This window comes from Quercus lobata, chromosome 2 (genome assembly GCF_001633185.2).
Source record: "Quercus lobata isolate SW786 chromosome 2, ValleyOak3.0 Primary Assembly, whole genome shotgun sequence".
In the NCBI taxonomy this organism is placed as follows: domain Eukaryota; kingdom Viridiplantae; phylum Streptophyta; class Magnoliopsida; order Fagales; family Fagaceae; genus Quercus; species Quercus lobata.
In genome coordinates this window covers 81890834-82035012 of record NC_044905.1, presented here as the reverse complement: position 1 = coordinate 82035012, position 144179 = coordinate 81890834, and the positions used below count along the sequence as shown (strand labels likewise).

At 35.5% G+C, this 144179-nt stretch overlaps 5 protein-coding genes, 1 long non-coding RNA gene and 2 pseudogenes across 12 annotated transcripts; 1 reads left to right on the top strand and 7 right to left on the bottom strand.

Moving 5' to 3' along the window:
- Positions 1 to 16170: 16170 nt before the first annotated feature.
- Positions 16171 to 21740, bottom strand: LOC115972403 (annotated as a pseudogene).
- A 9931-nt stretch (positions 21741 to 31671) lies between these two features.
- LOC115972394 (F-box protein CPR1-like) lies at positions 31672 to 32508 on the bottom strand. The gene has a single exon (XM_031092676.1). The coding sequence runs from the start codon at positions 32506 to 32508 to the stop codon at positions 31672 to 31674; it is 837 nt and encodes a 278-aa protein (XP_030948536.1).
- A 17312-nt stretch (positions 32509 to 49820) lies between these two features.
- LOC115972380 lies at positions 49821 to 53505 on the bottom strand (annotated as a pseudogene).
- Positions 53506 to 78395: 24890 nt separating this feature from the next.
- LOC115978354 lies at positions 78396 to 82589 on the bottom strand. Of its 2 annotated transcripts, XM_031100374.1 has the most exons (4): positions 82429 to 82589; positions 82092 to 82209; positions 79389 to 80912; positions 78396 to 79088 (listed from the first exon to the last, which is right to left on the bottom strand). In XM_031100374.1, the coding sequence occupies exon 3, from the start codon at positions 80876 to 80878 to the stop codon at positions 79394 to 79396; it is 1485 nt and encodes a 494-aa protein (XP_030956234.1). In that variant the 5' UTR covers positions 80879 to 80912; positions 82092 to 82209; positions 82429 to 82589; the 3' UTR covers positions 78396 to 79088; positions 79389 to 79393. The 2 variants fall into 2 exon arrangements, 1 of the variants encoding a protein (XP_030956234.1); XR_004088688.1 differs by lacking the exon at positions 79389 to 80912.
- Positions 82590 to 92611: 10022 nt separating this feature from the next.
- On the bottom strand, positions 92612 to 98907 carry LOC115976864. Of its 6 annotated transcripts, none has more exons than XR_004088415.1 (8): positions 98395 to 98907; positions 96981 to 97126; positions 96657 to 96719; positions 95915 to 95990; positions 95691 to 95821; positions 94801 to 94943; positions 93951 to 94119; positions 92612 to 93006 (listed from the first exon to the last, which is right to left on the bottom strand). It is a non-coding gene; the product is annotated as an uncharacterized LOC115976864 (long non-coding RNA). The 6 variants fall into 6 exon arrangements; XR_004088412.1 differs by lacking the exon at positions 93951 to 94119 and adding an exon at positions 97782 to 97946 and having other exon boundaries at positions 98395 to 98903; XR_004088416.1 differs by having other exon boundaries at positions 93951 to 93988; positions 98395 to 98892.
- Positions 98908 to 102238: 3331 nt separating this feature from the next.
- LOC115972354 lies at positions 102239 to 103036 on the bottom strand. The gene has a single exon (XM_031092621.1). It carries the CDS (start codon positions 103034 to 103036, stop codon positions 102239 to 102241), a length of 798 nt encoding a protein of 265 aa, XP_030948481.1.
- A 1064-nt stretch (positions 103037 to 104100) lies between these two features.
- On the bottom strand, positions 104101 to 104631 carry LOC115972344. Its single transcript, XM_031092612.1, has one exon. The coding sequence runs from the start codon at positions 104629 to 104631 to the stop codon at positions 104101 to 104103; it is 531 nt and encodes a 176-aa protein (XP_030948472.1).
- Positions 104632 to 120527: 15896 nt separating this feature from the next.
- LOC115972336 lies at positions 120528 to 121112 on the top strand. Its single transcript, XM_031092600.1, has one exon. The coding sequence runs from the start codon at positions 120528 to 120530 to the stop codon at positions 121110 to 121112; it is 585 nt and encodes a 194-aa protein (XP_030948460.1).
- The last annotated feature ends 23067 nt before the right edge of the window (positions 121113 to 144179 follow it).

Genomic DNA, 144179 nt, shown 5'->3' with positions numbered 1-144179 from the left:
AATAGAAATCTGCATTGTCTTGCTCTTTCTTTGAGCCATGTACATTTGGTTTTCAATTTCTTGATGCTTCCTACCACTATCCTTTTCCATCAACTTCTACTTCATTAGGATCTTGATAATATTTGCACTTTTCTCAGTTTCACCAATATTCATTTTCTAATTTGTCTCTACCTCCTTTTCAACTACTCTTTGGCTCTAAGTAGCAATTAAGACCTAGCAAAATAAAAATAAAATATTCATAAAAAATAGCATTGGCATAAAACATAAATGATGCATTGAGTTGCACTCTATAAAACTGAAAGGAAGATATCCTTCTACTTCACTCTTGTAGACAACATCCATCCCATATAGCATCTTGCCAAAGACAACATGGCATTCCATCCAACCTTTAAAGGGAAACAAAAAGCAGGCATGTATGAAAGTGTTAGTTTCTAAAGACTTAGGAACTTATGTATTTAGAACTCTAATGTGTATTGTTGGCAAACCATGATCAAAACAAGTTGTTTAGTCGTGTTTAGACTTGCTCAAAATTGTGTCATTTATGTAAAGTTGGATTTAAATTGATGCAGAATTAAAAGTGCATTTCGTCCTGGTTCGATCAATCGAAGCTTAGGCTCGATCAATCGAAATTTGGGCAAAATGCGTTTTTCTATAGAATTCCAACTCAGCCCTAGTTCATTTAAAATTTTTAGGGTTTTATGTTTTTGCCCTAGGTATATAAGGCAAACCCTAGCCACATTTTAGTGTTGCTCGTATTGCTGTTAGTGTAAATCTCTTATGAGATCTGTGAGGAGCTTTTCTTTACACAAGCTTAGGATTATCAAGAGGAGATTAGTTCAAGAACTTGATGATTATTTAGTTGCTGCCATAGAAGCTTAAAGAAACACAAGCGGGTGTGCTTGTACTTGTTGGAGAATCTAAGAAAGAAGGAGTCCGTGGTCTCGGAGCTTGCACGTGGTTGTGTCAGTAAGTTTCTACTGGTGGGTAGTAATAGGATGTTAGTGGTCTAAGTCCTATTGTGAAATTTCGATTCTTTAATAGTGGATTCAGGTTTACCTTGAGGATAGCTAGGTTAAATCCTCCCCAGGTTTTTACCAGTTTGGTTTCCTGGGTGATCATATCATTGTGTTATTTATCTTTCTGCTGCTTTGCATGATATGATTGTTTGTTTGTGATAACCTAGATTTGGAATTTGGACTAAGTAATAACTTGGCTAACTACCTAGGTTAATCCAATTGTGTTTTTAAGAGGTCTAAAAACTATCAAGTGGTATCAGAGCAGGTTGCTCTCTTGTTGTTAATCTTTTGATCACTGAGCTGATCCTTGACCCCTGCTATCATGGAACACAGACATTCTCTTGTTATTCTTCCTCACTTTGATGGGAATAATTATGCTTATTGGAAAGTAAGGATGAAAGCATTCCTGAAATCAATTGATGAGAGAGTCTGGAACTCCAATGAATATGGATGGAAGAAGCCCACTACTCCTGTTAGTGAGTGGCAAACTTCTCAAAAAGAAACAGTCGTGTTCAATAGCAAAACTATGAATGCTATCTTTAACGCTATAACTATAAATGCTATCTTTAACGCTATTCCTATGGAGGAATTTAAGAGAATCTCTAATGTTGAGGTTGCTCATACTACTTGGAATATCCTCCAGACTGTGCATGAAGGCACAAAGGCTATCAAAATCAATAAATTGCAGCAGTTAACTTCTAAATTTGAAAGCATTAGGATGTCTGATGATGAATCTTTTGATTAATTCTATGCTAAACTTAATGATATTGTTAATTCTGCATATAACTTAGATGAAATCTGATCAACCTAAAATTGTTAGGAAGATTCTTAGATCTTTGACTGAAGATTTTAGACCCAAAGTGATTGCCATCACTGAGAGTAAGGATGTGGACTCCATCCCTATTGATGAACTTGTAGGATCTCTTCAATCCTATGAGTTGGATCTACCTAAGACTAGCAAATCCAAATCAATGGCTCTTAAGTTAGTTGATGATGTTGATGTTGGTGGATTTGATGATGAGCTCTCTGCTACAGAGATTGCTTACCTTGCCAAGAACTTTAGGAATTTCCTTAGAAACAACAACAGAAGGGCAAGAGATAAGAACATTGCTAAACCTAGAAAATTTAGGAAGAATGATCCCACTAAGGTTAACAACACTGATAAACCTAGAGAAAGAGTAGGTCAATCTTCTAATAATTCTATGGGTCCTCAGTGTTTTGGATGTCAAGGGTATGGTCACATGAAATCTGAATGTCCTACTTATTTGAAGTCTAAGGGTAAGGCTATGGCTGTAACCCTTAGTGATGGTGAAGTTTCTGATGATGAGTTTGGTTGTGACGAGGATGGAAACTTCATTGCTTTCACTGCTACTGCTGTAGTCAATGAAAGTGTATCTGCTGAAGAGAACCCTTCTGATGGGGAACTCTCTGAGGATGCAGATCTTCAAGAATCCTACAATAAACTTTGCAAAGTTGTTGCAAAGGATGCTATGAATGTTGAATTAGGCTTGAAGAAAATTGCATCTCTTGAGTTTGATAAGAAAAATTTTCTTGTTAAATTGTTTAATGCTATTGAACTTTTGAATAATGTGAAGACTGAGAACATGCTTTTGCTTGATATAGGTAAGAATTTGGAACATCAGCTTTCTGTTGCTAGAGAACAATCTAATAGGTCTGCTAGTTCCAAACTTGATCAAATGCTTAGTGTTCAAAAGTCTCTTTCTGACAAAACTGGGTTAGGTTTTGTAGAAAGCATCAATGTGTCTGCACCCAATTCCATTATCTTTGTTCCTTCATCTTCTTCTGAACCCCCTATGAGTGAGGTTGTTAAACCCTTAAAAGTTACACCTCCTAGGAAGATTATGGTTGATCTTAAAGATTCCAAACCTAAGCAGTCTACCCTTTCTAAGGACAAGTCACATGATAAGCCTGTATGGGTTTGCCATTTTTGTGAAAAGTCTGGACACATTTGTCCAAACTGTTACAAACTGCAAGCTGCTAAGAGAGTAAACAAACCAAAAGTATCTGTGCCTCAAGCACAAGATTCTATGGTACTCATTGGTGAATTGGTAAAGGCTCGAAACCTTTATTTCAATCCTGGAGTTGGAAATCATTCCCATGTGAATAAGAACTCCAATGCTTATGGTGCATCTAAAAAGTTTTGGATGCAAAAGCCTCAATCTAATTGAGTCCTTCTAACATGGTCCTTGTACTTCATTGCTATATTCTTTGTGACCATTGTTCTTTGGTTTTTTTGTTTTCTTTGTTTCTAGGATTTGCATTGCATAACATTCATGCATTTCATTCTAGGTTGTTTTTGTTTATCTTTTTCAAATAAAAAATAAATAAAAAAAAATGGAAGAAAAAGGGAGCAAGTTGTGTTTTGCACTATTTTCTTGGTTTTTGAAAACAAGGTTGGTCAATTTATTTTCACATAACATGTCTTTTGTACTTTGTTTAGCTTTGATGAGCTTACTTATTGTACTTTACTAGTTGAAACTTTGTAGTGCATGTTGTGTGGGAAAGATGTTTATGGTTTTGATCACTTTGTCTTGATCTTGAAGTCACATGTCTTTGACTATCGGACTTGAACCTTTAGAGAAAAGCATAAATAACCATCTCACCACTGTTCAGTAGCCAATCATGAACACCTTAGTGCATATCGTAAGATTTTGTGCTCGAGAAAGTGTAGCACATGCACAAAAAGATCATAAGGTGTAGCCTCAGTTTAAATGCTAAAATTGGTGTGTACATTATCCCGGCTATTTTTAATAAGTTTCTAAATAATTAAAATTTGTGTGTACAATATAAGGCAAAATCAAGAAACTTACATGATTGCAAGCTTATGATCTAGGAGATGTGGGAGTTATATGATGTAACTCTTTTGATGAAAGTCTCTTTCAAATTCTATGTGATGAATTTTGTAGACTTTGTGTTTAATTGCTATACACATATCACCTCACATGTATTTCAAGTTTTTGCTAGTTGCACACACTACACAAGTTACTCTTTGCTAAACATTGTACATGTTATTGTGTGTGTCTTTGGTCTGACCAACCAAGTTTGCAAATACTTTGAGTTTTTTATGCAAAACAGATTTGATACTTGAGAATTTATGGAGAACATTTAATGATCTTAATTTTGGGAAAGCTGGGTTTAAAACTTTGTTTTTGAAATACATTTCATCACATACTCATGCATTTTGTTCATCAATTTCAATGCTTTGAGGTGTTTCTAAAATGCGTCTTTGATATTTTCAAAAACTGTTTTTTTTCTCAAAAATTTTGTGAGCCTCTGTCTGTTTCGATTGATCCAATCTATTTTTCGATCAATCGAAATTGTTTTAAAATTTTTAAGGAAGCCTCTGTCTGCTTTGATTGATCCAATCTGTTTTTCGATCAATCGAAATTGTTTTAAAATTTTTAAAAGAAGCCTCTATCTGTTTTGATCAATCGAAATTGACTTTTGATCAATCGAAAATCGTGAATCAGGTTTTTTAAAATCAGATTTTGACTTGTTCAAACTTACTTTTCAAAAAGTTTTTGAAACTTTTCTCTCTCTCCGAATTGGACAAGGCTCGCCCACAAATTTTTTGTTGTTTTCCTACGAAATTTTTGCAAGGTTTTCCTCTCTCTAAGCCGGTAAGTCCTTTATGCCCTTCCTTTTGCATTTTATTTCATGTTTTCATGCATTTTTTCATGCATTTCATTGGGTATTTTCGAAACTTTTCAAATTGGGGTTTTTGATGATTCAAGCCATTTTTTCTGAAATTGATCATTGGGTTTTGTTCCTATAATGTTATAATCATGATCTATGATGTTTAATTTGATCAATTTGGTGTTTTGTGAGAAATTAAAAATTCTAGGGCTTGTTTTTATCTGAATTTAAGGATTTTGTTCAGATTGGTTTCAATTGATGAAATTGGCTTGTTGAATTGATGTAATTGATCATTATTTTAAGTATTCTACCTTGTGTGATGATCAATTGGTGAATTTTTTACAAATTGAACAAGTGGTTTTTCAAATTTTTGGGGTTTTTGTTAGAAACTCTATGCTCAAGCCAATTCTGTGAACTTGAACTTAATTTGAACTTAATTTCATTGCACTAGGGCATGCATCATGACATTTAATTTGTTCATGCATCATATAGATTTTTTTTATATTTTTTTTTTGTGCTAACTTGCAGTCTGCCCTTGGTTTTTGTTTTTTTTTCTTGCTTTGTGTCTTTGTCCTAATCCTAGCACCATGCCTAGGAAGACTAGAGCCCATAGGACCCCCTCTACTTCCTCTGAGTCTCCCTCTAGGAGTGAGTTGTTCAGGAATGACAAAAGCAGAGAAGTCTATGAGAAACTGAACTGTAAGAGAAAGATTTGGGCTAAGCATTCTGTTGTGTTAGATGAGGTTGATCCTACCATTAGGGCAAACCTTGAGAGTAGAGGTTGGTTGCCTTTGTTAGAGGTAGATCATCCACCCCCGACCGCCCTGATTAGAGAGTTCTTCTCGAATCTCTCTTGCCATGTCTATGATTCCAATACCCTTTTTAGGATTTGGATATGAGGTGTTGAGTTCACCATTACCCCTCGGATAGTGGCTGAAGCTCTTGGGGTTCCGATCGTTAGGGAGCCTGTATATCCTTATGAGGAGTCTCCACCCCTAGATGACGTTATGTCATACATCACTGGGTCTTCTATCCAGTGGGGTTCTGATCCTCGGATCACATCTGCTGAGCTTACTGAGACTGCCTATCTTTTCTTTAGGATAATGTGTCATTCTTTGTGGCCTATTTCTCATCTCCACACCATCCCTCTTGAGCGATGTGTGTTTTTGGAATGTGTACTAAGTAATAACTTGGCTACCTACCTAGTTTGTCCCCACTTAAATTTCATCATTTAACCATTAACATAACTAGCAAATGTCACCATATTATAGTTCAAACTTGTCGTCAAGGTGCACATATGTTGCTAATTCAGAATATGGACACTCAAAGTCATGTAATGAGTCTACCCACACACCTAAATATGAAAAAAAAAAAAGAAAAAAAAATCTTGGTGTACCTTAATTGAGCACCACACTAATTATTTAATATGAAAAACAACTTAAACATGAGGTTATATGCAACAGCAACATGAATTTATATGCAAAATTCAATGAAATTAAGATGAGTGCACAAAGTTCAAAAATAATTCAACAAAACAAAGCATTCAACAATATGAGTGATAGAAACTAACAATAAAATAGATACTAAGATACCCAAACTTGTAATAAATATTTAGGTATTTGAGTTTTGTCAGACATTCAAGTATTTATTTGAATACAAAAACAATATATATAGTTTTTTAGGATAGAGAAACCAAATAATGCCCTTTTAAAAAAATAGAACCCCTTAATTTTCAATCTTCCAAGGATAGAGAAAGAGATTGAAATTAAAAAAATAGATATATTTGCATATTCCTCTTTCTCTCAAAATCATACCAACCTGACTCACCTAAAAAAACAGGAGATATATTTTATGTGTTTTTCTTTAGAAGAAATTGATTGGAGTACCAATTGAATATAAACACAGCATACACAACAATAAGAGAAGTAGAAGTTTGTTTGGCGAAAACGTTGCTTTGTTTTGACTTTAGAGTTGTGATGGTTATGAAAAAGGGTAAGAAAGTGATATCCTTTGCTATCTCCAAGAGATCTAGTACCTGATGGCAATTGAATCATGGGCTAAAGATATTTCATGGGTACCTAAAACAATGCCAATAAATAATAAAACATTAACATTTGGGTGGTAAAAATCTATGATATCCAAAATTTAGAATTGAACAAAGAGACGAAAATTTGTTTGAACCAAAAGAGAGAGAGAGAGAGAGAGAGAGAGAGAGAGAGAGAGAGAGAGAGAGTAAATTTCATACCACATCAAGAAAAACCTTTCTCTGTCTTCTTTGTTAACTTCAAAGTTCAACTGAAGCCTTTCCCTATTGCCTGTACCTTCTTTGTCTGCAATTTGTTTTCTTTCTCTTCTCTCTTGTTGCCTTGTGATGTCCCTTGTATAGCGAAAAGGAAATCTAATATAAACTAATCAAATCTAACCTAAAAGCCTAAATATAAACGAAGCTAACTAAAATACCAAAACCTAAATCATATTTAGTGAACTACTTTTAAAAACCATAAATACTAGCAGTGGTTCCAGCAGTCTAACAGTAGCAGTAAGGCTGAAGATTGTGGTAAGACAATGTTAGGAAATTTAGGCCCCGGTTGATAGAATTAACAAGTCTTAAATCCAAGTTGTTAATTAGATTTATTATGAATAAAACTTGTTAAAACAAATAAAAATCAATATCATGATTCAGGAAAACCAAATAAGACAAGATATGATGATTCAGGAAAACCAATGAAACAAACTAGTTTCATAGTAAAAAACCTGGGGGGAAACCTTCCCAAAAAGCAATCCACTATAGTAAAGAGAAGTTTCAGATCTAGTACAAAACCTTTGTCCTTAGACTCTACAATCCCCGTAGATGAACTCACAGTAGAAACCTTCTACCGCTTCAGAACCTCTGAACTCTTCAATATATGAATGCCACCCTTTGATGCACGAATCCCAATATATGACTAACCAATTGCGCGAATCCCAATACGCAACTTAATCACCCACTAGAAGAAGATGTTGGCTGCAAAGTTCTTCACTTTATCAACAATAAAGATCAAGAAGCACTCGGTTACAAAACCCTAAGGCGCAAAGACGCAGTAGCTTCTTTCAAAGAGAATAGGGTCTCAGTCACCTTTTGCATATATTCTCCTTGTATTCTCTTATGTGACAGCCTCTAAAATAAGCCTTATATAGGTCTAGGGTTGTGAGAAAAGAAACCCTACACATACATGTCATCATGGGCTGAAAATCAGATCTGAAAATCTGAATTCCCGTAACCTTGATCGATCGAGAGGTATTGAGGAGGTGTCAAGCTTTAAACTTCGATAGATACAGCTATTGGGAAGCTATCAAGGAGCTATCAAGGAGACAAGAGATTTCTCGATCAATCCACCTAGCTATCGAGAGGTGTTGAGATTGCGATAACAATCAATTGAAGAGCTCGACAAATTACTACAACAAAATGTATTTTTAGTGGTAAAAAAATTCGTCACTAAAAGTCCAGTTTTTTGTCACTAAGAACCTTTAGTTACAAAATTGGACTTTTAGTGACGAAATTCCTTTCGTCGCTGTAGCCCCGTCTCTAAAAGTCCTGGTGATGAAAAATTTCGTCACTAAAAGTCCGATTTATTTAAAAAAGAAAAAAACTTTTAGCGACGAAAATGTTTCGTCGCTAAATGTTTTCCTCACTAAAAACAGTATTTAGTGACGAAAATATTTCGTCACTAAAACCATTTTAGTTTATTAAATCATATTTAGTGACGAATTTTTTCGTCACTAAAACTATTTTTAAGAAAATCTAAGCACATATAGCGACAAAAATTTCCGTCACTAAAACCATTTCTTACAAAAATTTAGTGACGAAATATTTCGTCAATAAAACAATTTTTTGTTGCTATATTTGTGACGAAAAAATTCGTCACTAAAACTTATTTTCTGTTTTTATTATTTTCATGGCATTGATATTAACCTGTAACCTGTCATTACATTATTAAAACCTCACATTTGATTAACACATTTATTTCAACAACACATTTATAAAAAAAATCAATCCATACATTCCACAAGTTAAAATTAAAACAAGTATCCAATTCAAACTCCTTCCATACAATAATTGTTTGCAACACATGCAATAACTTAAGATGTTTTATAAAAATACAAAAAGTGTTGCATAATATAATTAGAACCAACGGAAGATGTCCCATATGTCTTCAAATAATGTCAAAAGTAAATCCCCTAAAGCCACCAATAAGAAATCTGCACAAATATAAAAACACTACTACATTAAAATCGTCAAGTGTTTTATAATACAATATCTCAAAACAATTTGCCCAAACAAAATATAAACATCATGCCATAGGATCTTATTCAATAGAGCTATGACCAAGTAAAGTTCATGTCCTAGTAATACATATCACATATCATGCAGGGTTAAGCCACGATTTTTAGCATAATAATACATAGAGAGAGATGGTGGCAAAAGGTCACAGGCATTAAAAATCATATGCATATTGCATAGTTCCTAATTGTCAATTTTGGCTCCCAAAACCTACAATTCATTGCAGGACATAGAGGTAGGGGTCAGCCATGATTTGTGGAGTTATGTCCTTCAATGTCGAGTTGGTTTGGAATAGCAATCACATCATAGAAATGTATTTGAGCACTAATATGATGACTACAGCATTAAAGGAACCCATGTTTTGATAAATGCTATGCACCTATCAAAAAATAAAATTTTTGATGAATGCTTTGCAATTGGCCATATTATCTTCTAACTTGGCCCACTCAACTAACTAAATCAATGTAGCATATTGCTAAACCATAGCATTTGGGCATATACATATAGACATATATGGGAAGTATATAGAGTAAGATATCAAAGGAATTTAAGAAGGAAACTTTTTGCTTCTTTTGTGACCCTAATTTAAATCTCTGTCAAAGCATATAGATATGTAAAACAACCTGAGCTTAAAATATTTGGTTCATTGTAAATCTTTTCCTTGTCAGGGATCTCATATATATTGTAGTACTCAAGTCTCAAATTCATTAAGCACAATGCATCCCTTCAAATACAAAAGTTTTGAATCTTAATACGTTTTGTAAACACTAATTTTTTATTTACTTTGCATAGTTGAAAGGTCATAGCTGTGAGTGAGGGAAGCATGAAGAATGTGTCTTGTGAAATTTTGTAAAAAGTAGACCTTTACATCTTGCTTCTAGTTGAATATACTTTGAATAGATTCTAGTGCATGTGTCCTGTTCTGTTGACTTGTTAAGTGTTCAGCAGCCCAATATTAGTGGGTTCTATAAGTCCTTTGTATTATGCCATGTGTTGATACTTCTACCACTTATTGTCCTTCTCAGTCACAATTCTACACTACATGTGTTCAGACCAACTTGGATCATAAGTTTATATGTGCCAATTTAGTCGACAATTAGTTCTAGACAAATATAAAAACATTACTACATTATAAATTTACAAGTGTAATATAATACAATTAGTTTCAAATGATACATAAAAAATGAAGTGTTTTAACTTAAAGATAAAGTACTAACCAATAAGTGATTTAACTTGAAGATGAACCACCCCCATAGGTAAAAGTGTCATCATAACCCTTGCTCCTCAAAAAATTAAGAATAATCTTTTGGACCTCTTCTTGCTTAGCTCGCGCCTCTTGCTCCCTAGCTTGTGCTTCTATCACATTCATGAATGCATAATGCTTACAAGTATTGAAATCGAATAAAGTAATATTCATCACATCTAATTAACAATATTCATTCACATTTGCAAGAATTGAAAAACACTCCCATATGTATTTAAACCACCTTATAACACCATGCAAACCACCCGCTTGTTCCAACACAACAACCCACCACAAAACCAATCACAAACATCACAACTATAATGCTTACAAGTATTGAAACCAAATAAAATACTATTCATCACATCTAATCAACAATATTCATTCACATTTGCAAGAATTGAAAAACACTCCGAATATGTATTTAAACCACCTTATAACACCAAGCAAGCCACCTGCTTGCTCCAACACAGCAACCCACCACAAAATCAATCACCAACATTACAAGTATAGGGTTTTATAGGTATTTAAACAGAGTTTACTTACTATGATCAAGCTAAGTGTACAAGTTTGATTTGTTGGCTAAGTTTTAGTCTTTGACTTTCACAAATCTAAGCCTCTTTCTATTCCCCCACAGCAACCCAAACAATCACTAACCTTGTCATCACATTCAACCAAAAACCTTGTCACCAATACTAAAAATAAAAAGCCTTTACAAACTATATGCAAAGAAAATTCAATTGATGGGTCTCCTATTCACCAAACCCATATAGCCAACAATACTAATAATATCAACAAAGTGCACAGAGAGATAAACTCCAAAAACAATTTAATTATGTCACCATGTCCTTTCCTAAAGTATTAAGCATTAATTTGACTTACAAAAGGTTCCTATCAGAAAGGCATTTCCTGTAAAATGAAGAAAAGAAGAAGAAACCAATCAGTACAGCTCAAACATTAAAAAAATTTCAACATGCATATCGCCGAAGCAAGTGCCAAACATGATTTGCTAATGATTCTTATTTACAAACAAATAAAGATAACCATAGCCATTCGGATAGTCTCTGTTTGGCTGCTCATAAAATGCATTTAAATGAAAAGAAAAAAAAAAAAGCTAAAATAAAAAAAAACAAACGAAACAATACCAAAAATAGAAACTCAACCTTTGTTTTAAACCAAGTAGCCATATAATGAGTAACTGCTATTTCTTTTCTTGGGAGCAACCAACCAAAGCATATATAAGGCAAAATTTCATCTCTCTCTTTTCCTTTCCAGCATTTAATTGATCAAATAGTTGGTGAGCATAAAAAAACATTGCAGACGCATAAATTTCAAATATCAACGCAAACATGTATCCTAGCTGATTGCTCAGTTATGGTAACCAACACATCAAAAATCACATAAAAGTAGCAGTAAAAGCAACAAACAAACTACTAAAAAAAACCCATAAATTTAGCATCTTTAACACTGTATAAGCAGTAGCAAGCTAACATTTCTTCAATAGCAAAACATAAAATGGGTATAGAGCTTGTGAATAATTACTCCCACAAAAATTCCCAATAGCCCAAATAAGTAAAACCCATTAAAATTAAAGTCTTTCACATTACAAATTCACAGTATTTACCAATGAAGCAGAGAGAGACAAATGGAGCAGAAAAATGGGAAAAGGAGATGGAGATGGAGAAATAAGTAGAAAAAGGGTGAGTGATGTACTTGGTTTATAAAGTGTGAAAGGCGAAGGGTCAGGATGGGTTTGTGATGGCTTAAATCGGCGACGGAATGCTCAAATCAGAGACGGTATGCTTAAATCAATGACGGAATGCTCATCGGCGATGGAATGCTCTCAAATCGGCGACGGAATGATCTGAAATCGGCGACGAAATGAACAAATCGGCGATGGTTGGGTTTTTTCTGGGTTATCACGACGGTTCTTTTCTCTTAACGGCGACAGTTTGCTTCTCTTCTCTTAACAGCGACAGTTCTCTTCTCTTAATGGCGATGGTTCGCTTCTCTTCTCTTAATGGCGACGGTTCTCTTCTCTTAACGGCGACGGTTTGCTTCTTGACGACGGTCCGCTTATCGGCGATGGTTGGCTTCGGCATTGGAAGGCTTCGGCATCGGTTGGCTTTGGTGGCACTTGCTTCGACATCGGTTGGCTTCTTTAAGTGACGATGAAGACACGGCGTGCTGCTTGTGTTTGATTTTCAGAATTTAGGAGTGAAATGGAATGAGGGGTATGTGAACTAAAAGGATATTTATATAGGGGTCTTTAGCTATGCAATATTTATGTCGCTAATGCTCATTTCGTCATCGCAAAAGGTATTTTTTATGTTTTTTAGTGACGAATGTCAGTTTCATCACTAAAGAACCCAAGCTTTGTTAAAATTTAGAGACAAAATTCATATTTCGTCACTAAAGCATATTTTTAGTGACGAAATGTGATTTCGTCGCTAAAAACATATAAGTGCAAAACCATTATTATTTTTAGTGACGACTATTTTTCGTCACTAATTCTTACTTATAGCGACGAAAGTATTTTCGTCACTAAAACTATCCACAGCAATACCTACAGTGAAGAAATATTTCGTCACTAAAAATTTCAACTTTTAGTGATGAAATATTTCGTCACTATAGATTAATTAAGCTGGCGCCAAAGTTTCCCTCCACTAGCGCTCATTTTTCAAATCACAATAGCGACGAAATTTATTTTTTGTCGCTAAATGTTATAATTTTTTTTTTCATTATTAGTGATGAAATTCATATTTCGTCACTAAAGCTGTATTTTTAGTGACAAAAAATATTTCCTCACTAATTTTCGTCACTAAAAATACATTTTGTTGTAGTGGATAAGCCAGGTGTCGAGAAGCTATCGAGCTTTAAAATTTAACACTTTCTCACTTGATTCTTGGACAGACTTGCATGGCTTTAACACTTGAACTTGAAACAAGGTTTCTTGAAGTATTAAACACATCCTAGATCTACCCAAATACAAGTCAAGTGCGTTTTGTCAAAGAATTAGCCAATTACATAAAATAGTGACATATGTTACTAACTAGTAAATCACATATGTCCTAACAATCTCCCCCTTTGGCAATCCATGACAAAACCACAACAAACAAATGAACATATGAGAGAAGTCATAAAATACTCAACTCATATTCACTTGTTGAATACAATAAAATCTATCCTAACACAAACTCGCTTGGCTTTAACACTTGAACTTGAAACAAGGTTTCTTAAAGTATTAAACACATCCTAGATCTACCCAAATACAATTCAAGTACGTTTTGTCAAAGGATTAGCCAATTACATAAAATAATGACATATGTTCCTAACTAGTAAATCACATATGTCCTAACAATCTCTCCCTTGGGCAATCCGTGACAAAACCACAACAAAAAAATGAACATATAAGAGAAGTCATAAATCACTCAACTCATATTTACTTGTTGAATACAATAAAATCTATCCTAACACAAACTCTTGAAAAACTTTGCAAGAAGAGAGTTTATGGCAAGTAGACTTTGACAACCTATATTTCTGAAACACTTTAAACAAAACTCATCAAGGCATCTTAGTGTGAAACAGAAATAATAGATTGCATACACGAAATTAGAAACATGTGTATAAAGATAGAAAAGAAACAACACATGTAGATGTAGGTGAAGAAGACATACATCATCATATATATATATATATATATATATATACAATTTGCAAGCTTGTCCGCTGTACCATGTTGCTGAACAGGCAGCTGAATTGTTGGCGCAATACAAAGCCAACACAGAAGCATCAGGTACACAGGTAAGGAGTAACGGAAATGGAGGAAATAGGTGGAAAGCACCGCAAGCTAGTTTTGTGAAAGTTAACTTTGATGGAGCGGTCTTTGATGATGCAAATAGGTCAGGTGTTGGTGTTGTAATAAGGGATAGCTATGGTGCTATCTTAGCTTCTTGTTCAGAGAAGATTTTTTAGGCATATAAAGCTAAGGTGACAGAAGCATTGGCTGCTCGGAAAGCTTTGTCATTTGCACATGAGCTGGGGTTCCAAAATGTCATTCTCAAAGGTGATGCATTACGTTTGATTCAAGCTTTGAAATCTCAAGAACAAAACCTATGCCCATTGCGTCTGCTGGTGGAGGATGTGAAAATTTACTCAAGTCATTTTCAAAGAGTGTTGTATTCTCATGTAAAGAGAAATGGCAATAGTGTAGCTCATAATCTGGCGAGACATGCTATAAGCATACCAGATTTTCAAGTATGGATGGAAGATGTACCTTCTCATATTGTGTCGGTTTTACATTCGGATGTAACTCATTTACATTAATAAAAGTACTCAAGTTCTTTCTCAAAAAAAAAAAGTTACACTTGATGTAACTTTGTAAGAGTTACACCCTTTTTAAACCGTTGATTCCTATTAAATCTAATGGTAGATAGAAAGTAGTGATTATGTCATTAACTCCATCCAGCAACTTATTAAATGTTTTGTCTCCTTATAAAAAATTCATAAACTTTTTTTTTTTGAGTAAAATAAAACTTTCCTTTCTTTACTGTAATTTTCTCACCGCATTTACGTATAATTGATTTTGCCCCTTTTTGTCAACATAAACATATATCTCTCCAGGAGTGAGCTTAGGATTTGGGAGAGTGCTATACCGGCATATATGTTTTGGACTAATGTTTGGTGTTTGCCAATTGCTGTGGAGATCAGGTCAGGTATAGCACTTGGCAACACCGAAAATTAATCTCCATGGCAATTGGCAATCCATTCTACCAAATATTAATTATATATTTTTTGGGTATAAATTCTAAAAAGAGAGTTAGATGCATGAAGATTCAAGCAAAACGCACAGAGAGAGAGAGAGAGAGAGAGAGAGAGAGAGAGAGAGAGAGAGAGAGAGAGAGATGGTTAGTGGAGAAAAGACTTTAACAGTTGATTTTTTTTAAGAAGGTAATTTAATGACTTTAATTATATTAGATCTAGCATGGCAATAGTGATTTCTTAACCATTAGATCTAATAATTGATGGTTTAAAAAAATTGTAACTCTTATGATGTTACACTAGGTATAGCTTAAACCCATCTAATATATATATATATATATATATAATTTTCATGCAATGTGACCAAAATTATAAAGAAAAGTTCACACCGTCTCACAGATTTTGTATTAAAGTGGAGTTCAATTCAAATGAATCATGAGAGTAGTGTCTGCTCCTGATGATAGTTCTTTATTATCAGACTAAGACCTCAATTGGTTTTTGATGTAGGCGGAAATTGAACCCTATGTCTTTTATTCAACCATTAAAGACAATACCAATTGAGCTAACTAATACCCACTTTTCTTCGATATCTTTGAAATGGTTTTATGTGATTCGCATGTCTTAAATGTGCTGTGTGCTTATATATATAAAAAGAGTAAGAGTTATGGAATTCTTATTTTATTTTTATTTTTCTCTTTTGGGCCCAATTTAACAATGTCCAAGCTTTATGGATTGAATGAAAACAATGCAAAAGCATGGCCTTATAGATTTTTTCTTTCTTTCTGGTTATTTTAAAGGTTTATAAATACAAATAAAATATTGAAATATTTTATTAAAAATAAGTAAATTACATTTTAAAAGTTGTTTCAAATTAAAGTTCACACTTCCAAAACTAGTTCGATTCAAACTATAAATCCTTTCCGCATAAAGCCGTGCCAGACATTTTGTCTCTTATAACGAAATAACATTTATGTATGGTAGGCACATGTGATGAATGACCACAAGATTGCGACGTCATTTAGTTTAAGCATTTTTAAAATATAATATTGAATTTGAAACTTTTAAAGTGTAAGGTTTAGATTTTAGCCACCCTTAAACTACAAGGATTAAAATGTAATTTTATTAAAACCTCAATCTCTCTATAAATAAATCTATGGTGATAGATAACCAGATCAATATGGTACACCAGTATAATACCGAAATATTGAATTCTCTTGGCTAATCCAAAATAGCTAGCAATATTTATAATGTTGATCAAATTGATAATTATATCTGGATAAGTAATAATTTATCATGGATTATATTAAAGTAAGCTGCAGTAAAAAAAAAAAAAAAAAACTCACCACTATTAAAGCCTTGAGATTGGTTCTGGTCATTTTGACCCTAGCCTTGTCATCTTGATACACGTTCAATAATATATCCATAAAATCTTCAGTGTCTTTCTTCTCAATTTCATCTTCATGCTCCTTCAACATCCCTTCTAAGAGCTCGTCAAGCCTTAGTTGTACATTTATAACTTGCTTTCCAAACAACCAGAAAGCCAATATACCAAAGGGTCCCAACATATTTTAAAAAAATGTCTTCGAACCAACCCCAAAGGCTTTGTTTATCATCTCCCTAATCCTTTCAGCTTCATCACCTTTCTCTGAACAACTTGTGCTTGCAGTCATCTTACAGAGCATATTATTTGTTAGCTTCATAAGCTCATCACTCAAATCGACAGCCTCTTTCCACTTTGCACTCTTAAAAACATTATGCAAGAAACGTTCAAGTTCTTTCTCTCGAACTACTCGGGACCTTTCAAGTTGTCCAGTTGAAAGAAGTTCGGTCATGCACAATTTCTTGATGAACCGCCAATAATCACCATATGGGGCATTGAAAAATCCAGATTTTCCAAATGGCGTCTTCTCTGAGAATAATGTCCTTGGGTGTTCAGCGAAAGAAAGATCATGAGTTTTAAATTGTTAGAAATATTGAATAATTGTATTGTATTTCTCAGTGAAAGAATATACATGAGTGCCTTTATATAGGAGACATATGAGTGCAATACAAGTAAGAGAGTAGTACAAGAATGTATGCTATATAAGTAATCTAGTTGGGCCTAAAGCCCACAACACTATACACGTTAACAGCCCCCCTCAAACTCAAGGGGATGTGAGACCAACTTGAGGTTGTCAACCAAAGTACAAAGGCGTCTCTTAAGATGTGACTTGGTGAAGATATCTGCAAGTTGATCTTTAGAGGAGACTGAGATCAGCTTGAGAACACCATGGACAAGATGAAAACGGATAAAATGACAATCGATCTCGATGTGTTTAGTCCGTTCATGGAAGACATCATTGTGAGCAATATGAATGGCACTCTGGTTGTCACAATAAAGAGGAGTAGCAAAGGATGTAGACACACCTAAGTCTTTGAGAAGCCATCACTGTGGTATCAGTAAGGGCACGATATTCTGCTTCAGTACTAGAGCGGACCACATGAGTTTGTTTCTTGCTTCGCCAAGAAATCAAAGAAGAACTAAGAAGAAAGCAATAACCAGTGGTGGACCTGCGATCAGTGGGATCTCCTACCCAATCAGCATCAGAAAATGCACGGAGAATAAGAGGAGACTGAGCAGAATAGAAAAAATCATGGAAGAGAGTGCCCTTTAGGTATTGAAGAATGCGCAGAACAACGGTATAGTGAGTTGATCGTGGAGCAAACAGTTACTAGCTCACCTGGTGAACAGCATAGGAAATGTCTGGACAAGTGACAGTGAGATAAACTAGGCTGCTAACCAAGCATCTATAAAGAGAGGGATTAGACAACAGTTTCCCCCCTGAGGGAGTTAGATGCTCATTAAGCTCAACTGGAATGTCAACAGTCTTGCTATCAGTGAGTCCAGCTCGAGACAAGAGTTCAGAGGCATACTTGGCTTGAGTAATATAAATTCCATATGTAGAATAAGTGATTTCAAGACCCAAGAAGTAACTGAGATGTCCAAGATCTTTCATCTCAAACTGCTGACTGAGAAAATCCTTAAGTTCTTGAATGCCACTGAGGTCATCACCAGTTATGATCATATCATCCACATATAGGAGAAGTAAAATAGTGCATTTGTCAGTGCGACTAAGAAATAAGGCAGAATCATAATGACTGGCCATGTAACCCAAGTGAGAGATCGTGGAGCTTGTTTAAGGCCATAAAGTGCACGTCGAAGGTGACAAACCTTATTTGATTCAACAGAGAGACCAGGAGGAGGTTGTATATAAACTTCTTCACTTAAATCCACATTAAGGAATGCATTTTTGACATCCATCTGAAAAAGGTCTCATTTACTAGCAGCAGCAACAGCTAAGAGGGCATGAACAAATGAGCGAGCAACCGGAGCAAATGTCTCTTCATAATCAATCCCATACTCTTGTGTAAAACCTTTTGCAACAAGACGAGCTTTGTAGCGCTCAATAGACTCATCAGAGCGAGTTTTAATCTTGTAGATCCACTTACAACCAACCACAGATTTCCCAAGGGGGAGTGTCACCAAATCTCAAGTCTGATTTTTAGATAATACATCAAGTTCCTCTTTCATTGCAATCTTCTATAAAGGATCAACAGAAGCCTCACGATAGATGTGAGGCTCGTGTAGTGTAGTAAGTGCAGTGTAACAATGATAGTCAAGTAATTGTGCAGGAATGGATCTTACCCAAGTTGAGTGACGAGGTGGAATGTCTTGTGCAAGATCTTCAGGCGAAGTAGGAGCAGGGGACCTAAGCTCAGGGTTGGGGTTGGGTAGCTCGTCGTCGACCTGTTCATCTTCCACTTGTTCATTAAAGGGTGAGCTAGGAAAGGGATCAATAATATTTGATGGTTAGACAGAGAAGTCTACAAGAGAATCATGAGCAACTACAGGAGGATCAGGAGCAGCTATAGAAAGAATATGTGCTTCATTTGGAAAAAGATCTAAGACAGAGGAGGAAGATAGGGAGGCACGGAAGTGAGAGAGCTTGACAAAGAGGCGATGTTCCCAAAAGACAACATTGCGGGAGATACGAAAACAATGAGAAACAGGATCATAACATCGATACCCCTTTTGAGTTTTGCCATAACCAAGAAAACAACAAAGCCTTGACCGAGGCTCAAGTTTGTTATGCTTATGTGGCTGAAGAAGAACGAAACAGGCAGAACCGAAGGAGCGAAGGTGAAGATAATCTGGAGATGACCCAAAAGGGTGCTCATATGGAGTTTGATTTTGGATGACAGGACTGGGAATGCGATTAATAGTATGAACAGCATGAAGTGCAGATTCGCCCCAAAAAGGAGCAGGAACTTTGGCAGAGAGAAGGAGAGCACGAACAATGTCAAAAATATGACGAAGTTTTCATTTAGCTCTACCATTTTGCTGAGAGGTACTTGGACAAGTTAGTTGATAAACAGTGCCATATGAATGCAAAATAGCTTAGAAAGCATATTGAGTGTATTCAAGAGAATTATCAGATCGAAAAATTTTGATGCGTTTGGAAAACTGAGTTTCAACCATTTTTGCAAAATTAAAATATACTTGCAATAATTTAGAACGATGTTTCATATTAAAAATCTAGCTATAGCGAGAGTAGTCATCAACAAAGATAACAAAATATCGAGATCCACCAATATTAGAGACAGAGGAAGGCCCCCAAACATCAGAATGAATAAGGTCAAAGATATCAGTGGATATTGATTCACTAGTATTGAAAGGCAAAGCTGGTTGTTTTCCTAACTGACATGAAACACAATCAAAATTTTCTATAGACACTAAACCTAACAAACCTCTAGAAGCCAATTCTTGAACCCGAGAGGAAGATGCATGACCAAGTCGAGCATGCCAAAGTGCAAGGGAAGGAATAGAAGAAACAGTAGCAGCTGCAGCAACAGAAATAGGAGCAACAAGTGGAAGACGAAGATTGTTCACGGGAAACATATGCCCAACTCTGGGATCGGTCTCAAGCTCCTGTCCCATCCTCGAATCCTGCACAATACACCTAGAATAATAAAAGATAATGCGATAACCCAACTCAGCTAATTGTCTCACATAAAATAAATTGTAAGAAAGTTCGGGAACATTAAAGATCCCAAGAACCGAGAGGTTGGAGGTTGGAGGTCGAAACGGAACCTATATTATGACTAGACATTTTGGAACTATTTGCTGTGCAAATATGAAGAGGGTGTGGTGCAGGTTTAAGATCAGAAAATAAGGACGAGTGAGGTGTTATGTGATTGCAACAAGCAGAATCCATAAGCCAAAAGGTAGGAGACATACCAGATAAAGCTAAGAGAGAAGAGGAATAAGATGCATTACCAACCATTCGAATGACATTAGCGATGATGTTTATAAGTTCATCTTTGGAAATGGTGAAAGTGGATCCAGAAGACTAAGACTATGCAGAGACGAAAGCCATTGGTTGGACACTCTCAGCGTTAACAACAGTAGCAGCAGAAATTGAAACAGCTAATTTTTTGCGATGATAGCAAGTCCCAATATCGTGGCCAGAACGCTTGCAAAAATTGCAAAAATGTTTGCTGGATTGTCAGCGATGATTATTGCAACAAGAAGAAGACCTGTCCTTATTCTTCATTTAGAAGCAAAAAAAATGCAAAAACGGACTGTAAAAATGAAATCTACGCAAAAAACTAAGTAAGGAGCACTTGGACTGCAAAAAAGTCGACCCTGGAGAAAAGTCAACGATCAAAGTCAACCAAAGTCAAAGTCAACACAAGTAAACGGCCTGGTCAACGATGACGTCAGCAGAAGAGTGGATGATGATGTCAGCAGATGACGTGATAGTGATGACGTCACCTAGGGCTAATGTCAACAGGTGTAGATCTGGCGCGTGGAAGCGTGTGGAGAAGACTATCGGCGCATGGAGCGCATGAACTTTGGCGCAGAATCGTTGGGTGGTGTGTGAAGGTGCGTTTAAGCTCCGATGATGGTCAAGTTTCCATGAAGTAGTAGATCGGTGGAGGATGATCTTAGTGGTACCTGAAAAAAAAAAAAAAAAAAAAAAAAAAAAAAAAAAAAAAAAAAAAAAAAAAAAAAAAAACCCCACAATCGGGGCAAGGATCACAGCGGCGACGGTATGGCAGTGGTCTCGAGACTCTGAACGACTGTGGCTGCAGTTCCAGAACCAAAGACGATGACTGAAATGCGTTAGAGGTTTAACGGCGAATGGCTGCAGCAACAGTTGTAACGGCGAAAGCAATTGTGAGTCTGGAATAACACCAATGAGAGACAAGATTGCAAAGAAAAATTCAGAGCAATGGCTCTGATACCATGTTAGAAATACTGAATAATTGTACTGTATTTCTCAGTGAAAGAATATACATGAGTGCCTTTATATAGGAGGCATATGAGTGCAGTACAAGTAAGAGTGTAATACAAGAATGTGTGCTATACAAGTAATCTAGTTGGGCCTAAAGCCCATAATACTATACACGTTAACATAAATAATTCAGAGCCCATTGAGGCCAATGAAACCACAATGCACTAATAGAAGCCAAGGTGGAGATTGAAAATAGGGCCATATTGGGTGGAGAGATTTTGCAAGGATTTGTAAAATGTTGACGAAAGGAGGTGGAGATGACCAATAACTGGTAAAGCTGGTGGGCTTGGAGGGAGTTTGGGATGGGTTTTAACCTTGAAAAGCTTGTTGAAAGTAAATTGAAACAAGAGAGTTGAGAGGAGTAAGAGGAGAAAGCAAACCAAGTAAAATTGGCAATCAGTCATGTTGGCCATAGCTTGTAGCATTCTCAATTAACCTTACTAGGTACATAGAGGTTTGACATTCCTTTAAGAAAAAAATACAAAACAATATTTTACTTGAATAGAGAAGTAAGTATTGAGAAAAAAAAGTACTTTGGTTAGTTTAAAACTACACTAAGGCTAATGCATGCTTTAAAAAATCAGTTGATGTTTTGATACTGTTAGGACATATGTGGAACTTGTTAGAACATATGTCATGTAGAATTGACTAATCCTTCGACAAAACACACTTTACTGTTAATTGGTTAGATCTAGGATGGTTTAAGTCTTCAAGCAACATATTGTTCAAGTCAAGAGTTAAAGCCATGCAAATCTATTCAAGAAACAAGTGAAGATCTTCAAGCAACATATTGTTCAAGTCAAGAGTTAAAGCCATGCAAATCTATACAAGAAACAAATGAAGAAGTGTTGTATTTCTCGGCAGATTGTATCTATTGAGGTTTAAAAGGGAATTTTAGCCTGATGCTCAACAGCAGCTCGACAAATAACCTATCTATTGAGAATTACGGAATTCAGATTTCCAAGTTTGTTTTTCACGCATATCCAAGTTATTTGTGTAGGGTTTCTTTTCTCACAACCCTAGACATATATAAGGATTATTTTAAGGGCCATCTAAGGGGATGCAACTTGATGCGAAGTTATTATTTACTCAAATTGTGACTGGAGACAATTTACCCTAGTTCATCTTTCTCTTGAAGAAGCTGCTATGTTTGTACATCGTAGGGTTTTGTAACCAAGAAGCTTTCTGATCTTCATCATGTGGATGAACTGAAAAACTTTGTAGCCAATATCTTTCTCAAAGTTGGTGTGTTAGTCACGTACTGGGATTCATGTAAAGGAGTAACCCGCATACTGGGATCCGTGCATTGATGGTTAGTCACGTACTGGGAGCTGTGCATTGAAAGGAGAGATTGTTACTACATTACAAGTCCAATTATGTACTGAGGTAAGGTTTCAACTGTAGGTTGGTATAAGGTACTGGGATTCCTTTACTTGTAACCTCTTATTTTGATAATAGTGGATTCTTAGGAGTGGTGATCTTAAATTCACCCGGTGGGGTTTTGCTTCTTTGGTTTTCCCCATTCGTAAACAAATCACCTGTGTCAAATTTAATTTCTGCTGCATTTAGTTATTTGGTGATTTGTTTGTGCTACCATATGTATTGCATGTTAAATTGACTTAATTAATTCACTTGGCTAATTAATTGGTTAATTTACCTAAGGGGTCAATACATTATTGGCCTATCGAGTGGTATTAGAGCGGGCACACTTTGATTAGGGTTAATATTTGCTGTGTGATCCATTAACCCCTTTTTGTCATGGATAGAGGACAATTTTGAATTATACCTCCTTTATTTGATAGCACTAACTATGCATACTGGAAAGTACGTATGAGAGCTTTTTTGCAGTCTTTAGATGAGAAGGTGTGGCAAGCTGTGAAGATAGGCTAGATCAAGCCAAAGGAAGCGCCGACTGATTAGGATGATGCTAAGATTAAAGTGACAAACTTCAACAGCAGAGCATTGAATGCATTATTCAGTGCGGTCACAAATGAGGAATTCAAGACGATATCCTCCACTGCTAAGGAAGCATGGAACATCCTCCAGACAACAAATGAAAGAACTAAGGGTGTTAAGGATTCAAAACTTCAAAGCCTTACCATGAGCTTTGAAGAGATTAAAATGGAGGAGGATGAGTCATTTGATGAGTTCTATGCTAAGATGAAGGACATAGTGAACTCTGCATTTTATCTTGGGGAAGCCATTCTAGAACCCAAGATTGTTAAAAGGTGTTCAGATCTCTTCCAAAGAGATACCATGCCAAGATCACTGTCATTGAGGAATCAAAGGACATTGACTAAATTCCTTTGACAGAGCTGGTTGGCAACTTGCAAACCTATGAATTGAGTTTATCTAGGATCGGGAAATTGAGCAAGAGCAAGAGCATGAAACTGAAGGCCAAAGGCAGTGACACCGATGAGTCTTTTGATGATGAAGATTCTAAGATGAAATCCTATATCATGAAGCAGTTCAAAAAGTTTATGAAGAAAGCCAATGTGAAAGGATTTGACAAGGACCGAAAGCAATCCAGTTTTTCACAGTTTAAGAGCCAAGATAAAGGAAAGAATGATGCTAGGGATGGCGATCAGTACACTGTTCCCTCTGGACCAAAGTGCTTCGGATGTCAAGGTTTTGGACACATGAAACAAGAATATCTAACTTATCTCAAGACCATTGGGAAAAGCAAAGCCCTTGTTGCTACCTTGAGTGACACCAAGCCTGAAGATGATTTAGATAATGATGATGAGAGAATCTTGAATGCCTTCATTGCCATAGTGAATCCTACTGAGGGGATTGTTGAAGAGGTAGATGAAGAAGAGAACCTAGTAAAGTCTAAGTTTGAGAAAATGGATGAACATAATGACATCCATACAGCCTATGCAAAGTTGTACAAGGTATCTGAAAAGCATGAGAAACTGTATAGGTTATCACCAAGAAGCTGAGTGATGTGGAACTTGATCGAGAAGAGTTTTCCACAAAGGTTGATGAAGCTAATCAGACCATTGCAGCATTACGGTTTAAGAACAATTTCTTGGCTAAAAGGACCAAAAAGCTTGAAGAGGAGCTGTTTCAGGTTAGAGCTCGATTGGAGAGGACTTCCAGTGCAAAGCTCGATGAGATGCTTAACTTTCAGAAATCTGCTTCTGATAGAACTAGTTTAGTGTATGATTTCTCTTTTCCTAATATTGCTTCTTCTAGTACTACTGTGTTTGTTCCACTTGCTAATAATGTTAATTTTGAAAACAATGATGTTAAAACTATTTTAGCTAGTGAGAACATAGACAAGGGTAAATCTATCTTAGGAGCACCCCCTAAGCTTAAAAAGAAAGAGACTAAAAACCCTAGGACTAAGAATGGTAATAACCACAAGTCTAAACAAAAGAAGTAGCATCTCTGTCATCACTGTGGAGCTACAGGACATACTCGACCTAATCTCGATAGATCCTCGATCCATCGAGATGCATTTTCCTTAAATAGATCCAATGTGAAATCAGATTCTTTTTTTCTTCGATTTCTCCTGATAGAAACCTTCTTTTTCTCTCCCAAACTCTCTTCTCTCAACCCTTTCATCTTCCCCACTTGGATTTCGGCCAAATCCTTGCATTTTCCCTCTGGTAAGCTTCTCTAATCTCTCTTTCTTCATGCATTTCACGCATTTAGACCTAGTTTTGGATTTTTGTGATTTCTTTTGGGGTTTTTGAAAATTGATGAGTTTTTCGTAAAATTTTTGGGTTGGGTTTTGCTTATATGATGTTGTATGCTCATGCATTGCATTACATTTGCATTTTCACAATATTTCATGCATTATAGACGTGTGTTTTTATGTTGGAACCATGTGTGCTGGTAGGATTGGATTGGGCTGAGCCCATGATGCATTTTTGTTGCACGTCACATGCTCATGCATTGTTCATACATACGTACCTTTTCTTTTCCATATTTTGGTACTCTTTATTGATGGTGTTTTTCTGCTTCTCTCTCTCTCTCTCTCTTTCTCTCTCTCTCTCTCGGATAGACTGTGCATGACACCCATGTGCAAAACTACTCCGTCCTAGAACCCTCTTCATTCCGGGGCATCATCTTCTGATCCTACACCTCTACATGTTAGGTTCTGTGATGAGAAGGCCTGTAAGGACTTCTCAGAGAATTTCTCCAAACGTGGCATTCATTCAGAATGCCACGTTATCCTATTAGACTTTTCTGATACTACTTTTCGACTATCATACATAGGCAGGGTTGGGAATCTCTATGTGAGATACTCGTGAGTTGTCCCACCGTGATCATATAGGAGTTCTACTCCAATATGCATGGTTTTGATTCTTCTGTACCTCAGTTTGTCACTTATGTTCGAGGTACTCATACAATAATTACTCCGGAGCTTATCTCTAAAGTGCTACATGTTTTGAGGGAATCACATCCTGATTACCCCAAATGTCCTCGTCTATAGACTGTCTAAAAACGAACTTCTGTCTCTCTTTTGTGAGACACCTTCATCATGGGGTGACCATTAAAAAACCTCATGCTCAGGCTTTGTAAAAGGTCTGAGGTTCCTAAATATGGTGATGACATTTGTTCTCCATCCCTTGTCTCACTATAATTCTATTACTGAGCCTCGTGCTCACTTTTTGTTGTCCTTTATTGAGGATCTTACTATTGACTTTCCCTCTCATTTCATTCTCTCCCTTATAGATGTCTATAAGGATACGACAACCAGTGATAAGCTTATCCTTCCTTCTGCTATCACGAGGATCATTCGCCACTCCTCTGTCTCTTATCCCATGTTTGTTCACTTCTCCTTCATGGATGCCTTGAGTGCGGCGTTTGTTCGACAGAGCAAGGCCCAGCTTTGACCGAAGCAGCCACAAACCGAGATGGCAACTCCTCCAGCCTCTTTCACTCCATCCACCTCCGCTCCTTCTTCTTTAGCGGGTGGTGTGATTCTTGAGGCGATCATGGCGCAACTTCAACACATGGATGCTCACCTTGACACTCTCACTAATGAGATGAATCAGGTGACCACCCGTGTGGGTCATATTGCACAACGTCAAGCTTGCCTTGGTGGCTTCGTTGCTTCTCCCTCTCTATCTCCATAAGACTAAGAGGACGAGGACGATGCTGATGATGAAGATGAGGATGCTAGCTCTTTTAGTGATGAAGAGATGACTGCTTCTCGGTTACTTGCCCTTTGTCATTCATGACATAAAGGGGAAGTAGTTTTGGGTTTGAGAGTAGTCATGTACTAGGGGGAGAGTTAGCATAGGACCTTTTTTGTTAAGGGGAGTGTTTATTTTTTTGAGGGATGTAGTGAGGACTTATGTATCTTTTTTTTCTTTCTCATCTTTTTTGTTCTTTCTCTTTTAGATACATTATCTTTTGTAAATCGGTCTTGTGACCACTTAGTGATAGCAAACATTGTATTTATCTTTGATATATATATTTGATGATGTTGTTATCATGTTCACCTATCTCTCCATATGTTGTTTTTTTTTCTCTCTTTATACACATGTTTCATATGTACGCAATCTTTTTTTCTGTTTCACACTAAGATGCCTAGATGAGTTTTGTTTAAAGTGTTTCAGAAATACAGGTTGTCAAAATCTATCATACCATGAACTCTTGCAAAGTTTTTCAAGAATTTGTTTTAGGATTAGATTTTACTGTATTCAACAAGTGATTATGAGTTTAGTGATTTAGGACTTCTCTCATACTTCATTTGTTTGTTGTGGTTTTATCACGGATTGCCAAAGGAGGAGATTGTTATGACATATGTGGAACTTGTTAGAACATATGTCATGTAAAATTGGCTAATCCTTTGACAAAACACACTTGTAATTGGGTAGATCTAGGATGGTTTAAGTCTTCAAGCAACATATTGTTTAAGTCAAGAGTTAAAGCCATGCAAATCTGTTCAAGAAACAAGTGAAGAAGTGTTGTATTTTAAAGCTCGACGGATAGCTCAACAGATTGTATCTATCGAGGTTTAAAATGGAATTTTAGCTCGATGCTCGACAGCAGCTCGACAGATAACCTATCTATTGAGAATTACGAAATTCAAATTTCTAGATCTGTTTTTCATGCATATCCAAGCTGTTTGTGTAGGGTTTCTTTTCTCACAACCCTAGACATATAAAAGGATTATTTTAGGCCATCTAAGGGGATACAACTTGATGCAAAGTGATTATTTACTCAAATTGTGACCGAAGACAATTTATCCTAGTTCATCTTTCTCTTGAAGAAGTTGCTGCGTTTGTACGCCGTAGAGTTTTGTAAGCAAGGAGCTTCTTGATCTTCATCGTGTGGATGAACTGAAGAACTTTGTAGCCAACATCTTTCTCAAAGTTTGTGTTTTAGTCACTTGTAACCGCTTGTGTTTGATAATAGTGGATTCTTGGGAGTGATGAAATTTTTAGTTATAGACACTCTCTCTTAAGATCCATTTGGGTCTTCTCAAATTTAAAAGTGGTTTAAATCCAAAGGAAAAAATAAAAATAAAAATTGATACATGGATAATAATATGATTCTAAATTTCTAAGGTTGGAACAATCAAGTTTTTCGACATTTCTAAGGCTAACATATTATAATATTTGTAGACTTTATTTTTTTAAATTGATTAAATGATTTTGAAATTTGAATGCTATAAATTGAAATTCAAAAGCATAAAATACTTTCATTTTCTAAAATTAAAGAAATTTAAGCAACCTTCCAAGCACTTCCTCAACTACTCTATTTTCATAGTAAAATACGAAGCGCCAAATTTCAGACACCTATTTCATTAACGAAAGGAAATCATTTATAAGCAATACTGGCATATAGAGAATGTGATAAAATAAAGAAAAATCAGCTAAAAACATATACATTTATCAAGATTTAATTGCCTTTAACTAGGCCTACACATTTTTTTTAAAAATTAAAAAAAAAAAAAAAAAACACAAAAAACACTCTAAAATCATCATTGACTTTTACTTTTATCATTGTGGCTCATATCGATATTACACTAAATTAGTGTATAACCCATGCATATGCATGCTACAATTAAAAACAATCACAATTACACACATATATGGGTTCAAATTATACCTAGTGTAAGTGTTACATATCTTTTAAACTATAGATATATTATATATACATGAGTTTTACTCTCTCTTTTTTTCTTTTTCTTTTTGCTTTTTTGTTTTTTGATATACATGTGAGTTTACTCTCTTTTTTTTGTTTATTGAGTTTTTGATATTTATATTAGACTCTTTATCTTTTGCATAATATTAACTCACATATATAGAACAAAAATTAAAAAAAAAAAAAAAAAAAAAAAAAAAAAAAAAAAAAAACTTAAGTAGGACACATGACACAAAATTATACAACAATTGGAATCCAGTTTCTTTCTATAGAATGTTTCTTCCTATATTTCTTTAGTTCTAAAAAAAAAATACATTTATACCTTTCCCACACCAAACACCCAAAGACCCAAAACTAATCACAATATTTACAAAACCCACAACGTCTGACTTCAACATCAATACCATAAGCCATAGTCACTCAATAAAAAATGCAAGCCCTCTTCCTTAGTCATTGTCAACTCATACATGTTAAGATCAAATAGGATGACAATAGTGGAGCTAGGTAGGTGTCATTGAAAGATTGACGGTAAATGAAATCATTCTTTGTTGAGATGTAGTTGAGATGAGATAATAGGAAGGGCTGTGGACAGGTGTATATAAAAGAGTAGAAGTGTAAGAGGTTTAGCTTGAAACATTAAACCAAAGGAAACAAAAAGTCATACAAAGAATCCTTATTCTTTAATTGGAAAAGTATTGAAACATGTAACTAAAGAAACCAAAGTCCCTATTTATTTTTGTTCTTATCTTATGGTTTAAGAGTATTTCAATTTCATTTTCAAATAGTGCATCACATGACAGAACCACACGCTCTCCAGCATGAATTCTCTGCTTATATAAAATATATACATATATATATATATATATATATATATATATATTATGATTGATTGATTGATTGCATGGTCCATAAAAATTCTAAGAAATCACAACTTACATGTGAAATATTTTACCATAAAAAGTGGAAATTTTCATATTTTGAATCTCTATACAGATGAGCCCTATCATTTTAAAAAAAAAAAAAAAATCATTTAATTAATTGGGTTAGTAGTGGTAGTGATATCCACACTTCTATGATAAAGTTGAAGTCTTAAAGATTATTATGCATATTTAAAAAAAAAAAAACAGTGACTGTCTAGATCATTGTAATTTATGGTTTTTCATACAGCTTAGATTTTTTTTTTTCTTACTAAAACATACATTTTTATTATTTTTTTTTCTCTAAACTAATGAACGTGTTGTTTCAATTCATATATTACTTGTACAAAAAGGTTAGACATAACAAAAACTTATAATTGAATTGAGTGATTCCTTAATTTTTAAATTGTGACCTCAATTTAGAAACTAGTCCATAGGATTAAAGTTAGTTTAATTGGTAAAGTTAGTTATTGTCGAATAAAGAACCAAAGATTGAATTCCGCATACAACCAAAAAATAAAGAAATAAAAAGTGAGGAAAGAAAGAAACTAGCTTATAGTATATAAATAATTAATACAAGAAAGGGCACGCTAACTCTCAGACATTTTTGTCATTTTAATCCTTAGTCTTTCAATTGTTGTTAGCAATGCTTGTATGTTCGTCCATTACAATTGATAAATTTTATGTTAACTATTTCTAAAACAATTTTGTTGTTAATACTATTCGAGAACAAAGACTAAATTTTATTGAAAAAAAAAAACACTTCAAAACTATTCGGAAAAAAAAAATTCTTCTCTTTATTTTTCTTCCTCTCTTTCTCTCTTAGATCTAGAGTTTAGAGCTCACTCGTGTTTTCGTCTAGATCTCTGTAAAGATCCCTAGGCTAAATAGACAGGAAAGTAAGAAATAGGTAAGTTGTTATGTTGAACACTACTAAATCCCTTAACGAGCAGTCACTCTTCAATGCACAAATTGCAAGCCATTACCTAGTCTTCATGAAGCTAGATATGTCTCGACAAGTAGATTGACAATCAAAATGATTCAAATAATTTTACCTTCCCCAAAATTTTATCATAGATCCAAGTCATGAAAAATTAACAATATATTGATCCTTCAAAAAGTTCTAGAGATAGAATAGGAATAAAAGATAGAAATTTGGCTACCACATCATCTATTTAATTAAGATGCGTTATCACCTTCTCTAAACCACACATTTTGAAAACCTAGAAAAGAAAAAAGAAAAACCAAAGCGTACTATATACAAATTATTATTTAGGAGCAAGTTGAAACTAGGCTTTCCATGTAAGTTGTAACCTATAATGCATGGATCAAGTCTGGAAGCCCGCGAGCTTGAAGATTCTTAATTCCTTAAGAATTAAATTTAGACAAGACTACCTTTCCATGGAACTTATTCTGTGTTCCCTTTCACTAAATTGCAGCACAACTTCCTTGTACCAATCAAGGCTATCAGGAAAGTTGTTCTAATCCAAAATCAAATAATCAAATAATTTATATGAAAACATGAAATTTAAACTTGCTCAGGTTTAACAAAGCAATGCCATCACAAGTAGCGTGGATTTGGATGGGAGTACAAAATTGCTATTCCAGATAATAAGTTGAGAATCAATAAGAAAGGGGGATAACTTAGCAACTTTGGTGTGGTGAAAAAATAAATTATTAGATTAGAGATACTAGTAAGATGTATATGAAATATGTAAAAACCAAGAGATAGCCATCATCTTCAATACTTGCAATCGTAGACTTTCTGACCACTTTACCATTTACAAGTGTTTGAAAAAGCAAAAAAGTTTGTGTAAATTTCCTTGATCAACTAGACATTAAAGAAAAAAATAGCAGAGATGTTTTGAAGAAAAGTCTACACAATTCCCTGTCTTCATGAAGAAAAATCTAGCCAGCATTGATAAAGGTAGATTCACAACCAAAATAGTTCACATAATATATTTCCCCTAAAATTTTATAACAATTTCAATGCATGACAAATTAATACTATACTGATCCATTAAAAAATTTGAGAACTAAATAGGAATGGAGAATTGAAATTCAATTACCCAATATTTATATACGATAAAATATCACATTCTTTGAATCAAACAATCATAACTAATTAAAAAAAGAGTTTGATGACTCTTTTACACTTGATGATAGAGCAATTATCCTGGAATTTCAAATCCTATTGCATCAAAAAAAGAAAAAAAAAAAAATCAGAAGAGAAAGGAGGAAAACTAGACTATGCTATACCAATAATAGAAGTAAGGGGCACACTAACTCTGGAGGACAGTGACTCAAACTAGTATTCCTCATAATCCATAACCTGTAATAAAGAAAAGGAGTCTGGAGGATTTCTAAGATGAAAATTCTTAAGATTTTGAGCAACAAAGTCAAACAAGAGTAATCGTCCTCTATCTTTAAGGATAAGAAGCTTATTACCAACAAGATAAAGCCAATCCTTCATCAATAATTCTTGTCCCCTCTGAATCACTGAAATAGGTCCAAGTGCATATAGATTGGTCCAAGATTCCTTAACTCCATATTCTCTCATCACCCATATCTCAAATTTTTTCTCCATCACTCTTTTGTCATAAATAATCAAAGCAATACAATTTCCTAACACACCTAAAGTCTTCCCAAAGTAATTGGAATGAGAAACATCACCAAAATCTGGCATCTTTATGGTTCGAAATACCTCTTCTCTCATGTCAAAGGATATGATGGCCTCCAAATGTTGCCCGCGATCATCCATGAGAATACAGCCGGTCCAATGATAAACTCCATTGAAGAATAATTCATTATAATAACCAGGAAAACAAATGACTGATTGATCAAAAACGGTATCAATTTGTCTCCAGTAACCGGTACTTTCGTTGTAAATCTGAACACTTGGAGATAGAAGTCCTGTATGTATCTGAAATTTAGTGTAGATGCTAACAACTTTGAATTCATTAGAATAGTGATCATAACCAAATGCAAAAGTGGTCTTATGGTAACCAACGTTAGGGCTAGGAGGTGCGGGAACGTCCTTAAATTCTTTGATTTCCGAATTCCATAAAACAAAACCAACGGAGGAATGTCCAAGGCATATTATGCCATTGATGCAAACACATATGTCAATTCGGTCAAAATACATGCTAAATCCCTCGATAAAAAAAACAAAACCACCATCATCAAGATCATCATCAAAATGAAAGCGCAGCAACGTGTTAGTACTTGGGCCGCAAAGCTTTTTGACCGTGTAAAGAATACATCTCATGTTTTTGTTGCGGTCGCACCTTATGAGACGACTAGGGTGTTTATAAGAAAGATGTTGGCGGAAGTGTTTCGTGATGAAAGTCAGGTCTTGGAAAAGAGTGTGCCATGACTTTTTTACGCACCTGAAACAAATCATAGATTTCACTGGAACCCTTAACAGTATTTCTTCCAACAATTGTTGCGGTAGACTCTCCATATTTGATTGATCGATTGGTTTCTCTGTCGAGCACTGTCACCCACGCTTTGCACCAGCCACAAACTCTTTTCCTTTATCTCAAAAGTGAAAACCTAGGGAAACAGGCGTTTAAAACTTGACCTAGTTTCTACCTTTTATATCAACAAAAAAAAAAACTTGACCTAGTAACGGGTTGGGCTCTGGTTGATACTATTTGGGTTTAGATCAAAATTACTTTGATTTAAATAAGGACAATAGCTGTTAGGACTGAATGGCCAACCTGACCGATCCGACATGATGGGTCTTGGGCGGTCTGTTCGTGTAACTGGGTTGCGCTTAAGAATTCTGATGGGTTTAGCTGTGTATGTGATTGGACATAAATTTGTAGTGAGGAAGGCCTTAAACTTGTTAGAGAAATAAACTCCTAGGTGGTTCTAAAGAAATTGGGCCTCAGTCAAAAAAATAAAATAAAAAATTGGGCTGAGTTGTAGCTATTTCTATAATAGATACTAGTTGCAAACTCATGCGATGCACGGGAAAACTTTACATAGATGTGTAATTTAATCATGTTTGTCTTGAATTGAAACAAACATAATATTGGCTGTGAAAAATGAAAAAAAAAAAAAAAAAATCTTTAAGAAATGTCCTATTAAGAATTATCAAGATAATCGATGCAATTAATACTTACAGATGTTTATATGGCATCATATGCACTTAATAGATGAAATAAAACTAAAAAAGAAATATCAGTGTAGCAGCTCATATGAAAGCCAACCATAATTAGTATTACTATTGCTAAATGCTCTAATTTTTTCCCAATTACTCCTCTTTAATCCAAATTTGATTGAGTTGTTTAAAAAGTTTAGAAATAAAGCCTTCAAGATATGTAACAAACCATCATTGAATTGATTGAACAAAAAACGATTTTAAGTATTTGTACATCCAAGACCCCATGGCTGCTTCCACATATTCAGAATGCAAAGGTAGAAGTAGAATAACATCATTGAATAGTAATCAATTAGACAATGAAATTGCAGTTAATATGATCTCACAAAGTACAGTACTTGAAGAATGCAAATCTTCAATATAAGGTGTATCATTAGTCTATCAAATATCAAAAGAATGAAAATTAGACAATCTTAAGCTAAACTATGGTCATTCAATTAAATGAATGATATGGTCATAATTATAAAGAGAGAGGTAAACCTAAATAATGTAGATCAATAATAGTGCAGAAGTGATCTAATTAATGGTTTTATATTGAATGTTTATTTATTTTTGTTTAATAGACATAAGTAAAACATAATTAAATTTAAATTTCTTTATTACTGACTTTTTTTAATTTTTTTTAGAGATAATTACAACTTGCTACTTATTTCGCAACTCGAACTATTTTATTTTAAATTCTAAGAAAAGAATGAGGTAATCCAAACTCGGTAGTAGCCTATAAACTTGCCACAGATCTTTTATTCAATCATAAAAATTTTTACCAGTTAAGTTACTTGGAACTTGCAGTAAATAATTAAAATTATTTTAGTAATAGGAGGGGGTAAAAATAAGTTGGTTCCAAAAAAAAAAAAAAAAATAGAGCGGAGTACGGAGCAAAAAATGATGATAAAAATAGCAAGAAGTGTTTTGCTAACAAACAAAGAAAACTACATCAAGTGTCAAAATTCACTTTTTGGAAATTGGAAAGAAAGGAATGAAATGTTATTTGCTGATGTCAAAATTGTCAGGGGTTAGGATCATCCCGATGGCTCCGGTGTGACCTACAAGATAGTAGAGAAAGGTAACAGATAGGTCACCAACGTGGTGCTAGTCGATGAGTCTCCGATGGTAAAGTTAGAAAGAGAGAGAGAGATAATGAGAAAACTCTGGTTAATGGGAGTATAATTCTAATAATGTGTTTTACCTTTGGTTGGATGTGCCTTATATAGGCTTTTGCTTTCCTAGCTATTGGAACCACAATTAATGGTGGTTTAATTCCCTGTTTGGGTAACGCCTCTAGCACTTAATGCTGAGATATGGAGACCTCTAAGCTGTTACCCTCTTTACTTCGTCCAATTGTAACAGCTTAGTCAATAAGGGCTTTAGTTATGGTTTACTCCTCGTCTATTGCTATGCCTAGATGAACAATATCTTCGGGCTCATCAGTTGCCCCCCATTCCTTGGTCATCAACTTTCTTAACGATCTAAGGAATGTGAAGGGTCGCCCCACACTGAGTGTGGCCTTTGGGATTCCATTTCTATCACATATATGGCGACGTGACGGTGCTGCATACTAGTGGGCCACGTGTCACGTTTTGATTGGCTGGACATGGGCACATTCCTCAACAAAGTATTTAGGTTTCCCACGTCTCGATTTTTTGGGGAAGGCTTTAAATGCGTTTCTCTTTCTTCTTCCTTTCTCGTTTTTGTTTTCTTCTCCATTTCTACACTTTCTCCATTTCTGAGTCCTCTCCTTTCTCTGAGTTCAGGCCACTTCACTTCTTTTTTCTCAAGTACAATCTTCCCCTTTTCTCTGCCTGATTTCCCTTTACTCTATTTCAATTAGGGATTCCTACTTTACTTTTCTTACCTTGATGTGTGATCATTCTGAGGTTAGGTGTCTTTGTCCTCTCTCTTTCCTTTTTGTCCGTTTAGGGGCGCTTCTTGGGTCTGTTGGTGGTTGCCCAAAGGTTGGGCCTTTTGTCCCTAGGGATAGTGTTGGCTAACCTTTCTCCATTGTTGCTTCAATATTTAGATTGGTTTTGATCCATTCGAGGGATGTCGATGGAGGTGAGGTCTAGTGAGTTAGACACAGGTCTATCCTCTAGTGATAAAGTTATGGAAGTTAATACTGCTATTTTGGCGCCTTCGTCCTTAAACCCTTCTTCTTCTTCTTAAACTATGCTGAGAGCCTTCCACACTCTTAAAGAAATGTGTTCCCTAGACGTGGACACTCTTTTTAGGTTTAGAGATAGGTTCCAGCTTCCTAAAGAAACTAGAATTCGCCTTCCTTGTTTAGGCGAGAAGGCTTATGCCTTCAACCCTAGGGAGGTGTATTTTTATGAAGCTACCTTCTTGAGTGGCCTCAGATTCCCCATCCACCCTTTTATAATGGAGCTTCTCCATCATCTGGGCATATCACCTAGGCAACTTATGCCAAATTCCTGGTGAATCATCATTAGTTGTATGGAGATTTGGATGATAGTAATTTAGGGTGATGTGATCCGGGTGGACAAGCTTCTGTATTTATATCGTCTGAAAGAGTTGAAAGAGTTTGGGTATTACAAGTTGGTGCCTTGGGATAGGAAAGCTAGGCTCATTGGCAGTCTCCCTTCGTCATTCTGTTATTAGAAATCTAGATATTTTTTGTGTCTGGTGACAGTTAGGAGACTTTTTCAGATGACTTCTAGGGAGATGTCCCTAGATTACAGTGTAGGTAGGGGACACCCAAAATTGGTGCTTTTTTCCTTCTTCCTTTTTCTCTTCTTTGGGAAGTTTTTCTTTGTTTTGTCTAGCCCTAACACTTGCTTTTTCTTCTTTTCTTTCAACAAAGGTTCGTCCTAAGTTGAAGAACAGGTATAAAGGTCGTGTTAAGGATGCTTCAGACTACGTGAAGATCATTAATGATTTTGACAAGTTGATCGACCCTCGAACTTTGGCTCGTCATTTTCTAGATTCCGATCCTTCTCTTTACGTCTTGCAAGTAATAGCCAGAGAAGAAAAAAGTAAGTTTTTCCTCTTTTACCCATTTTTTTGTATGTGAGTCTTATGCTGATATCTTGTTTATGTCGCTCCTTGTAAAGATGACGACTAAATTTAATCAAGAAATGTATGTCAAACTGAGGGCTAGGAAGAATAAGCCCTTGTTTAGCATCGGCCAAAAGCGGCCTTGGGTGACGAAGGAGGTCATTAAGACTACTGCGTCCATTCTTGTCGCTTCTAACCCTAAGGTGGCCTCTCCTGTTGTTTCCATTGAGGAGATCACTCCTTGTCCAAAGAAAGCCCGAGGCAGCAACAAGGGAAAGAGTAAGATGGACTCTAACGTTTGGGATGATGCTGCCACCGCCATGGGGAAAGCCTACAACATTTTTACTCCTGACGAGTTGAAAGGTTTGAGCACCATACCTTCCCACAAGTTAATGAGTCGTCACATTCATAAGCTCGTCTAGGTACGTCCTTTACCCAAGCTTGCTCTCATCTCAATCATCTTTGTCTCTCGAAACAGTCCTTACCTCATTTTTTTTTTTTTTTAAGGTTTTGTGAGAGATGCTCCACATTACCACTGAGTATCTTACCATCGAGGAGAGGGTCGTCATGGCCAACTCTAAGGTGGATGCATTGGAGGCCGAAACTTCTACGCTGAGGAAGGAACTGATAACGACAATTGATAGTGGGAACCGGATGAAGCAGATTAAGACCTTAACTAACGATCTCAAAGTGGGGAGATTGTTGACAGAGCAAAAAGATGAGCAACTCCAAGCGGCCAAGCGTGAGGCTTCTGTGGCTGGAAATGACATAGTGCAAGCTTTCTAGCTCATCGACGAGTACAATGGCATCCTTATCAGCTGGTACTTTAAGGGTTTTGAGTTGCTAAGAAGGTATTTAGCTAAGCATAACCCTGGAATGGATCTGGACAACCTGGACTTTGAGGCCGTGGACAAGGAAATGGAAGCCAAGGAAGCCAATGCTGCTGGAGATGCTGCTTTTGGGGGTGATGTGGATGAGGGGGCTGGTGATGGTGGTGACAATCCTACTGCTTGAATTTTTCTTGCCAAAAAAGGTTTGCTCTTTTTTTTTCTTTTTTTCTTTTTTGGTGCCCCGTTTCTTTTGGGGTTTTATGCATTTATATTTGAATAGTTTATGTTTTGGGTGCCCTATTTGTTTTTGGGCTTTTTTACAAGCTTTTTATTTTGAGCATTGCATTTTGTCTCTTGCAGTGATTCTGCCTTATCCCACTAACCTTTTTCTTTTGAGAAGAGAGTTTGAGATGCCGTCAGGCTCATCATCCACTTCGTAATTTATGTCCTTGTCATTGTGTGACTTTAGTTCGTCATTGGATTTTTCATGCAATTTATGTCCTTTAATGGTCCGGCCTCGTCATGTGATTTGTGTCCTTTATAGGACTTCTACCACTAGCCTCGTCATGTGACTTGTATCCATGAGAGGATTTATGTCACTGGCCTCGTCATGTGACTTGTATCTATTGGAGGATTTATGTCACTGGCCTCGTTGTGTGACTTGTATCGTATTGAATGATTTATGTCACTGGCCTCTTCGTGTGAGGATTTATGTCACTGGCCTCGTCATGTGACTTGTATCCATTGGAGGATTTATGTCACTGGCCTTGTCGTGTCACCAGCATCGTCAGTTGTTAGCACTTTTATGGAAGCTTATGACTTGAATAATTCTTTTATTGAACTGCTTTAGAGTGAAATAAGAATTTGTCAACAATTACAAATGATTATACCCTTACTGATGATACCTCTTTAGGTGTTCAACATTTCAAGGATGGATTAACTTGTTGTTATCCATGGACTCCAAGTGGTAACTTCCTTGTCTCAAGTAGTGAGTAACTTTGTAGGGGCCTTCCCAGGTTGGTCCTAACTTTCCATAAGTTGGGTCCTTTATTGCAAGCGTAACCTTTCATAAGACGAGGTCTCCTATATTGAATCTCCTGAGCTTTACTCTATGGTCATTGTATTCGACCATCTTTTGTTGGTACCTTGTCATTCTTTTGGATGCTTCATCTCTCGTCTCATCAAGGCAATCCAGATTTGTCCTTAGTTGATCGTTGTTGGTCTCTTCGTTGAAAAACTCTTTCCTTATGCTAGTGACTCCAACCTCGACAAGAATTACTGCTTCTGTTTCATAGGTAAGATTAAATGGCATCTTTCTTGTTGGTGTCCTGGCCGTGGTTCTGTAGACCCAAAGGAAACTTGGTAATTCTTTAGGCCATGCACCCTTTGCCCCCTCTAGTTGAACTTTGATGGCTTTTAGCAAGGTTCAATTGGTTACCTCCGTCTGTTCGTTAGCTTGTGGGTGCCCAGGTGACGAGAACTAGTTTTGGATTCCGAGCCTTGAGTAGAAAGAACGAAATGCCTGGTTGTCGAACTACTTGCCATTGTCTGATATGATCATCCTCAGTATGCCGAACCTTGGGGTAAGGGGCCCACTATGTCGATCCCCTATTGTGCAAATGGCCATGGGGAGGTTATGATCATCATTTTCTCTCTTGGTGTTCTCTAGACATTCCTATACCTCTAGCACTTGTCACACCTTTTGACAAAGTCCTTGGCTTCTTTCTACATCATTGACCAGAAATAGCCTGCTCTGGTGATCTTTGATATCAAGGACCTCGGCCCCGAGTGATCTTCACAAATGCCATCATGAACTTCTTCTAAGACATATCTCGCTTCGTCTGGTTTGACACATCTTAAGTAAGGGAGAAAAAAATCCCCTTTTGTAAAGCACGTCATTTAGGAGTGTGAATCTAGCAGCTCACTTCTTTATCCTTCTTGCCTCGTCCAGATCTGAAGGCAGGTAACTGTCCTTCAGGTAGGACGTGATGGGTGTCATCCAACCCGTGCCCCTTTGTATTGCAAACATGTGGAATTCCTCAATGCTAGGGAATTTTTGTACCTCCATTTTTATCCCCAGCGAATCGTCTTTGGCTTCTAAAGATGCTTGTCTCGCTACTTCATCCACTTCTATGTTCAAACTCCATGGGACTTATGCAAATTCTACCTGTTCCATGCCTCTAGCAAGTTGGTTTGTCAACTTCAAGTACTTATGCATTCTCTGTTCCTTTGCTTCTTAATCCCCTTTGACTTGCTTGATCACTAACCTGGAGTCACTTTCAAGAGTACATTTTTGGCTTCCATGGATTTTGCTAACTTGAGCCCCGTCAATATGGCTTTGTACTCTGCCTCGTTGTTGGTGGCTGGGAACTGGAGTTGGACCTCGTATTTTAGGATGTCCCCTTTCGATGAGGTTATGATGACTCCAACTCCGCCCTTTCCTTTTGCCGATGATCTGTCGGTTTGTACCGTCCATAAATCTACTATGCTCATCGGGCTATCTTCGGGCATGGTGAATTTGGCAATGAAGTTTGCTAACACCTAGGCCTTTATTGCTGTTCAAGATCTGTACTCGATGTCAAACTGGCCCAACTCGACTGCCCATTGTACCATTAGGCCTGCTGCTTCTAGTTTGTTCATCGCGTTCTTGATTGGTTGGTCTGCCATGACGAGGATCGAATTTGCTTGAATGTAAGAACGCAGCTTTTGAGAGGAAACGATTAGAGAGAAAGTGATCTTCTCGATGCATGGATATTTCGCCTCTGCTCCCTGAAAATATTGGCTCACGTAGTATACAGGGTGGTGGATCCTTGATTCCTTTTAAATCAGGGTTGTGCTTACTGCCATGGCAGAGATAGCTAGATATAGGTATAGGTCTGTTAGGATATATGTGATTCAATGTTAGGAACATATATCAATATTTTATGTAATTGGCTAATCCTTTGACAAAACGCACCTTACTTGTAATTGGGTAGATCTAGGATGTGTTTAATACTTCAAGGAACAAGGTTTCAAGTTCAAGTGTTGAAGCCATGCAAATCTGTCCAAGAAACAAGTGAAGAAGTGTTGGTTTTTAAAGCTTGATAGCTAGCATCTATCGAGGTTTAAAAGCTGCTGAAGTCTGATGCTGAACAGCTGTCTTGATAGATAGCTATCTATCAATCGAGGTTTATGAAATTCAGTTTTTCAGGGCTGATTTTCATCCAATCCGTGGGTATATGTTTGGGCTGTCTATTCTCACAACCATAAACACATATAAGGATTATGTTAAAGGCCGTCAAAAGTTGCGCAAGTGTGAAGCAAAGTTGTGTTCATGCAAATTGTGACCGGAGACAGAATTTGCCCTATTTCATCTTTCTCTTGAAGAAGCTGCTGTGTTTGTACACCTTAGGGTTTTGTGACCAAGGAGTTTTGTGATCTTCATCGTGTGATGAACTGAAGAACTTTGCAACCAACATCTTTCTCAAGTTGGTAATTAAGTCACGTACTGGAATCCGCGCATCTATTGGTTAGTCACGTACTAGGAGCCATGCATTGAAAATAGAGATTGTCACTACAGAACAAGTCCAATTGGGTATTGGGGTAAAAGTTCAACTGTAGGTTGGTATAAGGTACTGGGATTCCTTTACTTGTAACCGCTTGTTTTGATAATAATGGATTCTCGGGAGTGGTGACCTTAAAATCACCTGATAGTGTTTTTGCCGTGTAGGTTCTCCCAATTCGTAAATAAATCACCGTGTCAATTTAATTTTTACTGCACTTTAGTTAATTAATGATTTTTTTGAGCTACCATGCATTTTGCATGTTAATTGAATTAATTAATTAACTTAGCTAAATCAATTGGTTAATTTATTACAAGAGGTCAATACATTCTTGGCCTATCAAGGTCTTTGCCTTCCTTAGATGAGCTCAATAGTGGTGGGTTACTCAAATATCATTTTATTTCCTGGAACGCCGCCTCGCATTCGTCGATCCATGTGAAGGCTTGCTTGAAAGTCTTGAAGAAGGGGAGGCATTTGTCCGTCGCCCTCGAGACAAAGTGATTGAGGGCTACCACTCTTCTTGTCAGCTTTTGCACTTCCTTGACATTCCTAGGTGAGGTCATGTCTAGTATGGCTTTCACTTTCTTCAGATTGGCTTCTATTCCTTGCTGTGACACCATAAAGCCAAGGAACTTTCTCAAAGAAACTCCAAACGCACACTTCGCTAGGTTCAATCTCATCTGGTATCTTCTCAAGGTCTTGAAGGTTTCGTCGAGGTCGTCCAAATGACTTTCCACCTCTTTGCTTTTGACGAGCATGTCGTCCACGTACACCTCCATGTTTCTTCCAATTTGCTTACTGAACATTTGATTTAGCAACCTCTGATAAATAGCTCCTGTTTTCTTCAATCCGAATGGCATGACCATATAATAGTAGAGTCCTTGACTGGTGATGAAGGTTGTATTCTCTTGATCTTCTTCTGACATTTGGATCTGGTTGTACCCTAAGAACGCGTCCATAAATGTTAGGAGCTCTTGTCCTGCTATAGAATCAACGAGTTGATCAATTCGTGGTAAAGGGAAGCTGTTCTTAGGGCAGGCTTGGTTTAGATTTGTGAAACCCATACACATCCTCCATTTTTCGTTTGCTTTTTTCACCATGACGACATTAGCCAACCACTCCGGGTAGTATACCTCCTAGATAAATTTGGCAGCCAGGAGCTTATTGACTTCGTCCCTGATGGCCTTGTTCCTTTCGAGCGCGAAGACTCTCCTCCTTTGATGGACGAGCTTTTTCTCTAGATCCATGTTTAGAGCATCTTCAACAGTTTCAACAAATTTTTGTACTGTTTGGAGAATGAACAGTGACATTTAGCTTTTACATACCCACTTTTTCAAATACACTTCCAATAGATTCTCTATCCCATTCTCTATCTCATTTAAATATTATTTCTTCATTCATTCTTTATCATAATTTATTCTTCCTATATTTATTCCCAACAATTATATTTTTTAATGAAAAGTGTTATATTTACAACATTTTTTGCAATACTTTCACAACAAAATTTATGTGGAAAGTTGTTACTAATTCTATTTGAACTCACCACTGAAATTATTTTTTTTCTTGCCAATATTAACTAATAACAATTTGTTACTTAAAATTTATTGTGAAAATATTGTATTAAAATTTCTCAATTAGGATTTTTTATTCTTTATATTATTTTTTATTCTTTCATTTCATTCTCCTCCACACACGTGTCCTCTATCCCCCTTCTTTTATTTCTTTTTCTCCTCCAGAACCTTCCAGCAACATCTCATTTGCTCCTCTGTTCCTCAAAAAAAAAAAAAAATTGCTCTTCTCATCAGAGAAAAGAGAGAGACAGAGACAGAGAGAGAGGAGAAAGACTGGGAGAGATCAGCTTGGGCCTCCACCGCATGCATCTCCACCGTCGCTCCAGCATCTCCACCGTTAGGCTGGGTCAGATCTGCTTGTTTTTTTTTTTTTTTTTTAATGCTTGCTTGTTCTAATTCAAATTTTAAGAATTGGATTTTGTTTTGTGGTTTGTGTTTTGTGTTTGGATTAGTTCTTTTGCTCATGAATAGGTCTCTCTCTTTACTCTTTTTTCTTTTTTTTTCTTTTTTTTTTTCTTTTTTTGATTTCATTTGGTTTATGAGAAAAAAAGAAGCAACGGCAACGGAGAGAATGAGAGAATGAAAGGGAAAAAAAAAAAAAAAAAAAAAGGAAGCAACGAAGAGAATGAGAGAAAAAAAGAAATCCAGATGAGAGAGAAAGAATTGATAAAATAAGGAGTTGGTATAATATTTTAATGCAAGAAATTCAATTGCTCATGTACAGTAGCTCATCAGACTTGATGAGCTACTATTCATTAGCAAAAAAAATTTCCGGATATAACTAAGCTGTTGAAGCATGAACAGGAGCATATAGAGCATGAACAATGTAAAATATTCTCTATATTTTGGCTATGCATTGACTGTTGGAGATTCTCTTAGTCTGTGTTGGATGACGTCCTCTGAAATGCTGGGCATGTCTTCATGGCTCCATGTGAAGACGCCCAAATTCCTTTTCAGGAACTCCATTATCCCTTTCTTCATAGCAGGATCAAGGTTTACTCCTATGTTTTTATCTTTGCGGGTTCTCCTTCCACTAGTTCAACTGTCTCTAATGCCTTTACCATCTCTGGGCTTTCTTCCTCGATTATCCATGTGTGGTTCTCCTTAGATGCCAATACTTCTTGATAACATTCACAAGCCAGAACTTGGTTTCCTTTAATCACTTCTACCCCATTTTCTGTAGGGAATTTTACATTTAAGTAGTATGTTGAAGTTGCAGCTTTCCAGTAGTTGGGAGTTAGTCGTCCAATGATGACATTGTAGGACGAGGGACAATCTACCACTAAGAAATTGAGTTGCCTTGTTATTTACTAAGGGTACATGCTTGCTGTAACTGTCAAGGTTACTATCCTCTTTGGATAAACCCTATCCCCACTGAAACTGAAAAAGGGAGACTCGAATGGACAAAGCCTGCTTGGGTCTACTTTCAACTGTTGGAAGGCGGAGAGGTAAATGATATCGGCGGAGCTTCCATTGTCCACTAGAATTCTTCTGGTGTTGAATCCTTCTATTATGAGCATGATGACCAGGGGGTCGTCATGTGGTTGCTTCACTCCTCTAGCGTCTCCTGCTAAGAAAACCATGTCTGCTGCCTCCCTTCTCTTGTTTTTCGTCGGTGGTGTCATGTGGATACTGTTGACCTGTCTTTGTTGTGACTTCTTGAGGGATCTAAATGAGCCCCCCTATCGTTGGACCATTGTTAATCATCTTTATCTCCCTTTTGGATAAACCCTATCCCCACTGAAACTGACGAGGGGAGACTTGAATGGACAAAGCCTGCTTGGGTCTACTTTCAACTGTTGGAATGCGGAAAGGTAAATGATATCGACGGAGCTTCCATTGTTCACTAGAATTCTTCTGGTGTTGAATCCTTCTATCATGTGCATGATGTCCAGGGGTTCATCATGTGGTTGCTTAACTCCTCTAGCGTCTCCTTCTAAGAAAACCATGTCCGCTGCCTCCCTTCTCATGTTTTCGTCGGTGGTATCATGTGGACACTATTGACCTATCTTTGTTGTGACTTCTTGAGGGATCTGAACGAGCCCTCCGTCATTGGACCACCGTTGATCATCCTTATCTCCCCTACCACACTTTTTGGTCATTCTTGCGACTTATCATCGTCTCTAGGCTTTTTCTCTGACCTAGTTCGATCTTCTTGCTTTAGTCGTCCATACATGTTTTTCTTGACAAACTTCTGTAATCTTCCCTTCTAGATTAATTCTTCTATCTGTTTTTTGAGATCTCTGCATTTGTCAATGTAATGCCTATGGTCCCGGTGGAAATGGTAATACTTTTTCTTGTTTCAGACATTGGGTGAACTACTCAATGGCTTCAGCTACCTAAGCTGGTGGTCGTCCTTAATCTACATTAAAATTTGGTTAATGGACATTACCAAGGGTGTGAAGTTTACCATTTTTCGAGCCTTATCGTCCCTTCACTTGCCCATGTCATTGTTAGACGGGTGATCTTTTCTTTCCCTTTTCTGCCCTTTCTGGTCATCTTGAGAGCCTGCCTTGGATGTTCGAGGTCCACTTACCTCTTTTGCTACCAAAGCATCCTCTACATTCATGTACTTTTGAGCTTTTATAAGCAAATTCGTCATTGACGCTAGAGGACTCTTAGCAAGTGCCATGACGAGCTCTTTAGATCTTAGCCCAGCTTTGAACATCATTAATTGTACCTGGTCCTTAGCTTCATCCACTTCTAGCACTTCTCTATTGAACCGCTTCACATATGATCTTATTGACTCTCCTTCTCCTTGTCAAATCGTTAATAAATGATCTATTGGCCTCTTTTGGCGCTGTCCTCCTACAAAGTGATGCACGAACAGGCTACTAAGCTGATCGAAATCGTTAATAGAAGATTGTGCCAATTTACTGAACCACACTTAGGCTTCTCTTTTGAGGGTCGTGGGGAAGGATCGACACATTGTTTCATCCGTTTGCTGTAGGCTCAAAGTCATCTTGAAGGTGTTGATCTGATCCAGTGGGTCCTTCAACCCATCATATGATTCTAGCTATGGTAGTCAAAATTTCGGTGGGAGGGGGCATTCAAGGACTTTCAGTGTAAACGGGGAATCATTCTTCTCACCATCCCATCTAAATTTTTTTCTATTCTCCCCTTCATTGCATTCCTGAGATCGTCCACCTCTTTCCTTATGCTCCTCAGGAGGTCGTTGCTTGCCTTGTTGAACCACTTTGTTCTCCTCAGGCTATCTCCCCCTTAACTGCCCTCTGGGTCTCGCGCTTCATCCTCATTCCTGTTGTTTTCGGCTCTTCTTGGTGAATGGTTCTCTTCTTGTTGCAGTCGGTGTCTCATCTCCTGATTTTGTTTCGTTAGTTCTTCTACATTGGCCATGAGAGCTTAGACCTACAGTGCCAAGGCGGTTGACTCTGGTTGCGCACTGGACTCCATCTAGATGACAATAAAGGTAGGGCAACATATCTGTCCTTAGGATTAGGAAAAAGAAGGTGTTTTCCACAAACAACGCCAAACTGATGAAGTCAAACTCGTCAAGGGTTAGGATTGTCTAGATGGCTCCGGCGTGACTTGCAAGACAGTAGAGAAAGGTAACAGATAGGTCACCGACGTAGTGTTAGCTGATGAGCCTCCGATAGTAAAATTCTGATAATGTGTTTTACCTTTGGTTGGATGTGCCTTATATAGGCTTCTGCTTTCCTAGCCGTTGGAACCACAATTAATGGTGGTTTAATTCCCTCTGGCACTTAATGCCGAGATATGGAGACCTCTGAGCTGTTACCCTCTTTACTTCATCCAGTCGTAACGGCTCAATCAATAAAAGCTTCATTTATGGTTTGCTCCTCGTCCATTGCTATGCCTAGACGAACAATATCTTCAGGCTCATCATTATTGTCCTTTAAAAAAACTAATGAAATGGTAAAATTAACAAATAAAATTATTAATTTTTTTTTAATACAAGATAGAAATTCTACTAAGTGTATATGTGTATGAAACTCTCTCTTAGAGACTTGAACCTTGGCCTTTACCCCCTACACACCACAAGCACTTATGATGGTTTTTAGACCCCTTAAAACCACAATCAGATTAGCCTAGGTAATCAGCCAATTGATTATTTAGTCAAATTAACAAATCTATGTTAACACAAATATATCATATCAATGTATAGCAGTAGAAAATAAAAAACACAACGATATGATAACCCAGGAAAACCAAACCTGTAAAAAACCTGAAGAGGATTTAACCTAGCTATCCTTAAGGTAAAAAGCAAATCCACTAGAAAGAATCGAAATTTTACAACTGCAACTTAGACCACTAACATCCTATCGCTACCCATCAGTAGAAACTTATTGATACGACCACGTGCAAGCTCCGAGACCACGGACTCCTTCTTTCTTTGGCCTTTGCAAAACACAAACACCCACATTTGTAACTTTGAGATCCCACTCAATGGTTTAGCAACACAAACTCTTCTGTTTGTGACTCCTAGACCACCCTTGAAGGTTTAGATCATCAACACTTTCGATGACTAGAGAAGGCAGCAACTTCTACAATACCGGATCTTGAGATTCTTCAAGTAATAACACCAATAGAAGATATGAGAGAGCTTTTTAGGAACAAAACCCTAAATACAAAAGAGGCACAATCTTCTCTCTCTAAAAAGCCTTATAAAAATGTGTTTAGGGTTTCCTTTATATAGTGGGAGAAGTAGATCTGAAACCCTAATCCTTAATAGGCTTGAACTGCTGTTTGGGTTTAATTAAAATTCTGCAGATACGACTTTCGATCAATCGAGCCTGTCTTTCGATCAATCGAACCAGACAGATTATGAAATCTTCTTCCTACAGCTTGTATGTTCTTGAATCTTGACTTGAATCACTTTGAGCAATGTCTAATAATACCTATAGACTCTAAGATCTATATCTAGACAAGTTTGTGTTCACGATTTGTCAATTGCTCTAAACATTTAGAACTTAACAACTTATACTTGTGAAGTGACCATCACACCAAGGTTGTGTAGTGGTAAAATTGTAAATATATTGAAGTGGGTGAAAGCTGGTGGCCAAAACACGTGAGCCACACACATGGTAGGAGTTGGAGCAATCCAGCAAATAGTACTGTGAAAAAAGATACCTTCGACTTAGAGATTCATGACTCATAAGTTAAAAATTGTAAAAGGGATAAAGAAGTAAGGACGAAGAAGAAGAAAAAGAAGAAGAAAGAAAAATCAAACTAAATAGTGAGTCTAGATGCCGAATACTAAGGAGTTAGAGAGAGAACAAGAAATGGGTCTCCTTTCATGGTCAACTCCAACTCTCCAATGTAAGTTTGTTTTTCTTTTTTTAAATGACAAAGAGGCAAAACTGAAGCCCCTTTTTTTTTTGAGATAATTGTTCAAAAAAAATTTGTATACATCCTAGTTTTTTTGAATGCCCATTTATTTATTTATTTCTGTTTTTGGTGTGGGATAAACAAAGTTTATCACTATATAGGATGAGAATCTTATCTTTAAAAAAAATTATAGGGACAGTTTGGGGGGCCAAATTTGTTTATGCGATGGTTTGGATTTTGTATGGGTATAATTTGGCATTTTATTTTATGAGAGTATATATTCTAGAATGATCAGAAGGGTAAAAAGGCGTAATAAAATGAGAAGTGCAGACCTTTGAACTTGATTTGGCACTTGACAAAAGTCTTGGTTTTGAGATTGTTCAATAGCAAATAGAGGAACACTTATTTGGGACAACTGATTCAAAAAAAGTATAGAAAGGAAATAAATGTTAGAGTGAAGGAGAGAGAGAGAGAAGAGTATAGATAATGAAAGAGATTAGAAAGAACCGTTTGTTTGATATTTTGTAACTACTAAGACAGAACGTTGTATCAATAAGGCAATTGAAAAATTAACTATATTAAGAATAGCATTGAATGGTTCGCATAAACCACCAAATCGAATTGGCACTTTTTTGGGGTGTTTTAAAATGTGAGTGTGGCATTAATTTGTGTAGCCATATGGCACAATAAAGAGCGTTAACAAAAAGTCAAACGTTTCGACTATTAGTTATTATATAGATGTTAGACCTAGTTGGGTTAACCCAACCTAACCAGATCTCATTGAAATCTTATCCCAGTGATATTTCAATGATTTCATGCAATTAATGTCCACCTTTGGGCATACTCGTTGGGCAAGCCTTTTGAGTATAATGCATAGCAATTCTTCATTATCAATTGCTACTCCAACAGAAAGTAGACGATCTCTTGCTGTTTTGATTTGCTGTAGAAAGCCATGGATAGATTGTATCATTTCCTTCCTTGATACTCTAAAACTCCAATTTCATATTCAATATGTTTGCTCTTGATGTTGATGTGAATCATTGCTCTAGAGTCTTCCAGACCTCTCAAGCATTATTGATTCCAACAATCAAAGTGAACACAGGTGGTGTAAGAGTTTGTGGTGGTTGATTCAGATTTTGTGGTTATGGAGCCATGATCGTAGGCTCTGATCCCTTGAAAAATTTCAATGAGAAAATAGAGAATGAAAATAACTAGTATATAATTGATTAGCACAACTAGCAACTTAAATGAGAAATAGTATTGGAGCTCTCTTTATAGTAGTTTGAGAGAGATAACCAACTAGCCGTTAGAGGCCTCAGCAGACTAATAAATTGAACTTTCTAAAAAGTTATGCACGTGTGATATATTTGTTTTTACACGTGTTATAGGTGCTAAACCTGTTAAATATACAAGACTCTTTTTTTTTTTTTTTTTTTGAGAAAAATATAAAATACGAAAAAAACATGACTAAAGTTGATATTAAGCTCAACGGAGCTGTTGAAACTTTTTTTTGTAAAGAGTTTCAATTTATGGTATTCGCTCTTGATGATAGTTCTTTATCATCAAACTAGGACACCAATCCGTTTTCAGTATAAGTAGAGATTGAACCCCAAATCTCTTATTCAACCATTGAAAATTTTACTAGTTGAGCTACTAGAACTTAGAGAACTGTTGAAACTTGAAAGATAATGAGAGAAGAGACCACTTGTCACAGATTTCATTAATCAAGAAATGGTGCCACTGCACATGATCTATCTTTACTATATATATACACACACAGATATTATCACTTTTTATTTGTAATTTATTGATTATATTAAATTTTTTCTACTCCTTACATTTTCTTCACACACATTAAATTCCCTAAAACTAACTTGCCTTTACAAATAAACATGATCTAATAAAGACAAGGTTTATTTTCCACCAGGAGTACAATACTGAACATAAAATTACATAAAGAGCATATATATTACTGCATGTGCTTGTACTTTTTTTGAATTAGAAAAATATTTTTGAAGTAAACAAACTCACACCATAGAATCAAATGGGTTGAATTTAACAATCGGAAGGCATTTAAGTGAATGAGCCATGTGAATGAAAACACCATTTGTAACTTCAGTATTAACCTTAGCCTTAGCCTAAGCCTTTTCTCCATCTCCAACCACCTTCCAATCGAAACATTGAACCAATGTTGCAACTGCTATATGTGCCATACTCAACCCTAAATTTGAACCTGGGCAAGCTCTCCTTCCTACCCCAAAAGAAAGAATACTAAATGTTTTATCTTGCTTATATTTCTTACTTTCTTGTTTTTCAGAGGAAACCAAAAAGCTCTCTGGCTGGAACTCATTTGGATTGCTCCATAAATTTGGATCTCTCATTATGGCATACAGTTTGATTAACACCATGGTTTCTTGCGGTATTTCAAAGCCTCCTATTTTGCAACTGTGACAGCATTTTCTTGTTGTCATAGGCAATGGTGGATATAGTCGTAGTGTTTCTTTTGCAACTGCTTGAAAGTAGGGGAGATTCGCAACATCTGATTTCTCGACTAGTCTAGTACTACCAACAACTGAATTTATCTCATCTCTAACCTTATCAAATATAGAAGTATGATTGATGAGCTCAGCTATTGTCCATAGAATGATCTCCGATGAGGTACTAGTATTTCAGACAAAAATATCCTGGTAAAAGTGCAACATTTTAGTTGATGAAGGAGACATATAATAAGAGTTGAACCAATTGCAGATAAATCACTAATTTGCATGCTTGAACTTTTCAAAATTTTGTCTTGCAATTAATTTATTCATATTGAACTCAAGGTTAACTGAAGCTTATGTAGCTATTTGTCAGGTATTACTATATATGAAAAACTTGTCACATTTTAATTGAAGCATAGTCCTATTTGAAGTTCTCCAACATATTTTTCTTTTTAGATAGGTAAGTGTGAGCATGAGGAAAGTCTTGACATGGATGTTTATGATAAAGCAAAGTACTTGTATGGTGTGTAGAGTGCTAGATTAACAATGACAAGGTTTCTAACAATTTTTGGCCTTCATTATTTGTGGATGTACACACACAATATAAATAATTTCAAGCATTGCAACCAAAATTACACAGAGGAGTCCGTGCACTCTCACAGCTTTTGTATTGTAGTGTATTTCATGTAAAATGAAATGTGAGAGTGGTTTACAATTTTTTGTGTAAATTTTGTTGTCCCTAGTCAAACTCTTTCTTCAATGCTTTGGAATGGTTTGATGTGACTCGCATGTCCTAACAACAATTTATGAAACTCTTTCCTCCTGAAAAAGATACCCTTCACTAGGTATATATTTTCTCTCTCTCATCGGTGAGTCCCACTCTCCACCAATTATGAGAGAGAGAAAACATATTATTGGTGCAAGGCATAACTTCTCATTTCCCTCATCGCCATTGCCCTCTTTTGGGCCCAATTACAAGATTTTTAAACCTGGATCGTACTAGAAGGTCAAACTATGAAAACTGAAAACCGGGATAAAAATCGATTTTTTAAGCATAAAGAACTGGATTTTTTATTAATTCCGTGAACCCCTAAAACTGGGGTTGGACTGCACGAACCGGTGGCAAGAATCGTGAACCCCTTAGCATTTTTTTATTTTTTTTATAAAAATAACTTAATACAATTTTATTCTACTTAATTAAATTATCCATCTCTTACAAGGAATAAAAAAATTATAATTAAAATCCTTCAAAAATATTCAACTTTACTTCAAAAATTAATCATAAATAATGTTTTCATGGTTATTATTTTATTTTATTAACTTTCTTATTTAATTATTAAATATATGCTTGAAAATCATTAAATTTCCCTCACATATATAGATATATTGTCAATTTTGCTAGTTTTATAAATTTAATATCTATATTTAGGCTTTAATTAAATATTAAATTAATTATGACGTCATCACGGTTCGACCTCGGTTTGATCTCAAAAACCTTAAACCTCTCCCTTTTACAATTCAATGAACGGTTCAAGTTTGAAAACCTTGCCCAATTAAAAAATGTAAAAGCATGGCCTAATAGATTTTTTTTTTTTTTTTCCTTCTTGGTTATTTTAAAATTTATAAATACAAATAAAATGTTGAGATATTTTATTTTAAAAAAGGCAAAATACATTTTAAAATTTATATTGTAAAAGTGGTTTTAAATTAAACTTCACACTTTCAAAAATTTCAAAGTAAACTCTACACTTTCAAAAATAGTTTGATTCAAACTATAAATCCATTTCGCATAAAGCCATACTAGAAAAGGCTTTAAACAAAACAATTTTGTGTGGCTTGCAATGAAATAACATTCATATATGGTAGGAACATGTGATGAATAAGAATAACCACATGAATGTGATGACATTTTGTTTAAGCATTTTAAAATTATATATAGGATTTAATCTGAAACTTTTGAAAGTGTAAAAGTTTAGTTTTTAGCCACTCTTAAACTATATGGATTAAAATAGACTTTTTCCAAAACCTCCATCTACACCGAAATGATACATTGGTACAATATACTGCAATATTGAATTCTGTTGGTTAATCCAAGATAAGTGATAATTCATCACGGTATATATTAAAGTAAGTGACCATAAATTCAACTATGCTCCATTCTGCTTTCAATTAAAATTTTGTATGTTTGGAGCTCACTCATTAATGGGAAGCTTAAGTCCGCTCATAAAAATGATTTTTTTTTTTTTTTTTTTTGAATCTATAAAGAGATGTGGTAAAAAAAATAATTAAGTGATTAAATTGATGGTAATTTATGAAGACAATGAATAAAAGAAAAGGAAAACAATTTTCGTTTCAGACCTATCTGAACTTCAATTTTCTTTTGAGGATTTTAACGTTTCTATAAACCAAGAAAGGGACCAGCCGTTAATTGAAGGCCTAAAGCAAAAATAACTCACAGTTAATAAAGCCTTGAGATTGGTTCTTGTCATTTTGACCTTAGCATTGTCATCTTGATACACTCTCAATAATATATCCATAAAATCTTGACTGTCTTTCGTCCTAATCTAATCTTCATGCTCCTTCAACATCCCTTCCAAGAGCTCATCAAACCTTAACCGTACACTTATGGCTTGCTTTCCAAACAACCAGACAGCCAATATACCAAAGGGTCCCAATATATTTCCAAAAAATAACTTTGAACCAATACTAGTCATGTCTTTCATCTCTCTAATTCTTTATTCTTCCTCACCTTTCTCTGAACAACTTGTGCAGTTGTGCTTGCCGCCATCTTATGCAACATATCATTTGTTAGCTTCATAAGCTCAACACCCAAATCAACAATCTCTTTCCTCTTAGCACTTTCAAAAACATTATGCAAAAAACGTGCAAGTTCTTTCTCTCGAACCGCCCTGGACCTTTAAAGCTTTCCAGTTGAGAGAAGTTCCGTCATGCACAATTTCTTGATGAACCGCCAATAATCACCATATGGGGCACTGAAAAGTCCAGAGGTTCCATACGGCGTCTTGTCTGAGAAAGCTGTCCTTGGGTGTTTCGCAAAAGAAAGATCATTAGTTTTAAATATTTCAGCGCCCACTGAGGCCGATGAAACTACAATGCATTGAGTAAAACCAAGGCAGAGATTGAAAATAGGGCCATATTGGGTGGTGAGAGTTGAGAGGAACAAGAGGAGGAAGCAAACCAAGTAATATTGGCTATCATTCATGTTGGCCATAGCTTATAGTATTCTCAATCAACCTTAGAGTTATATAGAAATTTGCTATTCCTAAGAAAAATACGAAAACATAAACAAATGGATCCCCTTCTTTTTCTTTTCTTTTTTTATATAATTAGTCGCTAACCCGTGCAATGTACGGGAAAATCTTATGAAAGTATAGTATATACATTAAAACTTTTTAATTTTACATGAACTATAATAGTTTTAATAATATTTGAAAAATAAAATAAAAAGTGAAAACTCAAGCCAATTCAAGATGAACCACTGCAATAACAAAGGCATTCCTCCCATTCATTCTTGCAAGCCAATAGCAACTGCAAGAACTATCATGAGGGCATTCCATCGGATAGTTTTGACCCAAGTATGCTCCTTTATTTTAATCCTATACATCAGCAATTTGAAGTGAGTTTTCAGCAAGTGGTATCAAGTAAAAATCATATTTGCACAAAACCTAAACAGATATCAACAACTTTACCAAGTTTTTTGCTAACTTCATAATAATTATGGAACACCTTGCAAGCCTTAATCATCGCTGGCACATAATTGATGTTGAAGTTTTAGGGTTTTATAGATGTGGCAGCCAAATGATACATGGAAAGACTTTTATCACATAATAATGATGCAACAATCAATATATAAATATATTGTGTGTAACAACATTTAAAAGGAACAAATAAAAAATAAGTGTAATTGTTTTGAATCATCCATTCATCTTAATCAAAATTTAACAAACTAAATTTGATAAAATGGTTTTCATATGAATAAAGCTTTATAAAGCTTGAGTATAGTTTCCTCTTATTTCCAAAAGTTTCCACATAATTCATCCAACAAAGTCTACAACTCTTCCCAGACCTTTTTTGGAAAAGTGAACAACTCTTCCCAAACTTTACCAAACCTAGAAGAAAACAATGAAAGAAAGCTTTAAATCAAATAATCATTCAGAGGAACAACTGCAAACAACCATGAAAAATTTATGACTTGAGTTCTTATTCATTGAAATTGAACATTTAAATGTTTCCTACCATAAGGTTTTGGATTCTAACTCCAATTCCAAATGCCATGTCGCTTAATGTAAAGTTGTAAACTGTCAACTTCTCATCTTTTTTAGGAATCCATCACCTCTTCTCAAAAGCATTATCCTAGCACGCTGAGCCTTCACCATCCGTGTTAAACTCTATCCCAAACAACTATATAAAGATGCTTGAATCCCAAACATACTAAATAAAAATCCAAAACTTATCCCTACACTTTCTTAATAACCAAACCAAAATTATTATTAAAAAAAAAAATACAAACATGCACATAATGATACAAAAAGAAAGAGAGTGTTTATAAGAAAACTCAGATAATACCCAATTGTGATAATTAGAGTCCACTGGCAGCCCATGTAAAAAATACTTGTAGTCAATAACAATGCAATGCAATCTAATACACAGATTAAGATCATTCACCCAAAAAAAAAAGAAAAATAAAAAAAAATGCGAAATGGGAAGGGACATATATAATAAATTTGAACATCTTGATAAATCCTATGAAAATTTCAAAGTAATTTGACTTTCAGATGAAAATTTACTAGAGTTCACATCAAGGAATTTAGGATTTTGAACAATATTGAGTCAAGATTTGTAACAATGCACAAAATAGTCCATCAGATTTGTGTAGACAAATCATCAAATTTAAATGGGATTAATTCTAAAACTATTAACATCAAATGGAGGAGAAAAGAGAACTTCATGAGAATGAAAATAAACTCACTCTTCTATTGTTTGTGCATCGCAAGTAATTCTAAAAACGATGCACACATCTTTAACTCTCATTGCACCTTTGCTGTTAGACATAGAAAAATAGAAGGAAACTGTTTAAATTAAACACTTCAACAAATTAAAATAAATATATAGAATAGATTAAAAACCATCTTTTCTATGGGAGGTAAGGTTAATTTAAAAACACAAACTGGTCAAGTTTCAGATTGTTCCTAAAAACATATTACCAATATTGATGTAGCAAGAATTAGTATAGATAGTCACCGATATCAACGGCAACAACAATTCCTTAAATCTCAACCATTTCAAATATAAAATTTTCACTCACTTTGCGTAAACATGAAAAATTCAGACCAAAGTCAACAAAATGTTTAATTGGACATGTGAGAACTCTAAAAGAAAATTGAAAGAAGCACACTTAGCACAAATTTTTTTTTTTTTTCAATTTCTCCTCCCAAATGAAATCTCAGGGTAGCTTTGATATGGTAAAATCTGACCACCCAGTTACTATAAGGCAAATCTATGCCCAACACCTCAAGTAGCCTATCACCACATATTGACTACAATACATAAAGGCAAAGGCAAACAGTATGTAGAGGCTATAGGAAGGCATGGCTTAGTTCATGTACTCAAAAAATTTTATTATGAGGGATTTGACTCTAAATTAAGTACATGTTCTCTCATCCATACAAATATATATATATATATATATATATATATATATAATTTGGGTATCCCCAAATTCATCAAAAACACAAAGTTTAAACCACTATTTGCCTATTAGATTCAATAATCAAGATATCAGCTTGGATCACAGTAAAGTCTCTCAAAATATGCTTCAAAAATAGATATGGAAGAAAAAATAACATAGCTCTACTTTTCAATTTGCTATTGCTGGAATTTGTAGACAGCTTCTAAACTTTATAGGTTCAGTCCTTCGCTATGCATGGCAGAAAGCAGAAAATAAAAGTTAGTAGTAGGAACGAATCTTAGCTTCCAGGGTTATACCAAAATTTAAAATACAAACCTTACCATAACTAACAAATAAAAGTTGTAGATAAACAGCGAAGCCAAGGTTGTAGAAGGACACTGGAAAAGAAGCTGGGGTCCGCAACCAAACAAAGAATCAAACAAAACCCCTCAAAAATCTATATGTTGCTCTTAAAGAAGATTCTTATCAAATTTATTTATAAAAAAAATAAATAAATAAAAATAAAAAATAGCATGATTCTTTGATAAAGTACAAATTCTACATACCCATAAAAATTAGATAAAGAAGTAATAAAAACAATGGTAAACTTGAGATGAAATAATAATTAAACTAAACATAAAATCATACCCGGAGTAAACAATTAGTTTTTATTTCTTTGAAATTGAACCAAAAAATAGAACTATAGATATGTGAGGACAGTGAAAATGATGTCGAATATTATCATGATGAAGAAATTGGAAATTCACAACTACCTTAAATTTAAAGAACAAAGATATTATTTCACAGCATTATATTGAATGATTGAAACCCTCAAAAATGAGTGAGGAAGACAAAAAGTTGTGTAGACCAAGAACCGAGAGTAATTTGGTAGAATTGTAGGTAACGCCTTCTTTCGTATGCAAACATATCTCCAAAGTACAAAGCATCTAATGGAACCATAGAACATGAAAATATATGTTCTTCTCACTTACATACAAATAGCTTAATTAAATTTATGACTAATCAACAACAGCATAGTGTAGAAATTGTTTACCAAAGAAAAAAAGGAATATCTAACAATCAAACATATGTATCTATTAATTCTAACCTTAAAGCAACTACAACATGAGAATCTAGTTCAAAGTATTTAAACAATAACTAAATTTACAAAATGCTCTTTATATATATTTATAGTGATGGTGTGATGCCCCACCAACAATGATAGGGCCTCACCTATTCCACATATGCTCACTGTCCATGGAGGTCTTCCTAGAATTCCTGTTTTGCACTTCACTAAGCATCTTATTTGCATATCTCTTCCTTAAAAAGAAAACAGAATGAACAGCATGAATAACATTCTCCAATGAGGGTTTCAATTACAAAAACTCATTAAGATTTACAGAAAAAAAAAAAAAAAAAAAAAAAAAAAAAAAAAAAAAAAAGAAAGAAAGAAGATAAAAGACAAAACTAAGTATTTTTAAAAAAAAAAAATAGGGCATTAACAAATTAGAAATTCAAAGCATGAAATCAACTACCAAATACCAATTATTATTCAACATCATGAAAGCTATGATGAATTGATAATAGATTTTAAAACTCCTAGTAAAGAAGAATGGCAACCCCCCAACACAACAACATTTTTGCCAAAAAATGCATATTGCACATCAAATAGTGTATTATAACTATCACATTGAAATATGTTGTCAATTCATTCAAGTAAAAAAAAAAAAAGGTCAACTCTTCAAACTGTTAATTTTTTTAATTTCAAAAACCTCCAAATATAAGAAAGACATTTAACGAAATTAATCATTCACAATGGGAACAATGCATAACCCACATATAAATTTAGGGCTGGACAAACATTAAAGGGTTTTTGAGCTAACCATAACATCACTCTCAAAATAAACTTAAAAATCTTTTGCTAATGTCCATATCACAGTAAAACAGAAAACCTTCAAAACCCAAAACCACTGTCACATTCACTTTGTAATAAAAACATTCTAGTTGACCATGAATTAGCAGTTTATGAAAACAATACATGAGGTAGTATAAAATATAGCCCGATCATGAAACCATAAATCCCAAATAAGCAAAAAAAAAAGCCATGAAACTAAAACACATGAAAGCAAAACCTATAGGATTGGGAGGCTAAGATCAAAACTGAATATTGCCACCAAGTATATATAATTAACCACAAATCCACATGAAGCTAAAATAATTCAATAATCTACAACAGAAAGTTAATTATTCAATAACTAAATCAATATACTTGCATTTGTATATAAACCCAAAAACTTAAATTAAATCCAAATACAAACAAATGACTCACAAAAACATCAAGGGCATGCCAAGAATGCTCGTCTAATAAAAGGACAGGATATATCATTACTGTCCCAAAAGATGAGCATCAAGTATAGTATAAACCTTAACTTGTATTATTCATTCAAGCCATCACCTTTTTTATGGGTGCAAAACTCCTTACACAAAACATAACAAAATTATTAACAATGAAACAGAATAACAACTTTAAAATCCCAGATGGATTTTCTTGCCACCAATAATTGAAATTAATAAAACCTACTACGGCTCCAAACCCATCAATCTAAACTAATCATTCAAAAGAAACACTCCCAAACGAAGCCCTAAATCATATTTAACAACCAAAATTGAAACCCTAAATCATATTTAACAACCAAAAACGAAACCCTAAATGTGATTTGCGTGTAGGGGAACGGCAGAGCGTGGTCTACGTTTTGGAGGAAGGAGAAGGCAGAGCGTGTTAGGGCTACTCTGATTTTACGTTTATGTTTTTTTTTTTTTTTTTGGTTTTAGTTATAAAAGAAGTATTATCAAGTTTTGTTTTAAGTGGCAGAGAATTTTTTTTCCAATTTTATTGTAAAATTAGATTTTTTTTTTTTTATTATTTAAGTAATGCTAACATAAAAAATTGTAAGAATTTTAAAAGTTTCGGTTTTATATATATATATATATATATATATATATATATATATATTATAAAGGCTACTTGATTAGTTTATTTCAATAAGAGTATCTTTAAAATAACCCTCATTAATAAGCGGGGATTGGGGTTGTTGCTTGCTGTGAAAGGGAAAGAAGCATGAAAAAAAAATATTTAGGGTAAATTTCACAAACATTTATTGAGGTATGGATTAATACCAATAAAGTCCAGAATATTTAAAACTAACTATCTTAGTCCCTACCCTAACCCCAAATGGCTTGTAATGCTGTTAGATATTCTACACTCTCATCCCTTTCCCTGTGTCTCTCTCTTCCTTTTCTGGCTTTCTCTGATTCGGACTAGAAGAAGATAAAAAAATAAATAAAAAATAAAATGAAGAACATGGCTTTTCTCAGAGAACAAAAAAAAAAAAACACCTTGAATGAAACCCAACAATCAATGACCACCGACGACCGATCATCAGTAAAATCCACGAACCCAGAATCACCGTCCACAGACTGACCACCGACCATCAACAAAAGCCACAAACCCATCAACAAAACATCGGCATCGACATCGGCATCAACATCAGTACACAAACCCAGAACTTTGTAACCATCCACCACCAATAAACCTAGAATTAGTGATTCAAACCAAAACCCCCAATGATTCAGACCAAAACCCAGAATAAATTATTCAAACCAAAACCAAACCCAGAACTAGTATTCAAAATAAAACCCACAGAACCAAAACCCATAAACCTCCAAAGCCGACGCACAACAAATCCAAAATCTTCTAACACTGATCCTAACTAAAACTCACAAACCACTGCGAATCCACTGCTACATCATCACTGCAAAGGCGAAGAGAGAAGAGAAATCTGCAAAGTGAACCCACCACGAAAACACTACTACAAACACGAAGGGAGAGGAGAAATCAAGATACCCACACCAAGACGCCACCGTGAAGAGGAAAGTAAGAAAATAGAAATTAGAGAGAAATGTGAGAGAGTCACTAGAAGAGAAGAGAAAAAAAAAGAGAGATGAGAGGTGAGATAGAGAAGAAAAGTAAAAAGTAACTAACGGCTTGCAACGCCGTCTAAGTTTATGGATTGGAATGGTCATATTTTAAAAGTTATGGGCTTGATTGGTATTAACCCAAATCTGATGGTATGTTTGTGAAATTTACCCCCAAAATTATATATATATATATATATATACATAGGAGAGAGAAAAAAAATATAGTGATTTAATAAAACAGAGAAGTAAGTATTGAAGCTGACATTGATGTGTGTTTGTTAAACTAATAAAAGTGAGATTTTTAAGTCAAATTTGGCTAAGATTGCACTAAGGCTAACATGAATCCTCTAAGACCTTCATTTCCAATTTTACTCTCACAAAAAATCAATTAATGTTTTAATATGATGATAAAGAATAATCATAATAAAAGCAAATATTATAGCTTTAAATCTAAATATATTAAAAAAATTAATAGTAAAATAAAATATAAGTACTAGCACATACATGCTTTATTATCTATATACTATTATCAAATTTACAACAAATTTTCAGTGCACTAAAGGAGATGATTGAATAGAAATACGATACTAAAAAAAAAGCCTAATGCGGATGTGGAAGCGTTAAGAAATAAAACACGTTTGCATTTAAAAATAATCTCGAATCCACGAGGGTTCCTTGAATCCATAAGGAAAAAGGGTTCTGGAATCCACTAGAAAAACAATAGACAAAAGTATGAATTTTTATTAATATGAATAATTGTTTTTTAAAAAACGTTTACAAACTTAGATGTCTATTTAATTAACACCTTTAAAAAACGTTTACAAACTTAGATGCCTATTTAATTAACACCTAACCATAACAAGAACCAAAATTTACCTAAAAAGCTTTAAAAGCACCTAAAAATAAAGAAATAAATAACCTGAACCTAAAATAATGAATTTTAATAAAAATACCAAAATTAATTAAATAGTTGATTTTGTCTTACATCAAAGTCTCATTGCACGCATGAAGCGTGTGTGATGAGGCTAATATTATTATATACACGAGAAAATTCCATTTTAGCCACAACAATAAACCAAACAAGGTCTACTATAATTGGAAGAGATTACGTAATGCATAAACTAAGTTCATGATATCTGCGAATTTCATTGTCACGTAGCACATGTGGGAAATGAGGACATCACATACATAAAGCTCGGAAAAAATCTCTAGAGTTTCTTCAATTTGCATCATTTTTACTGGGAACACCAACTTAGCTTACACATAATCTGCAACAAGAAGGTGGCATCGGTAAAAATATAATTCACTCCATTTATAAGCACACTGAGACTCACCGATCTGAAATCTCAACAGATAAAAAAAAAAAATATATATATATATATATATATTTTTTTTTTTTTTTTTCTCTTAAGAGTAAAACGTATCTCTTATGCGAATTTGATAAAAATGTGCTTCTTACATATTGGGGGAATCTGGGCCAATGCCCTTTTCGCGCAAATTATACAGCCTGATAGGCCAAAACACGAATTGACCATTTGTGATAACTTAACCAATTAATTTAGTCAAGTGAATTAATTAAGTTACTTACATGCAAAGTATGTGGTAGCACAAACAAATCACCAATTAAACTAAGTGCAGCGGAAATTAAATTGACATAGTGATTTATTTACAAATAGGGAAAACCAACACGGCAAAAATCCCACCGGGTGATTTTAAGGTCACTACTCCTGAGAATCCACTATTATCAAAACAAGTGGTTACAAGTAAAGAAATCTCAGTACCTTATACCAACGTACAGTTGAACCCTTACCCCAATACTCAATTGGACTTTTTCTATAGTGACAATCTCTCCTTGTAATGCATGGCTCCCACTACATGACTAACTAATTGCGCGGATCCCAATACGCAACTTCAATCACCAACTAGAGAAGGTTGTTGGCTGCAAAGTTCTTCAATTCATCACACGATGAAGATCCAAAAGATGCTTGGTCACAAAACCCTACGGTGCAAAAACACAGCAACTTCTACACAATAACGATGAACTAGGGCAAATTTTGTCTCCGGTCACAATTTGCTTGAACAAACTTTGCTCAACACTTATGCAACTTTTGTCACCTTTGACGGCCCTTAAAATAATCCTTTTATAAATCTAAGGTTTTGAGAAAAGAAAGCCAAAATACTTAATCACGGATTAGAGTCAAAACAAAATTGAAAATCTGTTTTTCTTAAACCTTGATAGATAGCCATCTGTCGAGCAACTGTTGAGCCATGGGGCTAGAACATCTCTTCAAGCTCGATAGATACTAACTATCGAGCTAGCTGTCGAGCTTTAATGAACTTGCACTTTTTACTTTGAATCTTGGATAGACTTGTATGGTTTCAACACTTAATCTTGAAACACAGTTTCTTGAAGTATTAAACACATCATAGATCTACCCAAATACAAGTAAAGTGCATTTTGTCAAAAGATTAGCCAATTACATAAAATAGTGACATATGTTCCTAACAAGTGATCACATATGTCCTAACAATCTCCTTCTTTGGCAATCCGTGAAAAAACCACAACAAACAAATGAACATATGAGAGAAGTTATAAATCACTCAATTCATATTCACTTGTTGAATACATTAAAATCCATGCTAATACAAACTCTTGAAAAACTTTGCAAGAAGAGAGTTTATGGCAAGTAGACTTTGACAACCTGTATTTCTGAAACACTTTAAATAAAACTCATCAAGGCATCTTTGTGTGAACCAGAAATAATAGATTGCATACAAGTAATAAGAAGCATGTGCATAAAGAGAGAAAATAAACAACACATGTAAAGATAGGTGAAAGAAACATACATCAACATATAAAGAAAATAAGTACAATGTATGTCAATAATGGTCACAAGACCCATGTACAAGAATAAATGTATCTAAAGTAGAGAAAAGAAAAAGATACATATAATCCTCACCACATCCCTCAAATATCAACACTTCCCCTAACAAAATGGTCCTATACTAACTCTCCCCTTAAGAATGATAACTCTTATATCCAAAACTACCCCCCTTTTTGTTATGAGTGACAAAGGGTAAAAATGTCAAGTAAACATCTCATCTGTACCGGAAGAGCTAGCATCTCCATCATCATCATCCTTGGAAGTATCATCATCATCACTATCATCATCATCAACTCAACCTCAGAAGCCGCTGGAGGAGGTGGAAGAGAAACCTCAGGAGCAAAGCCATCCATGACCGCCTACTGTCATGCTATACAGCCAACATGAATGTTCACCTAATACAACTCAGTAGAGAGTGTATCAAGGCAAGCATCCATATGCTAAAGTTGCGTCATGATGTCTCCAAGAGTCACATCGCCCGTAGAAGAGGAGGGAGCAGATGTGGATGGAGTAGATCTAGATGGAGCCAAACGAGAGGGAGGAGCTACTGACCCAGACTGCCTCGACCTATACTCCGCCTCGCTATATTTAATGGTAGCATAGTCTATGGCACACGTAAAAGAAAAGTGGTCGGATGCTGGAAAGGGAGCAGAAAAATGGCGTAAGATCCTCATGATAGCCGAAGGAAATATGAGCTTATCACGGGACGCCGAATCCCTATAGACATCTAGGATAGAAAAAATAAAGTGAGAAGGAAAATCTATAATAAGATGCTCAAGAAAAGACAACAAAAAGCGAGCACGAGGCTCTATGATAGAGTTATAGTGAGAAAGAGGGTGAAGAACAAAAGTTGTAATCATGTTAAAAAACCGAGGGCCTTTTGCAAAGCCCAAATAGCAAGTGAACTAACGCTCACCCTAATTAGAAGGGTGCTCACAGAAAGCAAATTTAAGCTCATCTTTGGACATAGTCCTCAGATGCTCACAACCAGGGTAGTTAGGAAACTCTACCCTAGGAACACGGGGCACATCAGATACCAACTGTGGTGCGACAACAATGCACGTACCTCGAACGCGAGTATGAAATAGAGGTACTGAAGAATCAAATTCATGCATGTTGGAGTAAAACTCCTGGATCAGCAAGGATGGACATGTGACTGGGACGTCACACAGTAACTCCCAACCCTGACTATGAATGACATCGGGTAGGTCAGTGTCGGCGAAGTCCGCCAAGATGACTTGGCGTTTAGAATGAATGTCTCGTCGAGAAAAGTTCTCCGAGAAGGCCTTTTGGCATCCTCATCACGGAACCGAATATGTGATGGAGTAGGATCAGAGGAAGTGCATGCCCCAGAACGAAGAGGGTTCTGGGACGGAGTAGACTTGCGTTTAGGTGCCATAGACATAGACTAACGCAAACATAAGAGAGAGGGAGAGAGAGAGACAATCAGAAAAATCCCAAAACAATTCAAATATAGCAAGTATATTGAAAAGAGAGTACGTAAGCATGGGAAATGCATGAACATGTGACATGCAATATAAAAAGCATCATGGGCTCAGCCCAATCCAATCCTACCAACACACAATCAATTTGCACACATCAAAATGCATGATAATATTGTTATAATGCTTATGTGAGGCAATGCATGAGATTTTAAACTCATTTAGGCAACAACCCATCCCAAAATTTCAACAAAAGCTCATCAATTTTGAAAAACCCCAAAATTTTTCAAAAAACACCAAAACCTAGGTTTCAAAACATGAAATGCATGAAAATGAGAGATTAGAAACTCACCAAGTGAAGAAAACTTGGAAAAATCTTGAAGAAACCTTGAAGGAGAAGTTTGGAGTGAGTGAGAGAGGTTAGGGAAGTGAAAAGACGAGTCTGTCGAGAGAGAGATCAAGAGAAGTGAGAAACAAATCACGCTGAACCTTTATATAGAAGGTTAGTAAAGCTCGATAGATAGAGGTGTCGAGAGGTGTCGAGCAAGAAGGCATCGACAGATTCAGTTGTCGAGAAGGTGTCGAGGAACAATTCACAGACACAATTAAAAAAGCTCGATCGATCCACCAGCTGTCGAGAAGCTATCGAGAGGTCAGGAGCTTTCTCAATCGATCCACCTAGCTGTTGAGAGGTGTTGAGATTGCGATAAAAAATAGCTTAAGAGCTCGACAAATAAGCTAAGTGTCGAGGAGGTGTTGAGAAGCTATCGAGATTGCTTAAAAATAGTTTTTCAAGAAGGGAAAAACACAAATATGAATGCAATCAAGCATGCAACTCAACCAATAATCCAATCAATATTTTAGACTCTCAAAATCATCTCTCAACAACAATTTTAAGTACATGGATCCCAAAAACACACACACAAACACACACTAAACAAGTCTAACCAATTTTATATTTCAAAAATAAGTCAAGACAGTTTAGTGAGTATACATTAACACATGTAAACCTTGTGATGGCCAAATCACATTGTACCTACACATATATCAAGATTAGCAAAGAATATTGCGTGTTGTGTATGAAAAGTATTGCAAGATTGCATAAGTGTATACATGTTATGACGATTTGAGATATGAGAAAATCACTTTAACTCACACACAATCATAACTATTTGATGAGGACTATCACCTTCGAGGTACATCCTATAACTCCTAAATCTCCTAATATACATGCTTGCAATCATATATAAAAGCATTCTGTTCTTTTTGCTTTTATTTTTCTTTGCATATTTTTCTTTTAAGCAAATCATGCATGGGCATATAAGAGATAGAAAAGAAATACCCAATGATGTTAAGCATTTGACATTCCAATTTTGCTATGCCGAAGCACACAAATGTCATTGACATTGCACTTTTGCTATGCCGAAGCATACAGATGTCATTTCATGATTGGCGGGCAATAGTGGTGAGATGATTATTTATGCATTTCTCTTAGGATTTTCTAATCCTTCCCGTCAAAAAGAGTGATACGAGTGTTAAGTACAAGAGATTACTTAACCTTACTCATCACAAACATGAGCCATAAAACTCACTTGCTTAGTTGTACATAGAGATGCTCATCTAAGTTACTAGCTATCGAGCTAGCTGTCGAGCTTTAATGAACTTGCACTTTTTAGCTTGAATCTTGGACAAACTTGCATGGCTTCAACACTTGATCTTGAAACACAATTTCTTGAAGTATTATAGACATCCTAGATCTACCCAAATACAAGTAAAGTGTGTTTTGTCAAAGGATTAGTCAATTACATAAAATAGTGACATATATTCCTAACAAGTGAATCACATATGTCCTAACATAGCCTTCTGCCCCCTTTCCCAAACTAATTAGGGAAATATCCCTCTTTTGTAACTCGATTTTCTCAAAATCGAGTTCCAATGTAAAACTCGATTTGTAGAAAATCGAGTATGGGGTGATCAAACTTAAAAATTAAAAAAAAAAATGCATGGAACTTGAGTTCATGGAACTCGAGTTCCATAAAAAATTTAAAAAAAAAAAAAAAAAAAAAAATCGCCGCTATAGGCCTCCATGAAACACAGCTATAGGTAAAACATAAAAAATAAAAATAAATAAAATTGCATGGAACTCAAGTTCACGGAGCTCGAGTTCCATAAAAAACGCCACTATAGGTATTTAAAACGCCACTATAGGGCTCCCTAATGGAGCGATCAGACTTAGAAAAAAACTTGCATGTTAAAATGCCACTATAAGGCTTTAAAATTTTGCATGGAACTCGAGTTCATAGAGCTTGAGTTCCAGGATTTTTTTTTTTTTTTTTAATTTTCAGTTTATTATAACTCAATTGTCCAAAAATCGAGTTTTAAGTTGAAACTCGATTTTTAGAAAATCGAGTTACAAAAGAGGGTCATTTCCCTAATTAGTTTGAAAAATAGAGCAGAAGGCTATATAATTTGCGCGAAAAGGGCATTTGCCCATTTTGGCCGACATATTGCCAGTAAGAAGTGCCAGCAAAACTTACAAACCTATGAGGGCTTGCTCCAAAAAATTGATGCTGGAGAAATTACTAACAAAAGATGGGAGGGAGAAATAACATTTATGTTAAACAAACTTTCCTGATTCAACTTATTATGTAGTTATTCATAATATCATTCTTATATATTAAACCACATCACTCATATATAACTTATATAAAACTAAAGATATTTCACTTTTAGTTAACTTCATAATATTTTCCATATATGCTTTTGAGCTCTCAAAATTTTACATAATAGCTATTCTTGGATCTAGAGGAAGGAAAAAGTTTGACTCTAAATATGGTTATGGTCCCTTTCTCCAAGACACAAAGTAGCAATTGAGGAGATCATTTATGTGTAGTTATAGTTACACAACTTCTTTTAAAAAGTCATGTAACCTGTTTAAATAATAAACATAAATAGTCTTATAAATCATTTGGAGATAACCACAAAATGATTTGGAGCTAAACTTTGTTCTAAGATAAATGTGTTTGATACCATCCATTAAAAATATATAATAAAAAATAATAAGAGTTAATTTAGTTAATCATTTTATATAATTAGTTAAGGATATTGCATAAAAATGTCATTATTATAATAAATTTTTAATTAATTTAAAATTTTATTTTTTATTTAAACCCTTTTATTAGAATCTTAATATGTCATTGTAGGGATAAAGGCCCAAATCCGGTGTTGGGCCTTGGGCCTTAGCTGAGAACCTGTGTAATCCGAGGACAAACAAATAGTAATGAGTGATTCAAACTCAAGACTTAATGAGCAAGATACAACTCAGGAGATTGTTCGAGGAGGAATATCTCCTCAGATAAGCTAAAATACAACTCAAATATGTATTCCAACGATCAGAATGACCTTCCAAGAAGCTTCAGTGATAGGGATGTGCCTCATGAACATACGAGAAGGAAGGAAACCCAAAAATATCTAAAGGAAAGCTGCTACCACCGCATTAAATGCACTGCAGCTACTTTTCTGGCTACATTTATGTGGAGAAGACCTCTGAACAGTGCTGCATTGGCTAACACAACTCACAGAAAGCCAAAGAGGTTGTCTGATGGGACAAGTACTCAAGTAAGGGCTTAGATGATCAATAAGTATAGGATCAAGATGGTACAAAGGGAGTTATATAATGTGAGAAACCCTCCATGAGAAAGGAGATCGGAAAAATAAAGAGAGAACACTTTAGCAATCTGAATGGTTCTTGTAATCAATTGTGATCAATTTATATAAGTGTGACCTCCTCAGACTGTAAATCCATTGACATCAAAATCTTTTATTTGTGTTTGATTGTCATCTAATTCAGTACTAGCCATTGTCCAACTCATTAAAGCCTAGTTTTTTAACCCACTCTCTACAAATTTATTGTACTGAGCTCATTGGGCCAAGATCCCATACAGCTTGGGCCTGGGCTGTAAATCGTGTCCTTACAGTCATATTTTCCTTAACTTTAAATGGTAGAATAAATAATTTCATATATAAATACTATCATAATCAATAATTATTAATAATTACCATAATTATTAAGATTATTAAAATTTTATATTCTAAGAAAAAATAAAATAAAAAATCATATTTGTTAAAGTTTCTTCTATATTGCACAAATTTCTGACTAGTTAAATTAGTTGTATAGCTCAATATATTATCTAAATAAAATAACATGGATGTCCCATTAAAAAATAATAAAAATATAAACCGGTGTTTGTTTCAACAATAACAACGTAGTGGGCTACATGTCAACCTTTGGCTTGACTTTTGGCTCCCTCATGGCACCTTCCGAAGCCTTATTGAAGGACCACTTGCAAAAGATGAAGACAAAGTGATGTAGCATCAATGCTTTGACAATGGCACAGGCTGGAATTTGCAAAACAGCTCTTTTGTTCTGCCTGATCAGATTCTAGAGAATTTTAAAGCAACTCCTTTCTCATGTGACACCAATGCTGAAGACTCACTCATTTGGGCCTTCTCCAAAAATGGTTCTTTCTCTCTATCTTTAGCTTATTTATTGGCAAGAGGCTTAAACCCCTTGAACCTGGATACCATAGCTATGTCATGGGTTTGGAAGACTGTTGCACCACCTCGGGTTCAGTTCTGCCTTTGGCTGTGCATGCATAATAGCCTTCCCACTGGTGAAGTACTAGGTTCAAGAGATTTAAACCTCAATACAACATGCCCTTTATGCCTTAAAGAGACTGAATCACTTGATCATTTGCTGTGTACATGTGAGTTTGCTCAAGATTTTTGGCTGAAGCTAAATTTCCCTCATATGCTCAGGGAATCATTCAATAAACCCATTAAGGAATGGTTGGAAGTTAACTGTAATACAAAAATTGTATCCAACTATATGGGAATCCAGTGGAGTATTGTCTTTCCTATGGGAATTTGGCACATTTGGCTGCAACGTAATGCTTGTATGTTTAGGACTGGTATTCCTGATACTAAGGCTATTAAGAAATGCAAACACAGTGCTGCAGAATTTTTTGCTATAGGAATGTGATCTAAGCTTGCTATATCTAAGTCCATTATACCTGTGGCTTGGAGGAAACCACCAGTGGGATCGACTAAACTCAACATTGATGGTTCAGCATTAGGATTCACTAGAAAGGTTGGAGGAGGCGGGCTGATCAGGGATCACAATGGAGACTGGGTTGTAGGCTTCTCTAGAAGTCTTGGCTGCACTAATAGCTTTATGGCAGAGTTGTGGGCCTTACGAGATGGTCTTATTCTGGCAAAGGACCTCAATCTTAATAGCCTTCTTGTTGAATTGGATGCTAAGAGTGTTGTTCAGCTAATGAATAATGATTCTACCAATATGCTAATGGAGCCTCTTTTGACTAACTGCAAGACCCTTGTGAGAGCCATCCCCAACAAACAGGTTGAGCACACCTACCGCGAAGCAAATCGTTGCGCGGGTGCTTTAGCTAGAGTAGGGGCTAGTCGTATTTTCTCTTTTGTAGTTTTTGTGGAACCACCGCCTGTGGTGGAGCATCTGTTAGCTAGTGATAAAGCTAACACTTTTTGTAATAGACTTGTAGCTTCTAATATATAAGTAGCCCTTTCTGACCCTAAAAAAAAAAAAAAAAAAGTAGTGGGCTACATTAATTAATGTGAGAGTTTGCTAATAATAATGGACCTTGACTTTTTCATTACACAACATGTCATGAATAGGATATGACCACCGCACTCTCTTGGTGCAATGGTCACTCCACAAGTATAAGTGCTTGTGGAGTGTGGAGGGCAAGGATCGGGGTTCAAGTCTCTAGGAGGGAGCTTTACACACATATACACTTAGATTAGGATAGAGTAGAGTTCTATCTTGTATCAAAAAAAAAAGAAATGAATAGGATATGAAAGGGAGAGTGGAGCCAAAAAAAAAAAAAAGAGAGAGTATATAAACGGTAACGAAAGCTCAAAACTTAATTAAATATTGTTGGTTTTTAGACCCCTTAAAAACACAATTAGATTAACCTAGGTAATTAGCCAAGTGATTATTTAGTCCAAATTACAAGTCTAGGCTATCAGAATCAAACAATCATATCATGCATAACAGTGGAAAGATAAATAACACAATGATATGATAACCCAAGAAAACCAAACCGGTAAAAAACCTGGAGAGGATTTAACCTAACTATCCTCAAGGTAAAAAGCAAATCCACTAGAAAGAATCGAAGTTCATACAATAAGACTTACAAGCCCCCACGCTCGACTTCTTATTGCTACCAACCAGTAGAACTTACTGACACGACCACGTGCAAGCTCCGAATTCACGGACTCCTTCTTTTTTTGGCCTTTGCAAAACACAAACACCCCCGTTTGTGACTTTGAGATTCCACTCAAAGGTTTAGCAACACAAACTCTCCTGTTTGTGACTCCAAGACCACCCTTGAAGGTTTAGATAATCAACACCTTTGATGACTAGAGAAGGCAACAACTTCTACAACACTGGATCTTAAGATTCTTCAAAGAATAACACCAGTAGAAGACATAAGAGAGCTTTTTAGGAACAAAACCCTAAATACAAAAGAGGCACACTTTTCTCTCTCTAAAAAGCCTTATAAAAACGTGCTTAGGGTTTCCTTTATATACTGGGAGAAGTAGATTAGAAACCCTAATCCTAAATGGGCTTGAACTACTGTTTGAACTTAATTAAAATTCTGCAGATACGACTTTCGATCGATCGAGCTTGTCTTTCGATCGATCGAACCAGGCAGAATATGAAGTCTTCTTGCTGCAGCTTGTATGTTCTTGAATCTTGACTTGAATCACCTTAAGCATTGTCTAATAAAACCTATAGACTCTAAGATCTATATCTAGATAAGTTTGTATTCACGATTTGCCAATTGTTCTAAAAATTTAGAACCTAACAAACTCCCCCTTTGGCAATTCGTGACAAAACTTTCATACAAAATGAAATGCTCAAATACAAGAACAACCCAATATAAGAAAATTCCCAATTACATCACAAATCCCAATCTAAGACTCCTAACCTAGAAGTTGCCAATAAGAGGTAGAAGGTCTTGATCAGAATATACTTGTCTTTCCTGAAACACTCAACAAACACATCACCGTATGTGTGGAAAGAAAGACATATAAACAATAATATGAAACAGAATATAAAAAAAAAAGTAAATTCTAACTCTCCCCCTAAGTTAGATACATCAAAAAGTTTTTATATTCTCCCCCTAAACAAAACAAACAAGTCATCTATGTCTCCCCCTTTTTGTCACGTATTGACAAAGTCTACCTAATTAGAAGGTAGACAGAAAATATACGCAACAGAGAATAAGAGAAAATAGAGACAACTCTCCCTACGAAGAGCAACAACTCCCTCTAAGAACCCAAAGGTTAAAAAAAATTTCTCCCCCTATAAAAATAGGAAAAACAAAACAAGTTTTGGGAAAAATAAAGGGGGTGGGGATAAATAAAAAGACACAAACCAAGTTTTTTTTTAAAAAAAAAAAACTAAGTTGAGGATACACATGAAGAAAAAATATTCTCTCTTTCAATAAAATGCAAACATGGCATTATGTGACCCATAAACAGTTGCATGAGTAGATAAAATATTTGCACATTGATTATCCATCATATCGCTTAAGAAAAATATTATCTACAGTTCACACATAAAAAAGGCATATACTAGAAAGTACATAGCTCAAAAATTAATCAATCAATTTTTTGATCAAGTTGACTACCCAATGTAGCAAAGTGTATGCATGTTATGTGTGAAAACAATGAGAGATATGACTGCAAAATTGCAAGGTGGATACAAAAACAATGCAATGCATGTGAATCCTAAACATAAATGATGCATGGAAAAATCAACTTTTTGAAAAACACAACAATTTAATACAGAAACTCCTCAAAGCACAATATTTCATAAATGAAATGTATGAGTATGAGATTAAAAGTTTTTTTTAAAAAAACAACACTTGAATTCAACCCAGATCTTCCAAAAACAAGTTTTTCAACCAATTTGTCCTCAAAAACTAAAACATTAAGCACATTTTGCATCAAAATCAAGGAACTTTAATCTTGGATGGCCACAACAAGATCACACACAATATAATGTACCAAGTTTAGCAAAGAGTAACTTGTGTAGTGTGTGCAACTAGCAAAAACTTGAGATACATGTGAGGTGATATGTAAATAAAAATCAATCACAAAGTCTAGAAAATTCATCACATAGAATTTGAAAGAGACTATCACCAAAAGAGTTACATCATATAACTCTCATATCTCCTAGAAAACAAGTTTGCAATCATGTAAGTTTCTTGATTTGCCTCATAATATACACACCAATTTTATTTGAGCAGAAACTTATTAAAATAGCCTGGATAATGTACAGACCATTTTTATTTGATTGATTTAACATTAAGTCCAATAATGTACACACCAATTTTAACATTTAAATCGAGGCTACACCTTATGTTCTTTTTGTGCATGTGCTACACTTTCTCAATCACAAAATCTTACGATACGCACTAAGGTGTTCATGATTAGCTAGTAAATAATGGTGAGATGGTTATTTATGCCTTTCTCTAAAGGTTCAAGTCCGACAGTCAAAGACATGTGACTTCAATGATCAAGACAAAATGATCAAAAACTATAAACATCTTTCCCACACAACATGCACTACAAAGCTCAAACTAGTAAAGTGCAATAAAAGAAGCTCATCCAAGCTAAACAAGGTACATAAACTTGTTATGTAAAGATAATATGGCCAATTCTTGATTGTAAATCCAAGATGTGAAATACAAAACCCAAAAATCTTTTTGGTTTTAAAAAAATTTATGACCAAAAAACAAAAAGCACACATTATGCTAAATGAACAATGCAAATGCAATGCATGACAGTGCTTAACTAATCTATAGAGGGTACACAAACAAGAAATATCAATTTCTTAATTAACCCATGAGTACATGTACAAACCAGTACATACTTACACAAAATTAGAAAAAACTTAGCACTTATATAACACATGCTATTTAAGTTTCTCCACAATATCAAGCATGTTCTAAATCAAGAGAGATATCATAATTCATGTAATCCTCAAGAAAAATAAAACAAGACTCAAAATAAAATATTTTTGTCTTTTTGAAAATTTTTCAATGTTTTTGGATTTTTTTTTATAATAAAAAAAAAAACTTTAAAAAAAACAAAACAACTAAAAACAGAAACAAGACATGTCCACAAACAATTGAAAGAATTAAATCAGGGACAAGTCAGCAACACTCACCTTGGAGAATCTTTTCTCACCCATATAGCACGAGTCTTCGGCTTTATAGGTGAAAATCCATGAGAAGCAGAGTGTAATTGAGGAATTACACCAATCTTCTAAGACAAATTCAAATCCTACAAATTCCTTTCACAAGCCAACAAGCTCAAATTTTTCAAAAGAATATGAAACAATTTATATGGACTTATGGCAGGAGAAATATCATCACAAATCCTAGACTGAAACACAGAATGCTTAAATTTCAGTTTATGACAATTAGGACGAATGTGACCATGGACACCACAAAAGTGACAAACAGGAACAAATTTAGGAACATCAGTATTCCTAACAACAAATCTAGTCTTAGATTTTGGTTTTTGCCTCAACAAAGAACAATTTGGTCTAATATGACCAACAACACCACAAAGGTGATAGGTAGGCACAAAAACAGATTTATTATGCTCTCTAACAGTAGGTTTAGACTTAGGTTTAGAAACTTCAGCGTCAACATCAGAACTTTTACCTTTGTCTAACCTAGCAAAATAAGCATTTTCTTTATTATTCCTCTTGAAAGGAGGGATATAAACTTTTTCAGTTTTAGGTTTAAGAGAAACAGAAACACTTCTGTTATCAACAACAGACTTAGTACAAGTCAAATTTTTAATTTTAGCTTTAGATTCAACTAACTCTTGTTCCAAGCTTTTCTTTTTCTCATCTTGAGAGGAAATTTGATTTCTCAAAAATTTATTCTTTTTATTAGATTCATCTAATCTAACAACCAATTCCTTTTTTTCAAGATTAGCCAATTTTAACTCTTCCTTGAATTTCTTAGCAATTTTCATAGATTTCAATAATTCCTTACGAAGAGTTTCACAGGCATCAATAAAATCAACAGAAGTATGAGCAGAAACATGATCAGAAAGACACTTCAAATTATCCATGACAACAGGGGTCAAGGATCACCTCTTAGATCAAAAGATCTAAAACAAAAGAGGAACCCGCTCTGATACCACTTGTTGGTTTTTAGACCCCTTATAAACACAATTAGATTAACCTAGGTAATTAGCCAAGTGATTACTTAGTTCAAATTACAAGTCTAGGTTATCACAATCAAACAATCATATCATGCATAGCAGCGGAAAGATAAATAACACAACAATATGATAACCTAGGAAAACCAAACCGGTAAAAAACCTGGGGAGGATTTAACCTAGCTATCCTTAAGGTAAAAAGCAAATCTACTAGAAAGAATCGAAGTTCATGCAATAAGACTTACAAGCCCCCACGCTCGACTTCTTATTGCTACCAACCAGTAGAACTTACTGACATGACCGCGTGCAAGCTCCAAATCCACGAACTTCTTCTTTCTTTGGCCTTTGCAAAACACAAACACCTCCGTTTGTGACTTTGAGATCCCACTCAAAAGTTTAGCAACACAAACTCTCCTGTTTGTGACTCCAAGACCACCCTTGAAGGTTTAGATCATCAACACTTTTGATGACTAGAGAAGGCAGCAACTTCTACAACACCGAATCTTAAGATTCTTCAAGGAATAACACCGGTAGAAGACATAAGAGAGCTTTTTAGGATCAAAACCCTAAATACAAAAGAGGCACACTTTTCTCTCTCTAAAAAGCCTTATAAAAAGGTGCTTAGAGTTTCCTTTATATACTGGGAGAAGTAGATTAGAAACCCTAATCCTAAATGGGCTTGAACTACTGTTTGGGCTTAATTAAAATTCTGCAGATACGACTTTCGATCGATCGAGCCTGTCTTTCGATCGATCGAACCAGGCAGAATATGAAGTCTTCTTCCTGCAGCTTGTATGTTCTTGAATCTTGACTTCAATCACCTTGAGCATTATCTAATAAAACCTATAGACTCTAAGATCTATATCTAGACAAGTTTGTGTTCACGATTTGCTAATTGTTCTAAACATTTAGAACCTAACAAATATCATCCGGATTTAAGAAAATGTGTTATGTGCAGAGATTAATAAATATTATAAATTTTTCATTTAAAATTTATATATTATGTTACCTTTTCATATGATTAATTCATTTGAGCAATAATAAGATTACTACAAGTTTTTCTGCTAGCATTATTCATTCACTTAAAGGTAATTTCTTTGGAAATTACAAATTTTACTGCAAAAACTACTTACACTAGCAACAATCAGATGGCACTGTAATAAGATAATAAAAGGGTATTTAAACTGCTTCTCGTCATTAACACATCAAATTGTAAAAACTACTTACACTAGCAACAATCAGATGGCACTGTAATAAGATAATAAAAGGGTATTTAAACTGCTTCTCGTCATTAACACATCAAATTGTAAAACTTGTATAATAAAATTTGTAGTATTTCTAGCATCAATTAATTTGTTAGGCCTTATAAGAGTGTTAAAATTTGACATTGAGGTATATGTCTCTGTGTTTCTTCCACCCACCATCAAATCTATCTCTTTGTTTTTGTTTTTTTTCTTTCATATCTTCCATTGGATTTTTCTCAACAAAATTCCAGAGAAAATTTTATTGGACTGACATAATGCGCTTTGCGTCCTGATCATCTTAAAGTAATAATATTGAATTTTATATAATAATAAGCCCCGTCTTGTTTGTAGTTTTGAACCCCAAAAAAAAAAAAAAAATCATTTTCTAGATTATGTGCATCCCTTGCATTGGCTTGAATTAGCTTTGGCAATAATCTCTGTAAAAGGCAAGGTAAAGATGTCACACATCTGTTTTCCTGCATTATCTAATGCAAGTTTTGGGTTCTCGCAGGTTGAGGTATGGCTTCAAACATTTGCACAAGGATCGCGTACACCAATTCACAGGCATTCCTGCGAAGAAGTTCTTGTTGTCCTAAAGGGAAGTGGCACTCTGTATCTTGCATCAGGTTCACATGAGAAGTACCCTGGAAAGCCTCAAGAGTTTAAAATATATTCTAATAGCACATTTCATATCCCTGTTAACGATGCTCACCAGGTAAACAATTCTATGTTTTATGTTTTCTACTGGCATTAGAAGATGCTATCTAATGATGTAATTCAGAAGATGTTAGTTAATGTGGGGTTCAAAGAACAATTTGGAGGATGTTCTGAATCCCTGTATTAAATAGATGCTATCTATTGTGCTTTAGTGCTTGTGGGATGCCTCGGTGCAGCTATTAAACTGCAATTTGATGAGTGCTGTTGTGGATACCAGGTTAGGTCATAGATTCATAGTTCTGGCTTGCTGAATGATATCTACTTTTAAATTAATTGAAATTTCTCCCATCTACTTTGTGTTGGTAGCAATTGACGTTTTTTGAAGATCATCCTGTGACATGTTATCACTGTTACTACTACTACTTTATTTACAATCATCATTGCAGGTATGGAATACAAATGAAGATGAAGATTTGCAAATGCTTGTTATTATATCCCGTCCACTGGTCAAAGTGTATGTAATCTCTATTCCTGTATATCTTGCTGACTGCATACTTGTCAGTGATAATGTACTTTTCATATTTGCTTTGCTTTTCTAGCATGAAGAGGACCAAGGTGAGTAGATCTGGCCTAATTATTTAAAAATTAAGTGTTGGTTGAGACTTGAAACTGTTGCATCTCTCACATTAGCTACTTTTCATAAATCTAAGCTCAGAAACCCACCAAATTGCTCTGGCAAAATGGCATAGCAATAAGAGAACAAAGAAAAATAAATTTTGATGATTCTAATACAGGTTTGTGAAAAGTAGATCAAGGCTGCTGATGCCATCATAACTCTCTAAAGTGAAATTATTGGGCTATTCTGATATGAAATTATCGCTTGATGTATATTTATTTTTACGCCCACCTTCACCCACACCAATATAGACCGTAGTCATTGTCTTCCTATGAGTTGATTGTTTAGCTACTTTTTGAGTGACACATAATGCTTCTTGAACTTGAAAGAAAATCAAAGCCAATCTACCCGTGTTTTACTTTATACATGTGCTGCATTAGAACGAAACTCCTTAAAGGCATGGACCTATCAAGCTACACCTGCCATGTGTTAATAGTCTGTTCATTCTTTGAAGGAAGCAAGAAGCTGTAGTAGTTGATTTATTGTCTGAGTTATATGCTTTGTGTAAGCTAAGACAGCTTTGATTCATGTTACCTAATAATAGAATTCTGAACTATTTTTTTCAATTTATTTATAAATGTGCAGGATCAGAAGGAAACTTCTTACGAATTTGAAGTAACAGGGCATGCACTTATTCAAATTTGAAAAAACAAATTAACTAAAGGAAGAATTTGCTTATACATTGAAAAATGTATAAATTTTTTTGAAGCATAAAACAAATGTGATAGAAGAAAAAGAAAAGACTAAGAAAGTTATACATGAAATGCTACAAAAGAGTAAAGGACTTTCTTTTTTTTTTTTGAGAATCGAATAAAAGGACATATGATCATTTACATCTATGAAGGGAATTATAAAGCTATAATCAGCACCAATAAGAAGTTGCATCCAAATGGTTGTATTCAAGATTTAATAGTAGACAAATACTAAAAATACTGAGCAAATAATACAATTGTAGTTGGCGTAGAAGTATGCAGAGCTTCTACCAATGAGACATCTCCTCATGCTCATTTGACACCAACCTCAATTCCTTAATGCAAGACCTAATATGCCTCCAGCGTATTACAAACATTGAGAAATTATACATGCAATTTGACACACACCACAAAAATAAATAAATAAAATTAAAACTAAAACTAAATACTTTTTTTGTAGTATTAAAGTTATTGAAATTATTGTTTACCATTTCAGTAAAATAAAAAAAAAAGGAGGAGAAATTATCATGTATATTATCTTGATTTCTGAATATACAATCTGGCTCCGCATTGAATCACTACAATTTAAGAAAGGAAGGAAAAAAGTAGCATATATGAAAGCAGAATATTATGGAAGAGAACTCTTGCCTATTTCTTTTTGATAAGTAAATAGAGCACTGTTTCTCACATTTCAAACCCAAAAAATTTGGCATGGCACACTGCCTCTGCTCTGCAAAATCTCACATGTTTTTCTGTCACATTCCAAAAAACCAAAGACAAAGAACGAAAATCAAAGATTGAAGATATCCAAGAAGATTTGCATTCGTGCATTAACCATCCAAGTTTAGTTGAGGAATCTAGGCCATTGTATTTCCAAGATTGCAAGCACATGACAACCAAGAGAGTTCATCATCCCTGTGAAATATTCAATTATAACTGGCAGTGGTAATCAACTAATCATAGTAAAGTTTACAGCTAAAGCTTAACTTCCCACATGGATCAGAAGTACGTACTAAGTAGCACATGACAACCAAGAGTGTTCATCATCCCTGTGAAATATTCAATTATAACTGGCAGTGGTAATCAACTAATCATAGTAAAGTTTACAGCTAAAGCTTAACTTCCCACATGGATCAGAAGTATGTGCTAAGTAGCTCAGATGCCGAGTTATTCAGCCTAAAAGCTTTAAAAGGTTCAAGAAAATATCTTCCTCAATACTGCTGCTCTTCAACTTTTATGCGAAACTAGCCTTTGTATGTCCTCTGCAGCACAAATGGAGATTAGCAATGGATTATAAACTAATTAAGATGAAGAGGAACATAGAATTAAAGTGCAAGGGTAGTTTAAATATTTTATTAAGCAAAGTTTGATGGTGCTACAAACAACAGCTTTTAGTATCTTGATTGGAAACTGTCCACATTTAATAGAAACAGTGGCATTTTTTAAACATAGCAGAAACAGTGTAACTTCATTGTACTATTTAATATTAGGAAGAATTCCTCTTATGCAAAATCAAATTAAATTATGCAATGGAACCTAGGGCAGGATTCTATGGTACTTACAGTTACTACAGCACAAAACAACCAATGGCGTCCCCCTTAGTCTCAAGGTTGGGTGCTGAACTATCATACTCAAATATCCGAGTTGAAAGAAGTTTGAAACTAAATGCAAATTCTTTAACTTCACAGAGTTTGAATTCAGTTTTAAGATCCAACCCCAACCCCACTGACAACTCTATTGCTTCACAAAGCTTCCGTGATTTAGGATCTTTTCCGATGTGTTTGACAATAAACTTCTTTTGTTCTTTCCGTGAAAGCCGAAAGGTGGCCACAAAAATAAGCATCTTCCCCTTGGAAGTAATCATACTGTCATCCTGAGTCTCAACAGTATCCTTATCAGAATTGCATGGGATGAAATGAGCCATAACAAGACAGAATTTCCAATTTCCTAAATGGACCAGATTAGGACGGCTACCACGAAATTCAGGAGACACATGGAACGGCAACTCTTGCTGAGACAGCAGGTGCAAAGTTAAAGAATTAACCCACGTGGCAATTAAAGTACCTTCTATATTCAGTCCTAGAAGCACGGTCTCAAAAGGAGACACCTCAAGAACTTCAGCTTTGCCAAGGAAGGGAAGAGGTACAGAACTGTTCAAGTTAGGAACTTCTTCATCTTCATTTGGCCATTCAACTAACAAATTAGACCTCTTCCATTCATGGGTATTGAAGTCAAAGAACAACAGAGCAGTGTTGAAGTTTGAAATGAAAATCCTATTGTTACTGCTTAAAAATGCATGAGAGAAAAATGGGGTGAGCTTATTGCTCCAAAAGAGAAAAGGGTCGATGTTTCCGTTGTAGCGAGGGAAGTCTAAGGGCAACCATGCCATGGTCTCGGGGTTGAACACCTCCAAAGATAGTCCTCCCTGCTCATTTAGGGGAGCTCCAGCAAATGCATAGAGCTTTCCATTTGCCTTGACCAGGATTGGGTCTACCTTTGCTTGTTGAAAATACCTGAAAAACCCATTGGAGTCTCCTTGGTCTTTAAATCGTGGTTCAGAATCGATATTTGAATCTGTCTCATAAACATAAAGGCTTCGGCTAAGAACTGGACCATGTATACCTGCCATGTGTTTGCAACCACCGGCAAGAATGATTTTGGAGCCGAATGCCCCGCAACCCATAAAAAATGGGATACTGTCACCAGTCAGAATCTCCACTTGCTTCAATTCTGTCCTATATTCTAATTCTCCTTTGGAAAGGCAATTGGAACACCTAGTAGTAGTGTTGGTAAATTCTTTAGTCGGATTAGCACTGCAAATGCACGAGCATGACAAAAGATCGCTCAACTTAATGGAGTGCATCAAGTAATACACAGATTCCCCGATAGCTTCAACACACACATATAGAGATCTGTTTTGCATTTCCAACTCCACCACTTCATCTTCCAAAATTTCCTCTTCCATCATTTCCCATTCCTCCTCATCCAGATTTTCCTCTACCAACTCCCCATACACAACCATATTACCAAAACGAAAAATTTTCTTCTCCATTAGAGTTTTCTGGAAAAGAGCAACTCTAATCACTCTAGATCAACATTTGTTTATGAGATAGATTCAAAATAATCTAGTTAGAATCATAGTTAAAGAAATAAAATAACATTAAAATGTCAAAATTCATTAGCATTGAGAGAAACATAGAACCTGCTTAAATGAACATATTAAACATACATTAAGCCAGTCAAGAATCAGTAAAAGAAGGGGGTAAGGGTGGAAAGAAAATCTCAGAAACCAAGAAGGCAAGAATTGGAGCTAGCATATGTCAAAGAGTACAAGAAAATTAATGTTAACTAGTCACTAACCCGTGCGATGCACGGGTTTATCTCTTTGAATTGCTTTTGACATGAAACATGTAAGTTCAAGTAGAACATGTTCTTAGCAACAATAAATGCCACCATAAAAAATTTCAAACCCAAAGCATTTGTACGTATAATGTAGTTTAAGCTGTTATAAAGAGTTTTTTTATTTTTTATTTTTTATTTTAGAAACCATTACAAAGTTGGCTGATAACAATTGTGCAAAATTTTTATAAATTGAAAGTATGAAATGTCTATAGATTAAAAGACAGAAGTTGATAGTACATTTTGCCTTTGTGTAGTAACTCTTAAAAAAAATAATTAAAAGCATAAAATCAAATCTCCAAAGCGAATCACACCTTTTGCTAAGGAGACAAATTGAAGCAATCTAACATCTTAATTCACGTGTAGTACATTGCAATGTGTTGAGATATTTTTCTTGATGGATTCTCCTCAGATGTTTTGGTACGTCCATTTGGAACATTCACTTTCCACTTCAATTGTTCATCATCTTAATCAAAAACTTCAATTGATACTCTACCCAAGATGAAAATTCCTAAACCTTTTGTTTTCTCAAGCACTAATATTCATACACATACGTACATAAATACATATATAGACAAACCAAATAATATTAGCATTGAGAGAAACATAGAACCTGCTTAAATGAACATATTAAACATACATTAAGCCAGTCAAGAATCAGTAAAAGAAGGGGGTAAGGGAGGAAAGAAAATCTCAGAAACCAAGAAGGCAAGAATTGGAACTAGCATATGTCAAAGAGTACAAGAAGGCAAGAAAATTAATGTTAACTAGAAACCCTAACCCTAAACCCAAACTCAGATAGCAGAGAGGAAAATAACTATTCATTCAAAACCACCAATTCGTGGTTGAAAAAATTGGGTACGTACCGATTTTCGTGGTTGAGTTGATGTTCTCAATCTCTATTCTTCCTCACAGGTGGTTGAGCAAACCACGGTTTACGGGTTTTGTGAGAGAGAGCTATGTTGATTTTGTGAGAGAAAGGCTCTGATGAGAAGCGAGAGAGAGCAATGAAACAGAGTACAAGAAAATCTCAGAAACCAAGAAGGCAAGAATTGGAACTAGCATATGTCAAAGAGTACAAGAAGGCAAGAAAATTAATGTTAACTAGAAACCCTAACCCTAAACCCAAACTCAGATAGCAGTGAGGAAAATAACTATTCATTCAAAACCACCAATTCGTGGTTGAAAAAATTGGGTACGTACCGATTTTCGTGGTTGAGTTGATGTTCTCAATCTCTATTCTTCCTCACAGGTGGTTGAGCAAACCACGGTTTAAGGGTTTTGTGAGAGAGAGCTATGTTGATTTTGTGAGAGAAAGGCTCTGATGAGAAGCGAGAGAGAGCAATGAAACAGAGAAAAGAGAAAGGGAAGAGAGGCGGGAAAGAGCAGAGAAACAGAAAAAAGAGGAAAGGAAGAGAGAGAAAGAAATAATATTTTACTCCCAAGTATTTTTTTTAATAAAGGAAAAGGTTTTTTTGTGTGTTTACTTTCTACTGGAGATACTCTTAGAAACTTGAGGATTTTATTTATTTATCATTCTTGACTAATATCTATAAATTATCAATATATTTTTTTTCTAATACTTGCATGAATAAAGTTATTTTTCATAATTTAATATTAATTTTAGAAAAAAAAACTAAGAAAATAAAATAAGACGAGAGACAAAACCTTATCCACAAACATTGTTTTGATGAATGAAAAAATGGGTAGAGAGGGGTAACCTGAGTTGACGTTTTCCACCTAAATATAACCATAGTGACACTTTACTTGCTGAGCCCGAACCTATAGGAGCAAAGGACCTTATCCACAAACATAAACGTCAATTGCATTAAAACTTACATTTCTTATCAAGTAACACTAAATCTACATATATAATAAGTCCACTCTCAATTGCATTAAAACTTACATTCTTATCAAGTAACACCAAATCTACATATTTAATAAGACCACTCTTTGACTTGATATTTAGTACATCCCATATTTTTGTAAATGTTACTTTCATATCTAAATCATTTTTCCAATGTTGATTTAATTCAAATGTTTTATCTCTCACTCTCAATTAGCATGTCCATTCGCCTATACCCATATAAACGAAACAAAAAAAATAAAATTAATACCTAAGTATAGTAATTCTATGGTTTCTGGGGAAAAAATAATCTAATTATAGTTTTAACATGTAACACTCTGTTGAGGTCAAAAAAATCATGACACTTAGGCCCAAGGAATTAACACAATTGGGCCAACCTCATGACAAGTAATCATAAAAGGAATGAATTCACCACAAAGAAAAAGAACGGTAAGCCCAAAAGTTTTGAAGCCCAAAAATCCACGGAAGGAAAAGGCTTAGCCTCTCAGGATCAAGGAGTCAAGAAGAGTCCAGCAGAAAGAGCTAGGTCGGGATCCCCAGGAGTTACCAAAGGCTCGGGATCCCTGGGACACACAGCACAGCTAAGGTAGGATGGAGACAACTCGGAAGGGGTACCACGAAATACAAGAAACGAAGAACATATGTGTCCTTCTCAAGCATCCAGTGGTGGAGCAAAGAACCAGAAAGCTTGGAGAGTGACAATTCATGAACAAAAAAGCTAGTAACTCAAGAAACCCAAAATGAAGAACTATAAGGGGAAATGCCTGAGAAAACCTTCAACCCAGCAGAAAAGGATTCTGATTACTCGGGAAAAATGACAAGAAAAGGGACAGCCAAAAAACTAAAAAGGTAAAAAGCCAAAAGCTGAGGTCAGCTACCTAAGGGTGCCTCAGAATGGAAAGTCAGCAAAGGACTTTCAGAGAAACGACACCAAAAAAGAGAAAATTATGAGGAATAAGGAAAAGACCAGCCCTCTGAGTGACTGGCATAGCACGAGCTCTGGTGCCTAGGGGAGCGAAAGAGAGAAGTTAGTGGTACTCCGAAACCTTACCAGGACATTATAAAAGGGGAAGGCAGCCAGCGTTGAAGGGGGCGATCAAGCAGCAGGGAACCATAACAAAATCATTGAGAAAACTCTGTCGAAACTTAGAGAAAGTAGTAAAAAGAGAGAAATACTCTCGGTATCCCAATACAGCCACTATAGAACTGTTAGGATATATATGTTTCACATATTAAGAACATATGTCATGATTTTATGTAATTGGCTTATCCTTTGACAAAACGCACTTTACTTGTAATTTGGTAGATCTAGGATGTTTTTAATACTTTAAGAAATAAGGTTTCAAGATCAAGTGTTGAAGTCATCAAGTCTGTCCAAGAAACAAGCTGAGAAGTGCAAATTCATTAAAGCTCGATAGCTGGCTCGACAGCTACATCTATCAAGCTTAAGAAAGCTGTTGCAGCCCGTGTGCTCAACACCTACTCGACAGCTGCTCGACACCTCCTATCTATCGAGATTTAAGAATTTCAGAATTCTGATATGATTTTCTTGGGATCAATGAATGTGTCTTTGGGCTTTCTTTTCTCCTAACCCTAGACATATAAAATGATTGTTTTAAGGGCCGTCAAATAATTCACAAGTTGCACAAGCATTAAGCAAACTCTGTTCAAGTAAATTGTAACCAAAGACGAAGTTCTTGCCCTAATTCGTCTCTTTTTCTTAAAGAAGTTGCTGTATATGTGCACCATAGGGTTTTGTGACCAAACATCTTCTTGATCTTCATTGTGTGGATGAATTAAAGAATTTTGCAGCCAACAACCTTCTTAGTTGGTGATTGAAGTCGCGTACTGGGATCCGTGCAATTGGTTAGTCATGTACTTGGGAGCCGTGTATTGAAAGGGGAACTGTCACTATAGAACAAGTCCAATTAGGTATTGGCGTAAGGATTCAACTGTATGTTGGTAAGGTACTTGAGATTCCTTTACTTGTAACCGCTTGTTGTGATAATAGTGGAGTTTCGGGAGTGATGACCTGAAAATCACCCAGTGGGGTTTTTGCCGTGTAGGTTTTCCCCATCAGTCAACAAATCACCGTGTCATTTATTTTCCGCTGCATATTTAGTTGTTTGGTGATTTATTTGTGCTACCACGCGCTTTGCATGATAAATTGATCAATTAATAACTTTGCTAATTAATTAATTAATTTCAATCACAAGGGGTCAATCCGTTTTTGGCCTATCAAGAACATACTCGGATTCAAAGAGATTCAAACTTTGCAAGTCTTGAAGGCTTGAATAGCCATCTAAGTCTGTAATTTTTGAGCCTATTTGGACCTTGTAACACGTCTTAGTGAGTGCATTATAATCCATAATTAAGAAAATAATCAAATAATTTCATATTGACTTGGGGATCTCTAACAGTTATTCGTGTACTTCTTTTTTCCTTGTTACATTGTTTTCTTTTCCTTTTGTTTTTATTCTTGCTGTTATATATATATATATATATATATATATATATATATATTCTTGCTTGCCAGTGCATACTTGTTGTAGGACTCTTGCCTTGTGCAACACTTGGTTCGTAAACAACCCATTTAACTGCGGTGAACCAAGCCCAGTCCACCAAAACACAAGTATTTGGCCCAGGATCCTTGGGCCTGGGAGCTAAGAAAAAAGGCACCCACGCACACTCTTAACCTATGCAGCCAAAAAAAAAAAAAAAAAAAAAATCCATCTAACACCCTAACTTATAGGGCTTGATGTCCTTACTTTAAATCTATATATATAATAATAGGTAAAACAGAGAGAAAGTTCAATTAAATTTTAAATTGAAATTCAATTGAAGTCTAATTTTGCACAATGTGTCTCATCTAATCTAAACTTTAGATTTTCGTGCCAAGTGAGTTAATTTAATGTAAAAATTGAATTTCAATTAGTTTAATTTTGCGCCACATGTCCTATCTAATCTAAATTTTTAAAATTTTGTGCCAAATTAGTTAATTTAGTATAGAAAACAAGGAGTCCAATATAATAACCATAAAAGACATAATCATATAACTAAAAAAAAAAATTTAATTTATAAGTCATCTATATATCTATATATACATTAATAGGTAAATCTTAGAGAAAATTGAATTAGAATTTGAAATTATAATCCAATTTTTCACCATGTGTCTAAATTTATATGGGAATTACACCATAATTATCCACTTAAGCTTGTGCCATGTGTCTACTTAAGTTTTTTAATCTTTGTGTCAAGTGAGTTAATCTATATATATAATAATAGGTAAAACAAAGAGAAAGTCCAATTAAATTTCTAATTGGAATTCAATTAAAGTCTAATTTGTTCCATGTGTCTCATCTAATCTAAACTTTAGATATATACTAAATCTTAGAGAAAATTGAATTAGAATTTGAAATTATAATCCAATTTTCCACCATGTGTCTAAATTTATGTGGGAACTACACCATAATTATCCACTTAAGCTTGTGCCATGTGTCTACCTAAATTTTTTATTCTTGTGTCAAGTGAGTTAATCTATATAATAATAATAATAATAATAATAATAATAATAATAATAATAATAATAATATGTAAAACAGAGAGAAAGTCCAATTAAATTTCTAATTGGAATTCAATTAAAGTCTAATTTTGCGCCATGTGTCTCATCTAATCTAAACTTTAGATTTTTGTGCTAAGCGAGTTAATTTAGTGTAAAAATTGAATTTCAATTAGAGTTTAATTTTGTGTCACATGTCCTATCTAATCTAAATTTTTAAATTTTTGTGCCAAATTAGTTAATTTAGTATTGAAAACGAGGAGTCCAATACAATAAACTATAAAAGACATAATCATATAACTAAAAAAAATTCAAATTTATAAGTCATCTATGTATATATATATATTAATAGGTAAATCTTAGAGAAAATTGAATTAGAATTTGAAATTATAATCTAATTTTGCGTCATATGTCTAAATTGTTGTGGAAACTATACCATAATTATCCACTTAAACTTATGCCATGTGTCTACTTAAAATTTTTAATCTTTGTGGCAAGTGAATTTATTTATATATATAATAATAGGTAAAGTAGAAAGAAAGTCCAATTAAATTTTTAATTAGAATTCAATTAAAGTCTAATTTTGCACAATGTTTCTCATCTAATCTAAACTTTAGATTTTTGTGCCAAGTGAGTTAATTTAGTGTGAAAATTGAATTTCAATTAAAGTTTAATTTTGTGCCACGTGTCCTATCTAATCTAAATTTTTAAATTTTTATGCCAAATTAGTTAATTTAGTGTAGAAAACAAGGAGTCTAATATAATAAACCATAAAAGACATAATCATATAACTAAAAGAAATTCAAATTTATAAGTCATCTATATCTATATATATATATATATATTAATAGGTATATCTTTGAGAAAATTGAATTAGAATTTGAAATTATAATCCAATTTTGCATCATGTGTCTAAATTTATGTTGGAACTACACCATAATTATCCACTTAAGCTTCTGCCATGTGTCTACTTAATTTTTTTAATTTTTGTGTTAAGTGAGTTAATGAGTGCAAAATACTAAGAATCTAATATTAATGAACTATAAAATTAAAAAAAATCACATATACTCGATAAAATCACCACATGTTTCTCAAAAAAAAATAAAAATAAAAATCACTACATAACAAAAATCATCACATGTTCTATATTATTAAAAAATAGAAGAAAAAAAATCATAAGTAGTATTAAATTTAGGTAAAAATTTTAATATGTGACTAATTACGTTTACTTTAAAAAAAAAAATTGACTTATTATCTATATTTTATGATAAAAATTGTTTTTAATTTTAAATGTATCTATGTGAATGCATGTGTTACATGCTTTTTTAAAAAAAAAAATTAATTTGACTAACTATTTATATTTTTATAATAAAAATTTTGTTTAATTTTAAATACATCAATGCGTTTGCATGGAGTTACATGCTAGTTGGTATAAACATCTATCGCTCTAATATGTCTCATATGGTAATATAAGTCTAAAATTAATTGAATGACAAATGGTTGATGGCTATGTAACTAATATAAAAAATATAATAAAAAAAGTTTGCACAAAGTATTGTTCTTTAAGCCTTAAGTTATCACCACAACATTCTCTAATTTCAATAACTAATAACAAACCAAAATTTCTAAACATTAAAAAAAAAAAAAAAAAAAATGGACAGTGTTAAGCAAAGAGAGACTTACTTGAAAATTAGATTGGCGGATCCAACTTGGGAAGTTCTCATGAATCACTTTGATAATGTGAGTTTGAATTTCCCATTGATCTCATCCTTAAAGAATCAATTCAAATATATTTAGCTAGGAAATTTATATTTCAACCATAGTTGTCAAATCGTGAATTGTATCGTGAATCGATTTTTAATTTTTCTATATCATGTATCATATCGAATCGCATATCGTAAGATACATAAACATCTAATAAAATAATAAAAATAATAATAGATATACATATATAAAATGCATATTCATTATAAATTCAAAATATTTTCAACTAATGACCAATTTAATCATTACTTATGTAATAAAATTTAACAAAGCTAACTAAATAAATCAAATTAACTTATGTTTATAACATGCACATTTAAATTGATTAAACTCGGAAGTGATAATACGTGATACATGAATCAAAATAATAATATATTTTCATCATCTTGGCTAATCAACTCCATATAAGTCAATGTTATCATCATGTTCAACATCTTGTAAAATTATTTTTTTATAGATAATTTCTTTATTATTATCAACATTTACTATTTTTTTTGTTTTATTCTAATAATTTTTTCTTTATATTTTTTCTTGGAATTCTAGATTTTTAGAATCATAATAATAATAACAAAATAAAAAAATAATTATATTTTCGTATAATACATTATTAATAGCATAGAAGATAAATTTGTACATATGAAAGTGAGTGTCATGAGTATAGTCTAAATTTTGTAGGAAAAAAAAAAAAAAACTCATAGACTTGCCATTTTATTAGACTCAATTAAGTTTTCTAATAATTTTGTGTTAAAAAAGTATAACAACTTGTTCAAATCAAATAAAACTACAAATTTTAACCAAAAAACCCATTTTAAATCCCTATGTCTATGTATCGTACGTATCATACGATTCACCGATACGATACAATTCATACGATACACATCTATATATATGACGATTTATGAACACTTACGATACGCCCTTATGATATGAAACTTTTTGTACACGATACGATACATATCGCACAATACATATCACGTATCGTATGATACTGACAACTATGATTTCAACTTCGACCCCATTAAAATATAAACGATTGTCAACAATAGCAGTTGGCACGGCCTTGGGACTCTAGAATCTAAAGTCTATGTAGGTGGTAGAGTCTATTTGTTGTGAAATTTTAACGTATTCGCAAGTGTACGAACCGTACCGAAGTATAGTTGGACAAGAACGAGGTCGAACCCACAGGGACTTGAATAAACGTAAGAAAATTGATTAAACCTTAACCAAACTAATCCTAATCTAGTTTAATAAAAACTGGTTTTTTTTTTTTGCAATTAAATATACTAAACAAATAATAAAATTAAGCAAATAGTTAAACTAAGCAAAAGATATAAAGTAATAAAAAGATGTAAACAATCAAGAGAAAGGAATTAAGGTTTTGGAATCCGCCTTATAAATCATATCAGCATATATTTATGATCATTAATTTTTCCCAACCACTGCATGATAATCTAGAAATCAATCTTGCTATCATGGAAAATATTATCATTAAAATCCTTATTTTAAAAATCAAAAACATGTTCTTCTTCGCTTCTTAAGTATAAAATCAAATCATCAATTGTATCCGTAGCCAAACAAATCACAAGATATATCCAATTCTAAAAATCAAATCATAAATTGTATCCATTGACAGACAAATCACAAGTGATATCCAATTTTATAATCAATAATTAATAAACTAAGCATTCAATTAATTAAGATAAATCCTAAATCATGAGAAAAACATGATTGAACTCATATCTAGAATTCCATCTTAGTCAATTAATATGAAGCAAGAACAATTTAAATCCTTAAAGAACAACTATTGTGGGAAAAATCAAATCACATAAATATTACTGATAATTCTTAACAAGGTTTCATCCTTAACTCTAATTATAAATTTAGCTAATCATAGTAATTGAAAGAAAACACAAAAATAAAATACTAAACATTAAACTAGACAAATAAAATAAAACTAACTGTCATGGAAGAAAACCAAAGAAGTAGCCGCACTCTCTATACATTCAGCCCTCGGCCCTAGCACTAGCCACCGCCTCCCTGAATTTTGCCCTAAAAAGCCCTTAAATAGGTCAAAGAATCCTATTACAAGTTGAATTCTCGTTTGGAGAAAATCCCAGATTTTTAGGCTTCACTTAACCGACTATTTTGGCCCATTTGACGTCAGAATTTGGACTTTTGGTAAACTACAAAGTTGTAGCCCTTTAATTTATCATTCCAGCCCAATTTGAATCATTTCGATTGGACATCTAAGCCGAAAGTTATACCAAAAATACTAACTGATGTGCAGTCTGGAATCCTAATCCGAATTAGACTTGGATTTGGAGCAAATTTCCTTTGATTCCTTGCTCCAATTGGACTTAAATTTAATTGGGTTGGTCTTTTCTTGAATTCATGCCTGGCTGAATGTAAGTTGGCTTGATTCAATTGGCCTAACCTCACTTTGCATGTAAAGTCCTTGTTACCTACAACACAAAGATATTATATAAACAGTCACAAAATAACATAAAAATAAGGTTAAATATGTAGATATGTGAGTACTTTATTGTATATTTTTCATGCACATCACTATTTCTCATATTTTCCATAACAGACTGAACTGACCAACAAAATGGAATGGTCACAACCAAATTGGTGAGTCCCAATCCCTTAACCAGCTGTCTGGAATCCTAATCAATTAGACTTGGATTTGGTGCAAATTTCCTTTGATTCCTTGCTCTAATTGGACTTAAATTTAATTGGGTTGGTCTTTTCTTGAATTCATGCCTGGCTGAATGTAAGTTGGCTTGATTCAATTGGCCTAACCTCACTTTGCATGTAAAGTCCTTGTTACCTACAACACAAAGATATTATATAAACAGTCACAAAATAACATAAAAATAAGGTTAAATATGTAGATATGTGAGTACTTTATTGTATATTTTTCATGCACATCACTATTTCTCATATTTTCCATAACAGACTGAACTGACCAACAAAATGGAATGGTCACAACCAAATTGGTGAGTCCCAATCCCTTAACCAGTTGTCACTCTTCAATGCACAAATTGATGCCAAACGACTTCGTTGATAAGAGCTCTTGGGAGTTATTAGCCTGTTATCTCCGATGTACCTTTGATTTGTTGATCGAGAGTCCTTCCACAAGAGACGCCCGAATCACTATGGCCGACTTTTGTCTTTATTCGATCAGTCGGTCTCACAGTCAAGCAGGCTTATGATTACGCTCAGGACTCACGAGGTAGATTGACAATCAAAATGATTTACATAATTTCACCATCTCCAAAATTTATCATAGTTCCAAATCATGAAAAATTAATAATATAGTGATCCATCAACAAATTCTAGAGATAGAATAGGAATAAAAGATTGAAATTTGACAAAAATCTATTTAAGATGCAATATCACCTGTTCTAAACCACACATTACTTTAGGAAAAATCACTATCAAGAAAAATTTGAAAACCAAAAAAAAAAAAATCAAAGCCTATGCATGGTAAACAAATTATTAGGAGCTCGGGCACAGTACTTCAGAAACACATTTCCACTGATAATTGAAAGTTGAAACTAGGCTTTTCACGTAAGTTTTAACCTATGATGCATGGATCAAATATGGAAGCCTTCAAACTTAAAGATTCTTAATTTCTTAAGAATTAAGTTTATACAAGACTACCTTTCCATGAAACTTATTCTGTGTTCTTTTTCACTGTACCAATTAAGGCTGTTAGGAAAGTTGTTCTAATCCAAAATAAAATAATGTGATGGAACCCAGGGCCTTGTATGATTTTTTATATAAAAACATCAAAACTATACTTGCTCAGATGTGACTAAGCATTGCCATTGCAGGTCACATAGAGTTGGAGGGGAGAACAAGATTGTTATTCAAGATATACTACAACAAATCTGACCTTTTTCAAGGGTCAAAACCCTTGAAAAAGGTATAAAGAAACCTTGAGAAAAATTATTTTAATGAAATTTTGAAGGCCTTCATGACCGTCAAAACAAGTGCTCTAATCTTATTTTGAGGGTCAAGAGACCCTTAAATAAACTTTTACCAAGGTTTAAAAGATTTATATTTACAACTCTTGATAAATAAGGTTATTTAAGGGGTCTCTTGACCCTCAAAATAAGTTTTTATTTATTTATTTTAAAAAAACCACAATCATGCACAATATATATATACAAAAAAAAAAAATTCACAGTTGTTGAGATGATATGCCTTGTAGCAAAATATATATTCAAAATCTAACAATCAATTTTCAAGGGCAGCTGCTTAATCAGTAAGCATTAAACAAATGAGTTGTGTTAAGTAGATTCAAAAGACAACAGAATCAAGAGATTTTCCATCATAACAGTACAAGTTTGATTGCTCATAACTTGCTGATAATTTCATGAGATTCTGTTCCAGAAGGACTGGCCATGTAGAAAGCTTTAACACATCGTAGAGCGCTCACTCTAATTTCCACAGATTTATCAGAGGATCTTTTCAAGAACTCTAAGAAAAGATCACGGTAATGTTGTGCAACTTGCTGTTTGGGCAGTGCAAAAAGTTTCCCAACTAAATTAACAGCTTTTATTCGGACATCAACTTGATCAGTCTACAAGTAGAAGCACATGGTTAATAAGTATAGAAGCATTGATAAATTCACCAATTGAACAAAAGAGAAGAGACCCAGCAAGCGCGAGCACACACACATAATTCATACAATGTTTATACAATGTGCTTGTCTCCAATTCAATGAAAGGAAGCATACACATCAGTTAAAGAATAGTTGCACCAAAACAATCCAGAAATGAAGACTAATCTCTATGATCAAGTACTACAAAGAATTTGGGATCATTCCATATGGGTAAAAGTATTTCATCCTTAAAAATATAGCAGTTTGTATCTATAAATTAAATGGTTTTTCAGTGCAGTGTTTGTTTTCCTTGCATGCAGAACCTGTAACACACATCCATCTCTATCTTAGAGAGTTTCATCAGTTTGCCACATCTGGAATTATAATATTTCACCAGGACTCATGCTACACACCACTGGCTTCATGCAAAAGCTAGCTACAATTAAATGATTAATACACTCACAAGTCATAATTATGCTGCAATGTTACCAGCACAAGTAAATATTTTTTTTGATAGATAATAAGAGTTTTATTGATCAAAAAGAACAATGTGTTTACGATTGTAAACTCATTGCCCTTGAAACAAATACAATCAAATCATAAGGAAAGTCTAATAGAGATAAGGAAATCAGACAAGGAACTACAATGCATAAGACCCCAAATACGAGACCACTAAAACAAAGTCCTAGCAAGCAAGTTCTTCAACATATCTATAGGTCTCTAAACATCCTCAAAAGTTCGGGCATTGCATTCCTTCCATACTAACCACATAAGGCATGCTGGTACCATATTCCAAACCTTTGAAGAGTAAGTTCCCAACTAATTCTTCCAAGCAAAAAGAAGAGAAACAATAGTATCCGGCATCACCCACTGAACCCCAAACATAATAAGGACCTCACTCCACAAAGCAGATGCAAACTTACAATGAAGCATAAGGTGATCCACAGTTTCCTCATCACACCTACATAGACAACACCAGTTAACAAGTGGCAAGTTCTTCTTAACAAGGTTATCTATTGTGAGCATCCCACCCCTAGCAGCAGTCCATAAAAAGAAAGATACCCTTTTAGGTACCTTTACACACCAAATGCTCTGCCAAGGGAAAGAAACGGAAGGGGCTTTCAATAAAGCAATATAAAAGGATCGCACATCAAAATCACCACTGCAATTCAACTGCTAAATCAAGATATCCTCACCCTCCCCACTAGGAATCCTGGCAGAGACATGCTCATAGAAAGAATAAAATCTCCTCAACTCCCATTCATTAAATATACACCTGAAAGAACTTTGAAATATTCTAGTGCATTGTTTGGGTGTAAAATAATAAAGCTAAAAATTAAAAATTAACACATTCACTCAAACTCATATTTTTATTATATTTCTTTACATGTTTCAGCACCCAAAAAACTCAGAGCTATACTTATGGTCAATGTGATGACGCCTGCAACTTTTAGCCCTCACAGCCTGGACAATAGCCTCTAAAGCAGTCTTGTTTACAAAAACTCATTGCAATTTCCAGGCCATTACTCATTAAATTTGAAGGCAATACTTTCTTTATTTTGTCTGAGATTATCAAGCAATGCAAGCCACAGATAAGAACGCTGTTCCCAGGAAATGCAGAACATTTTTTTTTTTTTTTTTTTATAAGTAAAGAAATGGTTAATATTCAAAACATTATAAGTGGATTGAAGTATTTTGATTTTAACTCCAGTTTACTCTACAGTGACATTCTTATCAAAACATAAATAAGGAAAAACACACACAAAATCTCACCTCGAACACAATACCAGTGTAGTATGCAAGCCCACGGACAATAGATGCATCAAATTCAATCCATTCAGCATAACCAAACTTTTCAGCACGGGAGAACAGCTGCTTCAGATCAGCAACAGCTTCCCCAGCACCTCCAAGTATCTCTACATACACATAAATATGCAACACCTATTTAGAATTACTCTATGTTTCATTTCTGTTCAGAGAAACTGATGCATTTACAGAAACCAATGAAAGACTAACTCAATTGCTAAGTTTATCCTAAAGGTTTGAATAGATATAAAAGATATTTACATTAAATTATTTATCATTTCTAACCCATTGCAAAGTTATGACTAGGGCTGTTCAAAGACCCAAAAGCCCCTACACCTCAAAATCTTCTCCCCAAATCACCAATGCTCTCCCTCTATCATCTTTGTCCCAGCCCCACTCTGTTATCTTAACAGCCAAAACTGTCCAAATCTTTCCTTGATCATTGCCTTTGTTGCTACTCTTCACCACTTGCTCATCATCATCACCCCCAGCCGAATCCCTCACCCAAAAATAGGGAACAGTTCCTTCAATTAACTGTTGATTGACCCATTAACACCCCTAGAACTTATGAAAGATTAGCAGCATGCTTGCACACAACATGGAATCTTTCTATCTTTGAGGACACAGGGAAGGCAGAGATGACCTGATAACTACAGAATATATGTCAAAAAAAGGCCGAACAGAATTTATGTAGGCAACCCAAAATAATTGGGACAAAAGAATTATTGAGTTGAGTTTCTAGAATGTACATTTTGAATTAAAGGGGAAAAAAAGAAGGATTACGACAACTAATTTAACCTTATTTGGCCAAAAATAGTACAAAATAACTTCTCAATGACAATGTCAAAAAACTCAACCTTCCAACTTCGTCGATGACTTTATGGAAAGAACTTGCAACAGCTCTTCAACAGCCTCTTCTGATGTGTATGCTTCCTTTCATTGAATTGGAGACAAGCACATTGTATAAACATTGCATCTGAGGAGCACACTGGAAAATTTGAAAAATAATTTCATGGTAAAATTCTTTGAGCTCATTCTCTACAGCATCTCTATCCAGAATACAATTTGTTAAAAAACTCACAAATAAATGGCTCAAGCTTTTCTGCACAATTTTGGATAATAGAAACAGCAAGCTGATAAGAAGCACACGGCGCACACTGTAAAACATACAAGGGATATAAAAGTATACAGTTGGAAGTTAAGTGAGACTTTGAATTGCAACAATGGCTCATGAAAAAGCATAAACGTATACATTAAACAAAAGCATTGCATAATAACTTAAAATACGAAGTTCAACACTTTCCTAGTGTTAGAGTCCAAGTTAGCTTTTTATTAGGTATTACCTTATCAAGTTGTTTGTTTACTAGTCCAATTAGTAGATTGGGGCAATAACCCAATTATCGAATTACAAAATATGACTTCAACTCTAAGAAATTAAACAAAATACTAATTAAGCTAATTAAATAAGAACTAATATAAGAGCCAACTTACCAATAAAAAACAATTGAACTAAGTAAATAAAACTAAGTTAAAAGATAAAATCCCACATCATGAGCTCGTACATATATGCTTTATATTCTTAGGTACAAACTAATGATCTTCCAATTCATATTTGCCCGCAGTTCAGAACATCAAGTTTTATACTTATATAGTTCTTATTTCTACCAAAAATGACTTAAACTCCATAACCACCACCCAACCCTAGATTTTGATATCTAACCACAATTTAAAATTTTACATCGAAGTTAATACCTAACAAATGGCATTATCTGTAGACATAACAGAAAATTGGAAGCTTATATATTTAAAAAGGAATTGAATACCTGTAAAATGAGCTGAATCCTATGGCACGGTTGCCCAGTTCAATTCTCCTAGAAATATTGACTCTGTTTACACAATGGATAAAGAAGCACATCAAATAAAAATATGGAATTATTTGAAATGTAAGAAATTAGATGACAAAGATCAATTTAAAACTGAAATACTAGTGAAGATGGAGCAAATAAAAAAAATACAGCTGTGAATGCATGTATGCAATCAAGCTCATGAATTTACTACTGACATCACTAGATGCATACACTGAAGATTAAAAGCTATAACTGAAGTAAAAGTTCAATTTTACTAAGTTAAAGTCAAAGAGTACTTACATTGCCAAGTCCTCTGCAAAAGGCAACTGCTCACTGAGAAGAATAGATATAGAAGCAAGAAATAAACTAGAAGGTTGCTTCCCTCCAATCTGTATTCTTTTCTCTGTAAACTGAACCTTAAAAATGTGAAGAAAGAAAGATGATGTCTGCAACAACCAAAAACCAAAAAGCATAAATGATCTAAAAAACTTGTTAGAGCCAAATCTGAAGGAAGAAACAAAAGGTATGCATTCAACACAAACGTGCTACAGAAAATCACATTACTTGCCTTTATCAAGACAATTAAAATTTAGTTCATAATGAGGGCTTTTTATCATCCGAAAAGATTAATGATATTTGCCTATTAAAAGAGAAAATGGTATGAAGCAGAAATAATCATGAATTCAAAAACACTCATTCATTAACAGCATCAAGTCTTATTTCCAGATATATTGAAACTACTAATGCTACAAAAAATATTAAACATCAGTAGTGGCTAATGAAAAGGTATATTCAAAGTCACTAGATCTCATTTACAAGTTAGAGTAATCAATTAAAACGAATTTGCTACCATTCTTTTTCCAAATGTGCACACACAAATAGGCGTGGCTACACATAAACAGTACAATGTAAGACAACTGGGTTTGATTCCCAATTTCCTATTCCATTTGACATTGTGAGGCACTTTTTTCATTCATTTCAAAACATAATGCCCATCACCTTAGTGCTAATTTTAAACAATTTCATTGATACATCAGTAAACAAAGGCAGTTATATAAGCAAACATCCAGATGTAAGCACAGTCAAGACATAGCCAAATACCTCCCCCCATGAAAGATCACAATGTAGGAGAACTCAACACGAGTAGAATCTACAACACAATCTTACTGAACTCATTGAAACACATTAATACAATAAACCAAAAAGTACACATAAAAGCAATGAAACACTTACCAGAACAACTATTAATTTGCCATCATTCTTTTCCTACAATTTTTAGACAACCAAACAGATTCTCATATGAATCAAAGAAATTTAATAGAACTCAAATTTCAGCACAAGTTAACGGTTAGGGATTCGAGCTAGAAAATTTACCAATTGAAAACACCAACAATAAAATTATAAAAATAAAAATAAATAAAAAATAAAAAAAAAAATCTCAACAAAACCGATACAATACAAACTCATTTATTTTCCTACGATTTATCAACAACCAAACAGATTCTAAACGAGTCCAAAGAAATTTAATCGAATTCAAATTCCACCACATATCTAACGAATTGAGCTAGAATTTCAAAGCAATTGAAATAAATATAATTGTTAAAATAAATAAAAACTCAAACAAAGCCTATTCATTTCAAACAATTTCTCCAAATACAGAATCCGAATAAATCTATAGAAATGCAATGAAATGAAAAGCCGTAGAAGATCGTACCGAGTAGAATAGGATATAAGTGTAATTTCCATAATTTCTCGGGAAACAAACAGAGAGAGATGAGATAGTTGACCATCGCAAATCAGCCTGTCGGAGATGAGATGAGCTCTAATCTTTGAGTTTTTTGAGATGAGCTCAGATCGATTTTGAGAGAATTTTCTAAGATGAGCTCTGATTTTGAGAGAATTTTCTGATTGTGTGAGCGGTTTCTGAGTGTGGAGTGTGAAAAAATAAAAAAAAGAGATTTCCTTTTTGTATTTTAATTTTAGACATTATTTCAAGGGTTGGAAATTTTGAGATATCCTCTATCAAAGGTTGTGATAGATAGAATGCGTTGAAAATTAGCACTGGAGTGTAAAAACTAGTCCCCTTAATTTTAATAGATTAAGGGTTGTTATGGGTTTATTTCGAGGACCCTCGGAATAAAGCTAATCAAACTTAGCCATGCGCCCCAAATTTTTTTTTTTTAAATGGGAAATACTCGATCTTTATTGAAAAAGAAGCATATTACAATTTGTCTTCATTACATGCATGATCTATCAAGCTAGGATACTCCTCTAGCCATGCAACATAGTCCACAACATGCTGGGTATGTTGGGCCAGTAGATGGGCAGGGACATTTCCCTGCCGTTTGATGTGAGAAACTTTCCACTACTTGAGGTGTGAAGCGTGGTCCAAAAAGCCTGTAAGAACGTTGACCACTGAAGAGGGTGGAGAGACCAGACCTTGTAAAGCATTACAGACCACCAACGAGTCCCCTTCAAACTTAGCCTCTTTGATCCCCACCTCCCTAGCAAAGAGGGCACCCACTTCCCATGCTTTTGCTTCTACTTCTATTGCTCCTAATGGGTACTTCCACTTTTTGCTAAGGGCTGCAATCATTTCTCCCTCTTTGTCCCTTATAACAACTCCAGCTCCAGCTTGCTTTCTTTTTAACAAGACCGCATCGTCAGTGTTGACTTTATAGTGCCCATGACTTGGAGGTTGCCATGAGACCGTGACAGGGGTATCCCTTAGATACTCTGTTTTGGCTCCATTGGCACTCTGGTATTCCGCCACCAAGTTCATAGCATTTCTTAGGATTGTCCGACCTGCCTTGCCTTTGCTGCCCATCCACAGGTCATTTCTATTTTTCCAAATGCTCCAGCAAACCGTAGTGACTTGTTCCAATAGTCCAGGCCGAAGGTGCGCACACCTCTGTAAATTTTCAAGCACGTCCATGAACTTCCAGCTCACCGAGATTTCGAAAGGTAGGACAAATTTGCTGTTTCGCCATACTTCCTTGGCATGATCACAGAACCACAATAAATAACAGGTGGACTCCTCTTCTTTCCCACATAATTCGCAACGTCTTCTGTAATTTTCCTTTTTGCCAGATTTTGTTTCGAAGCAAGGATGTCTCGGCTTGCTTTCCAAGCAAAAAGCTTGATTTTCTGAGGGATGTTTAAAGTCCAAATTGTCTTCCAAAGCCTTCTTCTCGCCACCTTGTTTGAGTAGTCAGCCATGGCTGATTGCTTTTGCTCCTCCAACGCCAGTATGTACGCACTTTTGACGGAGAACTTTCCGCTTCGGTTCTCAGTCCAGATTAACCTATCCCTGTTGCTTGTTGTGCTAAGAGGAATGCCCAATATTTCATCTCTATCCTCGGGTTGGAACCATTGGTCAATCTTGTCTTTATCCCATTCTTTTGTTTCTCTGTTTATGAGCTCACAAACTAGAGCATCCTTTGAAGAAGGCTTTTCTGGTGTAATTACCTTATAGGTACTTGGCCTTGGTATCCATTTGTCATTCCACACCCTAACTTGGTTCCTCGTTCCTACCTGCCACCTCATGCCCCTCCTAATTACTCCTTGAGCTACCATTAAACTTCTCCATGCATATGACAGGTTCCTGTGAATATTCGCCTCATCGAAGCTACAGTGTGGGAAGTATTTGGCTTTATATACTCTGGTAAATAGGGATGTGGAATTGGTTTGCAGCCGCCACCCCTGTTTGGCTAAGAGAGCCAGGTTAAAACTTCTTAGGTCTCGAAAAACCATACCACCTCAGTCCTTCGACAAGCACATTTTGTCCCAACTCAACCATGCTAATTTCTTCTCACTTTTAACCTAACCCCACCAGAATTGTCTAATCATTCCTGTCAGCTACTCACACAGCTTCTTAGGAAGCAAAAAACAACTCATCGTGTATGAGGGCACGGCTTGGGCCAACGGCTTGGGCCACCGCCTTTATCAGGATTTCTTTCCCAGCGTGTGTTAATAGCTTTTCCTTCCATCCTGAGACTTTGCTGGCCATTCTCTGTTTTAGTTGAGCAAAGGTATTATTTTTTTACCTTTCCACGAGAGATGGTAGCCCAAGGTAGGCTTCATGGGGCTTGATAACTTGGGCACCAAACATGATTTTTACCCTCTCTTTTTTTGCATTGTCTATATTGGGACTAAAGTACAAGGATGTTTTGTTGCTGTTTAATTGTTAGCAAAAGGATCCGTTGGAGTTCATAAACTTTGAGGATCCGTTGGATTTCTTTGGCTTCGCTTACTGTTGCTCTTCCAAATACCAGGCTGTCGTCTACGAAAAATAGGTGGGACAACCTAGGGCCCCAGGCAGAGGCAGCCACACTTTTTATGGCTTTTCTTTGGGTGGCTTGATGCAGTTGGGCAGATAAGCCTTCGGCACAAATGAGGAAGAGGTAAGGCGACAATGGGTTGCCTTGCCTCAGTCTGCGGGTTGGAAGGATATGGCCACAGGGTTGCCCATTGATTCGGACGACATACTTCACCGAGGACACACAATGCATCACAATACTAATCCATCGATCATGAAAACCAAGCTTTTGCATAATAAGTTGTAGGCAACCCCATTTGACGCAGTTGTATGCCTTGCTCATATCTAACTTTACCGCCATCTCCCCACATTTGCCCTTCCTTTTCTTGCTAATGTGGTTCATCATCTCATGTGCCACCAGCATGTTGTCTGTGATGAGGCGTTCCACCACAAAGGCACTTTGATTCTCACCTATGATTTCCTGCAAAACCAATTTCATCCTGTTCCCCACAACTTTGGAAGCTATTTTGTAAGCCACATTACACAAGGATATTGGTCTATAGTCAGTTACTCTCTCAGGATTCTTTGTTTTTGGAATAAGTACTATGTGAGTGTCATGAAATTTTGGGGGAGCGATACCATGATTTAAGAAGTCAAGTGCTGTATTAATAACAATTGACTTAACAGTGGGCCAAAATTGATGATAAAACAAGGGTGGCATACCGTTTGGGCCTGGGGCCGTTAAGGTATGCATTTGTTTGAGCGCCTTCTCCACTTCCCCTACATGGAAGTCTTGGATGAGAGTAGAGTTTATTCTCTCGGTGACCTTTGCATGTAAGGCATCTATCAGCTCTCCTGCCACCTTAGGTCGTGAGGTAGTAAATAGCTGATCAAAGTAGTCCACAAAAATCTGCCTTACATGCTCCATATCATCATGCCACACGTTATTTGCATCCATGATCCTATTTATAGTGTTCCTTTGGTGCCGATTTGAGGCCTTGGTATGGAAAAAGGAAGTGTTTTTGTCTCCTGCCTTCAGCCAGTTATTTCGGCTTCTTTGGCGCCACAATTCTTCTTCAATGCCGAACCATTTGTTCAATTCCCTTTTTATGTTATGAGTTTCTTCTAGGTTCGTGGCAGTACCCTTTAGGTTCTCAAGCGCTTGAAGTTTTCTTTGTAGCTCGGCCACTTGTTTTCCAACGTGGCTAAAACTTTGTGTGTTCCAAGACTTTAGAGAAACTTGACACTTCTCAATGCATGCTTCAAAAGGCCACTGTGAAACCCTGCACTGTCCTCTTTCCTAAGCCTCATGTACCACATCTTTGCACCTCTCATCCTCAAGCCACATAGATTCAAACCGCCACACCTTGGAGCGCTTCCTTTGTTTTCTTGTGGAGCTTGATTCCTTGAGAACAAGTATGCTATGATCTGAAACTGAGGTGGCCACGTGAAAAAGCCTTACTACTGGGAATGTTGCTGCCCAATTCGTAGATACTAGAGCCCTATCCAACCTTTCATGCACCCACCCCCTACTTCCTAATCTTCTGCTCCATGTAAAATCCGAGCCTATATACCCCAAATCTCTCAGTTGGCATCTATTGACCGCCTCACGAAAGATACGCATCTGTCTTTTAGGCCTTACACCACCACCTTCCTTTTCTTTGGCATGCATTATCTCATTGTAGTCCCCCATGCAAATCCATGGCAAGTCGCTTCTGTGACTAAGATTCTCCAGCAGCTTCCATGACTCCTCCCATTTTCCTGTCTCTGGATGTCCATAGAAGCTTGCAAAGCACCATTTTTTCGTCCCCTGTTCTTTAATTACTATTGCGTCAATGTGCCATGGAGAGTATGTCAGTATGTCAACCTGCAGCAAATTTCTCCATAACAATGCTAGACCGCCAGCCCGTTTTATACTGGGGACTACCAATCCTTGCTGTCTCTCAATTTTCTGTTTAATACCATCCATTTCCGAAACGTCGAACTTAGTCTCCATGAGGAAGACTAGTGTGGGATCTTTCTCCAATACCACCTTTTGGAGAGCATTAACTGTTAGGGGGTTCCCAAGCCCCTTACAGTTCCAGCTGATGGCACTCATTGCACCCGGCAGGGTTGGTAGCCAGCCTCCGCCAATCCCAAGTGTTGTGCTAGAAGTTTTCCCAGCTCTTTCACCTCCCCCTCCGTTCTAATCTGCTTCCCATTACCTTCCATATTTTCTAGTTCTGTCAGTGGAGGTCGTGCTCTCCTTTTTGTTCCAACTTCTACCAAATCAACCTCCATATTCATGTCACTACTCTTGTCAGCCCTTTGAGTATATGTTCTTGTCCAACCTGTGGCCTTCTCCTTCCCTATAGGTCCCCTGTTTTCTTTGTTTTTATTTTGGTCACCACCTTTGGGCCTCTTTAGGGTTTTTATTTTTATTTCCTATGGGGATGCCGGCCCCATCATAAATTTCGGGCCATTGTGATTCAGGCCCAATTTTGTCCCTGATGTCTTCCCATGTGTGAGCTGAGAGTCTTGAGGCCCAATTATGGAGGCTTGATTTTGGTTTTCCTTGTTAGGCCCATTAGCTTTAGCCCATTCCTCTTTTACTTGCTTGCTGTTAGTGAGAGCTTGCGTGTTCTCCTTCCCTGTCAATATCATCTCTTTACATGGTTCAGAGATCAAAATTGGCACTTCCCCATGAATTGCGACATCTATGTCTTGGATTTCCTGCTCAAAGTTCGACGGTTGCAGGTAAACCGAGGATTTAGGCTGGGCATAGATTGGTGTGTCAGCAACTTTCACCATGTCAGCCTTCGTGATTCCCACCCCTCCAGTCCTTCCTAAAATGACGCTGCCAAGCTACGTCATTAACCACCTCGGGATGGCCTCACTGCCTCGACGTTTCGCCAGTGTCTCACGTTCACCTCCCGTCGTATTAGACTCTCCATTTATCGATGCTGTTATGATTTGGGGTTTTTGAACTCTATCTAGCGTCGCACGTAACCACGGACCAAATTGCTTCTCCTTTGGTCGAAGTGTTTCCTTGCTTCGAACCCACTGCATGCAATCCCTTTCATCGTGATCCATTCTCCCACACAGATAGCAATAGATTAGTAGCCACTCATATTTAAGGTCCACCCATCTCAATCCATGCTCTCCTAGGCGAACTTTCTGACCTCAGCACAGCGGTTTGGAGATATCTAAGAGCACCCTTATGCGCAGGGAGTTCCCCAGGCAGAAGCCTTTCGTATTCGCATCCACTTTCTCCACCTTCCCTAGTGTAGCGCCGATGCTCAATCCAACTTCCTTGGTTTGGCACATTGTGGGCAGTCCATGAATTTGAATCCAAAAAGGAGTCTTGTCAAACTTAATGTCTTTCACTGCTTCACCACGCACCATTTTATGGAGGATTAGTAGGTATTTATCGAAGGACCATGGACTGAGGAGAAGCACCCTCTCCATATCATCTTTTGTTTGGAAAAGAAACATTACCATGTTCTCGCCCAAGTCACTGACCTCGAAGTTGTTCTCTGCCTTCCATACCAATTTCAACACTCTAGCTACTGACTCCAGGTTTACTCGTTGCTTCGTGCAGAACTTCCCTATGAGGACTGGGCCATCCTCTGTCAATGGTACGTTGATCTCTACCTCAGCCTCTTCTTTTAGCGATAGCTTTAGTCCAGCGCACCTATTTGTGATCTCGTCCATGTGTTCTTCTAGGAAAACTGTTTCTACTGCTTACACGAAGAGAGAGTTTGCCTAGCAGCAGCCCTTGTGCTATGTCAAGCCCCTTCTTTCACCTCTAGGTTTTCCAAGGAAGACCTAGATAGAAAACTCACTGGCTTGGTGAACTTCTTTCTTATTTCTATGCGCCCGAATTTATAGTGATGGTTTCGGCACTTTTTAGTTAACCCTTGAGAAAAGTGGGTTGAAAGAAGTCAAGTTTGTTGTAGTGATAATAAGTTAATAACGAAAAAGAAAGAGGGATAGCTAAGAGATAGCCATTATTCAACTATAAAATAAAATTCAATTATAGCTACCAGTAAGATGTATATGAAATATGTAATTAGAAAAGAAAAACTAAGAGATAGCCATCATCTTCTCTGCTTGCAATGATAGACTGGCTCACTACTTGAGTTTAACACGAAGTGAAAAAGCCAACAAGTTTTTGTAAATCTCACCCAATGAAATAGACATTTAAGCAAAAAATAGCAGAGATGTTTTTAAAAGAAGTCTACCCAATTCCCTTGTTTCATGAGGCACAATCTGTCTTAACCTACACAGAATTACCTTATTTTAACAAATGTTGATTAACATCCAAAATGTTTCACATAATTTACTTCCCCTAAAATTTTATTACAATTCCAATGCATAACAAATTAATACTATATTGATCCATCAACAAATTAGAAAATTTGAATAGGAATGGAGAATTGAAATTTTATCACACATTATTTATATAAAATGCAATATATATCGCATTCTATGAATCACTCATTAATTTTTGCACACTCATACGTAATTAAATAATTATTAGGAGTACGGGCACACCAACTCTAATAATTTTAACTGAAACTAGACTTTCCTCTTAAACCATAATGAAAAAAAAAAGGAGTTAGCTAGATTTCTAAGTTGAAGATTCTTAATTTCTTAAGCACCAAAAGTTATACAAGAGTATCAATCCTTTGCCCTTAACCAGAAGAAGCTTATCACCTACTAGATAAAGCCAATCCGTAATCAATAATTCTTGTGCACTTCGACTAGTCTGTTTGGGATCCTTTTATTTTGCTGAAACTGAAAACTTTTTACTGAAAGTACTGTAGATAAATGATTTCTAAATTGAAGATTCTTAATTTCTTAAACACCAAAAGTCATACAAGAGTATCAATCCTTTGCCCTTAACCATAAGAAGCTTTATCACCTACCAGATAAAGCCAATCCATAATCAATAATTCTTATGCACTCCGATTGGTATGTTTGGGATCTTTTTATTTTTCTGAAACTGAAAACTTTTTACTGAAAGTACTGTAGATAAAAGTAAAAGTTAGCTAAAATAATACAGTAAGACCCATTAATAGTACCAAAAAGTGCAGTGAAGTCTATAAATAGTAGGAAAAATAAGCTGAAAATTTTCATCATGCCAAACACACTTATTGAAAGGGGTCCAATTACAAAATGTTTGATCCAAGATTCTTCAACCCCATATTCACACATCACCTATGTGTTGAAGTTTTTCACTATCACTTTTCTGTGATAAAAATTTCAAAGCAACACAATTACTTAACACACCTAACCTAAAGTTTTCCCAATGTACATGGAATGAGACAGATCACCAAGATACAACATCAAAATCTATTGAAATATAATTCATTACAATAGCAAGGAAAACAATTGATTGAATTATAAATTTTTTTTTAAAAAAATGCATAATCAAGTCCTGTATTTTTAGGATGGAGCCATGATTTCAAGTTAGAGGGCTAGTATATAAGAAAATAAAAATTCCAAATAAGTATTCATTTAATATTAACTAACTATTTACAAAGATAAAGACACAAAATCATTGCTTCATAATATATTAGGATGCAAACAAAAAACAATTCTTTTTTCTTACTGAGTGCATTTGCATCTAGTGTAAAAATTCATGTTAATTTTAGTGTAAGAACTTACTATTTTTTTTGTTTTCAATACTTACTTTTCAAAACATCCTACAAGATTATTTAATTTACACTAAATTTAATTAAAATACTATTTTCTTATAATTTTTTATTATTATTATCCCAAATCATATCTATCTCTTTCTCAACCTAAAGAATTACTACAATGGCCTAAAGCTATTTTACAACAACCTATGTAAATGCTCTTTCAATAAAATGAATATAAAATTGTAAGGGAGGGGGTTCAAATTTTGGAAGGGGGGCAAATCAAGGGAGTCAATACCATACCGGAGGCTATACTGGTTTGACCAACGGTACGATATATTTCAGATACTGGTCAATACCGGTGTACCGTTTCGGGTTTACCGCTATTTTTTATATTTATAAAATATATATATATATTATAATAAATATAAAAGTTTATCATAAAACATTTCCTCAATTTAGAACTAATTATTCATGGTTTTAGACTTTAGTATCAATTACAATATATATATATATATAATAGAAAGCTTAAAAGTTACCATTGCATATTAAGAAAACAAATAATATTAATAAGTTAATGTAAATAAGTTACCATTCTATCCTAACAAAAATTCAAAAATTACAAAACTTTAAAAAATAATAATAAAAAATAAAAACTTTTTTTTGTACCGGCCGATATTTCCCGAAATTGGCCGATATGGCCGGTACGGCCGGTATTTAAACCGGTATGAAATGTTGATGTTTCGATACTAGTATACATACTGGTACGGCCGGTACCGGTACGGTATTGACTACCTTGGGGCAAATATAAAATTGTAACAAATACCTTTATCAAATTGAGTGACAGTGCATTAGAACTGTAATCATAACTACTTTGAAGTCATTAGAGATTATAACCAAATGCAAGTGGTCTTATAGTAACTTATGTTAGGGTTAGGGCAAGGAGGTGTAGAAGCGACCTTAAATTCTTTGATTTCCAAATTCCATAAAACAACGTAGCAATGGCGAAGGCATATTATGCCATTGACGCAAGCACATATGTCAATTTGGTCAAAATACATGCTTATGCTCTCAACAAAATACATTGTCATGTCTAGATTGATTCCCGAGACTAAAACTATCTTTTCAGCGTCAGAATGAAAGGGAGCAACGTAGTACTGGAGCCAAAAAGCTTTTTGCCCAGATAGAGAATACATCATTTTGAGAACCTTATTTGAAGAATAGGGTTTTTATGAGAAAAGGGTGGTGGGGTGTTAGGCGATGAAAGTAGGGTTTTGGAAAAGAGTGTAGCATGAGCATGACTCTTTTAAGCACTTCAAATGTATTCCAACAAGTCTTGCTTTCCATGTTTGCAACAACCGCAACTCTTTTTCTCAAAGTGAAAACCTAGGAGGCTGTTTGGATGCAAAAAACTCATCACTCAATTTCCGTCACTCAATTTCCATCACTTATCACTCATCACTCATCACTCATCACTCTAAAATATCAACCGGTTTGGCACCATCACTTTTTTTCATCACTCAATATTTTTTACACTATTTGTGGGCCCTACACATTGACCCAATGTCAGTTGACTTTCTCTCTCTCTTTTTTCTTTTTTTTTTCTTTTTCCCCTTGCCTCTTCCCTTCGTTTTTCTCTTCGTTTTCCCCTGTTTTTCTCTGCTTTTCTCTTCATCCATGTTAACACATATTTTAATCAAGTCCACCATGATCCTTATTTTCATGCTTTTCCTAGATCTACAATATAACCAAATGACTATCCAGTATTTTTCTTTTCCAAAAACCCAAAAAAAAAAAAAAAATCACGTCTCCGTAAAAACTCCGAAACCCACCACAGCTACAACAGCAGCAACAGCAACATCAACATCAATAGCGGTTACAACCTCGATGAAATCGAGAAGAAAAAAAGGAATGGAAACCCAGTGAAAAAGAAAGAAAAAAAAAAAAAAAAAAAAAAAAAAAACCAAGCCCAGAACTTTGCCGTCGTGTTCGCTGCAAGTTAGATGAGGTGGGGGCTCGGTCGGCGTGGCTAGGCAAAGGGGATGAAGTGTGATATGCTTGGACGAACTCAAGAAGAAAAAAAAGGAATGGAAACCCAGTGAAAAGGAAAGAAAAGAAGAAGAAGAAGAAAAAAAGAACCCAAGCTCAGAACTTTGCCGTCGTGTTTGCTGTGAGTTGGATGAGGTGGGGGCTCGGTCGGCGTGGCTGGGCAAAGGGGATGAAGTGTGATATGCTTGTATTTGGGAACGGAGAAGAGTTTCTGTGGGTTGGGTTTTTTGTGTGAAGGAAAAACTATTGGTGGGATGTAATAGGGGAGCCGGACTTGACAAGGCACTGACAGTGGGTCCCAATGTGTGTGTTTAATTACAAAAATGCCATTGAGTTATGAGATATGGAAACTGAAAACAGCCAAAATGTGTTTTCAGTTTCCATAACTCATAACTTAAAAATCAAAGAATTGAGTGATGGAAACAGAGTTATGGAAACAGAGTTATCGTTTGCCAAACGGATATTGAGTTATGGGTCCCACCATTTTTGAGTTATGAGTTATGGAAACTGAGAATTGAGTTACGGAAATAAGCCATCCAAATAGCCTCTAGGTCATCAAACCTAGGGGAAACTTTTTTTTTTTTTTTGAGAAAGACCTAGGGGAATCATATGTGATGCTTAATCCAAGACGGCAATGTTAAAACTTGACTTAATAATGGGTTGGGCTCTGGTTGATTCTATTTGGGTTTAGATCAAAATTACTATGATTTAAATCATATTATATCATATCATATCATATTATCATATACTATATAATAAAAGTTGGGCTTAGAAGCTGTGATTGTGCCAAGTGGTTTCATCAAAATGCAGAATTTTTTTTTTAGATTTAAAAAAAAATAGATATAATTTTTTTTTTTTGTTCTTATCTTCTTTTCCTATAATTTCTAAGTTGATAAAAATTTTAATTTGATTACAATCGTAATTCTTCATCTTATCCTTTTATTATTAATTTATTTTTTACTATTTTTTTACTTAAATTATATTACTACACAGTCAAGAAAAATAGCAACGTTATTTCAATTATTTGTTCATATTTAAGTTTAACATATTATTTTTTTTTCCCTTAATTGTTAATATCAACTTCTCGTTCTTTTTTATCTTTCCTCTTCACTTTATGAATTAGGCCAAAATGCCCATATACCACCTTTTTTGGAAATTTTTAGCAACAAAACATTGTTTTGGAAATAAATGGCAAAGTACCACTTTTTCCAGAATTCGAGTTTCAGAAACTCGAGTTCCTCATTAGTTCTGCCACCATGGCACTGCTGAGTTGGATTTGTGTGATTAAAAAAAATTATGTGGTACTCGAGCTTGGTAAACTCGAGTACCATTTACACAATACTCGAGTATACCAAGCTCAAGTACATTTTATAAATAAAATGCGAAAAAAAAAAAATTTACACAGTACTCGAGTTTGGTAAACTTGAGTACTGTGTAAATTTTTTTTTTTTTTTTTTGGTTTAGTTTTGTTTTTGTGTTTAGGGATAAACAAAAAATAAACCTAAAGATAAAAATAAGTATTTTTTTATGTTTTTATTTATTTAAATAGAAGCATTGTAAAATATAGAGATTTTAATTTCGAAATATGAATTTAATTTTTACATTAATTAAAATTATTCATTGTTTTCTCATAAAAATTGTTCACTATTTTTCGTATAAACAATTTTCTGTTCAGCATTATTTATGAAATTGTTCGCTCTCTTTTTTGCATAAATTATTTTCTGTTCACTATTTAAAAAATTGTTCACTGTTTTCTCATAAAACACCAAGTGAAATTGTGTTTTCTAAACTTAAACGTCAAATCTGAATGCTTTTTCATGTTTGAATTTCACAATAATCGAATATATTTTTCTGCATTGATAAAATCTGTTTCTACATTAATAAAATTTTCCCTCTGCACATCATATTTACTGTATATTCAAATCTGCTTACATCATTCATAAAATCTGTTTTTTGCATTAATTAAAATTGTTCACTGTTTTCTCAAAAAAATTATTCACTGTTTTTTGTATAAACAATTTCTACGATTTTGCATAAAATTATTTTTTGTTCAGCATTAATTATGAAATTGTTCACTCTCTTTTATGCGTAAATTATTCTCTGTTCACTATTTAAAAAATTGTTCGCTGTTTTCCCATAAAATACCTAGTTAAATCATGTTTTCTAAATTTAAAAGCCAAATCAGAATGCTTTTTCATGTTTAAATTTCACAATAATCGAATTTGTTTTTCTGCATTGATAAAATCTGTTTCTACGTTAATAAAATTTGCTCTCTACACATCATGTTTACTGTATTTTCAAAGTTGCTTACCTCATTCATAAAATCTGTTTTTTGCATTAATTAAAACTGTTCACTGTTTTCTCATAAAAATTGTTCACTCTTTTCTGCATAAATTGTTTTTAGCATTGGCGCAGTTATTGCACTTATATGGCTTTTCTGTTTTTTTTTTTTTTTTTTAAATATGTAACCACATGAATAATGGACAAATTCCATGAAAGAAAAATGAATGATTCGTACAAATCACCTAATGGTAAATGCCTCGAAAAATTCGAATTTGTAAAAAAGTTGGAATTAGTTGAATGTAGAGCTGTTCACTAAGTAAAACTATTTTCTGCATTAATTAAAACTGTTTACTATTTTCTTATAAAAATTGTTCACTGTTTTCTGCATAAACTATTTCTAGCATTCTGCACAAAATTATTTTCTGTTCAGCATTATTTAAAAAATTGTTCATTCTCTTTTCTGCGTAAATTATTCTCTGTTCACTGTTTAAAAAATTGTTCGCTATTTTCCCACAAAACACCTAGTGAAATTGTGTTTTCTAAATTTAAAAGCTAAATCTGAATGCTTTTTCATGTATTTCACAATAATCAAATTTGTTTTTCTGCATTGATAAAATCTGTTTCTACGTTAATAAAATTTGCTGTCTACACATCATGTTTACTGTATTTTTGAAGCTGCTTACCGCATTCATAAAATCTGTTTTTTGCATTAATAAAAAATGTTCACTATTTTCTCATAAAAATTGTTCACTCTTTTCTGCATAAATTGTTTTTAGCATTGGCGCAGTTATTGCACTTATATGGTTTTTGTATTTTTTTTTTTTTTTTTTTTAAATATGTAACCATATGAATAATGGACAAACTCCATGAAAGAAAAATGAATGATTCGTACAAATCACCTAATGGTAAATGCCTCGAAAAATTCGAATTTGTAAAAAAGTTCAAATTAGTTGAATGTAGAAATGTTCACTAAGTAAAATTATTTTCTGCATTAAGTAAAACTGTTCATTGTTTTCTCATAAAAATTGTTCTCTGTTTTCTGCATAAACTATTTCTAGCATTCTGCATAAAAACAGATTTTATGAATGCGGTAAGCAGATTTGAATATACACTAAATATGATGTGCAGAGGGAAAATTTTATTAATGTAGAAACAAATTTTATCAATGCAGAAAAATATATTAGATTATTGTGAAATTCAAACATGAAAAAGCATTTAGATTTGACGTTTAAATTTAGAAAACACGATTTCACTAGGTGTTTTATGGGAAAACGCGAACAATTTTTTAAACAGTGAACAGAGAATAATTTACGTAGAAAAGAGAGTGAACAATTTTTTAAATAATGCTGAACAGAAAATAATTTTATGCAGAATACTAGAAATAGTTTATGCAGAAAACAGTGAACAATTTTTATAAGAAAACAGTGAACAGTTTTAATTAATGCAAAAAACAGATTTTATGAATGCGGTAAGTAGATTTGAATATATACTAAATATGATGTGCAGAGGGAAAATTTTATTAATATAGAAACAGATTTTATCAATGCAGAAAAATATATTCGATTATTGTGAATTTCAAACATGAAAAAGCATTCAGATTTGGTGTTTAAATTTAGAAAACACAATTTCACTTGGTGTTTTATGAAAAAACAGTGAACAATTTTTTAAATAGTGAACAGAAAATAATTTATGCAAAAAAGTGAGTGAAAGATTTCTTAAATAATGCTGAAAAGAAAATAATTTTATTCAAAATCGTAGAAATTGTTTATGCAGAAAACAGTGAACAATTTTTATGAGAAAACAGTAAACAGTTTTAATTAACGCAAAAAACAGATTTTATGAATGCAGTAAACAGATTTGAATATACAATAAATATGATGTGCAGAGGGAAAATTTTATTAATGTAGAAACAAATTTTATCAATGCAGAAAAATATATTTGATTATTGTGAAAGTCAAAGATGAAAAAGCATTCAGATTTGGCGTTTAAATTTAGAAAACATGATTTCACTAGGTGCTTTATGAGAAAACAGTGAACAGAAAATAATTTATGCAAAAAAGAGAGCAAACAATTTCATAAATAATGTTGAACAGAAAATAATTTTATACAAAATCGTAGAAATTGTTTATACGGAAAACAGTGAACAATTTTTATGAAAAAACAATGAACAATTTTAATTAATGCAGAAATTAAATTCATATTTCGAAATTAAAATCTCTATATTTTACAATGCTTCTATTTAAATAAATAAAAACATAAAAAAATATTTATTTTTATCTTTATGTTTATTTTTTGTTTATCCCCAAACAAAAAAACAAAACAAAACCAAAAAAAAAAAAAAATTTATACAGTACTCGAGTTTACCAAACTCGAGTACTGTGTATTTTTTTTTTTTTTTTTTTAATAAAATTTACTCGAGTTTGGTATACTCAAGTATTGTGTAAATGGTACTCGAGTTTACCAAGCTCGAGTACCACATAATTTTTTTTAATCGTACAAATCCAACTCAGCAGTGCCACGGTGGCAGAACTGATGAGGAACTCGAGTTTCTGAAACTCGAGTTCTGGAAAAAGTGGTACTTTGCCATTTATTTCTGAAACAGTGTTTTGTTGCTAAAAATTTCCAAAAAATGTGGTATATGGCCATTTTGGCCTTATGAATTATCTAGAAATCAAATTTTGCAATAATTTAGGTTCTTATCTTCAGTAATCAGTTTCACATTTTTTTTCATTTATAAATTATCAATTTTTTTTTTCATATTTATCTTCAAGTATATCTACAACTTGATAAAGTTGGGCCTAAAAGCTATAATTGTGCAAAGTGGCTTCATCAAAATGCAGATTTTTTTTTTTTTTTTAAAGATTTTTAAGAAAATAGATATAATTTTTTTTTTTTGTTCTTATCTTCTTCTTCTATAATTTCTAAGTTGATAAAATTTTTAATTTGATTAAAATCCTAATTCTTCATCTTATCCTTTTATTATTAATTTATTTTTTACTATTTTTTTACTTAAATTATATTACTACACGATCAAGAAAAACAACAACATTATTTCACTTATTTGATAAAATTTTTAATTTGATTAAAATCCTAATTCTTCATCTTATCCTTTTATTATTAATTTATTTTTTACTATTTTTTTACTTAAATTATATTACTACACGATCAAGAAAAACAGCAACATTTTTTCACTTATTTGTTCATATTTTTTAGAATAAAAAAAATAGATATAATAGTTTTTTTCTATCTTCTTCTCCTATAATTTATTAAGTTTAACATATTATTTTTTCCCCTTAATTGTTAATATCAACTTCTCTTTCTTTTTTTATCTTTCCTCTTCATTTTATGAATTATCTAGATCACTACAAAAAACGCGGGCTATAGCTGTGTTTTTTTTAGCTACGTTTACAAAAAATGCGGCTATAGCTGATCTATAGCTGTGTTTTTTTACAAATGCGGCTATAGCTAACCTATGGTTGCGTTTTTAAAATGCAGCTATAGGTCCAGCCAAATAATTTTTTTTAAAGGTGGACTTATAGCTGCATTTTTTAAAAACATGGCTATAGGTCCAGCCGAACAATTTTTTAAGGGAGACTTATAGTTGCGTTTTTAACAAACACAGCTATAGCTAACCTATAGCTGCGTTTTAAAACGCAGCTATAGGTCCAGTAGAACAATTTTTTAAGGGGGACCTATAGCTGCGTTTTTAACAAACACAGCTATAGCTAACCTATAGCTGTGTTTTAAAACGCAGCTATAGGTCCAGCCGAACAATTTTTTTAAAGGGGGACCTATAGCTGTTTTTTTTAAAGAGGGACCTATAGCTGCATTTTTTTAAAAAAAAGAAACGCAACTATATGTAACACCAAAAAAAAAAAGAAAAAATTTCTTTCTTTTCCCACGTACCCCCCCTTTCCCACCTACATCCCCACTTTCCCCATCTACCCCACTTTCATCTTTTCTCTTTCTTTCTTTTTTCTTTCTTCCTTCTTTAGCACAACTCCAGCGTAAGTCTTCTTCTTCTTCTTTCTTCTTCCTTTTTTTTTTTTTTTCCTTTGGAGCTGCTTCTTCTTTTCTTTTCTTTTTTTTCTTCTGTTTTTGCTCCTTTCTTTTGCAAGTCACGCCAGGTTCCTTTTTTTTTTTTTTTGGTTATTTTATGATTAGTCAGTAAGAAAATGGAGGAAATGCTAAAAATTTTGAATGAAGTGGATATTCTAGCAATATTTGTGTCTATGTCTTGATTTGGATTAGAGTTTTTATTTTGAATTTTTTGGATCTGTGCTTGAACTTGTGCTATTGTGTTGCTGATATTGTGCTTATGTTTAAATGGGTTTGTGTTCTTGAGCTTGTTCTTTTATGTTGTGCTTGATTTTGAATTTTTTGGGTGTGTTTGTATTATGAGTATGTTGTGTTTGATTTTGAATTTTTTGGGTTTGTGTTTGATTTTGAATTTTTTGGGTCTGTTTTTTATTTTGAATTTTCTGGGTGTGTTTGTATTGTGAGTATGTTGTGTTTGATTTTGAATTTTTTGGGTTTGTGTTTGGTTTGAAATTTTTGGGACTATGTTTAATTTTGAATTTTTTGGGGAAAAAAAAACCCAGATTTTTTTTTTTTTTTTAAAAACCTATAGCTGCGTTTCAAAAATGCAGTTGTAGGAGGCTTTAGCCGCGTTTATAAAACGTAGCCAAAATTGTACCTATAGCCGCATTTTAAACATAGCCCAAAGCGGGTCTATAGCTGCGTTTTTTACAAAACCCAGCTATAAGTCTCAGCATATAGGGGGTCAAAAAACACAACTATATGGGGTCAAAAAACGCAGCTATATGGGTACCTGTAGCCGCGTTTATAAAAACGCAGCCATAGGTCCCCGCAGGGGGCTATTGTCACACAGGATAGGCTGCGTTTTTAGGGTCTATAGTTGCGTTTTTCAAATGCAGCTATAGCCTTCGTGTGTAAATTATCAACAATTTTTTTTTTCCATATTTATCTTCAAGAATATCTACAACTTGAGATTAGATCATAGGGAATAAAATCAATTGGAAAAAAAAATTAATTATAAATAGTTTTGCTTCACCTCCCTCAAACTCCTCATTCAGACTATGCTCTCTTTGTCATAGGTTATTTTTTGTATTCTTAGTTTTTTTGTGTATATGTTTAGTTGGGTGGTTTTGTTCTATAATGGGTTTTATTGATTTGTAAGTTTCAAGGTGTATTTGAAGCATGAGCATCCTAATCCAATGCAAGCTATAGTGGAAGCCATGGGACCAGTGGCTTCTTTCACCTTTTTATTTTATTTTATTTTTTATTGAGAATATTTATCACATTAAATTTCTATCGGTTATACGTTCTACCTCTTCTTTTGATAAACAAATTATATGTTCTACCTTTAATCATGTTATGATATTCACTTTAATTAAAATTATTTTTATGTTATAGATTATTCTAAAGCTTTGAAGCCCACGTTATGAAATTTCAAGATCTTAAAGCTTTACCCTTCAACATGTTATCCTGAGTGTAAAGTCCACACAAATGCTATTATATGATTATATCTATTTCATTGAAGATTATATCTATTCTATTGAAACTTCAAGTGACTCCAGGTTTGGATGCTAATTTTTATTTATTTATTTTTATATGTGGATCTCATATTTTATGCCACAAATTTTGATTATTCTTTTTTTTTTTTTCATTTGTTTAGTTGATCATTTGTTTTATCAATATTCATAAATATTTAATTTTGTAAATTATTTATAAAAGGGTTATATGAAACCAAACATGCATAAAGGATTTTTCCCATTTTTATGGAGTCAAAAATATTGCCGATATGACGACACCCATTCAGCATGGCAATGATTTCTTAGAATTATATATGTTAGTAAGATTGTAGAGAATGGAAAATAGAATTTAAGGTGAAAAAAACTTCTATATGAACATTATAATTTATGTAGATAACTTCTATACGAACATTAAAATTTTGTTAAATTGGCAAAAAAACACTTTAATTATTAGGAATCTAGATGATATATTGGTATTAATGATGTTTAATATTTTATAGTAATTGTTGTGGAATGGAGATAATTTTTTTTCTTTTTTTACTAAAGCATGTGAAGATCTCATATTTAGTCATCTCAAGCAACTTCACTTCACACATAAGGTTATCACTTATTCCTTCTTTGCTTGCATGATGGGTCAAGAAAATAGTGCTCATAAGCCTCTAATGATGTATTCTATCTCCTTGAAATACCCTTTTTCAATTTTTTCACTTCAAAATAAAGTATTTTGGTCGTAGGTGTTATTGATATAGTTCATTTTAAGTAATTATTCAATACTCTTGACATACAATTATAGTACTAGGTCATACTACTATATGCATAAAAATAGTTTACATTCTCATTAATTATTAAAATAATTATCGTAAATCAAAAATTTTTTTACCAAGAATTTACTATAAATAAATATATATTTCCTAAATTATAAAAAATTTAAAATTTTACTACACTTAAGATTAGATTAGCACAAGTTTCAAATAATATTTATTTTGATTATATATCATTATTTTATGTTTTAATATGTAGAATTTATATATTATAGATCATGTGGCTTACTAATTATTAATATAGTTTCAATTTTTTACATATATCTTTTTAATTAAGCCGTGCATCGTATGAGTATAATACTATATCATATCATATCATATCATATTATATTATATATAATAAAAGTTGGGCTTAAACGCTGTGGTTGTGCCACGTGACTTCACCAAATTGCAGAAATTTTATTAAATTTTTAGATTTTTAAAGAACTAAAAAGGAATAGGATACTACCAAGACTCTAATTCATTCTTATCATTAAATAAAATTAGATTAACATTATTTTTTTATTTGTTAGGATATATTTCTTAAATTAAGAGATAATATTTAAATACAAAAAATTAATTTAGATAATATTTATCATCTAATTAACATTATTTTTTTATTTGTTAGGATATATTTCTTAAATTAGGGGATAATATTTAAAATTAAAAAATTTTATTTAGATAATATTTATCATCTAAATTTTCAAAATTTTAATATTATTAAATTAATATTATTTTATCAAAATATCAAGCTAAAACTTGATTATTAAGGGATAAGTAAAATCCAAATTCTTCAAGAGGTGATTAATATAAATCTATCCCAAGAAACAATATATATCACCAATAATTTTATAATCTCTATCTATTCCAAAAAACAGTATATATCTCCATTAATTTAATAATTTATACGTTGATGACATTTAATATATATATATATATATATATATTGTAGGGGCTAGATAACCAGAAGGTACTATTAAAACTATATATATTGGGCCTATGGCCCAGTCCGAGGATATTTACTTGTCTGAGGATGGTCAAATAATGTTATTATGGGAATGGTAAAAGAGGAAGAGATAAGGATTGTATGTGATAGTCCAAAAGATGTCCAAGGAGAAAAGTCACATCGGAAATGTGGATCCGAGATCAGTAAGAAGGTCCTATCATCCTGAACATCCTTCCAAGTTGCATCACGATTAGAAGTCAAACATTAGATAGGAGAGGAGTAGAGGAAGGCAACAAATATCTTCAAAAACTGTTAGCTCAGCATTAAATGCATCCCAGCTAACTCTCTGGCCGCATTAATGTGGAGGTGATACCTGAACAGTGGTGAAGCAGCCTTACAACTGCTAGTTGAAGATTCTAGGAGGTGTTGGATGGGACAAGAAGGAGTTCCTGGAATCTAACCTACACGTATATGGTGGGGATGATACCAAAAATTATAGTATATAGCATGGAAAGGTGGCCAAAAGGAGTGGATGGGAAAAAAAGAAATCTTTGTAATAATCCTTTAAACTCTTGTAACCTTGATCATTAACTTGACATTATAACAGAGCTTCTCGGACTGTGCCGAGGACAAATTTTCTTATATTACTTGTGTTTGATCCTCCTCAATAGACTATGGTTACTGTCTTTCTTACTTACTAGAACTAGTTCTTTCACCCACGCTCTACAAATTTATTGTTTGGACTTATTGGGCTAAAACCCAATCCTATATTGGGTCCAATCCAAATCCAGTCCTTACAATTGGCACCGTCTGTAGGGAGAACTTGGTCTATTCTGAACGTAATTCGGATGCAATGTTTAGTATAGAAGAAGCAGGTCCACACCAGACAGTGATAGGTCCACACCAGGTGGATGCGAATCCACACCAAGTAGAATCAAAGGGGTCTCAACATACCAATCCATTTATGAACCTTGAACGGAGAGGAGATCGTGGGAGAAGTGTGCACGCAGTGCATACTAGTAAAAGCCAATCTCGAGGGAAGAGCCGTGTTTCCCATGCAAAGAACAATAGAGACATGCTGAGATCGATGAGTTAAAAAGGGAATTGTACCACGCACGACGAAGACGTTTATCGCCCAACTCCTAGCTATCCTCTAAGGAGACAGATGGTGCTAGTTATAGGTAGAGGTCCAGAACTCCGCTCAGTGAGTCTTTCTCCTATGACGAGGAGTACCACCATAGACATAGATATAAGAGCCCGCCTTGTAAAGGCCTGGGGAACAATACCATGAGCAAGGTGTTGAGTCAAATCTCTAAATCACCCTTCACATGAAACATAGAAGGTGCGAGGCTTCCTCGGCAATTCCATTGGCCCACGTTCACCATTTATAATGGTCGAATAGATTTGGTGGAACATGTCAGTCACTTCAATCAAAGGATGGCAGTTCCTTCCAAGGATGAGGCTTTGATGTGTAAGGCCTTTCCATCTAGTTTAGGCCTCGTGGCGATGAGGTGGTTCGATGCTTTAAGGGTGAATTCCATTGACTCCTTTAAGACACTCACCCAGGCCTTTGGCGCTCGCTTTATCACTTGTAGTAGGGCTTCTTGGCCTTTGGGTTCCTTATTGTCTATGTCCATGCGGGAGGGGGAGACTTTGAAGACATAGTCGGATAGATATTAGAAGATGTTTAATGAAATAGACAAAGACTATGATGATGTGGCCATTAGTATTTTTAAGGCTAGCCTCCCAGCCGAGCATGATTTGAGGAAATATCTAACTGGTAAACCTGTTACCAATGTGCACCAACTTATGGATCGGATCGACAAGTACAAAAAGGTTGAAAAAGACCAACTATAGGGAAAAAGAAAGGCTAAGGTGATCCCTCAGGAGAGGAAGGATTTCAGGTCGGATCGGTACAATAATAACTGACCTCGAAAAGACTTTGTTGGACAACCAGGATCTGCCAACATCTAGGTGGTCAACGCTGTGTTCTGAGAACCAGTACAATAGGTTCTGGAGAAGGTTAAAAACTAGCCGTTCTTCAAATGGCCGAACAAGATGGTAGGAGATCCTATGAGGTGTAATCAAAGCCTTTTACTGCCAATATCATCAGGACCATGGACACACTACCGAGGATTGCAGAAACTTGTGAGACCATTTAGATCAACTGGTCTGGGAGGGAAAATTAAAGCAACTCTTGCATCATTCCAATGGCCAAAGGAGCCAAACGGGTTCAGAGTTTCAGGGAGATGCTTCTTCGAGACTCCCTCTAGGCACAATAAATGTCATATTTGTTGCCCTAGGGAGGACCGGATCTTACCCCTCCAGAGTAATGTCAGTATCTCGTTACCTAGTTGAGGAATCCAGTTCAATGCCGAAGAGAGTCAAGATGGGCGTCCCATTGGTGTTAGGTTTTTCAGATAAGAACAAACTTGGAACCATACAGCCTCACAATGATGCTTTGGTGGTTACACTTAGAATTGGTGGGTACAATAAGAAAAGGGTGATGATCGACCGGGGCAGCGGAGCTGAGATTATGTATCCTAACCTATACAAGGGGCTAAATTTGAAACCTGAGAATTTAACAGCCTACAGTTCTCCTCTGGTGAGTTTTGAAGGTAAAATGGTCATTCCAAAGGGTCAGATCAGACTACTTGTACAGACTGGCTCTGATGTGGTGGAGGTGGACTTCATTGTGGTAGATGCTTTCTCTCCATATACGACCACTATGGGCAGACCCTGGCTTCATACCCAAGGAGCTGTCTCCTCCACTCTTCACCAGAAGGTGAAATATCCCTCTGGAGGCCAGGTTTTGGAAATATTAAGAAGTCAGTCTTCGGCTAGGCAGTGCCTGGTAGCGGCCATCGAACATCGGCTCGAGGCTGAAATCTCGGCCACTACTGAGAATAATTTATAGTAATCAGAAACTCCGGCGTTGCTCTTCAATAGACTAGCCGACGAAGCGAAATGTGAAGATCTAGAAAAGGTAATTGTTGGTGATGATCCGGAGAAGTTCTTTCAAGTTGGGGCTTAACTGCCTCTACAGGAAAGGGAACAATTGGTTGAATTTCTTAGAAAAAATGTCGATGTGTTCACATGGGGGGCATACAAAGCTTTGGGTGTAGATCCAAGCTTCATTTGTCATCATTTGAATCTTAACCCTTCCATCACTCTCAAGAGACAGCCACCTCGGCACCCGTCCAAATAACATGCCGAAGCTGTCAGAAATAAGGTAATAAAGCTCAAACATGCAGGGGCTATCAAGGAAGTTTTTTATCCTCAGTGGCCAGCTAACACGGTGGTGGTGAAGAAGAAAAATGGGAAATGGCGTGTGTGTGTGGACTTCACAGATCTCAATAAGGCTTGTCCAAAAGATCCTTTCCCTATGCCTCAGATAGATTAGTTGGTGGATGCGACGGTAGGCCATCCTCAGATGAGTTTCCTGGATGCCTTTCAAGGATATCATTAGATACCACTAACACTGGACGATTAGGAAAAGACAGCTTTTGTCACTCCCACTGGAAACTATCATTACAAAGTGATGCCTTTTGGTTTGAAAAATACAGGGTCTACTTATCAGTGGATGATGACTAAAATGTTTGAACCACAATTGGACAGGAGCATTGAAGTCTATATTGATAATATGGTGGTAAAGAGCAAGGTGGTATCTGAGCATGTAGGAGACCTCACAAACATTTTTTAAATTCTGAGGAAGCATAAGCTGCGTCTGAATGCTTCAAAGTGTTTGTTCGGCGTAGGATCAGGTAAGTTTTTAGGCTACATGGTTACTCACAGGGGAATCGAGGTGAACCCTGATCAGATTAAGGCCATTAACAGCTTGCAACCACCTCAGAATCCCAAGGAGGTCCAGAAACTGACCGAGATGATTGCTGTTTTGAATCGATTTATATCCAGGTCAGCAGATAGGTGCAAACCTTTCTTCCTTTTACTGCATAAATGGAAAGGATTTGAATGAACCGAGGAGTCTGCTATGGCATTTCAACAGCTTCAAGAGTACCTATCTCGGCCACCCATCATGTCCAGTCCTGAGGTGGATGAGGTTCTGTTTGCCTACTTGGTAGTAGCCTCTCATGCGGTAAGTTTTGTTTTGATACGAGTAGACAGTGGCATACAACGGCCAGTCTATTACGTGAGCAAGTCACTTCATGAAGCCGAGGTGCGTTATTTACCACTGGAAAAGGCCATCTTGATGGTAGTGCATGCTACACGAAAACTTCCCCATTACTTCCAGGCACACACCGTGGTTGTCCTAACTCAGTTTTCGCTCAAGTCAATACTTCGGAGCGCAGATTATACCGGGAGGATTGCCAAATGAGGCAAGATTCTAGGTGCTTTTGATATCAAGTATATGCCTTGGACCTCTGTAAAAGGCTAAGTCCTCGCCAACCTAGTAGCCGAGTTTGCTGAACTTCCTGAAGAAGTAAAGGTAAAGCAGTATGGCATGGATGAAAAATCGGTTGGCCTGATCTCCACACAAGACCCCTTACCCAGGAAGGTATATGTGGATGGAGCAGTAAACCAGTGGGGATCAGGAGTGGGGCTGGTTTTGGTATCTCCTGAGAAGATCACCATTGAAAAATCATTGAGGTTGGGATTCTCAGCTACAAACAATGAAGCAGAATATGAAGCTTTGTTGATAGGAATGGCGATGGTCCAGAAAATGGGTGGAAAAGCAGTAGAAATGTTTTCAAATTGAAGACTGGTCGTAGGCCAGTAAAAGGGGAATTGGAAGCTCGGGATGCCAAAATGCAGGAATATTTGGGTCAAGTTAGGCATATACAAACAGAATTTGAATCTTTCAATTTATCGCATGTCCCTAGAAGTGGAAATACCCATGCAGATTCCCTGGCTACCCTTGCCACTTCCTCGACACAGGATTTGCCCTAAGTAATACTTGTCAAAGACCTATGCACCCCTACCTTAATAAAGAAAGACTTGCTCCAAGTCCATTAAATCAGGATAAGGCCGAGCTGGATGGATCCTATACTGCTATTCCTTGAAAATGACATATTGCCTGGGGAGAAGTCAGAAGCTGAGAAAGTTCGAAGGAAAGCTCCTTAGTTTTGGCTATCCAAGGACAAAAAGTTATACAAACGCTATTTTTCTGGGCCATATCTGCTTTGCGTACATCCCGAGGTGTCAGAACTACTCCTGGAAGAACTACATGAAGGAATTTGTGGAAGTCACATAGGAGGAAGATCTTTATCTCACCGAGCCATTACTTAGGGATACTGGTGGTCGGGCATGCAAAAGGAAGCACAAGAGTATGTTAAAAAATGTGATTAGTGTCAGAGATTTGCGCAAAACATTCATCAGCCCAGAGGAGTTCTTAATCCTCTTTCTAACCCTTGGCCTTTTGCTCAGTGGGGCTTGGATATTGTAGGTCCTTTCCCTAAGGCAGTAGGAAACAAAAAATATCTGCTGGTTGGCACAGACTATTTCACCAAATGGGTCGAAGCTGAACCTTTGGCTAATATCAGAGATGTGGATGTCAAGAGGTTTATCTGGAAGAATATCATTACTCGATTCGGGGTCCCCCATAGTCTCATCTCAGACAATGGCCTTCAGTTTGATAGAAAAGCCTTCAGGAAGTACTGTTGTGATCTGGGAATAAAGAATAGACATTCCACTCTGGCCTATCCACAAGGGAATGGGCCAGCCGAAGCTGTCAATAAGGTTATAGTGAATGGACTTAAAAAGAAGGTGGACGATGCAAAGGGAAGATGGGTGAAAGAATTGCCACATGTTCTTTGGACGTATCAAACAACACACCGGTCAACGGGAGAAACCCCCTTTTCAATGACGTATGGGGTCGAGGCTGTAATTCCTTTGGAGACTAGTTTCCCAATGCTGAGAACAAGTACATTCACTTCGGACAGCAATGATGAGCTGCTAGAAAAGAGTTTAGATTTGATTGAAGAACGAAGAGAGAATGTAATGGTCCAACTGGCCTATTACCAGCACAAGCTCAAGCAAGGTTATGATACCAATGTAAAGCTAAGGCCGTTAGCACCAGGAGATTTGGTATTAAGAAAAGTTTTGGGTATTGCCAGGAATCCAGCTTAGGGAAAGTTAGGGCCTGATTGGGAAGGACTGTATCGCATCACTTCGGTGGCAGGAATAGGTGCATACTATTTGGAAGATCTAGATGAAAAAACTGTACTCCATGGAATGTAAACAACCTAAAGAGGTATTATTATTAATAAAAACAGCCCTATTATTTCCTTTTTAATTCATTCCAATCATATATCATGTGTTTCCCTATCTATTGAAGTATTAAAACAGAAACTAAGTCATGTTAGGTTCCTTGGACCACAAACTTAGTGAAAATTAATACCCTTTGACATCCATTGAAGTATTAAACAGAAATTGAGTCATGTTAGGTTCCTCAGACCACAGACTTAGTGGAAATTAATACCCTTTGACATCCATTGAAGTATTAAACAAAAACTAATTCATGTTAGGTTCCTTGGACTATAGACTTAGTGGAAATTAATACCCTTTGACATCCATTGAAGTATTAAACAGAAACTAAGTCATGTCAGGTTCCTCGGACCACAAATTTAGTGGAAATTAATGCCCCTTGACATCTATTGAAGTATTAAATAGAAACTAAGTCATGTCAGGTTCCTAGGACCACAGACTTAGTGGAAATTAATGCCCCTTGACATCTATTGAAGTATTAAACAGAAACTAAGCTATGTCAGATTCCTCGGACCATAAACTCAGTGGAAATTAATACACTATGGCACCTATTGAAGTGTTAGTCAGACATTAGCCCAAGCATTTAAAAGAAGCAAACTCCTAATTACTCTCTTGGATCACATGGTTTGTTATCACCCAGCAAAGATGTAAACTGAAGTAAGTCCATGAACATCACTTAAAGCATTTTAGGGTGCCCTGGACTTAGTTGTTATTTGGTCAAACATTTGAATATTTTCTCAAAGTTAGAAAACTTGTTAGAGTTGATAGATCCAAAGTATGTCTTGATAGTACTGTGGATTTAATAGTCTTGATCTACTCTGATTCTCAATTAAAAATATGTAAAAACTGTGTTTTCCCTTATGTAAGCAACTTCGCACTTTTATGGCATATGGTTATGTTCAAACAAAGAACAGTCAAAATGAAAATCGCATAAATGAAGAAAATAACCCATATAAATTTGGGAAAGTAAAGTGCACATTTCATTAAAACATGTCTTAGAGAAAAGAAATTTCATTATAGAAATTGTAACTACATTATAAAAATGATGATTCATGGTTTCAATTTTATCTGAAGCTTATCCTTGGAGGTCTTGCTAGCTTGTTTAGCTGCTTCAGTAGGAATCACCTTTTCTTTCTCCTTAGGGGCTTCCTCGACAGGCATGGTAACTAAAGCTAAGACTAGTTCAAAACCTTGGGAAGCTGCCCCATCTCGTGGAACCTTTGTAGTCTTATCCAAGAGCCTATCCACTTCAGAGGAGATTTCCTTGGAAGCTTCAGATTCTTTTTCTTGCTCCTGCTGACTGGGAGGAAGAGGATCCTGAGGTTGTATTTCTTCATTAGGATCAGCAACTGTAAAGGCAGCTTCACCTTGGATTGGAGGAAGGTTCGAGGCTCGTATGGCTGGTAGGTAGTAGATATTTTCTGGTTTTCTTAGCTTAGAAGAAACCTCAACCCCAGCTTGGTTGAGGGCTTCATCCCAAGTTTAAGCGCAATAGGTTCAACACATAGTTGGAACCTCTGCCCTAAGGTTTTCCTCGGTCTCGGCTAGTCCGATGTCGTAACCGTGCTGCTCAGCCTCATCCTGAGCCTTCTTGGCCTCCATTTTAGCTTTCTCAGCCTCATCTTTTGACCTCTTGGCTTGATCTTTAACCTTTTGGACTTCTTCTAATTTCTTCCAAAGGGTCGATGTTTTCTCTTTAGAAGAAGCCAACTGTTCCTTGGCATCACGTATGAGCTACCTCTGATCCTCGGATTGCTTCTGAGCGCCCTCTAGAGCCGATTTAGCACTTTTTCTAGCCCTTTCCTCCTCGTTCAGCTTGTTCCTTAGATCCTTGTTGGACTGATCGGCGATGTTGAACGACTCCACAGCTGCCACGCGCCTATTCCTCACGTCGTCCAGCTGCCGATAGTAGGAATTGGTTATTTCCTCAACCCTGAAAGTAGCTTGGACAACCTGAAAGAAAAGGGTTAGTAACCTTACAAATAACAATAAAGATGTAAAAATAAATAAATAAATAAAATAAGGGATAGCATCATACCATGCCCAAATATCTTTTGAGGTTAAGGAAAACCTCATGCTTCCTGATAGATCGCAGCTCAGCTATATCAATAGGGAGTAGTAAAGCCTCCTCCAAAGCCGAGGCCATATGGCATCTATTGCCTCCATGGAAATCCCTGATGGATACATTATCCCTCAAGGGTTAACCATTAAACATTGGAGCTGGAAGCCAGGCCTGAGGCTTAAGTGGCTGATTATCTCCCCTCTCTAAGCCTCTCTACCCTGCTGGTCCAGTCTTTTACTGCTTTGCAGCTCGTTGGGTCTCATCTTCAGGCACAGGGCGAGATCTCCCAGCCTCTAATACCTCCGTTCCTTTCTGCTCTCTCTTTCTCCTCGGGTCAACAGGTTTAGGTGTGGATGGCAAAGATGGCTGAGGAGAAGGAAGAGGAGATTTGGGAGGAGGAGGAGGAAGTTTGGGCTGAATTGGTTTCCCAGGTGCATCCTTCCCGAGCTAGGACTCTATTAAGTCCAGCAAGCTTCTTTTAGATTTTCTTTGGATACCCATCTCGTCCAAAGTGATAGCGCCTACTTGTTGTTGATGGTTAAGGTTAGCTGATGTACTCTCGGGGGATAGAAGTCGGTTGAACACCTCAAATTCGTCCAAGGAGTCTGACAAATCTACAATCCCCTTTGGTTCTTCTTCTTCTTCCTCTTCTTTTTCTTCCTCTTCTTCCTTAATGTTAGGATATATGTGTTTCACTTGTTAAGAACATATGTCATGATTTTATGTAATTGGCTTATCCTTTGACAAAACGCACTTTACTTGTATTTGGGTAGATTTAGGATGTTTTAAATACTTCAAGAAACCTTGTTTCAAGATCAAGTATTGAAACTTTCAAGTCTACTCAAGAAAACAAGTTCAGAGTGCAAAATCATTAAAACTCGACAATTGGCTCCACAGCTGCATCTATTGAGCTTAAGGAAGCTATTCTTCATTCGGTGTGCTCAACACCTACTTGACAGCTACTATTTGTCAAGGTTTAAGATTTTCAGAATTTCAATTTGATTTTCTTGGGATCCGTAAATGTGTCCTTGGGCTTTCTTCTCTCCTAACCCTAGACATATAAAAGGATCAGTTTAAGGGCCGTCAAAGTGTTCACAAATTGCACAAGTTTTAAGCAAACTCTGTTCAAGAAAATTGTGACCGGAGATGAAGTTCTTGCCCTAGTTCATCTCTTTCTCTTGAAGAAGTTGCTGTGTATGTGCACCGTAGGGTTTTGTGACTAAGCATCTTCTTAATCTTCATCGTTTGGATGAACTGAAGAACTTTGCAACCAACAACCTTCTTAGTTGGTGATTGAAGTCGCATACTGGGATCCGCACAATTGGTTAGTCACATACTAGGAGTCGTGCATTTGAAAGGGGAACTGTCACTACAGAACAAGTCTAATTGGGTATTGGGGTAAGGGTTCAACTGTAGGTTGGTAAGGTACTTGGGATTCCTTTACTTGTAACCGCTTGTTATGATAATAGTGGAGTTTCGGGAGTGGTGACTTGAAAATCACCCGATGAGGTTTTTGCCGTTAGGTTTTCCCTATTCGTAAACAAATTACCGTGTTATTTATTTTCCGCTACATATTTAGTTTGTTGATGATTTGTTTGTGCTACCACGCGTTTGCATGCTAAATTGATTAATTAATAACTTGGCTAATTAATTAATTAATTTCTATCACAAGGAGTCATTCAGTTTGTGGCCTATCAAGTGATATCAGAGTAGGCACACTCTGATTAGGGTTTAATCTTTGTTGTGTTGATCCATTGACCCCTGTTTGTCATGGATAGAGGATAGTCATTAATTATACCTCTTTTATTTGATGGTACTAACTATGCATACTGGAAAGTACACATGAGAGCTTTCTTACAGTCTTTAGATAAGAAAGAGTGGCAAGCTGTGGAGATAGGCTGGACTAAGCCTACAGAAGCGCCAGTCGACTGGGATGATGCCAAGATTAAGGTGGCAAACTTCAACAGCAGAGCTTTGAATGCATTGTTCAGTGTTGTCACCAATGAGGAGTTCAAGAAGATATCCTCCACTGAAACTGCCAAGGAGGCTTGGACCATTCTCCAGATAACCTATGAGGGTACTATGGCTGTCAAGGACTCAAAGCTTCAGAGGCTCACTACAAGCTTTGAAGAGACAAAGGGAAGAAGGATGCTAAGGAAGGTGGTTAGTACACTATTCCCTCAGGACCTAAGTGCTTTGGGTGTCAAGGCTTTGGTCACATGAAGCATGAGTATCCTACATACCTTAAGAGAATTGGAAAGAGCAAGGCACTTGCTGTTACCTTAAGCGACACTGAGCCTGAGGATGATTCCGACAATGAGGATGACATAATCTTAAATGCCTTCATGGCCACTGTTAATCCTACTGATGGGATTGTTGAAGATGTGATTGAAGAAGAGGAATTGGTGGAATCTAAGTTTGAGAAGATGGATGATCAAGATGACATCCATACAGCCTATGAGAAGCTGTATAAGCTTTCTGAGAAGCATGAAAAATTATATAGGCTAACCACCAAGAAGCTCAGTGATGTGGAACTTGACCGTGAGGAGCTTTCCACAAAGTTTGATGAGGCTAATCAGACTATTGGAGCATTGAGATTCGAGAACAATTTCTTGGCTGAGAAGACCAAAAAGCTTGAAGCGGAGCTGTTTCAAGTCAAAGCTCAATTGGAGAGGACTTCAAGCGCAAAGATGGATGAGATGCTAAGCATTTAGAAATCTGCTTCAGATCGGACAGGTTTAGGGTATGGACTTTCTTCCTCTAATACTGCTTCTTCTAGTACTACTGTTTTTGTTCCTCCTGCTAATAATCTTAAAACTGAGAACAATGAGATTAAAACTAAATTAGCTAGTGAGAACTTAGACAAGGGTAAATCTATCTTAGGAGCAGCCCTTAAGTTTGAGAAGAAAGTTGTTAAAAACCCTAGGGCTAAGAAGGCTAACTCTCAAAAGCCTAAACAAAAGAAGCAGCATCTCTGTCATCATTGTGGAGCTGTTGGTCATACTCGACCAAATTGCTACAAGTGGCTTGCCCCTCAACAGAGCAACGGCATGATAGCATTTGGCAACCAGAATCAGCTTCAATCCTCTCTCGCTCCCCTTGGTGATCTTCTCAAAGCCCTCATGTTCCTTTCGAACTTGAACGGTTTTAATTCTTCTCCTTCACCACCGGTTCAAGGGTTTGCTAGACGGAAAGGTTCCTCCAAGGTGTGGAAGGAAAAGGGCTCCAAGTGATTCTGTCACTTTTCTCTCTCTCTTCTTGTTTTTATGTGTGCATTACTTATGTGTTTTGCTTTCATGTTTTGAGTCAGTCTAGTTTTTATGCTTTGTTTGTTTAACATGTTTTTGTTTGGTTATTTTTTAGTTTTTGCTTTGTTTTGGGTTTTTTTTTTTTTTTTTTTTTTTTTTTTTTTTTTTTTTTTATAAAAAAAAAAATCAGAAAAATACAAAAATAGTGTGTTTTGTGTACATTGGTACTTGTGTACCTTGGATGGCCATTGAAACAAAATTTTCTAAATTTTGTATCATTTGTAACTTAGATAAGCATCTCTATGCACAACTAAGCAAGTGAGTTTTGTGGCTCGTGTTTGTGATGAGTACGATTAAAGTGTCTCTTAAACTTAACACGCATATCACTCTTTTTGACGGGAAGGACTAAAAAATCCTGAGAGAAAGGTATAAATAACCATCTCACCACTATTGCCCGCCAATCATAATTTGACACCTGTATGCTTCGGTATAGCAAAAGTGCAGTGTCAATGACATTTGTGTGCTTAGGCATAGCAAAATTAAAATGTCAAATATCATTGGGTATTTCTTTTCTTTCTCTAATATACCCATGCATGATATGCTTAAAAGAAAAATATGCAAAGAATCAAAAGCAAAAAGATCAAAAATGCTTTAAACATGATTGTAAGCGTGTATTCTAGGAGATGTGGGAGTTATAGGATGTACCTCAAAGGTGATAGTCCCCATCAAGCAGTTATGATTGTGTGTGAGTTAAAGTGTGTGTGTGTGTTTTTGAAGATCCATGTGCTTAAATTTTCATTTGAGAGATGTTTTTGAGAGCTTAATATGTTGATTGGATTGTTGGTTGAGTTGCATGTTGGATTGCATTCATATTTGTGTTTTTCACATCTCGAAAAACTGTTTTTAAAAGCTGGCTCAACACCTCCTCGATACCTCCTTGATAGCTGGCTATCTGTCGAGCTTCCTTAAGCTTTTTCTTATTGCAATCTTGCCTGCACCTCGATACTTGGTGGATCTATCGAGATTGGGTCTGTATGCTCGACAGCTTCTCGATACCTGGTGGATCAATCAAGCTTCTGTTCTTAATTCTGGTGTGCTGATCCTTGATACCTCCTTGACACCTCAGCTGTCGACGAGCATTTCCTCGATACCTCCTCGACAGATCTCTCGATACCTCTCGATACCTACATATGTCGAGATTTACTGGCTTTCCTATATAAAGCCTCTATGTGATCCGCTTCTCATTTCCATCGATCTCTCTCTCGATACTTCTTTGTTTCTCTCCCAAAAACACTCCAATCTCTCTCCTATCTTGGTTCTCAAGGATTTTACAAGGTTTTTCAAGTTTTTCTTCACTTGGTAAGCTTCTAATCATTTATCATTCATGCATTTCATGTTTTGAAACCTAGGATTTGGGGTTTTTGAAAATTTTTGGGGTTTTTCAAAATTGATGAGATTTCATTGAAATTTTAGGTTGGATTTTCACTTAAATGTGTTTAAAACCTCATACATTGCATCACATTAGCATTATAATGGTATTGCTATGCATTTAGATGTGTGCTATGTGTTTGTGTGCTGATAGGTTTGGATTGGGCTGAGTCCTTGATGCAATTTCCTTTGCATGTCACATTTTCATGCATTTCCCATGCATACGTACTTCTTTTCAATATATTTGATATATTTGGAAATGTTTGGGACTTTTCTAATTGTCATTCTTTCTCTCCCTCTCTGTTAGTTTACGTTAGTCATGTCTATGGCACCTAAATGTAAATCCACTCCAGCCCAGAACCCTCTTCGTTCCGATACTTCTTTGTCGTCTGATCCTACCCTATCTCATATCCGGTTCCGTGATGGTGATGCCTTTAAGGAATTTTCGGAGAACTTTTCTAGACGAGACATTCATTCGGAACGCAAGTCATCTTGATAGATTTTGCCGACACCGACCTTCCCTCTGTCATTCACAGTAGGGGATGGGAGTCACTGTGTGACGTCCCGGTCACCTGTCTTCTCGTACTTATTTAGGAGTTTTACTCCAACATGCACGAGATTGATCGGTCAGTACCTCTTTTCTTCACTCGCGTTCGAGGTATGCACATTACTATCACATCGCAGTTGGTTGCGGATGTGCTTCGGGTCTCTAGGATAGAGTTTCCTAACTATCCTAGTTGTGAGCGTCTGAGGACTGTGTCCAGGGATGAGCTCATGTTTGTTTTTTGTGAGCATCCCTCTTCTTAGGGTGAGCGTCTTTTTACACCATGTCGATCTTTTGCTAAATGTCCTAGATTCATGAACATGGTGATGACTTTTGTTTTGCATCCCCTCTCTCACTATAATTCCATCACAAAGCCTCGTGCTCGATTTTTGTTGTCTCTTCTTGAACATCTTACCATAGACTTCCCTTCTTATTTCATTCTGTCTATTATAGATGTTCATTTAGATTCGGCGTCTTGTGATAAGCTCATCTTTCCTTCCACTATCACGAGGATTCTACACCATTTTTCCGTTCCCTTTCCCTCTTCCGACCACTTTACCGTCATGTGTGCCATAGATTATGCTACCGTTAAACGTAGTGAGGCCCAACTTTGGTCGCGGCAGTCAGATTCAGCAGCTCCTTCCTCCCATTCCGCTCCATCCCGTTCGACTCCATCCACATCGGCTCCTCCTTCTTCTTCGGGCGATGTGCCTCTAGGAGTTATCATGGTGCAGCTGCAGCGTATGGATGCTCACCTCGATACACTCTCTACGGAGTTGTATCAGGTGAACATTCGTGTCGGTCGTATTGCACGACGACAGGCGTCTTTGGGTGGCTTTGCTCCTGAGACTACTCCTTCACCACCTTCTCCCGTGGCTTCTGCTTTTGAGGAGGAGGATGATGATGATGGTGATGACAATAATGCTTCAAATGATGCTGATGGAGATGCTAGCTCTGCCGATGAGATGTCTACTTGACACTCTTACCCTTTGTCATTCGTGACAAAAAGGGAGAGTAGTTTTGGTATGAAAGTAGTCCATCTTAGGGGGAGAGTTAGTATAGGACCATTTTGATAGGGGGAGTGTTGATACTTTTTGAGGGATGTAGTGAGGATAGTATGTATCTTTTCTCTTCTTTCTTTTTAGATATATTACTCTTATATATGAGGTCTTGTGACCATTTATAGACATACATTGTACTTATCTCTTTCTTTATATTGATGTATATTTTTCTTTCACCTACCCCTTCATGTGTTGTTTCTTTTCTCCCTTTATACACATGTTTTTTATACTTGTATGCAATCTATTATTTCTGTTTCACACAAAGATACCTTAATGAGTTTTGTTTAAAGTGTTTCAGAAATACAGGTTGTCACAGTCTACTTGCCATAAACTCTCTTCTTGCAAAGTTTTTCAAGAGTTTGTGTTAGGATAGATTTTATTGTATTCAACAAGCCTTTGAACTGTCATCCCCTGAACCTTGAACCGTCACCCCACGGGTCCTTCCACTCAAAGATGATGAACCCATGGGGTGAGGGGAAAACTGAAGAGGGTAAAAATCTAGGTTGACAGATCTCCATGAAGTGGGCCTAACGGGTCCATGTCTGAGGGCCGATAGAGGGCGAGCCTAATTGTGCGAAGGCCTGTTATGGACAGATCCTGCATAAACAGATGCAACAAGAATGGATTAAGCACCCATGTGGCAGCCAGAAACCCTAAATGGAAATACTTGCGACACACACTTAACCACCATAGGATCCCAAGGTAAATAGGAACCCTAGCACAAAGAGGATTCTGGAAGATGCGTGCATTAATGAATATCTTCTCTACAAGGAAATGTCTTGTCCATCACGTTTGGGACTAATATGAGTTGAGTGATTTATGACTTCTCTCATATGTTAATTTGTTTGTTGTGGTTTTGTCATGGATTGCCAAAGGGGCAGATTGTTAGGACATATGTGTTTCACTTGTTATGAACATATGTCATGATTTATGTAATTGGCTTATCCTTTGACAAAATGCACTTTACTTGTATTTAGGTAGATTTAGGATGTTTTAAATACTTCAAGAAACCTTGTTTCAAGATCAAGTATTGAAGCTTTCAAGTCTGCTTAAGAAAACAAGTTCAGAGTGCAAAATCATTAAATCTCGACAACTGGCTCGACAGCTGCATCTATTGAGCTTAAGGAAGTTGTTCTTTATTCGGTGTGCTCGACACTTGCTATCTGTCGAGGTTTAAGATTTTCAGAATTTCAATATGATTTTCTTGGGATCCGTGAATGTGTCCTTGGGCTTTCTTTTCTCCTAATCCTAAACATATAAAAGGATTAGTTTAAGGGCCGTCAAAGTGTTCACAAGTTGCACAAGCTTTGAGCAAACTTTGTTTAAGCAAATTGTGATTGAAGACAAAGTTCTTGCCCTAGTTCATCTCTTTCTCTTGAAGAAGTTGCTGTGTATATGCACCGTAGGGTTTTGTGACTAAGCATCTTCTTGATCTTCATCGTTTGGATGAACTGAAGAACTTTGCAACCAACAACCTTCTTAGTTGGTGATTGAAGTCACGTATTAGGATCCGCACAATTGGTTAGTCATGTACTGGGAGTCGTGCATCTGAAAGGGGAACTGTCACTATAGAACAAGTCCAATTGGGTATTGAGGTAAGGGTTCAACTCTAGGTTGGTAAGGTACTTGGATTCCTTTACTTGTAACTGCTTGTTGTGATAATAGTGAAGTTTCGGGAGTGGTGACCTGAAAATCACCCAGTGGGGTTTTTACCGTTAGGTTTTCCTCATTCGTAAACAAATCACCATGTTATTTATTTTTTGCTGCATATTTAGTTTGTTGGTGATTTGTTTGTGCTACCACGCGTTTGCATGCTAAATTGATTAATTAATAACTTGGCTAATTAATTAATTAATTTCTATCACAAGGGGTCATTTAGTTTGTGGCCTATCACTTAACAACGGGTTGAGATGAGGATGCTCATATCGAAGGGATGCCTACAAATAGTGACTGAGTAAAGGGCGTACCCTTAGGGATTGGAACGCCCTCAAGAATGACGAATCCTTCGTAGGCCACACTAATATGAGGAAGATGAGGATCGTTGGATTTTATTACACACTTGGGAGCTTGGAATGCAAAGGAAATAGATCTGTACCCAAGGATTACGTGTGCTACTCATAATTGACCGTCGGCTTCATTTACGAACACCTCAGATCGTAGAATTTTGTCTAGACTCTCTCTGTTGACTAAGTTGAGTCGAGGTATGGTAGAACGTCTGTCAGCAAAATCATTAAAACGGAAGGAAAATTTGTCAGAAGCAGAAATAGTGTGAAACAAATGGGAAATATAAGCCAAGGTGCATAAATTTTCGACTAGACCCCCACCTGATGTTCCCTCCTTAGTCGGACAGGGTAGGCCATCATGCCATGCCCCCGAAAAGATTAAAAAATCTTCCTTTAGCCCTTTGTTTGACGTAGGAAGGTATTGGATTAGCCTTACTTCTAGATACCTTGACTTAAGGTAGTATCCCTACCCCTTTAGATGGTGTAGGTTGTATACCCAGTTGATATCGTGGTGTGTCAATCCCAGGTTCATTCTCTCATTCAAGGCTTCTATACTCCCTAATACTCTGAACATATTTGGGGTGCATTATGTGGGGGATAGTCTAAAGACTCTAAGGTAGTTCCTTGTGATATTACCCATGGGAATGGTCATCCCTCCTTCTATGAAGGCGATCATTGGGATGACCATCTCTCCTTGTTTCCTATCGTCTACCCATTCCCCTTGGATAGCGTATCTCATGCCCACTGTTGGTGGGATCTTGTACTTAGCCCTAAATCTCTCTCTATCTTCCTCAGATTCAACTAAACACTTGAACCTACCCATTTTCTAAGAAGTTTTGAAGAGAAATTAACAAGTTTGAAACGAAAAATAGAGCTGAAAAGAAAAAAGTGTGGTGAAAAGAAAATATATGGAAAGAAACAAAACTAAGAGGGTTTGAGGAAACTTATAGGTTTGAAAAAGAGGTCATCGGACAAATTTTTGGTATTTGTAGACGCACAAGGAAGTGAGAGAGAATGACAGGTTCAGTGTATGAGCTCTAGAACTGTGTAATTGTTGGAAGTAGGGAAAGGAATTGATTTGAAAAGCTATTTATAGTGGCACAGAAGTTACAAGCGGGAAAATTCCCACTCGTAATCCCATGAAATCATCTACGGTTGGATTTGCATTGTGCCGTTGAACATGGGGGACAAAAGTGCCATCAAAATTTAATGGTGGCACACTCTGGATGCCGAAGCATCAGGAGCATGTCTTGAGCAGGTAAAAAGGCATTTGGGAGTTTGGGTAGATGAGGTGTAACCATAAACAGGATGGGCTGAGGATATCAAAATCCTTCTTTCCTCCCAAGGAGTCAAAAAGCAAGATTTTGAGGGGCTATTGTGGGGGCCATATAGCTAGAAGGTACTATTAAAACTGTATATATTGGGCCTATGGCCCAGTCCGAGGATATTTACTTGTCCGAGGATGGTTAAATAATGTTATTATAGGAATGGTAGAAGAGGAAGAGATAAGGATTGTACGTGATAGTCCAAAAGATGTCCAAGGAGAAAAGTCACATCGGAAATGTGGATCCGTGATCAGTAAGAAGGTCCTATCGTCCTGAACATCCTTCCAAGTTGCATCACGGTTAGAAGTCAGATATTGGATAGGAGAGGAGTAGAGGAAGGCAACAAATATCTTCAAAAGCTGTTACCTCTGCATTAAATGCATCCCAGCTAACTCTCTGGCCGCATTAATGTGGAGGTGATACCTGAACAGCGGTGAAGCAGCCTTATAGTTGCTAGTTGAAGGTTCTAGGAGGTGTTGGATGGGACAAGAAGGAGTTCCTGGAATCTAACCTACACGTGTATGGTGGGGATGATACCAAAAATTATAGTATATAGTATGGAAAGGTGGCCAAAAGGAGGGGATGGGAAAAAAAGAAACCTTTGTAATAATCCTTTAAACTCTTGTAACCTTGATCATCAACTTGACATTATAACAGAGCTCCTCGGACTGTGCCGAGGACAAATTTTCTTATATTACTTGTGTTTGATCCTCTTCAATAGACAATGGTTACTGTCTTTCTTACTCATTAGAACTAGTTCTTTCACCCACGCTCTACAAATTCATTGTTTGGGCTTATTGGGCTAAAACCTAATCCTATATTGGGTTTAATCCAAATCCAATCCTTACACACACACACACACACACACACACATATATATATATATATATATATATATATCAAAATTTATATATCAAAATTCCTTATAGCTATCAGCCACATTCTCTTTCTCTCTCTCTCTCTCTCTTTTTAAGTTTTAATTTTTTATATGTTACATTATGTTGAATCAACTCCTTTTTTTTTTCATTCTATTCATATGACCTTTTTTTAATTCCAATTTTTATTGATAAAAACAAACACATTGATTAGATATCTTTAATTTCAGTAAGATTTAAATGAATTATATTTTAAATGGAACTCTACCAATATATATAACCCTATGTATCCTTTTTGGAGTGAAACTTATTTTAATATGTAAATGCCTAAATCCCATGACAATGCAGGTATGCATTCTTTCTTCTTTTATTATTATTATTTTCATTTAGTTTATTTTCTTTAGTGTCATTATTGGTTTTTCGTCTTCATGTGGTTTTAATTAATAAATTCAAAACAGTTGAAAACATTGTCAAGTTTCTAAAGGCTCCTTCTTTGTTTTTATTAAATTGATTAGGTTTTGTGTATTGGTTGCCTTTTGTTTAAACTAATTTTCTTAGTTTTGATCTAATTTATATGCTTAGGGTTAGGGTCTTAGAATTAATGATTAAATATGGTTAGAATTAATAGATTAATTTTAACAATTTTCTTATTTGATTTTTATGTTACATCAAATTATCAAGATGTTCTACACGTGTATTCTTGAATTATCAACTTTAATTTTAATTTATAATATTATCAAGATTATATTAATTTTAGATTTATCAATTGTTTAGTACGCTTTTTTTTTTTTAAAATAATTATCAATTTAAAATTCAATTTGGAATTATCAATTTAATTTAGTTTTAGGAAGAAATCTTACCCCTTATTTTAGTGAGATAATTATTTACACTTGATAATTTTTTCTTTTATCTTTATTGAATCTATTAATATATATAATTATTTATACATTTATTTTATAAGCGTTTTCATAAAACCGTGCAACACATGGGCTTATAACTAGTAAATCATTAATTTTAAGCCTGTGAACTGTGAAGGATTGCTGTGGTTTGGAGTCAACACATGAGCCCAATTTTTTATTTTTTTTTCTTGGATAAAGTTTCAACTTATGACATTCGCTTCTGATGATTGTGTTATTTATCATTCGACCAAGACACCAATCTGTTTTTGGTATAGCCAATGATTGAACTCCAGATCTCTTATTCAATTATTAGAGACTTTACTAATTGAGCTAATTGGAACTAGAGGTGTGCACTGGTTGGGTTGGGTGGGTGGAGGACAATATTTTTAACTAACCTGCCAATGGCTAAACATGGTAAAATGGGCTGAAATTTGTTGACTCGACCCAAATTTGCCTGTTTTGACTCGGCCTAAACCTAAATTTTTTTTGGCCTGATAGGTGATACCAAGCCTAGTAGCTAGGGGACTATGATAGGGCAACCGTTTATCCCCCTATTTTTTCTTGATGTGTGCTATTGGCTTGCAAGGCTCATTCAAGGTGAGCCACAAGGAAAGTTGAATCCATAGGCCAACCTTCACGCCACGACAATGATGTATGAGCTACAGGGAATAGGGACAGGCTCACCTCCCGTTCAATACCCTCCTGTTTTCTCCATTTTTTAAACAGATGAAGGACACGTGTAAGTGAAGCAATCCAAGGGCCGAAAAAGAAAAAGAAAAACCCGCAAAGCAACTTTTCTTTCATTCTCTCTCCATTATTCTCTCTTCGTCTCTCTCTATCTCTCAACTCTCTCTAGAACTCCAGAACTGAGCATCAAAGGTGTTTCTCTTTCTCATTAAATTGTGACTTGCTCCTTCCTTCATCTTCTACACAAAGACAAATTCCCTTTTGTTTGAATCTTATATTCAGTTTTTTGGGCTTCTGGGCATTATTACTTACAATGGAACCCCTTCATCTGTAAGAATATATATATATATATATATTTTTTTTTTTTTTCATTTTTAGGTGAGTTTAAGCCAAGATTTTGTATTTTTTTGAAACCCAAAACAACTATAGACTAGGATTTAATTGCTTTGGTGTTCTTGTGGAACCATTTATGATTGAGTGGTGAGGTTTGGGTTCAATTTCCTTTCCCTGATCTTGTTGGAGATCCCATGGAATATTTCATCCAATGTCCCAATTTCGCCATTTCTTCTCTAGCAAGCACCGATCTTCTCAAGTAAGGTCTTATCTTGGAGCGTTTGATGCTCAGCTCTGAATAGAGCTAGACGGAGAGACTAATGGAGATAGTTGATTTTTTCAGTAATTGCTGTAGTACTGGAGATTTGTGCACTGCTTTGTGGATTTTTACCATCTTTGTGTAGAAGATGAAGGAAGGAACAAGACAATTTACTGAGAAATACTTAGTTTTGGAGTTTTAGAGAGAGGAAGACGGAGAGAGAGTAAGTTGCTTTGTGAGTTCTTTTTTTAGCCTTTGGATTGCTTCACTTACACGCGTCCTTCATCTATTTAAAAAATGAAGAAAACAGGAGGGTATTGAACGGGAGGTGAGCTTGTCCCCAGGGAATATACTCCTTATATCTTCTTCACGTACACATTAATTAAATTCTCAAAAACTGACTTGTCTTTACAAATAAACTCTATCTAATAATAAAAACCAGGTTTATTTTCCATCAGTAATACAATATAGATCATAGAATTACATAAAAACCGTATATATTACTAGCTCTGCATGTGCTTGCACTTATTTTAAAGTAGCAAATAGTGTGAAATGAAGTACATGCATAATGCATTATTTTAGAAGTAAACAAACTCACATCACACAATCAAATGGGTTGAAGTTAATAACTGGAAGGCATTTAAGTGGATGAGCCATGTGAATAAAAGAGCCTTTTGCAACTTCAGTATTAACCTTAGCCTTAGCCTCTTCTCCATCTCCAACCACTTTCCAATCGAAACATTGAACCATGGCTGCAACATCTATATGTGCCTTTCTCAACCCTAACTTTGAACCAGGGCAAGCTCTCCTCCCTGCCCCAAAGGAAAGAAAACTAAAAGTTTCATCTTGTTTATATTTCATACTTTCTTGTTTTTTAGGAGAAACCAAAAACCTCTCTAGTTGGAACTCGTTTGGATTGTTCCATAAATCTGGATCTCTCATTATGGCATACAGATTGATTAAAACCATAGTTTCTTGGGGTGTTTCAAAGCCTCCTAATTTGCAACTTTGACGGCATTTTCTTGTTGTCTTGGGCACGGGTGGATATATTCGTAGGGTTTCTTTTACAACTGCTTGCAAGTAGGGGAGATTCGCAACATCTGATTCCTTGACTAGTCCAGTACTTCCAACAACTAAATTGATCTCCACTCTGACCTTGTTGAATACAGATGGATGGTTGATGAGCTCAGCTATTGTCCACAGAATGACCTCTGATGAGGTACCAATAATTCTGGTAAAAAGATCCTAGTAGAAGTGCAACATTTGAATTGACGTGAGAGAAACATAGTAAGAATTGAACTCATTGCAGATAAATCACTAATTTCATGCTTGAACATGTCAAAATTTTGTATTGCAATTAATTTAATTCATACTGAATTCAAGGTAAACTAAAGTTTATTTAACTATTTGTCATGTATACTGTCACGGTATGATTGAAGCATAGTCCTATTTGAAGTTCTCCAACATGTTTTGCTTTTTTAGATGGGTAAGTGCAAGCATGGGGAAAGTCTTGACATGGATGTTTGTGATAAAACGAAGTACTTTTAAGGTGTGTAGATTACTGGATTAACAAGTGTTAATGTATATTATGTTATGGGCTTTAGGCCCAGCTAGTTTACTTGTATAGCACACTTGTACTTGTACTACACTTTACTTGTACCGCACACCTATGCTTACTTGTACTGCGCACATATGCCTCTTATATAAAGGCACTCATGTATATTCTTTAATTATGAAATACAATACAATCATTCAGTATTTCTAACATGGTACTAGAGCCACTACTTTGACATTTTCTTAGCAGTTTTGTCTTTATTGGTGTTACTCCACTCTCAACATCACTTCCGCCATCACAATAGTCGCCCCAGCCTCTCGCCGTTGAACCTCCGATGTCTTCCAGCCGTTGTCTTCGGGTTTTGGACTTGCAGCCGCTATTGTTGAGGAGTCCAACACCACATAGATCACTACACGTGTCATCACCGTCGCGAATATTGCTCCGATCACATTTCTGGAGGTATCACTAAGATCCTCTTGAACCGATCTACCCGTCGGTGAAAGCCTCTCAGTCATCAAAGACCGCACGCGCCCTCACGCGTCGCTTGAAGCTTCTGCGTCAACACCTCACGCGTCGTCCTTATTCTAGCTGACGTCACCCGTGACGTCATCTGTGCCACGTTAGCATCCAGTCATTTGCTGACATCAGCGCCACGTCATCTTGGTGACGTCATCTGCTGACCGTTGACTTTGATCGGTCGTTGACTTTGATCGTTGACTTTCTCTTTAGGGTTTACTTTTGCAGTCCAGGTTCTCCTTACCCAGTTTTTCACGTAGATTTCATTTTTGCAGTCTATTTTTGCATATTGTGTCTCTAAATGGATAAAAAAGGACGTTTTTCTTCCTCGCCCCATTAATACTATATTGGAGGGGAATAAGAATTACTTATCTTGATCTCAAGCTATGCGTAGTTTTCTTAAGGGTTGCATGCTCTGGCATTACTGTACTGGTGCAGTCACCATTCCTGTCAAGGGAGCAAGTGAAGAAGATGCTACCTTCCTTGGTCACATGATTGAATGGGATAGTCACAACCACATGATCCTCACATGGATTCGGAATACTTTTATTTCCTCTGTCTTCAATCTGTTGGGCAGCTTTGATGATGCAAAATCAGCATGGGATATGTTGGCCAAAAGGTACTCCACTACTCACGGATCCATGAAATATTAATTAGTGGTTGAATTGCATTAACTCAGGCAAGAACCAGGGCAATCCATCAATGACTACTATGATCAGCTTCGCTTCATTTGGGACCAAATTGACCTTTCTAATCCAACTTGGGCATGCTCAAAGGATGCTCAGCAATATGCTTCCATTAGAGATGAATTTCACCTCTATGAATTCCTGATGTCACTTCACAAGGACTTTGAGCCCATTCGAGGCCAGCTTCTAAATCGAAGTTCTGCTCTTTCTCTTGATACTGCTGTGAACGAGTTGGTTAGAGAAGAAGCTCGTCTTGCAACCCTTTAAGCTCAGAATAAGCTCAATGTTTTGGCTATTACTCCTTCTGCTCCACCCATAGAGCAACCTCAGCAATAAGGTGGTTCCTCTGGCTCTAGCAATCGTCGCAAGTAGACCAACAAAAAGTTCTGCAATTATTGCAAGCGTCCTGGCCACACCATTGAGACTTGTTACCGTTGCAACAAATCTACTGCTGCTATTGCTAACACTGAGCCTACTCCACCGATGGCTTTTATTTTAGCTGAATCCCAATTTTATGGATCCACTATCAACCTCTCCCTCACTGAACTACAGGAGATCATAGCTCAGGCTATTCGTATGGCTGGTAATGCATCTCTTTCCACTGCTCTCTCAGTTCTACCCAGTAAGTCTCAAACTTGGCTTTTTGATTCTGCTTGTTGCAATCATATGACACCTCACTCGTCCTTATTCTCCAAACTTGACCCTACACCACATCCTCTAAATATTCATATAGCTGATGGTTCCACCATGCATGGGAATAGTCTAGGTTTTGTTTCGACCTCTAACCTCTCAGTTCCTAGAGTCTTCCATGTACCTGACCTATCCTATAATTTGTGCTCTGTGGGACAATTAGCTAAACTAGCTTATCGTCTCATTTTTTACTATTCTGGGTGTATTGTGCAGGATCTGAGGACAGGGCAAGAGCTTGGGACCGGTCCTAGAGTTGGGTGTATGTTTCCCGTGGACAATCTTCATCTTCCACCTGTTGCTCCTGTTTCTATTGCTGCTGTAGTTTCTTCGTTACCATTTCTCGCACTTTGGCATTCTTGTCTTGGTCATACACCATCTTCTCAGGTACAACAGTTAGCTTCTAAGGCTCTGTTGGGTTCTGTGTCCAAAAACAATTTTGATTGTACTTCATGTTAGTTAGAAAAACAGCCAGCTTTGCCTTTCAATAACAGTGAATCCATTTCTAATAGTATTTTTGAGTTAATTCATTCTGATGTTTGGGGCCCTTCTCTTGTTGCTAGTATTGGTGGATCTCGATATTTTGTTGTTTTTATTGATGATTATTCTCATTATAGTTGGATCTTTCCTATGAAATCTCGTTCTGAAATTTTACCAATATACAACAACTTTGCAAAAATGGTTGAAACACAATTCTTCAAACGTATCAAAATTTTTCGATCTGATAATGCTCTTGAATATACTCAATATGCATTTCAAGCTCTGTTACATTCCTATGGCACTGTACATCATCTAACTTGTCCAAGTAACTCTCAGTAAAATGGTCGAGTTGAAAGAAAACTTCGTCATAATCTTGACACTGTTTTTGCTCTTTTTCTTTCTGCCAAAGTTCCTGCCCCATTTTGGGGTAAAGCTGCTCTTCATGCTGTTCATGTGATTAATCGCATTCCAAGTGCTATCATCCATAATCAAACTCCGTATGAGCATCTGTTTGGGTCACCCCTTGACTATCATCACCTTCGCTCCTTTGGATCTGCCTGTTTCGTTCTTCTTCAACCTCATGAGCACAACAAACTTGAGCCTCGATCTAGACTTTATTGTTTCCTTGGTTATAGCGAAACTCAAAAAGGGTATAGGTGTTATGATCCTGTCTCTCATCGTCTTCATGTTTCTCGTAATGTTGTCTTTTGGGAACACCGATTGTTTGTTGAACTTTCTCACTTTCGTTTTTCCCTGACTACCTCCTCTGTTTTAGAAATCTTTCCAGATGAGTCTCTTGTTCCTTCTACAAATACTTTTGATCCTCCTTTGGACTTTTCTCCAGATATTTTGATGCTTTTCCTAGATGGGTTGAAGATGAACAGGTTAATGACGAGCTACCCCACCTTGAGCCTGGGTCCCCTGCTCCTGCTCCACCTGAAGATCCTCCACAAGACATTCCACCTTGCCACTTAACCCAGGTAAGATCCATTCCTGCACATTTACTTGACTATCATTGTTACAGTGCCTTTGCTACTCTTCACGAGCCTCAGACCTATCGTGAGGCCTCCACTGACCCTTTATGGCAGATTGCAATGAAAGAGGAAGTTGA

Excerpts from the sequence above, each read along its gene's own strand:
- LOC115972344 (XM_031092612.1), bottom strand. The coding sequence starts at position 104,631 with ATGGACGAGATCACAAATAGGTGCGCTGGACTAAAGCTATCGCTAAAA.
- LOC115972336 (XM_031092600.1), top strand. The coding sequence starts at position 120,528 with ATGTCAGTATCTCGTTACCTAGTTGAGGAATCCAGTTCAATGCCGAAG.
- LOC115978354 (XM_031100374.1), bottom strand. The coding sequence starts at position 80,878 with ATGGAGAAGAAAATTTTTCGTTTTGGTAATATGGTTGTGTATGGGGAG.
- LOC115972394 (XM_031092676.1), bottom strand. The coding sequence starts at position 32,508 with ATGTATTTTGACCGAATTGACATATGTGTTTGCATCAATGGCATAATA.
- LOC115972354 (XM_031092621.1), bottom strand. The coding sequence starts at position 103,036 with ATGAGTGCCATCAGCTGGAACTGTAAGGGGCTTGGGAACCCCCTAACA.